The 141386-nt window shown below is 45.6% G+C and overlaps 5 protein-coding genes and 1 long non-coding RNA gene across 7 annotated transcripts in view; 5 read left to right on the top strand and 1 right to left on the bottom strand.

Moving 5' to 3' along the window:
- The window catches only part of LOC146027002 (uncharacterized), a 3692-nt gene extending 3241 nt beyond the window's left edge, over window positions 1–451 (top strand). Inside the window, exon 3 of the long non-coding RNA XR_014454621.1 lies at window positions 269–451. This is a non-coding gene — a long non-coding RNA (uncharacterized LOC146027002). The remainder of the gene's footprint in view (window positions 1–268) is intronic.
- Window positions 452–7311: 6860 nt separating this feature from the next.
- On the top strand, window positions 7312–14830 carry RPP14 (ribonuclease P/MRP subunit p14). The gene is made up of 5 exons (XM_083156271.1): window positions 7312–7425; window positions 7501–7585; window positions 10664–10740; window positions 12770–12848; window positions 14694–14830. The coding sequence occupies exons 1-5, from the start codon at window positions 7334–7336 to the stop codon at window positions 14748–14750; spliced, it is 390 nt and encodes a 129-aa protein (XP_083012397.1). The 5' UTR covers window positions 7312–7333; the 3' UTR covers window positions 14751–14830.
- On the top strand, window positions 14763–15992 carry HTD2 (hydroxyacyl-thioester dehydratase type 2). The gene has a single exon (XM_083156270.1). The coding sequence runs from the start codon at window positions 14763–14765 to the stop codon at window positions 15249–15251; it is 489 nt and encodes a 162-aa protein (XP_083012396.1). The 3' UTR covers window positions 15252–15992.
- A 39538-nt stretch (window positions 15993–55530) lies between these two features.
- On the top strand, window positions 55531–93821 carry ACOX2 (acyl-CoA oxidase 2). The gene is made up of 14 exons (XM_083156265.1): window positions 55531–55761; window positions 56527–56689; window positions 64524–64675; window positions 68891–68998; window positions 74229–74348; window positions 77760–77875; window positions 78485–78657; window positions 79560–79722; window positions 80685–80875; window positions 80973–81134; window positions 81738–81843; window positions 90012–90229; window positions 90376–90508; window positions 93405–93821. The coding sequence occupies exons 1-14, from the start codon at window positions 55617–55619 to the stop codon at window positions 93465–93467; spliced, it is 2013 nt and encodes a 670-aa protein (XP_083012391.1). The 5' UTR covers window positions 55531–55616; the 3' UTR covers window positions 93468–93821.
- Window positions 93822–94431: 610 nt separating this feature from the next.
- KCTD6 (potassium channel tetramerization domain containing 6) lies at window positions 94432–127134 on the bottom strand. Of its 2 annotated transcripts, none has more exons than XM_083156269.1 (5): window positions 126929–127134; window positions 121728–121828; window positions 111951–112102; window positions 100236–100354; window positions 94432–98991 (listed from the first exon to the last, which is right to left on the bottom strand). In XM_083156269.1, the coding sequence occupies exons 4-5, from the start codon at window positions 100329–100331 to the stop codon at window positions 98305–98307; spliced, it is 783 nt and encodes a 260-aa protein (XP_083012395.1). In that variant the 5' UTR covers window positions 100332–100354; window positions 111951–112102; window positions 121728–121828; window positions 126929–127134; the 3' UTR covers window positions 94432–98304. The 2 variants fall into 2 exon arrangements, with proteins under 2 accessions (XP_083012395.1, XP_083012394.1); XM_083156268.1 differs by having other exon boundaries at window positions 111951–112055.
- Window positions 127135–127200: 66 nt separating this feature from the next.
- Window positions 127201–136412, top strand: PDHB (pyruvate dehydrogenase E1 subunit beta). Its single transcript, XM_083156266.1, has 10 exons — window positions 127201–127349; window positions 127425–127484; window positions 129376–129483; window positions 130264–130326; window positions 131016–131051; window positions 131137–131422; window positions 131523–131633; window positions 133183–133274; window positions 133737–133878; window positions 135745–136412. Exons 1-10 carry the CDS (start codon window positions 127314–127316, stop codon window positions 135891–135893), a joined length of 1083 nt encoding a protein of 360 aa, XP_083012392.1. The 5' UTR covers window positions 127201–127313; the 3' UTR covers window positions 135894–136412.
- The last annotated feature ends 4974 nt before the right edge of the window (window positions 136413–141386 follow it).

The raw sequence follows: 141386 nt of genomic DNA, 5'->3' as shown, positions 1-141386 counted from the left end.
CACCCTATAAAATCGCATGCGATCGCATGCGATTTTGCGGCAGGTGCGATGCGATACCTTGGGGGCACACAGAGCAGTGAATAAATTACATTAAAAATTGCATCGCATCGCACATCGCATGGCACTATAATGGCCCATGCGATGCGATGCAATTTCCCTACGCAGAATAGCCCACTAAGCAAATAGCTTAGTGGGCGCCGTTCTAGGAAACAAGTACCAATTTTTTATACAAGTGAGTTTACACATTTCCTGTGTTTGTTTTTTACAGGATATTGTACTGCCTCCTACTCCCTCTGAAGGAATAACAAAATGATGTAGAAGCTGTTGTTGCTGGCAGCCATTTTGTTGTCTTCCACGTCCCATCACTTACCCACATGGATCTGCTGATGTCATATTTGTGCTTCTTGCTCATTTATTATGTGTCCACGTGATGTCAAATAAAGAAAGCATAACACCCTTTTGTATTGCAAATGTATTTTTTTTTTTTTACTAAAACACATAGAAAAAACCCACAGGAACAGGAAACAAAATCAAGTGCTGGTAATTGCCCCAGTATCACTGGGTGGGGTTCAGTTCAGTGCAATGGCTACAAAGTATCTCTGAAGATCTTTCACAGGCAGCCAGTTACTGTACATGTGTAAGGGGGTCATTCAGACCTGACTGATTCTCTGCTAATTTGCAGAGACCTGTGTTCGGGAATACTCTGCCCGCCAGAGTGAAATCCCGCCCAGTGCAAGGATGCAATAAGGCTGCGGAAATTTTTCAGCCATGCGATTACCATTGAATAATTGTGTCGTCTGTTCGTAGCCCAGGACCTACTCAGCGGCTACGACATAAGCAGGCTGATCGGGGCCAGAGCTGACGTCATACACCTTTCCTATACACACTGGGCAGCTTTGAGCTGAAACCCGCTCAAACTGGGTGTTTTGAGCGACTTTCAGCTCAAAGTCACCCAGTGTGTATGGGCCTTTACATTGGCAGAAATATGCATAATTTGTTGCAAAATAGTAGCCTGTTTCCTTGATAAACGGGGTAATTGCACACGACTTGGTTATTGCAAATGTATACAGTCTCCAATCACATTTTACATGAATAATCTGCAAATCTACAGAAACAATATAACTTTTATCTAATGGGATCCTAAATATTCCAAATTGTGATCAGCAGGTAACACAGTTAAGGAACTAAGTGAAAACTGGAACCGAACCATACCCGGAACACCGGACCGGACTATCAAACTCTGTATTCCAGAGCTTGTAATGTCCAGTCCGGGGGTGTCCAGTCCAGGGGGATGCCTGTGAAAGCTTTCACCGGGAACATGGGGAAGGGTCAGATTACAGCCTCCTCGTTCCGGTTTTTTTACACCCCGGACCATGCAGGAAGGCTTTATTCTCCCCCTTCTCCTCTCCCTGGTGATAGGTGTCACAGCAGCCCCACCGGACCGGACACTACAAGCTCCAGAATGAAAGATATTACTGAATGTAGCCTGTCCGGTCCGGTGTTCCGTGATGCTGTCCGGTTCTGGTTTTTATCCATACCCCTCAGTTGAGCATGTACAGTAGAATACAATATAGTAGCCTATAGTGCTGTTTAACCCAAATATCAATGCATTTTACTTCATAAACAGATTTAGTACACAGGCTTGGTCCTTGCAAATGTAATATACTATTAAGCCCAAAGCAAAAGCTTTGAAAGCTAGTCTTCTACCTTGTGTTTTGCATGTGTGAGAGAGAAAGAGATGACGTAGGTGCGGAATGACGTCATCGTGCCACGCTGCACGCACCTGCCTTTATGACCTATAGCCATCAAAGTGACACAGAGGGGCGGAGCAGCGGGGCGTACGAGCAGCAGCAATCATCTGTGAGTGACACACTGCTTTGCACTCACACTGATAGCAGCATGATGCAGCGGGGGCGGCACTGGGACTGGGCGTGTGCATCTCTGGCAGCTTGGTGGTACCAACTGCAATGCTGCCACCCGGGTCCCATTTCTATCTGAGCTGGGGACATAAGTACCCTTAGACCCCCCCTAATGGTTGCCCTGCCAGGCGGTCTGATAACAAGCGAGTGGGCACTGATTCCTTCAGTCGTGAGAATGGCAACAAATAAGATAAAATACTGTGTTACCTTTCGGTGACTATGGGGAAAGGTTCTGGGTAGTATGTACCAGTGCAGGACGTGACCCAGGCAGGGCAGGGATGAGAGTACCCTGACGGGTGAGTTATAGACAATAAAGGAGCATCCCAGAGCTGCCTTTTGATATGCTGCTTTTTCGTGACCATAGCATTGCTGGAAAAAGAGCGATATCCGTGCAGGGGGGTTGATCTGATTATAGAGAAAGATGGCCTAAGAGGGATAATTGTTGTGGAGGAATTGCTGTTCCCAGGGTTGTAGGCTAGCCCAGAATGGGAAATAAGTGGAGTGTAATGTGCCTTTTGTCAAAAATAAGTGGGGAAAGCAGTGCTAATGCAGAGCCGAGCATGGATAGGAGGGGAAGGGACAGCGGTACATGGGAGCAAGGAGATCTGTGTGGTATACAAGGTGCCCAGACGTGTCTATGCTTTGCCGTGGTTTGCTGCTGCATGGTCTGCTGTGAGCAGCAGTTGCTTCAAACGGCCATTTCGCCGGAGGTTCGAAAGTTTCAGTTTTCCAGGTGTATTAATTATTCAGACAAAGTTTTGAAGAACAAAACTTGGAGCTAATTATTTCACTTGTGATTCTGTGTGGGAACCTAGAAAACATGCACTGTTGGAGGTACTTGAGGACCAGGGTTGGGAACCACTGGCCTAGTGTATGGCCAGCATGTAAGTCACTCACTAGCAGCAGCACACTATGTATGAGGGCACACCAGCAAGATAAGAAGACACTACAGTATGTCCTATTTGATATAAAGTACAGAACATTGAGTTTCATTATATAGTGTAAAGTAAAGGCCCCCATACATTAGTCTGACTTGTCCTAAGGACAATTCGGACCTGATTGTCCCGGCAGCTCCCGGGGAGGGGGACACACCATTAGACACCTCATGTGCCAAGTTTTGCATGTGATAAATCACATGCGTTTTATCACATGCAACTCCCGGGGAGCTGCAGGTGGAGGGAGCAGGGGGGCGGCGTACGCCGGTGAGGGGACCAGAGAGCAGGGGACGGTAGCGGGCGGGGGAGGCCATCGTCCAGAGAGTCAGGCGGAGGGAGAGGGGGGGGGGGGGGGGCTAGGAGGGAACCAGGCAGCGCCAGCCGGTGCACTTAAAAAAAAAACAACACATACAAATGACAGAGGTCTTAGCCAATTACATACCCTCCAACGGAACCGATTTACTCGGTACAGTACCGTTTTCTAATGGTCTGTACCGGCTAAATTCCCCTGTACCGATTGTACTGTTTTTTTTAGCCTTTTAGCTGCAGCGCTTGACAGGCACCACCTTCCTTCACCTATCTGTCAGCTGAGGAGGCCGCGGGGACTATTGGGGTGTATTTTCCGACACCACGGGCTATTCCCAAGGGAGCTTGAGGGGGAGCTGCCAAACAAGACTACAACTCCTGAGGTGCACCAAGGGGGGACACGGCGGGCCCGCCTCCTCCTGCTCAGGGAGGAAGTAGACTGGTGAAGAATGTCATGCTGGAGTGTGCACTATGCAGGGCAGCAGGGACAATGAAGCACAGCACAGCAGGAGAGGACCAGCGCTGGGCGGGGGACATAGGGCAGGGCAGGTAAAGTGATTATATTCCACTCACAGACAGAGGTATTGAAAGTATAGGAAAGCATACCTCCCAACAGTTCCGTTTTTGGTGGGACCGTCCTGGTTTTTTTGGGGACAGTCCCGCCCCCCGCCCGGGGCCAGCTGCCCATTCATTTGTATGGGCTTGTTTAACATGTAAATGCGCCCACTGGCGCTGCCCGGCAGCGGCTTCCCCTGCCCTGCTACAAAAACCTAGTGAGGGGGAAACGGAGTGTGCAGGGGGTCAGTTCAATACTGACCCTGCAAGCTGTGACAACGAGCAGTCAGCACTGCTCGCTGTCACAGCTCTCAAAAATCATTGAATACACCCCATTGAGTCCATAATTATGATAATAATGTCCAGGGACAAAAACTATACATCAATCTATAGATGCTGGCACTTATAGCTGCATTGTAGAGCAAGCATGTTCATGTTCTAAAAGCAGTGGTCAGGGAACTCGGTCCTCATTACCCCACACAGTGCATGTTTTGCTGGTAACCCAGCAGGTGCACAGGTGTACTAATTACTCACAGACACATTTTATAAGGTCCGCTGGTGGAGTTAATTATTTCACTTGTGATTCTGTGAGGAGACCTGCAAAACATACACTGCGTGGGGTAATGAGGACCGAGTTCCCTGACCACTGTTCTAAAGCCTCTTACACAAAGCACTGTTTTGCTCTAACTACAAATAGGGTACACGTTTATTTATTCCAATAATACGTAATATACTTCCATAACAGAGCCTGATAATGTGTAGCACAGGATCTACTGTCCACAACAAAGCCTGATTGTGTAGCACAGAATCTACTGTCCACAACAAAGCGTGCTAGTGTGTAGCAATGCATCTACATACTGTAAGTTATGTTTCGGAACTGAAAAAAACAAGCCTATGTTTCCGAGAGCAGAATATAAAGCAGCACCATCAAAACTGAAACTGTAGAGGAGAAAGCATTTTTTACGAAGTTGTCTCCACTGCAACGTCCATTGTAGTCAGGACTATTGCCTTTACTGTTATGTGAACTTTGGTCTTCTTAAATATGGCTGCCAGCTACAGAAGGACATACTGAGCTTCAGGCAGTTTTTAAAGGAAATGTTAGGTCTTTTTATTTTGTAGCAGAATGCATGCAGCGATGAACAAAATTATACATTATACAGACACAGGGGTGATGATGGTGAGTGCTGCACATGTATGAGAATAATGAATATACTAACACCTGATTGTTGTAGTAACTTCACCAACTGTTCTGTAACTGTTCTGTATGCTAGTGCCCCCTCCAAAAAAAGCACCAAACCCTTGTGTATAGTACGTGTGCTTGCCTTGAACTTTGCATGAAGACAGAGGAGTGTAAAGTTTTGTAATACCAGAGATAGTTGGGAGATTCTTATATATAATTGGGTATGAAATGTAGGGACATGATTATGTTTGGGTACTAGCAATTTTCGAAGAGAGACAACCCAACAGTTAATGGGTCAGCAGCACAAGATAGTTAACAGGGTCCACAGGTCGACGTGCACTTACAGGGTAAAACAGTTAAATATACTACTGCATTAAATATCTTTTTAGTTTTGCAATATATGAAAACCTTTCCATATACACTATGAAAGCTGTGTGTCAGCTATAGTTTGCTGTCTAGTGCTTGTGGCTGTAACATTGTTTACATTAGTTTTAACCCTTCGAGTGTCAAGTGACTTTGTCAAAATAGGTGTAAAATATTGCCAAGCAAATATTTGTATTCATCATAATGACCTGTAATGTTTACCTTATATAGCAGGGCTTGACACATTTCTTTAAAATCTAGGAGCCAGGATGAAAGTGTAGGAGCCAGACAAACTAAAAATAGGGACGGTGCATGCCAAAGCCAAGCTAAAAATGTACATCGTAATACCTATTACATGTCACACACCCATTACATATTATACGACATGCCATAATGCCCATTACACGTTATGCCACACACTGTAATGCCTGTTACATATTATACCATACGCCATAATGCCCATTACACATTATGCCACACGCTGTGATGCCTATTACATATAATACCATACACTGTAATGCCTATTACATATTATGTCAGGTATGTTATGCTTACCTACATACTCGTTGCTATGGTTTCATGCTCTTTGCCATGGGGTTAACATGCTGTGCCAGGGGTAAAGGTTCATTGCCATGGGATTAACATGCTGTGCCAGGAGTAAATGCTCATTGCCATGGGGTGACATGCTGTGCCAGGGTTAAATGTTCATTGCCAGGGGTTAACATGCTCTGCCAGGGATTAACATGCTGTGCCATGGGGAGACATGCTGTGCCAGGGGTAAATGCTCGTTGCCATGGGGGATTATCATTCCTCCTCCCGGTACTTATGTAATATCTGGGCGCCCGATTTTTTGATTGTATGCCTTAATTTAAGGCATACAATCAGATGCGATGGACCCGATTTTTTCAGAAAAATCGGGTTGATCGCATCGCATGCAACCAAATCGCATGCGATGCGATCGACCCGATTTTTACATTGGATCCAATGTTAAATGGTCCCTGAGTCCCGATTTTACATTGGGTCCAATGTTAAATGCCGCCCAGACCCCATTTTTTATTGTATACTCACCCTGTTCATACCCCCACTATCCAAGTGGGCATGGAGTTGATTTTATATAGTGTGGCGAGCCCGAAGCGTGGCGAGCGGACGCGGATTACTTAACATGTATTCGCGGGGCTCGCTGCGCTCGCCACGCTTTGGGCTCGGTGGCTCGCTACACTATATAAAATCAACTCCATGCCCACTTGGATAGTGGGGGCATGAACAGGGTGGGTATACAATAAAAAATGGGGTCTGGGGGGCATTTAACATTGGACACAATGTAAAATCGGGTCTCAGGGACCATTTAACATTGGATCCAATGTAAAAATCGGGTCGATTGCATCGCATGCGATCGACCTGATTTTTCCGACCCGATAAAAAATTTGGGCGCCCAGATAATACATAAGTACCCTCCTCCCTGCTGTTTACCCTCCGTGGTAAAAGCCGGGCAGGGAGATCATCAATCCACCTGGCTTAGAGCAGGTACGCTGAGGCTGTTTGAAAACTCGCTTCAGATCGCGAGACACTTGGAGCTCACGGTCTGACAATCAGGATCTAGCACTGCGGCTCCTGGTTGGCTGCCTAACCGCAAACTGCAATTGGATCTGAAGGCCGGCTCGAGTATTGAAATAGCCGCGGCAGACCTGCAGACTCATACAGCTGGGTGGATTGACGACCTCCCTGTCCGGTTGTTACCGCAAACGCACCCGACAACCACCAGATTATGCTCCCCCCCAAAAACAATCTGGTTGCCAGGATGCAGAATCTGGTCACCGTGGCGACTTGGTGCCCGGGATTTGTCAAGCCCTGTTATATAGGAACTAGAATCTTTTATTACACAACATTTTTTATTTGAATTTATATATCAAATGTGAGGGACGCTGGCATTTTTAGCAGATATTTTAAACATGTCTCTCAGAGATGTTGGCACTCAAAGGGTTAACATCCACCTGACTCCTCTCCACAGTTTAGAAACTTCTTTTGTTCATGACGCATTGTCTGTCTGTTCCCAGCAGTGAGATTATCGTGTGAACATGAAAGAGCCATCCAAGGTACCAGAACCCAGCTCCTATGAGAGGATTGTACTGAAGAACACCTCTGAGTATCATTACCTGAAGGTTCAGCTGTAAGTTGCAGAGCTTAGTTACAGTGATTATAATAGTGCTGAATAGTTGCTGATGTAATTGTGTTTGGTCTGCAGAGTATTTCAGGAGCAGGGCGTCAAGTTGTCTGTGGCTCAGTTCAAGTCATTGGTCATTTCAGCTTTAAAGGAATTGCATGGAGAGGTAATTTGCAGATATATATATATATAACGTCAGGTTATTATTTTCAGTTTATTCAACTTGCCACATTCCTCCTGTCACAACTGGGTGGGTGTACTTACATGCGCCTGCGCAGTTGAGCTGTCAGTCACCGCCATACCTGCAAACATGACCCATGTCAGGAGGGACACAAGGCTCTGCTCCTGGACTTTCCTCTTAAGGCCCCCATACACTATGCGATTTTGGGACGGTTTCATCCGATTTTGCCGATAACCGGGTAAAATTGGCCCAAAATCGCAGGTGTGTGACATCTGATCCGATCCGATGCGCGGTCCCATGCGCATCGGATCGGTTCAGGGAGGTCGGACGGTCAGCACATAAGATCACATCCGACCTCCCTGTATGCATATGCCTGCCCGTCTGATAGGCATATGCTTTCAGACTGACCGGGGGAGCAGTGGGATCAGCAGCGCTCATCAGGGGGACGCCGGAGTGGGCAGCGGGTCCTGGCGCTTTAAATAGCTGGCGGCGCCGGCGAGTGCTGACCTGGCCGGGCGGTGTGATCAGCAGCTGACGGGCAGTGCAGTGGCGGCCTAGCGGGTATTAGATTTTTAAAATACCTGTCAAATGACTGGCCGTTCTCTGATAGGCTGAGAGCTCTCAGCCAATCAGAGAACGGCGAGTCATTTGACAGGTATTTTAAAAATCTAAAACCCGCACTGCACTGCCCGTCACCGCTGCTGATATCTGTGATCACACAGCCCGGCCAGGTCAGAACTCGCCGGCGCCACCAGCTAGTTAAAGCGTCAGGACCCGCTCTGGCGTCCCCCTGATGAGTATCACCGCCCGCCCCTTGCTCCTCACCGCCCGCTGAGCCGTTACATGTGTCAACTCGCAAGCGATTTATCACATGTGAATTGGCTCATCAAGTGCCAAATTGTATGTGAGCCTCCCGGGCGGCTCACAGGAGAATTGGGTCCGACTTGTCCTAAGGACAAGTCGGCCTAATGTATGGGGGCCTTTACTGTATGATTGCCATCACCAGTTTTTGAGAAATAATAAGAAAGGTGTTTCACCACAGGTGATGACAATCATAAATTAAGAGTATTGTGTCCCTCATGGAGCGGGTCATGTTGGGAGGTCTGGTCACCTCCATCTACTGTAGGGGTGTACAGTCGTCGGATCACCTGTACACACAGCACGATGTTGCACAGCCGGCGCAATAGTCTGTGAACTACACCATTCACAGACTTATCTGTACACACTGGCCAATGTTCCATCTCTATATAGTCCACTCGATACGCACCGTAAGCCTTGAAGAGTAATATAGTACCGTCCAATAGCTACTAACTGCCACATCGCCAGAGGCATTCAAAATTTACAAGAGGGTATTGGTTGGTAGTTTATATCTCACCACTTCATCACTCATCACAACATCGTACACATACAGTATGCCCTACCTATATACGCACAAAGTCAGTTACCTGTATGTTTTGATTAACTGTAATACAAAACCCATATAAACTCAGAGAGAACATACAAACTCCTATAAATCTTCCTATAGTGTTACAGAATGTAAGATATTTTACATTTTATGGAACATTTCTCTGCAGTCCAATGAACCATTGTATGAATAAGGGTTCTAAAGAGACTAAGTGGGAGGGCAAACAAGAAGCGTACATAGGAAAAAACACGACATCCCAATTGCAACTTTTAGAGAAAAAAAAAATATTTTTTTTCCATCACAAAAATAACCCACAGAAAGGTCAATTAGGTCAACAGGGTCGGAAGGCTGACACAAGCATTAGGTCGACAGTCAGAAGGTTGGCATGTTTTTTTTCCCTGTTTTTTTTTTTTATGTCTCCGTAAGTCGACACGGACACTGTATCCGTGTACCGCGTCCTCTCGCATGGCTGCTTGCCATGCTTCAACCACGATTCCTCCCTCCATGCCCTAGTGGATGGTAGGGTATGAAACCGCCTGTTTTTGAAAAAAATGTGAAAAACTCATATCGACCTTTCTACTGTCGACCTTCCTACTGTCGAGCCAATGCTTATGTCAACAATCTGACCCTGTCGACCTATTTCACCTGCATTTAAGGCAAGTCTTGGTAAAAAATGTTCCCCTCCCTTTTACTCGCCAGCAGTTGATTATTCTTGAGAGCCCAAAGTTAAGCGCCACATTTTCCCCTTGATATTAGTAACCCTTTGAGTGCCAACTCTGCTGTGAGATCCTCAAAATATCCGCTAATAAAGCCAGCGCTGCCCACAGCGACTGTTCTTTTTTTGGATGCAATATTTAACTAGAACTCAATTCATTGATTCAGTTATATTTGTATTTATTTATATTAAAAGACCAGTTGCTGTGAGCGGCACTGGCATTTTTTGAGGATCTCTCACAGCAACATTGGATATTTTGAGGATCTCTCACAGCAACATTGGCATTCAATGGGTTAAATTTCCTTATCTGCCATTATACTATTTGTGCTAGTACCGGCCTGGGTGCACCCACCTAGAAATAGATGAAGGGTGGTACAGAAAGTGGGCTGGCACCATTTAAATGACCACTAAACTGTAATTAGCATTTTCGGAATGGCAACTTTGTGCTATTCAAAAGTGTGTATGTGTAACGGTACTGTGTGTGCTGCATGTTGTAAGGGTATAAATAGCAGCGAGTCCAGGCACAAACAGAACTAATTATATTCAGACTCTGATTGGGTGTAGTTAGATTGGCAACAAAATATCGTCCAATTAGAAGTAGCCTTGCGTTAGAAGTAACCCTTTGAACTGAGAAGAATTGTTTGGAACACAGTGGTCAAGAAGAATGTCTATCTATGTGACTCTGAGGCGGAGATGCATGTAGGAATGTGTCAGTGGTGTAGTTGCTCATGGCAACCGATCAGCTTTGCAGTCACCTTTATCAGGCGCATTCTATAACATTATAGGTGGCAGCTGTAGAGAGTGACACCTCTTTATAACCAGTACACTGTCCCCTGTGCGGCTTTCACCCTTTGGACATAAAGGACATTTTTGGATAGAAAGTTGTGAATGTTGATCCCATAGATCATTGTATGAAACTGACTTTCTCCATATGAATATAAAGGTGGGCGCGTCTTTCCCATTGGACCTGCTGAAATTTGATGAGAAGACCTTGTGTGCCATAGTGAGAATCTGTAGCAGGTACGCAGCTATGTTTCAGTACAAAAGGAACATACAGGGCAGCCGAGAGGGGGGAGCAGGTGCTAATTACCCGGGCTTGCTGGACGGGCCCGGAAGGGGCTCTGGTCCAACCCCTTCCCTCCCGGCATCAGCTGCAGCACACATACAGTATGTCTCACTGACAGCATGAGAACTCATTCTGAACTTGCTGTCAGCACAGCACATGTTGTAGGTGTGTGCTGCTGCTGCTGCTGAGTTTAGAGTTTTCTTTCACCCCCTTTAAACATTTGGGGGGCGTGGCCTAAGCACAGGAGGTGGCCACACCTCCCACACTTAGATCACGCCCCCAAAATTTTACCGGGGCCCACCATTCCTCTCGGCTGCCTTGGGAACATCGTAGATAAAGTCTCCAACAACTACATTCTTACTGACCATAGCCATCACTGTTTTGATTGGTGTTAGGTGGCAAAATAATTAAATCACACAAAACGCCATCATTAATGAGTTCTATTAATCAAAATGTATCATTGTTCTAGATCAGAGATGCGGAACCTTCGGCCCTCCAGATGTTGTTGAACTATGTATCCCAGCATGCCCTGCAACAGTTTTAGTATGGCCAAATAGCAAAACTGTAGCAAGGCATGCTGGGATTTGTAGTTCAACAACAGCTGGAGGGCCGAAGGTTCCCCATCCCTGTTCTAGATTCTAGATGAAATAATATTTCAGTTTTGGTTTTCCGGTGATAAATAGCAGAGTTGAAATCGTTAACCCCATATGCAAACTAATGTTGTTGTGCAGATTGGAAACTGCAGCCATCTATAACATTAGTATTTTTATGTATTCGGAGGAGAGGTTCTCGGTTCCCATCTACAGTACTGGTAGTTTTATATACCATAAGAAGGTTTCCAGCTATGTTCCCTTACAGAGCAGGAGGGCTGTGAGTTGCCTCATCAGAGACTCTGCTGTTCATTTACTACTTCTATTAAAGATGGGATGCTGCTATCGGCAACCAATCAATTTCTATCTATTATCTTCTAGAAGGTGCTAAATAAATAAGAAATAGATTCTGATTGGTTTCCCATAGCAACATCCTATCTTCAATAGAACTCCCATCTTATACCACTTTCACACAGAAAACCCCCCAAAACTTGGGTATTACCCCGGATACAAAAACCCGGGTAAGACTCAGCTAAAAGCTCTGACCCCCTTCCACACAGCACCAAAAACCCGGGTATTTCCCGTGTTGACCCCTTTTACACAGAAGAGATTCTTAACTAGCTTCGTCCAGCCTCCTGTTCACTGGCGCCAGGCTACTTTTCTGCCCTGCATCCGTGCTGTCCATCTCCAGCTGCTGCCACTCCCCATCACCTGCCCGGCCGCTACTGCCGCTCCCACCATCACCTGCCCGGCCGCTGCTTCCGCTACCCTCTTCACCTGCCCGGCCACTGCTGCCGCTCCCCCCATTACCTGCCTGGCCACTGCTGCCGCTCCCCCCATCACCTGCCCGGCCACTGCTGCCGCTCCCCAGTCACCTGCCCGGCCGCTTCTGCCGCTCCCACCATCACCTGCCCGGCCGCTGCTTCCGCTACCCTCTTCACCTGCTCGGCCACTGCTGCCGCTCCCCCCATCACCTGCCTGGCCGCTGCGGCCGCTCCCCCCCATCACCTGCCCGGCCACTGCTGCCGCTCCCCAGTCACCTGCCCAGCCACTGCTGCCACTGCCCCCGTCACCTGCCTGGCCGCTGCTGCAGCTCCCCCATCACCTGCTCATGGCCGCCGCTCAGCGTCTCCTGCTCTCGGCTGCATCTACACAGTCCTTACTGTGTATTAATCCCCAAAACCCGGGTCGCACCCTTTCAGACTGTCGGCGACCCGGATTTTTGGAATTTAGATCCGGGAAAAACCCTGAGCAGGGCAGGAAGTAACTACTGAAATGGAATCATTGGGGATGCTGGTATTGTTTAGTGAGGATTAGTACTGTGCTGTATTAGTTACTGGTCAGTACCTGGGAACTATGTAATTCCACTGAAGCTCTAAATCTCCCCCTGCAGTGGTCTTGTGAAATTGTGGACCTCTCTGACCCTGCTGGGACACTACCAGAACCACGAGTGCAGTATTCGTGTGATACAGGTAAGTCACAGAATGGACCACCATGCTGGCTTTACCCTATCAGAGATTCTGGGCCAGATGCACTAAGCTTGGAAAGTGATGAAATGGAGAGTGATAAACCACCAGCCAATCAGCTGCTGCCTGTCATGTTACAGGCTGTGTTTGAAAAATTGCAGGTAGGAGCTGATTGGTTGGTGGTTTATCACTCTCCATTTTATCACTTTTCAAGTTTAGTACATCTGGCCCTTTCTCTCATCCTTAGTAATGGACACAACCAGGAAAAGCTGAAAACAGGACAGATGTGATTTCTCCCTTGCTTAACCCTTTGAGTGCCAAGTGAATTTGTCAAAATCGATATGCAAATTGGCAAGCAAACATTTTATTCATCACAATGACCTGTAATGTTTACCTTATATAGGAAATTTAATCTTTTTAACGCATCCTTTTTTATTTGAATGAGATGTTGGCACGCAAAGGGTTAAAAGGAAGTATTTCTAGGTTTCTTTAGCTGAATTACACCCCTCCTCCCCTCCCCCTTCACTGAACTATGAATACCTGAGATCCCTGAACTTCGGCCAGTAGTGTTGAAAGAATATGTTCCCTCACTCTCATAAGCTGCCATTGTCATTGGGAAAGTGATACAAAGGGAAGGGTGCTGATATCCTGCCTGCTGCTACTCCGATGGTCAGAATGTCATTGAATTCTAGTAAGTATTTAACCCTTATCCTAACTGTAACCCACAACCTCCCACAGCTTATGGGGCCTACACACGGGGTGTTTTCAGTGCATTTTCTAAGCGAACTCGCGTGGTCCTGCACGTAGCTATCGCCCGGCGATCAATATCCAGCATCGCTGTGTGTTGCGCGTAATCCTAACTATTCTGTCCTGGAGCCTACCCCCCCCAGACACCTTACCCTCCTCCTAGTGCCTAACTGTAACTCCCATACTTACAGAAAAAGGAAATACAAATTTATAGTTACTGGTTATCTTGAAAACTTCACACATGTCTTAGGGGGAGTCTTGTAGATCATTAGTTAGTAAAATACAAGCAGTAAGTTGCACACACACACACAGCTGTTGTACACTGCCCATTGCCATACTTCACATACTGTCACAACGGCTAGTGTTTGCAGTTCACTGTCTGCTTTGGGCAGGGGTGGGCAATTATTTTGGCCGGGGGTCCACTTAACAATTCCCGTAAATATTCGCGGGCCGCACACAAAATTCATATTACGCCACACGGTATGAGCTCAATTTCTATATATAGAAAAACAGGCTGTATTGACTTGTTTTGTAGGGAGCAGCCAGCCCATAGCACAGAGACAATAGGAGAGCAGAGACTCTCTCTGTCTCTTCTCCAAGCAGCCTCCATTCACAATGCACACGCTGCCCGGGATCCCGCCTTCTGCAGCCCTGCACAGCCTGTGGCTCAGCCATTCACTGAGCCCTCGGTATCTACCTAGCACACTACAGGACACCTGAGCCATTGCTCGGCTGCCCTGCACGGCTCAGCTGTCACTCAATTGAGTCAGGGCAGAGGGGAGCTGGGTTATGCAGCGCCTCTGAGGAAATCCCGGCTGGCTGCCCCCGTGTGGAGTGCAAAACATGTCCTCAGCGGCACCGCGGGCCTGTCAAGATCAGGTCGCGGGCCACATCCGCGGGTCGTAGTTTGCCCACCCCTGGCTTTGGGGAATAGAAAATGATATATTCTTTTCACACTGCATCAGCCCGTATAACATGTACTTCTATGTGTTTAAATAGAGGTATGCACAACTTCCTTACTGTGTATCCTTACACCCCGGACTGTTAGGGAAACCCTGTTCTACACAGTAGACTAACATATTGTTTTGTTTTCCCATTATTAAGGCATCCCCTTTCTTGCTGGCGCTAGCTGGTAACAGCAGAGAACTGGTATTGGACTAGCGATTTGTAAGGATGTTCCGGCAGTTGGTCACCCGCAGGACAGCTCTTGGTACTAATCTTTCCTTGTCTAGTTGGTTCAGTAAACTAACATTGTGCCGGCTGGTACACCTACAGGCTGGAGATAGTGCCGAGATCACCAAGACCTTCACTCAGAATGACGTCAAACTGTTCTCTGAACTGACCGGTGATACAAATCCTCTCCATCTGGATGAGACCTTTGCCAAGAACACAAGATTTGGGAAGACCGTTGTCCATGGCATACTCCTTAATGGCTTGGTATCCGCCGTCCTAGGCACTAAACTTCCGGGGGAGGGCTGTGTGCTCATTTCCCAGGAGATTAGCTTCACCGCACCTCTCCATGCTGGGCAGGAGGTGGTCGCAAGGGCCGAAGTGAAGACATTAAAGAGATCTGTGGCATTTATTCATGTGTCATGTACTGCAACGGAAAGTGGCCGGACTCTTATGGAAGGGACAGTGAAAGTGTTAATTCCTGAGAAGTAATTGTGTCGCTGTAAAACACTGACATGCGTTCCGAGTCCAACCAAGGGGGTCGATCCTATTTTTTTGCCAAGGGTGCGAGGTGCCGTTCTAGTTACATTCCAACAGCACCCGATTTAACCTGACCTCACACCCCTCACAGGCCCGAATGTGCTAAAAATTGCTGGCAACCCTATGGAGCAGTGAACGATTTTGGCGAATTTCGTCCGCCGTAAAGTGCATCCGGTGCCGTGATGATTCACACTCGCGAAAAATCAGTGGCTAATAGGATCGACCCCTAAGTATACCAATTCTTTTCATTATGATTTCAGGAGGGTATCTCATACATATACTTATTGGCCCTTATTCTGGTTCACTCGCAAAGGCAAATTCCTTCTCAAATGGACAAAACCATGTGCACTGCAGGTGGGGCAGATGTAACTTGTGCAGAGAGAATTAGAGTTATTTTGTTTCTGTGCAGGGAAAATACTGACTGCTTTATTCTTACATTGCAATATAGATCTCACTTTGAAGTAAAACCCCACCCAAATCTAATTCTCGCTGCACATGTTACATCTGCCCCACCTGCAGTGCACATAGTTTTGTCCATTTGAGAAGGAATTTGCCTTTGCAAGTGAACCAGAATAAGGGCCATAGGGGATTGCAATCTGTGGTAAAACTATTGCCATTTTTCTTGATATCAATACCTTGTTCTTTTCCAATAATAATAATAATAATAAATAAATGATATGCGTGCAACAGAAAGTATTTCTTGTCAGTTTCTTTTGTCACAGAATTTCACACAACTTAGCTGTCACCAGCAAGAAAACCTGGGCGAGCGAGGGTGTAAATCAGGCATGCCCAAAGTCAGGCCCGGGGGCCAATTGCGGCCCGTCCTGTCATTTCAATCGGCCCACAGCCTCCAGCTGGAAGCAGGCAGAGCATCAGATGTGGGAAGCACAGCACAGGACACTAAAGGTGGGGCCCCGGCTAGCGTGTCTTTACCTTGCTGTCTGCTGCAGTGAGGAGGTGCCAGTTGCCACAGTCAGATGCATTTGGGGTCCTACCCCTGCTGCTGCAATCGTATATCACCCTACTCCACAATCACAGTGACAGCAGTGTTTGGGGAGGGGGGCAGCAAGGGGAAAGCTTGCTCCTGTAACATGCAGAGCGGAGGAGGGCAGCAGGGGGAGCCCAAGCATCTCCTGTCCTTGCAGTGCCTGCTTTGCCTTTTCTTCCTCTGGCTCACACAAGGGGCTGGGAAACATACAGAGAAGGGATTGGGCAGAGTGGGGGACATACAGTGAAGGAGGGTCAGGCTGGGGGGACATACAGTGAATGGAGGCAGTGATGGCCATTCAGAGAAGGGGGAGAAGGGGCAGACTGGGGGACATACAGTGAATGGGGGCAGAGTGGGGTACATAGTGAATGGGGGTCATACAGTGAAGAAGGATCAGGCTTAGAGACATACAATGAATGGAGGCACTGATGGACAATAAGAGAAGGGGGCAGGCTGGGGGACAGAGTGAATGGGTGCAGAGTGGGGAACATACAGTGAATGGGGGACATACAGTGAATGGGGCACGCTGGGGGACATAGAGTGAATGGGGGGCAGAGTGGGGGACCATTCTGATGTGATTAATGATTCAAAGAATGTCAGGCTGAATGGTCGGCTCCCACACATTTACACTTCAGCAAATCTGGCCCTCGTCGCAAAAAGTTTGGACACCCCTGGTGTAAATAAATGAATCTGCCACAAAATCACCTCATCTTTCTAAAAATGTATAGAATCCCCTCATACACTAAGCTGATATAACAGGAACATCCTTTATGTGTGCAATGGCGGAAACAAAAACATCCCAAAGCTGGTTTTGAGCAAAATTTACTAACGTAAAATCGTATAAAAAATTCATATTTTCATAGTAAAATACGAATTCTTTAGGCCTATTCGGATTTTTGTCATTTACTATGCCAAAAATACGCGTATTCGTATTCTTAGTAAATTTCCCCCATATATTCAAGTATCCAACAGCAGTCGGCACTGGCATCAAATGTAGCATCTGCTCCAGGTGCTAAACCGGTATAATGCAGATATCTGAAAGGAAAAGGATGCCGGAGAATTCGTAATGTTCAAAAAAAGAGCAGCAGTATTGACTAAAGCAGTCGTTTTCGGGGACACAGCCCCTTCATCAAGACCAACAGACAAAGGGCCTTATTTTAGTTCACTCTTCGAGGCAAATTCCTTCTCAGATGGACAAAACCATGTGCACTGCAGGGGGGCAGATGTAACAGGTGCAGATAGAATTAGATTTGGGCGAGTTATTTTGTTTCTGTGCAAGGAAAATACTGGCTGCTTTATTTTTGCACTGCAATATAGATCTCAATTTGAAGTAAAACCCCACCCAAATCTAACTCTCTCTGCACAAGTAACATCTACCCCACCTGCAGTGCACATGGTTTTGTCCATTTGAGAAGGAATTTGCCTCTAAGAGTGAACTAGAATAAGGCCCAAAGTCCAACTCTGTTATGCCAGAATAAACTACTGCTGGCTCCAAGGGAAGATGAAGGCTGGATTCAGGGTGACTGCTAAATAATATGTTAAGACTTTGGGTCAGAGATCCAGAGGCTATTGCTGTCATGAAAAGCATCGGCTTTGGCTTTATTGATGTAGTCATCTTCATCTTCCTCATTGCGTGTGTGAGGTGGTGCAACTGCAACCTCATCTGTGGGCCATTATTACTGCAGAATATAGAAAAAGTGAGGCTACAGATTAAGGATAAGTGGTGTGATGACACGTTTAAAGAAAATGTTGGATTATTCCTTTCCTTCCACATCACTGCCGGGTCCCAGCTACCAGTGGCGTAACTATGGAGGGTGCAGGGGATGCAACTGCTATGGGGCCCGGACCTTTGGGGGGCCCGAGGGCTCAGCAGGCATCCCCTGCACCCTTAAGAATGTTTTATTTAGTGCCTAGCCTGGCAGTGCAGCCGTCCCGTGCCTCATCCCTTTCCTGCTCCAAGTCCCGTACCTCCTCTGCCCGGCCCGCCCGCGGCGCTATGTTGTGGTCTATGAAGGGGGAGGAGCCAGTCTGGCTAATCCAGCCTCTGCTCTCCCCTCTCTCTTTGACACTGCCGGGGCTCAACGTCACTAACTGGTGACCAGCCCCGGCGTGGAAATGGTGTGCTGCCACTGGTTCTGTGTGTGGGGACCCAGGCCTGGCAGTGCTGATTACCCAGAGGAGCTGATGTGGATGTCGGTGCCCACACTGAATAGAGATCGGCACTGCTGAGGAGACCCAGCAATGGCGCCAGAGAGGGGACCCGCGCAGCTGAGGAGTCCCGAAGATGATGTAAGGAGCAGGCGCCGCAGAGGGGACCCACTATGATGCGGAGATCTGGTGCCGTTCCACTGCTGCTAGCCTGGAGGTACCAAGCAGTATATACTGAAGGAGGGGGGAGGTGCAATCTGTAATGGGGGGTTGAACTCCTGCTCTCCCTTTCCCTCCATTTTTGTTCTCTGTCTGTCTCACATTCCAACAGCCCCCCCTCTTTTTTTTTTTTTTATATATTTTATTAATTTTCTTTAGTATGAAATATAAAAACATGCATACATATATGTAACAATACATAACAAAAATACAGATATATAGCAATACATGTCGGTAATACCTGTCAATCCTTTAACAGCAGTACCTAGTGCTTTACCTACTGTATGCTATCAGCGTCTTTTGCTGTGGCATTCTCGTATATTCTATATCTTTTCCGCCTTTTGTCCCCATATTTACTCCATAGACCTATTTACTTGTTTATTTCTCTCTACTTAAGTCTTATCTTTGTTTGTTTATTTAAAATGGATGTCTTCCCAGGCGTACTGTTTCTTCATTATACCAAGAAGTTAATTTTATTGCCTGTCTTAACGATTCTTTTGTTGTTGGAGAAATGTTTTTAATATACGGTGCCCAAATAGAAAAAAATCTTTCCGCCTTCTTTTCTTTATTTAAAGACATTTCAAGCCAGTCCATATGGAACAGATGCGAGACCCGAGGTTCTAGCAAAGTTAGAGTTAAGGTGTTATTTGACACCCACTGCGATAAGATTGTCTTCCGTGCTGCGGCGAATATTTTTGCCAGGAATATTTTTCCTTCTTGGGTTATATTTCTTTCCCTTACTTGGGTATGTATATCCCACAGGGCCCATTCTGGAGTGAGCACTACCCTGATCTCATATCTGTTCCATATGTACTCACCTATCGTCTGCCAAAACTTATTTACCTCTGGGCAGTGCCACATGCAATGCATTATGTCTGCATCAGCTGCCTTACATTTAAAGCATGCTGAGTCTGGTGTTAAACCCATTTGCCACCTTCTTTTCGGCGTATAATATGCCATATGCAGCAGCTTATATTGCATTTCTGCATATGTGGCAGTGATTAGCGTTTTATTTAATCGTACAAAAGCTTTTAAGATTGCTTGTGTTGTTATACCTGGTAAGTCTTCTGACCACCTCGTGAACCCCATATTCTCTCCCTCAACTAATATCTGTTTTTTAATATGTTGATATATCAATGATGTTGTAATCATTTTGTTTTTATTCCCCATGCTCTTTATCATTTTATTTAGATTTTTCTCGGTTTCCATAACTAGTATTTTTCTTGTGATACTCTGGACATAACTTCTCAATTGGAAGTATGCAAATCTGGGTATTAATACCTCAACGTATTTTTCGCATAACTTCTGATAAGACAAAACCGCTGTGCAATTTTCGTTCATAATGTTGTGCAGAGTTCTCATTCCTGCCCGGTCATAGCTCTTGACAAGTCTGCTATCTTGTAAGGTTGGCATACCTGTTTCAGTATTGTACAGTAATGATTGAAACAATGTATTATGCAATGTCATTCCCTGCCCAGCGTGAGCAAGCCTCCACGCTGCACAGGTTGCCATCAGCATCGGGTTGTTTACTACCTTTACTGGATATTTTGACGGCCTCATATGCAGCAAACTTATCAGTGGTATTTCCGGGCAGGAGGCTTGTTCTATTGCCAAATTTACATAATGTTCTTTTGCGTGTATCCAATCTACCGCGTATCTAAAGTTTGCTGCCACTGTATAACTCTTTATACATGGCAGGTTTATACCTCCCAATGAAGTTTGTTGGGTTAGTTTGTACATTGAGATTCGGGGCTTCTTTCCTTCCCATACAAATCTACTAATCTCTCTATTTAGTAATTGTATGTCAGGGTCTTTAATCAACAGGGGTAGGGTTTGTATAACATATAGCAATCTAGGGAATGATATCATCTTAACCAGCTGGCATCTCCCTATATACGATAGCGGTAAGGACCTCCATGCTCGAAAGTCTGTTCCAATTTTTTTAATTACCGGTATATAATTTGCCTGGTACAGTTCTGCTGGGTTTGCCGTTATGACTAGCCCTAGGTATGTAATGTGATGGACTGCCCATAAAAATGGGAAGTCCTGTGTCCATCCCATCTTTGCCTCTCTATGCAATGCCAATGCCTTGGTTTTTGCTTTATTGACCATAAATCCTGATATATCCTCAAACTCCTTCAACGTCCTTAGAAGGCTAGGAAAGGCCTTCTGTGGATTTGTAAAATATAGCAGGAGGTCATCCGCGTATGCTGATACCTTTAATTCTACTGCTCCAAATTGTATCCCCTTCCATTCCGTTTGGGAGTGGAAGATTCTAATAAGTGGGTCTATGGCGATGTTAAATAGTAGAGGGGATAATGGGCACCCCTGTCGGGTCCCCCGGGCCAGTTCAAATCTAGACGTATTCAGGCCGTTTATTGTCAAATGCGCTTTCGTGAGGAATACAAGTTCCTAAACAAAGTGATAAATCCCACTCCCAGCCTTTGCGTATGAAATACCCTTAACAAATGTGCCCAGGATACTCGATCGAATGCCTTGTCAGCATCACAACTCACCAGCAGGGAATTTCCCTTAGCTAGTGAGTGTGATTGTACCAATGCCGCTATCACTTGCCTGATGTTATGTATTGAGGATCTGCCCCTTAAAAATCCCGTCTGTGATGAGTGAATCAATTTCTGCAAAACCAGCTGTAATCTATTAGCAATAATGGTTGTTAGGATTTTGAGGTCCTGATTTAATAATGAAATCGGTCTATATGATGTCACCAGATTTGGATCTTTTCCCATTTTTTTTATCACAATTATTCTTGCCTCGTTGAACCCCATCGGGGGTGAACCGCCCTTAATGATGTGGTTAAAGAAGGCAAGCATGTGTGGCATCAGTTCTGGTAGCGTCAATTTATAGTATTCCGCACTTAGGCCATCAGGCCCTGGTGATTTGCCTTTTGATAGTTTATTTATGACTTGTTTGAGTTCTAATTCTGTTATTGAGTCTATTAGTGCATCACTTTCTAATTTTGTTAGTGTGGGGAGTTTGGCTCTTCTCAGGAAGTCCATCCCTAGCTTTGGTTGGTCTTGGGGTGGTGCGTACAAGTCCCTATAATAATTTAAAAAAGCGTCCGCTATTTCTTCCGTCCTTTTATTCTGTATCCCTCCCTCTGAGGTTATGCTTATGATACAGGTTGCTGGTCGGTGTCCTCTGGCCACCGATGCTAGCAATTTTCCAGCCTTATTACCCCATCTCAAATACCTATGTTTTTGAAGGTCCAGATAGTATTGAGCTTTTTCCGTACATACGGTATCGTATAGTGCTTTTGTTTCCAAAAATACCTGGCGGGTCTCCCGAGTATTGTCGCTCAGCATCGCTGCATATGCTATTGATACCGCCGTACTCAGTTCTGCATATCGTTTCTGTACTGTTTTTCGTTTTACTGCTACATAAGCCATAATACAGCCCCGCATAACGGGCTTAGATGCCGCCCAAAATAAATTGATGTCGTCTAAGTGCTGTATATTATCTTCCACATAATTTTGGAGGTGCTGCTTCAATGCTGCCCCAAATTCGGGGGATTCCGCCAGGTATGTAGGAAATCTCCAATTACGGGACTGGGCGATTGGAGCCTGCAGTGATAACTTGAACCAAGTTGGTGCATGGTCTGAAATTAGTATTGGTTCTATTTTAGACTGAATTACCCTTGTTAATAATGTATTTTGTATTAACCAAAAATCTATTCGTGTTGATGTATGATGTGGGTGGGAGTAGAAAGTATATTCCCTGTCTGCTGGGTGCTGATGTCTCCATGGGTCTGCCACATCCAGGGAGCTCATCAGCAACCGCAGACCTGGTGGGGAGGTGTTCCTACTGTTATCCTTGGATTTATCCAGTAATTGCTGTTGTGTGGTATTAAAATCTCCCCCTATTATTATCTGTCCCTCCGCCCAGTCCTGCAACTGCACATATAAGTTTGTAAAGAATTCCGTATTAGGGCCTGTAGGGGCATATATTGTGGCGATCGTAAACAATTCTCCCTCTATTTTTATTTTAACAAACAAAAATCTACCTTCTGGGTCCTGCAATTTTCCCATTATTTCATAGCCCAATGCTTTATTTATAATGAGCATAACTCCTCTTTTTTTTGTGGGAAAACAGGTGGTAAGGTATTCTGAAAACCAACTATCTCTGAAAGTATTAGGGTCTCCCTCCTTCCAATGAATTTCCTGCAAAACCGCTATGTCTGGTTTAGGGCGTTTTAGGTGCTGTGCTATTTTTTTTCTTTTCAATGGGGAATTCAATCCCTCCACATTCCAAGATACAAATTTTATACATGTACGATTGGTCCTTAAATCATTCGGGGAACTACTCATGTCAATTTATCTTTGTGTACTCTACTATTTGATTTACCTCTATAATAGTGATATAACCTATATTTGTGAATATTTTTACTTATTTTAAAGCCTTCAAGTGTTTGTGTGAACATACCTTCTGGGTATTGTATACCCTTTAGTCCTAGCCGTGATATTATTAGTTTTACTAATTTCCCCCTGGACCCCTTGAAAACTCCCAGTCGGCCCAAATAAATTTCCTCATGTGTTTGTGAGGTATCCTTCTGTGAACTTGTGGTTCTATGACAAAAACAGAGAACAAAAAGAGAAAAGAAAAACCAGCCCAAACCAGAAACCACTGTTCCTTTTTTTTTTTAACCACGCTACACCTCTGTTTCAATCCTAACAGTGACCTTGTTAACTTTACTAATGTCTCTTTGAGCCCTCTGAGATCACTCAGTCGGCTCAAGAGCATTCCTTCATATATTTGAAAAATACCTCTCTGTAAATTTGTGCTTCTATAACATACCCTAAGAGAAAGCAAAAATAGCAAAAAATTAGCGTTCTTCTCAGGCCTAAGATGAATATTGTCTCTTTCCACAGTGTTATGCCAAAATTTTAGACTGAAAGGTGACCTTGTTAGTTTTACTAGTTCCCCCCTGGGTCCCCTGAGACCTCTCAGTTGGTCCAAGGACAGTTCTTCATAAAAAGTACCTCTCTGTGCATTTGTGATTCTGTAACATAAACAATCAAGTAATAACGGTAACATTAGAACCATCTCAATCCAGGGATACATAAAAATGAAAAATAACCTTCCATACCATAAATAGCCAGAAAATAGCAAGAGGATAAGACCCACCCCTGTCACAATACATTTCCTCATGTGTTTGTGAGGTACCTTTCTGTGAACTTGTGATTCTGTGACAAAAACAGAGAAGAAAAAACAGAAAAGGAGAGAAAAACCAGCCCAAGCAAAAAAAAATATTGTCTCTTTCCACAGTGTTATGCCTACATTTTAAACTGCAAGGTGACCTTGTTAGTTTTACTAGTTCCCCCCTGGATCCCCTGAGACCACTCAGTTGGTCCAAGGACAATTCTTCTTAAAAAGTACCTCTCTGTGAATTTATGATTCTGTGACATAAACAATCAAATAGTAACAGTAAAGAAAAAATCATCTCAATCGGGAGATGTATGTTATCTCTTTCCACAGCATTATACCTACATTCTAAAAAAAATAAAAAAAAAAAAAATATGAAAAATAACCTTCCCTAACATAAATAACCAGAGAATAGCAGGAGAATAAGGCCTATCCTAATCGAGAGACAGGTGTTTTCTATGACCTAAGGCTAAGCAGTCCAGAAATATTAAGAACATCAATATGCATAAAGACTCCGACCCAAGAAAAAAGCAACCATTACATCTTTCAATGGCATTACTACACCCCAATTCCCCCTTCCCTTTCTTTAACTGTGTAGTTACTCTATCAGTTATGTGCTTTATGTTGATTATGAAAATTAGCATCCTATATAAATAGGCCCTTAAGTTTAAGCCCTTGTAAATCATACCCTCTACTCTGAGTTCTATCATTGGCCTTAGCCCAAGGATAATATATTTGCAAAGTTTGTTTCATCTCAGTCTTTGTCCTTTGGTATGTTCCCCGTACTTCCAAGGACCGAGTCCATGAAAATCTGGGCTGATGAGACTGTTTCAAACATGTATGATTTTTCATTGTGGGTTATCCGTAATTTTGCTGGGTAGATGAGTGCGAACCTAATACCTTTTTCATACAAGGATTTACAGATTGGGGAGAATTCTTTCCTTTTTGTCGCGACCTGTGATGAGAAGTCCTGAAATAAAAGCAATTTTTCCCCTTGATACTTCAGGTCTCTCTTTTTTCTGTACATGTCCAAAACATGGACTTTATCCTGATAATTCAGAAATTTAAAGATTACTGGTCGAGGTCTGCGGCGTTCGGATTGGCTTTCTGGGCCGATGCGGTGCACCCTCTCAATCAGCATATTTCCGGTTTCTGTCGAACATTGTAGTTCACGGGGTAGCCATTTTGAGGCCATGTCCATCAGATCTTTTTGCTTTACCGATTCCGGCAATCCGATCATCCGCAAATTATTTCTTCGGCTCCGGTTTTCGGCTTCTTCTAATTTCTCCTGAATGCTTGTTATTGTCGCTTCATGGGAAATTATAGTGGCCTTAGCCAAATTCAGTTCATCCTCAATATTAGATATCCTTTGCTCTGCCTCAATCAGCCGAGCCCTGTGTTCTCTGAGCTGTGTTACTACCGTCTCAATTGCTTCCTTGATGCCGGCCAATTTCTCATCGAGCAGCGGTGCTAGTATCGCAGTGATTTCTTTGGCTGTGATAGTCGCTGCTGTTTTTTGGGTTGGAGAATCCATATTTTTAGGTGTTGTATAATTATCTGGGGAGGCTGGTGGGCTAGTTATATAAGAGGACTGATGCTTTATATCTTTGCTTTTTGCTGCTGTACCTCCTTTGCCGCTTCTAGCTGTTTTCCCTACAAATTTCTCCATAGCCTCTGCTCCCAAGCTGTCGACTCTTTGGCTGTGCGGCCCTTCCTTCTCCTGTCACCAGTATACGTTAGTGGGGAGGAACCAGCTGGGATCTAGAGTAAGCAGATCTCATAGACAATATTCAGCCGACCCTTAAGTTTGCTTTTTTTAAGATTTGTATATGGGAGTAGTCCTTTAAGACCTGTGTGGCCTGGAGTTTTATGCTGCAGGAGACCAGAAATGGAATATAGGGTATCAGCGTTTCTATTGCTCCCTGAGCAAGTCCCTTCTCTCCACACTAAAGGCAGTATAAAGTTCACCCCAAAACAGCAGCGGACAATTAACTTTCTAAAAATATCATACAGTGCACCGGCCGGTGTTTTTACCTTGACCTGCGCTTGGATATGCAGAGGCAGCGGTGTGCAAGTTCTGGATACCCACTCCTTCAATGGACCGCTCAAGGTGGTGGCTGGCCGCTTAGTGACTGGGTGTGCTGACGTCCTTGCCCAGCCTCCCGTCAGGCAGGGTCTATCGGCTTCTCACCCCTCAGCTTCGTGTGTCGCAGGACGCTACAATTTCCGTCTCCTGGCGAGGGAACAACTGCCCGCTCCTTCCGTGGGCAGCTCAGGAAAGTGGCTAGCTGCTTAACGGCTGGGTGTGCTGGCGTCTTTCGTCCGGCGGCTCTCTCCGGCTTCTCCCCACACAGCGCGGCGTGTAACAGAGCAGAGCGCTGCGCTGCGGTCTCCGTCTCCTGACGTCTACAGCGTGCGACGTCCACCCGGGCGCCTTACTGTCGTACCCGCTGGGTCTGTATGGCGCATCTGTTGGTCTCTGCGCCTGATTCCGGTTGTTATGGCACTTTGGTGGGAGAGCTGGATCCTTTCTTCTTCCCACGTTTATCTCTCAGATCCCCGTCTCTCACTCAGGTCTGTATCTCCAAAACTCCGGCCGCTTTAGCTGGTAGCAGCCCTTGGAGCAGAGAGCTCACTTCAACACGGCCTTTCCCTAGGTCCGCCCACCGGAAGTCTCCCCTGTTTCAGCCCCCCCTCTTATCTCCAACAAAAAAGAGTTTCGACAGGTAAATGATTGCGCCCGGGACTGCTGCTATGTGTAGATTCTGTGGGTCACTACTCTCCCACCAACAAGATACAATACAGAAACAATTGAATATACACTTTAGCGCTGTCCCCTGAACATCAAGCAAATATCTACTTGCTAATGAAACAATTGAGGTTGATTGTTGTCCTCTTTTATCTTTAAGGCAAAATGGGGTCTCCTACTGACCTCCGTGGGGGTCCCTATATGCACATAAAGGTATCTTTATGCGAGTTCAGAGATAGTCTCCCTTCCACTTCTTCTGCAACTTCCTGCCTGTTCCACGCTCAGCATAAATTGTACTGACCTGATGAAAAGGCCCTATTTGCACATAAAGGTATCTTTGAGGTAGAATCCTATTCTTCCAAAATATCACTCAGCACTTTGTATCCAATCACCAAACCACCACATCAAACGCCTGATGAACAGACACTCACCTCAATATGAGGCCCTATGTGCACATAGCGATTTCTTTGTTTTTCCTCCAGGTAAGTATAGTCTCCACAAACAGCATACTCCGTACAAAAATATTTATTCCACAGGTGTATACATAAAACCAAACGATAAAAAATTGTGTTAAAAGACAATGTCACACTCTAAATGTGTGAGACCAAAACTCTCCTTTCCTGCATCCGGAACAGGTTAAGATGAATTCTGCCAGATGAAAAATAGCAATAGGTCTCACCATTAAGTGTGCCTCCTTCCTCTCACCAACGTGTTTCGGGCTATGGCTTCAGCCCTTTTTCAAGGTGTGAGGTGTACATGATCTGGGGTGGTTTTTATACCTGTCCCACAGTTCACCTTAAAACATAATTCATAAAACCTGGGCCGGAGCGGAAAATAGCCATCTCCCTTAAACCCACCTAAATACCTAACTAATACAGTATCTCTACCTGGCTACACTGCTAATATAAAAATACACATATACATGTAGAAATAATAACAGCAACCATGGATGTGGTATAGATCGTTTACACTCCTTTTCCGGAGTTATGTCCATATTTTTGTTTCCTCCGTCACACACCTGTAGCGGTTATCCACATAGCGCAACGTCACTTCTGGCGCATCGGACGCGGTGTCCTGTCTCTAGAACGGAGCACAAAACGTCCTGTGATGTGGTTCCCGTCTGTGTAGCTGATGTCCGCTTCCTACTTCCTTTGCTGCGGACCTTCAACTTCCTCTATGTGAGACGCATATACTTGCTGTTCATTCTATGGGGAAACGCGATCGCCATCTTGGGTGATATATTCTTATAGGGATAGATGTTATTGCAGTGTGTCCATCATTTATGCCTCCATATTGTGGCCATACACGTAAACGGCTCCATTGATGTTATATCAGGGACAAACACACATAGAAGAAAATATATTAGTATGGTTTACATCACAAAAAGCATTTCACTTCAAATGCTACATTAAGTCCATTTGGCTCTATTGTTTTATGTGAATAAATTTTCTTCATTTCAGTACATGCAAGACGTTTTTCCCTGTCATTGATCCTCCAGTTTTCCTTAATAACAGTTATTCCACAAAATGACAATAGATGCTTGGTGTCACTATTGTGTGTATTCTTAAAGTGCATAGAAACATTATGAGTCTCCGTGCCTTTTTTTATATTTCTCACATGCTCAGCCATGCGAGTTTTAAGCATTCTTATGGTTTTCCCAATATACTGCTTATGGCACGAGCACTCTATAATGTATACACAAAATTTAGTGCTGCAAGTGATAAAATCTTCGATGGTGTGCCACTCATTAGTTTGTACCGACTTATATTGATTTATCACCCTGCTATCACTTTTGCATGTTCTACACATTGAACAAGTGCCACACCGGTAAAACCCTTTTGATTTTATTGGGTTAGGGGGAGATGGTGTATTGATGGCACTAGTGACTATGAGGTTCTTTAAATTATTTGCTCTCCTATAGATGAACTGGGGATTCTCATCGATAAATGGTTCCAAAATGGGATCACTCTTTAAGAGGCCCCAGTGCTTTCTGATGATTTTTTCAATCTGTTTTGATTGACTAGTGAACTGGGTGATGAAGTTGACACCCCTCTTATTGTTCTTTTCCTTAAATGGGGGGGCATCCGATGTCAAACCAACCACACTTTGCACTGATTTACGGCCTCTTTCCCTTGCCCTTGTGATATCTCTTTCATGGTACCCTTTATTGATAAATTGCTTCTCCATTTTATCTGCATGAACTTCATATATTGCTAGTTCTGTGCAGTTCCTACCTATTCTTTGGAACTGACCATTAGGTATACTGCGCAACCAATTAACGTGATGGTTGCTGCTGTAATTAATAAAGGAGTTGCAATCAGTACTTTTCTCATAATTTCGGGTCTTCACAATGCCTCCCTCCACATAAATGTAGAGGTCCAAGAAGTTGACATTGGTTTTACTTTTATCAAAGGTCAATTTTATGTTGATATCATTACCATTGAGGCCATCACAAAAATTGTCTAAAGAAACATCATCCCCATTCCAAATAAACAAAATATCATCAATGTACCGCTTCCAGGACACTAGGCTGGCGCCAAGCTGCAAGTTGTTATAAATGCACTCTTCCTCCCACTTTGCCATAAATAAATTGGCATAGCTTGGCGCCAGCCTAGTGCCCATCGCGGTACCTGTAAGCTGCAAATAAAAATCCCCGTTGAACCAAAAATAGTTGTTATTCAAAATCAAGGAGATCCCCTCCAATATAAAGTTCTTTTCCTCTACTGGGGTACCATCCTTGTCCAAAAAGTGCTCGACAGCTCTTAGGCCCACCGTATGGTCGATTATAGTGTACAGTGAGTGTGAGGGTACGAGTTCCTCAATCACTCAGACACCGAGCAGATGAAACCAGAAGAATGGTTTATTTTCCACAGCACGCACAAATAGACAATAAACAGTGGCAAAGGTAAATTGCAGAGTAGAAAGATATTCAGGTAGCAGGCCCAAACAGACAGTCCTTGTATAGTCACAGTCCCAGATCAGTTCCACAGGGCAAACTATCACTTGTCCACACAGCTGTGATAGCAGAAAACTGTATAAGTCCACAAAACACTGGCAACTCCACAGAAGCGAGGATGAGGCGTTCCACAAGACACAGGTAGAGCATACCTCTGAACCTTAAGACTGCGACTAACCTCCTTCCTCCTCTCTTCTCCTTCAGCTCTCATTCACATCTCTCCCCTCTCTTCCTGCAAACACCAACTTACATCCCAAAGGCACCCCTCTCCCCCTCCCTCAGGAATTCTTAACCCTTCCTATGCTGGGTGCAGTTGTATGAATATAACAGGGTCTCCTATTACCTGTCCAGGGGCTGATTAACTCACTCCCTTCATCTGGCTTTGAAGCTTGTGTATGTGAGGGATTTCACACCTTCATGTAAACAGATCTCTTCTCTGGAGACTGACCCTGGTGTTATCCATCCTTAGCCTCTTGTTATTTGGGGGGGAAGTGTATGTCTCTGCCACTATCTGTCTCTGTTACTAAACAGCCTATAAAGAGGTCCTTTGATCCCTGAACCAAAAACTATACACAAACTGAACAGATTCTAATCTAAGCATTTGGTCGCTTCTAGCCGGACCATTTGTCTCCACATACACAGTTACAATATTTAAGTAATACGCAATTGGGGCTTACATGAATAAAGTCCTGGGAAATACAGACATACATAGGGAACAATAGGGCTAAAATGTACATTAATTACTGTGGAGTAGAGGTTGTCACAATTCACTTATCGCCAATGCAATTCCTTCACATTTCCTCCCCCACATTTTAGTCCATGTTCCTGGTGTCCTGGGTAATGGCAAGGGCTGGTCTCCTGGTGTTAGGTGGCACTGGGTCTGGTTCCTGCTGACGGGATAGGCCATCCGCGTTTCCATGATCTTTACCCTTTTTGTGAGAAATAGAGAAGTTGTACAGTTGTAGGGCTAAGCTCCACCTCAGTAACCGTCCATTGTCTCCAGCTGTACGTTGTAGAAAACTAAGGGGGTTATGATCTGTTACCACTGAAAACTCACGCCCATACACATAGGGCTGCAACTTCTTTAGTGCCCAGACGATGGCTAGGCACTCCTTTTCAATGGTGGCGTAGGCTATCTCGCGGGCAACTAGTTTTCGGGAAATAAAGGCAACTGGGTGCTCACACCCATCCTCCCCTATTTGACTTAGCACAGCTCCTATTCCACAAGCTGAAGCATCTGTTTGCACAATGAACCGCCGGCGGAAGTCAGGGGCGGCTAACACTGGGGACCGGGACAAGATGTCCTTAAGCTGGGAGAAAGCCTGCTCGCAGTCAGGGGTCCAGTCAATGTTTCGGGTGTACTTTTTGGTCGTTAGGTCAGTCAGTGGTTTGGCAATGGTGCTGTACTGAGGAACAAATTTACGATAGTACCCCGCTGTGCCCAGGAAGGCACGTACCTGTTTTTGGTTAGTGGGGTGAGGCCACTTCAGAATGGCCTCAATTTTTGCTGGTTCTGGACGAATACGGCCTCCCCCAACCCTGTGGCCAAGGTACAGCACCTCTGCCATCCCCATCTGACACTTATCCGGTCTGATTGTCAACCCTGCCTGGCTAATCTCTGCTAAAACCTGGGCTACATGCTGCAGATGATCCTCCCAGGTCTCACTAAAAATTGCTATATCATCCAGGTAGGCCTGGGCAAACTCCTGACACCCTGTCAGTATGCGATCTACTGTACGCTGGAAGGTGGCAGGGGCATTCTTCATCCCGAAGGGCATGTCAGTAAATTCAAAAAGCCCAAATGGGGTATTGAACGCTGACCTCTCCTGTGCCTCTCTGGTAAGGGGTATCTGCCAGTACCCCTTGCTAAGGTCCAGGGTGGACACATAGCGAGCCATCCCCAACCTGTCTAACAGCTCATCTACCCGGGGCATGGGGTATGCGTCTGTCACTGTCACCTCATTCAGCTTCCTATAGTCCACGCAGAAGCGTGTACTCCCATCCTTCTTGGGCACTAAGACCACGCTGGAGGCCCAGGGACTATTTGATGGCACAATGACCCCAAGCGCCAGCATTTCGTCTACCTCTTTTTTCATCATATTGAGCACCTCGGGATTCAGCCGATATGCTGGTTGCCTAATGGGCCGAGTTGCTCCGGTGTCGACATGATGGGCTGCTACATGAGTGCGTCCTGGCCTGCTAGTGAACTGAGGCCCCACTAGCTCCAAAACCTCCCTCATTTGTCGGGTCTGGGTTTCAGTTAACTGTGTGCCTATGGGCACGGCCTCCACCCCCACATCCTTCTTGGTTGCTGCCAGAATGTCAGGGATGGGGTCAGTCTCTGGGTCATCCATTGGTGGGCAGCAGATTGCCACAGCCCCTATTTCCCTGGTGACATATTTTTTTAATCTATTTATGTGGTAGGTGCCCACCCGCTTCCCGGTTTGATCTAGGGCAATGATATAATCTACCTGCCCCTGTCGGTCCACTACAGTATATGGCCCTGCCCAGGTCGCCTGTAACTTGTGCTTTCGTACAGGTACCAGTACCATCACTTTCTGACCCACTTCCAACTCCCGTTCACGTGCATGCTGGTTGTAATACTTGCACTGCCTTCCCTGTGCCTCCAGCATATGGTCATGCGCAAGCTGCATTAGCCTTTGCAGTCTCTCCCTCATTTGGGCCACATATTCTAAGACCGGAACCTCCGGTTCCTGGAATGATCCTTCCCAGCTTTCCCTGACTAAGTCGAGAGGACCCCGGACCCTTCTGGCATATAGTAACTCAAAAGGGGAGAACCCGGTAGAATCTTGCCTTACTTCGCGGTATGCGAATAGAAGCTGTTGCAAGGATTTCTCCCAGTCTCCCCCCTCTGATTCAGCATATGCCCGTAGCAACTGCTTAAGGGTCGCATTAAATCGCTCACACAATCCGTTTGTTTGGGGGTGATAGGCAGTAGTGCGAAAGGGATGGACCCCAAATTTGGCCCATATGGTCTGCAGTAAGTCCCCTTGAAATTGCGCACCTTGGTCGGTGACCACTTCTTCGGGAAATCCCACACGACTAAAGATATCCATGAGAGCCTGGGCAATATGCTCAGCATCTATGGATGCCAGCGCCACCGCCTCTGGGTACCTAGTCGCATAGTCAACCACAGTCAGTATGTATTTCTTTCCTGTTCTGCTCGGTTTCTTAAAAGGCCCAACAATGTCCATGGCCACTCTCTTGAATGGCTCACTGATCACAGGCATGGGTTGTAGGGGGACACGACGTGGGGGTCCCCCGAGGCGTTGACAAACCCCACATGACTCTCTATACTGTCTTACCTCCTGGTTTATTCCTGGCCAGAAGAAGTGCCGCAGCAGTCGGGCCCGGGTTTTACGAATCCCTAAATGGCCTGCTGAGGGGATGTCATGGGCAAGTGCTAGCAATCGCGCACGGTACTGCTGGGGAACAATTAACTGTTTCCTAGGGACTTCGGGCTCTAATGGGTCTGCTTTTGCTGGCACCCTGTACAGTCTCCCCTCCTCCCACTGAATGCGATCCTCCTGAGTTCCCCAATCACTCCGTCCTGCTGCCCTGCGGAGGCTAGCTAGGGACGGATCTGTTTGTTGGGCTTCCCTAAATTCCACTCTATCTACCTCCCCCAGATTCACGTCACAGTCAAGCAAGTCTGGTACCATGTTACTCACCGGCGGTGGCTCAGGGGCTGTAGCAGTAATTCCTGGTGCTGGCGGGAGAGGGCCCTCAGGTGCTATCTCTCCAGCCTGTGACTGGCTCCGGGTGATAGCTCCCACGAAACAACTGGCCAATCCACCACCCAAATCATTTCCTAGAATAACATGGGTGGGGAGCCCTTCCAGAAGTCCCACGTTCACTTCCCCAGAGTCCTGACCCCAATCCAAGTGTACCCGGGCCATGGGGATGACAGTGATCTGCCCCCCTGCCATGGAGATCTTAATTTTCCGTTGCTTCAGTAGTTGGCAGGGGGGGATTAATTCTGGGCGGATAAGGGTGATGGAGGCACCCGAATCTCTTAACCCCTGCAGTTCCTTCCCATTAACTTTTACAGGCTGTAGATGTGGCTTCATGTTATCCGGGGTGGCTTTTCCAATAGCTGCTACCACCTCCACCTGGTATACTACTTCCTCCGCCTCTGGCGCATCAGGACAGTACTCCCCTCCCCCTCCCCCAAATGATGGTTCCTGGCACACAGCTACTCGAGGCAAGGCATGTCGGGCACCTGGAAATGGTCCTCTTCCCCGGGGGCAATCTCGGCGGACATGACCCACCTTGTCACAGTTGTAGCAGCGACGGGCTCCTGGTAGCTCGGGTCCCCAAGGCCGGGGGTTGGGGGGCTGTGGAGCTGGGCGTTGGGGGGCCGCCGGTAGATCCCGATCTGGCTGGGCCCGTCGGAGATTAGTCTTTTCCTCGATGTTGGCCCCTCTCCACCGAGGCCTGTTAGCTGTGAACTCGTCCGCTAGTTGTGCCGCTTTCTCGGGGGTGGTAGGGGTCCGATCTGCTACCCATTCTCTGATCTCAAGAGGCATCTTGTTCAGCAGCTGCTCCAAGATAAAAGCATTTTTAATATCTTTTACAGTAAGGGCCTGCTTCACGGACAGCCACTTATCACAGTTCCTCCGCAACAGGGTATTAAACTCTGTAAATGAAGAATCGCCTTTTCGGGTTATGGTGCGAAACTTCACACGGTATGATTCAGCAGTCACCGCATATCTAGCAAGCAGGACACTTCGTACCTCCTCATATACCAGCACCTGCTCTGGGCTCAGGGCATGGAATGCTTCCAGAGCCCTTCCTCTCAGACTGGGGAACAGAAATCGAGGCCACTCTGCTGCCTCAATTCCATGCAAAGTCATAACAGATTCAAACATCTGCAAATGGGTATCAATATCCGAACCGGCATCATCAAAAGGTGGGATGTCATTATATCTCAGCCTGGCCACCTGGCTTACTGATGCTGCCGTAGTGGGTATAGAGGACTGCAACCCCAATGCAGCTCCCAAAACTGAGGCTCCTTGTCCCAGAGCTGCCAGCAAGTCCTGCAACTGATCTGCATTTCCAACAGGCAGCGCAGCCCCTGAAGCATTTGTCCTGTTGGCCCCCTGCACCTCGTTCCGCTCTAGGACGGGGTCCTCATCGTCCTCCTGTCCAGGGTGTTCTTGGTCCCATTGTGCCAGCTTTGCCATTAATGCTGCTCTGGTGTCCAATGCCTCAAACTCAATCTGCCTCGTACGGCACAGATCCTGCAGTTGATCCTTTTTGCTGTATCGGTAGCATAGTGGTGCTGGATCCATTCCCTGAGGTGTTTATGACTCGTTGCTCGAAGGTTGGTGTCTGAGTGGTCCCGCTGCTGCCGCCAAATGTGAGGGTACGAGTTCCTCAATCACTCAGACACCGAGCAGATGAAACCAGAAGAATGGTTTATTTTCCACAGCACGCACAAATAGACAATAAACAGTGGCAAAGGTAAATTGCAGAGTAGAAAGATATTCAGGTAGCAGGCCCAAACAGACAGTCCTTGTATAGTCACAGTCCCAGATCAGTTCCACAGGGCAAACTATCACTTGTCCACACAGCTGTGATAGCAGAAAACTGTATAAGTCCACAAAACACTGGCAACTCCACAGAAGCGAGGATGAGGCGTTCCACAAGACACAGGTAGAGCATACCTCTGAACCTTAAGACTGCGACTAACCTCCTTCCTCCTCTCTTCTCCTTCAGCTCTCATTCACATCTCTCCCCTCTCTTCCTGCAAACACCAACTTACATCCCAAAGGCACCCCTCTCCCCCTCCCTCAGGAATTCTTAACCCTTCCTATGCTGGGTGCAGTTGTATGAATATAACAGGGTCTCCTATTACCTGTCCAGGGGCTGATTAACTCACTCCCTTCATCTGGCTTTGAAGCTTGTGTATGTGAGGGATTTCACACCTTCATGTAAACAGATCTCTTCTCTGGAGACTGACCCTGGTGTTATCCATCCTTAGCCTCTTGTTATTTGGGGGGGAAGTGTATGTCTCTGCCACTATCTGTCTCTGTTACTAAACAGCCTATAAAGAGGTCCTTTGATCCCTGAACCAAAAACTATACACAAACTGAACAGATTCTAATCTAAGCATTTGGTCGCTTCTAGCCGGACCATTTGTCTCCACATACACAGTTACAATATTTAAGTAATACGCAATTGGGGCTTACATGAATAAAGTCCTGGGAAATACAGACATACATAGGGAACAATAGGGCTAAAATGTACATTAATTACTGTGGAGTAGAGGTTGTCACAATTCACTTATCGCCAATGCAATTCCTTCACAGTGAGGTCACATCCGACGTCACCAAAGTGTATCCTGTTTCCCACCGTACACTACTTAACACATCCAAGGTGGCCGGGGTGTCTTTCAAATAGGAGGCATTTTTCTGGACCAAGGGTTGCAATAGTGTGTCTAGATAATGAGACAAATTTGAAAGCACTGAATTCGTTCCGGCTACAATAGGTCGTCCGGGGGGATCCACCATACTCTTATGTATCTTAGGCAGAATATACACCACAGGAATAGATGGTGTCTCAATAATAATGTACTCTTTAGTTTTTTCTTCGAGTACTCCTTTTAGTGTATATAGATTTAAAAAGACCTCCAGTTTTTTAGTAATTGTCCCTGTTGGATTGCCCCTTAGCTTTTTATAAGTCTTATTGTCCAACAGCTGCCTATATACTTCTTTATTATAATCTTCTGTATTTAAAATAACAATACTGCCCCCTTTGTCAGCCGGCTTAACTATTATGCTGTCATTATCTTTGAGGGTTTTAATCGCGCTCCTTTCTCCTTTTGTTAGGTTTAAATTTTTTGGAGGTTTTATCTGCATCCTGTCAAGGTCGTTTCTAACTAATTTTTCAAAAGTTTCCACAAGACACCCCTTCTTGTGGGCCGGGTAAAAAGTGGACTTTTTCTTAAAGATGTAAACAGTTTCAGTGGGAATTTCCTCACTGATGTTTGCAGTCTCACCTCCTAATTTCTTTTCATCAAAAAAACGTTTGAGCGATAATTTCCTCACGAATTTTTGGAGGTCAACGTATACCTCAAATTTGTCAATCTTATTAGATGGGACGAACTTTAAGCCTTTTTCAAGCAGAGAGCTCTCATCTTTTGTAAGTTGATAGCTACTTAAATTTACAATTTTAGTTTTGTGGTCCTCAGTAAGAATAGGGTCAATTTCTCTATTGTCACCTGTCTCCTCTATATTGGCTACAGTGGGACTTTTCTTTTTACGTTTTATCCTATTAGACCCCTTACCTCTTTTTCCCCTCTTTCGCTTTAATTTAGGACCATCTATCTGTACCTGGGAGTCGTGGGTCTCTGATCTAAAAAATGGTGGTCATTGGTTCTATTTTCATCAGAATGATTGGAGGATTCCCAAGATGGTTTATTTTCCCTCCAATTATGATTTTGGCTATAATTTCTTTTCCTCCATCTTTTTTCTTTGGGTCTTTCCCACCTTTTTTCTTCCCATCTATTTTCCTCCCAGCTCTCTTGGTTTCCCTCCTCCCTATTTTTAGGGGGCAAATTCCAATTTCGGTTAGGTCGTGGGGTATTATCATATTCATTTAGAGGTTTTCTTCTTAATCTATATTTGTATGTATTATTTGGGATTTTTCTTTGGGGTGATTTATTCTCCTCCACATGCTTTGTTATGTCCGCTTTAGAAAAACGTTTTTCTTTATTAGTAATACAATGCTGATTACCCTTTTTATAGTCGTCTTTATCTCTCCAGAACTTTTTCTTTTTCTTAGCCATTAGATCCCTTTCATTCCTTTCTATTTTTGTAGTCACACTTTCTTCTAAATCTTTATATTCTTTAGACTTGGAATAGGGTTCTATTAGTGATTTATATATAGCTATCTCTCCCTCTAATTTCTTTAATTCCTCCTTTTTTTGATCAATGATGAGCTGCATTAATTTTATTGAGCAATCATCCAGAATTTTAAATCAGGAATCCATAAATTCCTTGGACTCATTTCCGAATGAAGGAATTTTCTCAAGCCTCAACCCTCGTGGGACAATTTTTTCAGCACAGTAGGTTTCCAATGTGGTTAATTCCCACCATACCTTCCCTTCCCGTATTAGTGCTTTCTCTAGTTTGAGCATAGCCGTTTCTAAATCCTCATCTGTGGTACATACGATGTCATCATTATTCTCTCTCTGGAAGGTCTCTTTCGCATGTATATTGCGACGACCTCTATGGGCAAACATTTTATTTATATTTTTATTTTTAGTTTCGGTCGCAAATCGTTCCCCTGTCTGTTAGTGATAGAGAATCCGCAACAAAAAAGAGTTTCGACAGGTAAATGATTGCGCCCGGGACTGCTGCTATGTGTAGATTCTGTGGGTCACTACTCTCCCACCAACAAGATACAATACAGAAACAATTGAATATACACTTTAGCGCTGTCCCCTGAACATCAAGCAAATATCTACTTGCTAATGAAACAATTGAGGTTGATTGTTGTCCTCTTTTATCTTTAAGGCAAAATGGGGTCTCCTACTGACCTCCGTGGGGGTCCCTATATGCACATAAAGGTATCTTTATGCGAGTTCAGAGATAGTCTCCCTTCCACTTCTTCTGCAACTTCCTGCCTGTTCCACGCTCAGCATAAATTGTACTGACCTGATGAAAAGGCCCTATTTGCACATAAAGGTATCTTTGAGGTAGAATCCTATTCTTCCAAAATATCACTCGGTACTTTGTATCCAATCACCAAACCACCACATCAAACGCCTGATGAACAGACACTCACCTCAATATGAGGCCCTATGTGCACATAGCGATTTCTTTGTTTTTCCTCCAGGTAAGTATAGTCTCCACAAACAGCATACTCCGTACAAAAATATTTATTCCACAGGTGTATACATAAAACCAAACGATAAAAAATTGTGTTAAAAGACAATGTCACACTCTAAATGTGTGAGACCAAAACTCTCCTTTCCTGCATCCGGAACAGGTTAAGATGAATTCTGCCAGATGAAAAATAGCAATAGGTCTCACCATTAAGTGTGCCTCCGTCCTCTCACCAACGCGTTTCGGGCTATGGCTTCAGCCCTTTTTCAAGGTGTGAGGTGTACATGATCTGGGGTGGTTTTTATACCTGTCCCACAGTTCACCTTAAAACATAATTCATAAAACCTGGGCCGGAGCGGAAAATAGCCATCTCCCTTAAACCCACCTAAATACCTAACTAATACAGTATCTCTACCTGGCTACACTGCTAATATAAAAATACACATATACATGTAGAAATAATAACAGCAACCATGGATGTGGTATAGATCATTTACACTCCTTTTCCGGAGTTATGTCCATATTTTTGTTTCCTCCGTCACACACCTGTAGCGGTTATCCACATAGCGCAACGTCACTTCCGGCGCATCGGACGCGGTGTCCGGTCTCTAGAACGGAGCACAAAACGTCCTGTGATGTGGTTCCCGTCTGTGTAGCTGATGTCCGCTTCCTACTTCCTTTGCTGCGGACCTTCAACTTCCTCTATGTGAGACGCATATACTTGCTGTTCATTCTATGGGGAAACGCGATCGCCATCTTGGGTGATATATTCTTATAGGGATAGATGTTATTGCAGTGTGTCCATCATTTATGCCTCCATATTGTGGCCATACACGTAAATGGCTCCATTGATGTTATATCAGGGACAAACACACATAGAAGAAAATATATTAGTATGGTTTACATCACAAAAAGCATTTCACTTCAAATGCTACATTAAGTCCATTTGGCTCTATTGTTTTATGTGAATACATTTTCTTCATTTCAGTACATGCAAGACGTTTTTCCCTGTCATTGATCCTCCAGTTTTCCTTAATAACAGTTATTCCACAAAATGACAATAGATGCTTGGTGTCACTATTGTGTGTATTCTTAAAGTGCATAGAAACATTATGAGTCTCCGTGCCTTTTTTTTATATTTCTCACATGCTCAGCCATGCGAGTTTTAAGCATTCTTATGGTTTTCCCAATATACTGCTTATGGCACGAGCACTCTATAATGTATACACAAAATTTAGTGCTGCAAGTGATAAAATCTTCGATGGTGTGCCACTCATTAGTTTGTACCGACTTATATTGATTTATCACCCTGCTATCACTTTTGCATGTTCTACACATTGAACAAGTGCCACACCGGTAAAACCCTTTTGATTTTATTGGGTTAGGGGGAGATGGTGTATTGATGGCACTAGTGACTATGAGGTTCTTTAAATTATTTGCTCTCCTATAGATGAACTGGGGATTCTCATCGATAAATGGTTCCAAAATGGGATCACTCTTTAAGAGGCCCCAGTGCTTTCTGATGATTTTTTCAATCTGTTTTGATTGACTAGTGAACTGGGTGATGAAGTTGACACCCCTCTTATTGTTCTTTTCCTTAAATGGGGGGGCATCCGATGTCAAACCAACCACACTTTGCACTGATTTACGGCCTCTTTCCCTTGCCCTTGTGATATCTCTTTCATGGTACCCTTTATTGATAAATTGCTTCTCCATTTTATCTGCATGAACTTCATATATTGCTAGTTCTGTGCAGTTCCTACCTATTCTTTGGAACTGACCATTAGGTATACTGCGCAACCAATTAACGTGGTGGTTGCTGCTGTAATTAATAAAGGAGTTGCAATCCGTACTTTTCTCATAATTTCGGGTCTTCACAATGCCTCCCTCCACATAAATGTAGAGGTCCAAGAAGTTGACATTGGTTTTACTTTTATCAAAGGTCAATTTTATGTTGATATCATTACCATTGAGGCCATCACAAAAATTGTCTAAAGAAACATCATCCCCATTCCAAATAAACAAAATATCATCAATGTACCGCTTCCAGGACACTAGGCTGGCGCCAAGCTGCAAGTTGTTATAAATGCACTCTTCCTCCCACTTTGCCTCCCACTTTGCCATAAATAAATTATCTCACCTGCCCTCTATTCCTCCTCCCCCTCACCTCCCTGACATTCTCTCTGACTCCTGCTCTTAACCTTCCTTTCACTCTTGCTCCTCTCCCTCTCTATCTGACACCCTCTCTCTTTTTTTCACATTCCCTCTCTTTCCCTGACTACCTGACTCTTCGTCTCTCATTCCCCTTATTCTGCCCCCTAAGGGGCATTGTAGCGACAGCGGTACAAGGGGGGGCCCTTTGAAAATGTTGCTATGGTGTTATGACCATAGACCGGGAACGAGGAATCAGGCGTGAGCCCACAGCCGTGACCGCCGGTTAGGACGGCCAGAGCGAAACCCTACGCTCACTCTGTTGAGTACCTCTGGCAGATGTCAAGCCCCTGCAAATGCTAGTGTTCACCTGGGGCCGCCGCGTCCGAAGGAGCGAGTTAGGCCCGCTCCGACCCCGATGCAGCCAGGTCTTATGTGGGGACAAAGGGCTAGTGATCGTCAGAGGTATGCTCAAGAGGTAATCTGACTACTGGGCCTAACTGGAGATGACACCCTGTCTACCGGCACCAGGCCAAGGATGGGAATGCGACCCAGTCACAAACACAGGGGGAGAGATGAGGGGAATCACCAAAATGCAGATCAAAACACAAACATAACAATCCCCAAAACGGCTGAAGCAAAGAATGGAGATAACCCTGCCTGACTGGGCTCTAACAGTGGGAGAGACCACGCAGCGGCAGTCTTGAATCAGCCCCACGGCTGGCGGAGGCCAGCAGGCTGATAGGGACTACAGGGACAAACCCTAAACAAGGAATGGCTGGACAGCCCAGAATAAAATAACAAAATGATCGGCGTCTTGCCAAATGAAGAAACAAAAAGATAGAACCAAGCTCCAGAGGAGCACTCACGTGACCCCAGAAGAGGGAGCTGGTTGGGCAGGATCAGGGAAGCAGGGAAGCAGACCAGGAACACTGAGGAACAGGATCAGGGAGCTGAGGAAAGACCAGGATAGCAAGTGTGATCGCTATAACCGGCGCCATCTTGCTTGCAGCTATCCCTTAAAAGGGATGGTGCAGCAAATCACCCAGCGCCGTTCCGGACCAGCCCCCCTGGCTCTAATCCATATCAGGTGGCCGAGCGTGCGTACCTCGGCGTCCCCTGTTGCCTGGCAACCGTTGAGCGGCTGCCCGGGGACGCCGAGAAGTTCCCTCAGCGTCTGTCTGATGGACAGACGCTGCGTCACCGCGCTGGGCGGAAGTGCCGGTCGGTTGCTTGGAGACGCCGGGCGGAAGTGCTGTGAGCAGCCTTCCAGCCCCAGCCTCCCTGCGCCGGGCGGAAGTGACGCGCGGTCGCTTGGAGACGCCGGGCGGAAGCGATGTGTGCAGCCTTCCAGCACCAGCCCCCCGGCGCCGAGCGGCTGCGCGGCTAACAGTACCCCCCCCTTGAGGAGAGGTCCACCGACCCCTACCACCGGGTTTATATGGAAATTCCTGAAAAAATGCCCTCTTCAGGCTGGGAGCATGTACATCTTTCTCAGGCACCCAAGATCTCTCCTCGGGACCAAATCCACTCCAATGGATCAAAAACTGCAGAGAGCCTCTGACGAACCTTGAATCCAAAATCTTCTCCACACGGAATTCTTGCTGTCCCCGGACTACCACCGGAGATGATCCAGTGTTAATTCTCCGTGGAAATTTCCGTGAGAGGAATACCGGCTTGAGCAGGGAAGAGTGAAAGGTATTGTTGATCCTCAAGGATCGAGGCAGAGAGAGGCGAAAAGCCACTGGGTTGACTTTTTTGATGATTTGAAAGGGACCTATATATCTGGGCCCTAACCTTGCCGAAAGTTGATGAAGCTTTATGTTCCGGGTGGATAGCCACACCCAGTCACCAACCTTGAATCGACAAGGACGTCTGGACCTGTCTGCGAACCTTTTTTCCCTAAATGCTGCCTCCTTCAGTGCTTCATGGACTCTCTTCCAAATGAGTCTCAGATGGGAGACAGAAGAAGAGGCAGACCTGGGGGCTTCAGGTCCGAAGGCACTGGTCCGTGGATGGAATCCATATACAGAAAAGAAGGGTGAAGTCTTTGAGGCCGAATGATGTGCATTATTATATGCAAATTCAGCCAACGGTAGGAAGCTTACCCAATCGTTTTGCAATTTGGACACAAAACACCGTAGGTACTGTTTGAGTGACTGATTCAGTCGCTCGGTCTGCCCGTTGGACTGCGGGTGGAAGGCAGAAGTTAAACTAACTTTAACTTTAAGGGAAGAACAAAACAATCTCCAAAACTGTGCAACGAACTGTGGGCCCCGATCAGACACTATATCGGTGGGTAATCCGTGGAGTCTAAAGATGTGCTGCAGAAACAAACCCACCAACTCTTTCGCTGACGGCAACTGTCTCAGGGCCACGAAGTGTGCCATCTTAGAAAACCTGTCCACGACAACCCATATGACTTGACACTGGGCAGAAACAGGTAAACTGACTATGAAGTCCATGGCCAAGTGAGACCAAGGCCTAGCAGGTATGGACAGGGGCATGAGCACCCCAAGAGGCCGTGATCGAGGAACTTTATACTGCGCACAAACTGGACATGATAATACAAATTCCCTGGTGTCCCGTGACATCCCTGGCCACCAGACCACCCGAGAAAGGAGATCTATCGTCTTAACAATTCCTGGATGACCCGCAATCCTGGAATCGTGTAACTCAGACAATACCCTGGGCCGCAGAGACTCAGGAACAAAGAGTCGATCTGCTGGGGTTTGAGCAGGAGCCTGACTCTGGGCCTGACGAATCAATCCCTCCAGGGTCTGGTTGATTCCTGCATGGATACATGATGCTGGCAAAATAGGAATCTTGCTCGCTCTATTCTCCTGTTGGGGAAGGAAACAACGAGAAAGAGCATCAGCTCTAATGTTCCTTGAACCAGGTCTATAAGAAATCAGGAAGTTAAACCGCATGAAGAACAGAGCCCAGCGAGCTTGTCGCGCATTGAGCCTTTTAGCAGTTTCAATGTACTGTAGGTTCTTGTGGTCAGTAAGAACCAGAATTTGATGAGCCGCTCCTTCTAACCAGTGACGCCACTCATCAAAGGCCCACTTGACAGCGAGTAACTCCCTGTTCCCAACGTCATAGTTAGCCTCGGCCGAAGAAAACTTCCTCGACATGTATGCACAGGGGTGCAATTTCAAAGACTCAGGGTCTCTTTGCGACAACACCGCTCCGGCCCCCACCTCGGAGGCATCCACCTCCACTATGAAGGGAAGGTTAGGATTGGGATGTTTCAAAACTGGAGCCGAAATGAAGGCTCGTTTTAAGGTTTCAAAGGCTTGATCCGCCTGCGGTGACCATTTAGATGGGTCAGCTCCTTTCTTGGTCAATGCAACCAGGGGCGCTACGATAGAAGAGAATGAATGAATAAAACGCCTATAATAATTAGCGAACCCAAGAAACCGTTGGACCGCCTTCAAGTTGGTAGGTCGCGACCAATCAACAATAGCCTGAAGCTTCTTGGGGTCCATCTGGAATCCCTCAGAAGAGATAATGTACCCCAGAAATGACACCAGAGACACCTCAAATTCGCATTTCTCGAGTTTTGCAAATAACTGGTTCTCTCTCAATTTTTGCAAAACCTGTCTGACTTGGCTCCTATGCACGTTCAGGTCTTGGGAAAAAATCAAAATGTCGTCTAAATAGACAACCACAAATTTGCCCAAAAAAATCTCGGAGGACATCATTAATCAGATCTTGGAACACGGCCGGAGCGTTGGAAAGGCCAAACGGCATCACTAAGTACTCGTAGTGACCCGTCTGAGTACTAAAAGCCGTCTTCCATTCATCCCCCTCCTTGATGCGGATGAGATTGTAAGCTCCTCTGAGATCAATCTTGGTAAAAACGGTGGCATCTCGCAACTGGTCAAAAAGTACCGAGATCAAGGGAAGGGGATAAGTATTTTTGATCGTGATTTTGTTAAGGGCACGGAAGTCGATACAAGGCCTGAGGGACCCATCCTTTTTTGCCACAAAAAAGAAACCGGCACTAAGGGGGGACTTAGATGGTCGAATGAATCCCTTTTCTAGACTTTCTTGGACGTATTCATTCATCGCCTTAGTCTCAGGAATTGATAAGGCATACAATCTCCCTTTGGGCAAAGGAGCATGGGGCACTAACTTAATGGCGCAATCGTAAGGACGATGTGGGGGAAGAGTGTCCGCTTTCCCCTTAGAGAATACATCTGCAAACTCGATATAAGGAGCGGGAATCTCAGAGAGGGACAAAGAAGCTACAAACACCGGGAGGTGAACACACTGTTCCGAACAGTAAGGGCTCCAATGAGCGATCTCCCCCGTGCTCCAGTCAATACTGGGATTGTGTTTCACTAACCAGGGGTAGCCTAAAACAATGGGAACGTCAGGACAAGAAGTTAAGAGAAAAGTCATCTCTTCTGAATAAAACAACCCAATGGTAAGGCGTACCAGAGGGGTTTGAAACGAAACAGCCCCATTAGATAAGACATTCCCGTCTAAACCCCGAAGGGTGATGTATCCGTTTAGTTTGAGAGAGGGAATGCCTAATCTCTGGGCTAAAGAGATATCTAAAAAATTTCCAGCTGCACCACTATCCACAAAAGCGGTGCCGGAAAAATGATTTTCCTGAAAGAAAATACTACAGGGAGCTAGTAATGCATTATGAGAGGAAAACAGAAGATGGCCTAAGTGAACCCTCTCCTCGTTCACTTGGCCTGAGCTTTTACTGGCCTCACCGGACAGTTACGGAGGAGATGTCCTTTCCCTCCACAATATAAGCAGAGTCCAGCACTAAACCGGCGGGCTCTTTCTTCTGAGGAGATGCGAGTTGCCCCTATTTGCATCGGTTCCTCGCTGTCCTCAGGGATCGAAGAAACATATGGAATAGGGCGTACCGGAATCCCCCGCTCCGACTTTCGCTCGCGGAGACGGCGGTCGATTCGGATAGCCAATTCCATGAGTTTATCCAGGGAGTTGGGCACTGGGTATTGGATTAAGCTATCTTTGATGGCGTCTGAGAGTCCACAACGGAATTGGCTCCTCAGTGCCGGATCATTCCAACCGCAATCATTAGACCAACGGCGGAATTCCGTACAATAAGCCTCTGCTGGGTCCTTCCCCTGTTTAAGGGCCCGAAGGTGAATCTCAGCAGAAGCTTCTCTGTCGGGATCATCATAGAGAAGGCCCAAGGAAGTAAAGAAGTTATCCACGGAGGTTAATACTGGGCTATCAGCTGGGAGGCCGAACGCCCAGGTTTGAGGATCTCCTTGTAGAAGGGACATCACCAGCCCTACTCGCTGAGACTCAGAACCAGACGACCGGGGCCTAAGCCGAAAATATAACTTGCAACTCTCACGAAAATTAAAGAAAGCCCTCCGATCTCCTGAAAAACGATCAGGCAAATTCACTTTTGGTTCTGACACCCCCGGATCCGGGGACCGAGTTCTCTGTTCTTGAGTGGCTACTTTCAAAGATAAATCTCGCACCATCTGAGTCAACCCCTGAACCTGGTCCGAGAATGTCTGAGAAGTGGGATTCATTTTCAACAACACTAAGGTAGTTATTATATAAATACTTCTTTATATAATCTGTATGGCCGGTTATAATGTTATGACCATAGACCGGGAACGAGGAATCAGGCGTGAGCCCACAGCCGTGACCGCCGGTTAGGACGGCCAGAGCGAAACCCTACGCTCACTCTGTTGAGTACCTCTGGCAGATGTCAAGCCCCTGCAAATACTAGTGTTCACCTGGGGCCGCCGCGTCCGAAGGAGCGAGTTAGGCCCGCTCCGACCCCGATGCAGCCAGGTCTTATGTGGGGACAAAGGGCTAGTGATCGTCAGAGGTATGCTCAAGAGGTAATCTGACTACTGGGCCTAACTGGAGATGACACCCTGTCTACCGGCACCAGGCCAAGGACGGGAATGCGACCCAGTCACAAACACAGGGGGAGAGATGAGGGGAATCACCAAAATGCAGATCAAAACACAAACATAACAATCCCCAAAACGGCTGAAGCAAAGAATGGAGATAACCCTGCCTGACTGGGCTCTAACAGTGGGAGAGACCACGCAGCGGCAGTCTTGAATCAGCCCCACGGCTGGCGGAGGCCAGCAGGCTGATAGGGACTACAGGGACAAACCCTAAACAAGGAATGGCTGGACAGCCCAGAATAAAATAACAAAATGATCGGCGTCTTGCCAAATGAAGAAACAAAAAGATAGAACCAAGCTCCAGAGGAGCACTCACGTGACCCCAGAAGAGGGAGCTGGTTGGGCAGGATCAGGGAAGCAGGGAAGCAGACCAGGAACACTGAGGAACAGGATCAGGGAGCTGAGGAAAGACCAGGATAGCAAGTGTGATCGCTATAACCGGCGCCATCTTGCTTGCAGCTATCCCTTAAAAGGGATGGTGCAGCAAATCACCCAGCGCCGTTCCGGACCAGCCCCCCTGGCTCTAATCCATATCAGGTGGCCGAGCGTGCGTACCTCGGCGTCCCCTGTTGCCTGGCAACCGTTGAGCGGCTGCCCGGGGACGCCGAGAAGTTCCCTCAGCGTCTGTCTGATGGACAGACGCTGCGTCACCGCGCTGGGCGGAAGTGCCGGTCGGTTGCTTGGAGACGCCGGGCGGAAGTGCTGTGAGCAGCCTTCCAGCCCCAGCCTCCCTGCGCCGGGCGGAAGTGACGCGCGGTCGCTTGGAGACGCCGGGCGGAAGCGATGTGTGCAGCCTTCCAGCACCAGCCCCCCGGCGCCGAGCGGCTGCGCGGCTAACAGTACCCCCCCCTTGAGGAGAGGTCCACCGACCCCTACCACCGGGTTTATATGGAAATTCCTGAAAAAATGCCCTCTTCAGGCTGGGAGCATGTACATCTTTCTCAGGCACCCAAGATCTCTCCTCGGGACCAAATCCACTCCAATGGATCAAAAACTGCAGAGAGCCTCTGACGAACCTTGAATCCAAAATCTTCTCCACACGGAATTCTTGCTGTCCCCGGACTACCACCGGAGATGATCCAGTGTTAATTCTCCGTGGAAATTTCCGTGAGAGGAATACCGGCTTGAGCAGGGAAGAGTGAAAGGTATTGTTGATCCTCAAGGATCGAGGCAGAGAGAGGCGAAAAGCCACTGGGTTGACTTTTTTGATGATTTGAAAGGGACCTATATATCTGGGCCCTAACCTTGCCGAAAGTTGATGAAGCTTTATGTTCCGGGTGGATAGCCACACCCAGTCACCAACCTTGAATCGACAAGGACGTCTGGACCTGTCTGCGAACCTTTTTTCCCTAAATGCTGCCTCCTTCAGTGCTTCATGGACTCTCTTCCAAATGAGTCTCAGATGGGAGACAGAAGAAGAGGCAGACCTGGGGGCTTCAGGTCCGAAGGCACTGGTCCGTGGATGGAATCCATATACAGAAAAGAAGGGTGAAGTCTTTGAGGCCGAATGATGTGCATTATTATATGCAAATTCAGCCAACGGTAGGAAGCTTACCCAATCGTTTTGCAATTTGGACACAAAACACCGTAGGTACTGTTTGAGTGACTGATTCAGTCGCTCGGTCTGCCCGTTGGACTGCGGGTGGAAGGCAGAAGTTAAACTAACTTTAACTTTAAGGGAAGAACAAAACAATCTCCAAAACTGTGCAACGAACTGTGGGCCCCGATCAGACACTATATCGGTGGGTAATCCGTGGAGTCTAAAGATGTGCTGCAGAAACAAACCCACCAACTCTTTCGCTGACGGCAACTGTCTCAGGGCCACGAAGTGTGCCATCTTAGAAAACCTGTCCACGACAACCCATATGACTTGACACTGGGCAGAAACAGGTAAACTGACTATGAAGTCCATGGCCAAGTGAGACCAAGGCCTAGCAGGTATGGACAGGGGCATGAGCACCCCAAGAGGCCGTGATCGAGGAACTTTATACTGCGCACAAACTGGACATGATAATACAAATTCCCTGGTGTCCCGTGACATCCCTGGCCACCAGACCACCCGAGAAAGGAGATCTATCGTCTTAACAATTCCTGGATGACCCGCAATCCTGGAATCGTGTAACTCAGACAATACCCTGGGCCGCAGAGACTCAGGAACAAAGAGTCGATCTGCTGGGGTTTGAGCAGGAGCCTGACTCTGGGCCTGACGAATCAATCCCTCCAGGGTCTGGTTGATTCCTGCATGGATACATGATGCTGGCAAAATAGGAATCTTGCTCGCTCTATTCTCCTGTTGGGGAAGGAAACAACGAGAAAGAGCATCAGCTCTAATGTTCCTTGAACCAGGTCTATAAGAAATCAGGAAGTTAAACCGCATGAAGAACAGAGCCCAGCGAGCTTGTCGCGCATTGAGCCTTTTAGCAGTTTCAATGTACTGTAGGTTCTTGTGGTCAGTAAGAACCAGAATTTGATGAGCCGCTCCTTCTAACCAGTGACGCCACTCATCAAAGGCCCACTTGACAGCGAGTAACTCCCTGTTCCCAACGTCATAGTTAGCCTCGGCCGAAGAAAACTTCCTCGACATGTATGCACAGGGGTGCAATTTCAAAGACTCAGGGTCTCTTTGCGACAACACCGCTCCGGCCCCCACCTCGGAGGCATCCACCTCCACTATGAAGGGAAGGTTAGGATTGGGATGTTTCAAAACTGGAGCCGAAATGAAGGCTCGTTTTAAGGTTTCAAAGGCTTGATCCGCCTGCGGTGACCATTTAGATGGGTCAGCTCCTTTCTTGGTCAATGCAACCAGGGGCGCTACGATAGAAGAGAATGAATGAATAAAACGCCTATAATAATTAGCGAACCCAAGAAACCGTTGGACCGCCTTCAAGTTGGTAGGTCGCGACCAATCAACAATAGCCTGAAGCTTCTTGGGGTCCATCTGGAATCCCTCAGAAGAGATAATGTACCCCAGAAATGACACCAGAGACACCTCAAATTCGCATTTCTCGAGTTTTGCAAATAACTGGTTCTCTCTCAATTTTTGCAAAACCTGTCTGACTTGGCTCCTATGCACGTTCAGGTCTTGGGAAAAAATCAAAATGTCGTCTAAATAGACAACCACAAATTTGCCCAAAAAAATCTCGGAGGACATCATTAATCAGATCTTGGAACACGGCCGGAGCGTTGGAAAGGCCAAACGGCATCACTAAGTACTCGTAGTGACCCGTCTGAGTACTAAAAGCCGTCTTCCATTCATCCCCCTCCTTGATGCGGATGAGATTGTAAGCTCCTCTGAGATCAATCTTGGTAAAAACGGTGGCATCTCGCAACTGGTCAAAAAGTACCGAGATCAAGGGAAGGGGATAAGTATTTTTGATCGTGATTTTGTTAAGGGCACGGAAGTCGATACAAGGCCTGAGGGACCCATCCTTTTTTGCCACAAAAAAGAAACCGGCACTAAGGGGGGACTTAGATGGTCGAATGAATCCCTTTTCTAGACTTTCTTGGACGTATTCATTCATCGCCTTAGTCTCAGGAATTGATAAGGCATACAATCTCCCTTTGGGCAAAGGAGCATGGGGCACTAACTTAATGGCGCAATCGTAAGGACGATGTGGGGGAAGAGTGTCCGCTTTCCCCTTAGAGAATACATCTGCAAACTCGATATAAGGAGCGGGAATCTCAGAGAGGGACAAAGAAGCTACAAACACCGGGAGGTGAACACACTGTTCCGAACAGTAAGGGCTCCAATGAGCGATCTCCCCCGTGCTCCAGTCAATACTGGGATTGTGTTTCACTAACCAGGGGTAGCCTAAAACAATGGGAACGTCAGGACAAGAAGTTAAGAGAAAAGTCATCTCTTCTGAATAAAACAACCCAATGGTAAGGCGTACCAGAGGGGTTTGAAACGAAACAGCCCCATTAGATAAGACATTCCCGTCTAAACCCCGAAGGGTGATGTATCCGTTTAGTTTGAGAGAGGGAATGCCTAATCTCTGGGCTAAAGAGATATCTAAAAAATTTCCAGCTGCACCACTATCCACAAAAGCGGTGCCGGAAAAATGATTTTCCTGAAAGAAAATACTACAGGGAGCTAGTAATGCATTATGAGAGGAAAACAGAAGATGGCCTAAGTGAACCCTCTCCTCGTTCACTTGGCCTGAGCTTTTACTGGCCTCACCGGACAGTTACGGAGGAGATGTCCTTTCCCTCCACAATATAAGCAGAGTCCAGCACTAAACCGGCGGGCTCTTTCTTCTGAGGAGATGCGAGTTGCCCCTATTTGCATCGGTTCCTCGCTGTCCTCAGGGATCGAAGAAACATATGGAATAGGGCGTACCGGAATCCCCCGCTCCGACTTTCGCTCGCGGAGACGGCGGTCGATTCGGATAGCCAATTCCATGAGTTTATCCAGGGAGTTGGGCACTGGGTATTGGATTAAGCTATCTTTGATGGCGTCTGAGAGTCCACAACGGAATTGGCTCCTCAGTGCCGGATCATTCCAACCGCAATCATTAGACCAACGGCGGAATTCCGTACAATAAGCCTCTGCTGGGTCCTTCCCCTGTTTAAGGGCCCGAAGGTGAATCTCAGCAGAAGCTTCTCTGTCGGGATCATCATAGAGAAGGCCCAAGGAAGTAAAGAAGTTATCCACGGAGGTTAATACTGGGCTATCAGCTGGGAGGCCGAACGCCCAGGTTTGAGGATCTCCTTGTAGAAGGGACATCACCAGCCCTACTCGCTGAGACTCAGAACCAGACGACCGGGGCCTAAGCCGAAAATATAACTTGCAACTCTCACGAAAATTAAAGAAAGCCCTCCGATCTCCTGAAAAACGATCAGGCAAATTCACTTTTGGTTCTGACACCCCCGGATCCGGGGACCGAGTTCTCTGTTCTTGAGTGGCTACTTTCAAAGATAAATCTCGCACCATCTGAGTCAACCCCTGAACCTGGTCCGAGAATGTCTGAGAAGTGGGATTCATTTTCAACAACACTAAGGTAGTTATTATATAAATACTTCTTTATATAATCTGTATGGCCGGTTATAATGTTATGACCATAGACCGGGAACGAGGAATCAGGCGTGAGCCCACAGCCGTGACCGCCGGTTAGGACGGCCAGAGCGAAACCCTACGCTCACTCTGTTGAGTACCTCTGGCAGATGTCAAGCCCCTGCAAATACTAGTGTTCACCTGGGGCCGCCGCGTCCGAAGGAGCGAGTTAGGCCCGCTCCGACCCCGATGCAGCCAGGTCTTATGTGGGGACAAAGGGCTAGTGATCGTCAGAGGTATGCTCAAGAGGTAATCTGACTACTGGGCCTAACTGGAGATGACACCCTGTCTACCGGCACCAGGCCAAGGACGGGAATGCGACCCAGTCACAAACACAGGGGGAGAGATGAGGGGAATCACCAAAATGCAGATCAAAACACAAACATAACAATCCCCAAAACGGCTGAAGCAAAGAATGGAGATAACCCTGCCTGACTGGGCTCTAACAGTGGGAGAGACCACGCAGCGGCAGTCTTGAATCAGCCCCACGGCTGGCGGAGGCCAGCAGGCTGATAGGGACTACAGGGACAAACCCTAAACAAGGAATGGCTGGACAGCCCAGAATAAAATAACAAAATGATCGGCGTCTTGCCAAATGAAGAAACAAAAAGATAGAACCAAGCTCCAGAGGAGCACTCACGTGACCCCAGAAGAGGGAGCTGGTTGGGCAGGATCAGGGAAGCAGGGAAGCAGACCAGGAACACTGAGGAACAGGATCAGGGAGCTGAGGAAAGACCAGGATAGCAAGTGTGATCGCTATAACCGGCGCCATCTTGCTTGCAGCTATCCCTTAAAAGGGATGGTGCAGCAAATCACCCAGCGCCGTTCCGGACCAGCCCCCCTGGCTCTAATCCATATCAGGTGGCCGAGCGTGCGTACCTCGGCGTCCCCTGTTGCCTGGCAACCGTTGAGCGGCTGCCCGGGGACGCCGAGAAGTTCCCTCAGCGTCTGTCTGATGGACAGACGCTGCGTCACCGCGCTGGGCGGAAGTGCCGGTCGGTTGCTTGGAGACGCCGGGCGGAAGTGCTGTGAGCAGCCTTCCAGCCCCAGCCTCCCTGCGCCGGGCGGAAGTGACGCGCGGTCGCTCGGAGACGCCGGGCGGAAGCGCTGTGTGCAGCCTTCCAGCACCAGCCCCCCGGCGCCGAGCGGCTGCGCGGCTAACATATGGGGCCCCAAAAGTTCTAGTTACGCCTCTGCCAGCTACCATTCACTTCAACGGCATAAGCGGAGTGTACAATTACAGGCGCATCACAAAGAGGATGTTAGAGAACATACACACGGGTGACTTTATCCCCGTACCAAACGGTGTAGGTTAGCACAGATCGATCAGCACTCATCGCTGACACACATGCCATGCACCAGCGATGTGTGCTGTGCGATCTGTGCGGACCAGTGTTCTCTGCGATCTAACAAGAATTATACTGTATGCAGTCTGGCGATAGGTACGTGCGGGACCGCGCATTGCCGATTATCGGGGGAATACACACTGAGCAATCTGTGCTTGATTTCTAAGCCATCTAGTCAGATCGCTTACAAGTAGCCCTGGAATCGTGTGTTTTCCCCATTACATTCACAATCTCCCTGAAATGCTATCTTAAAGGTAGGCACGTATGGCACGAACTGCGTGTATAGAGCACTCAGCGTTTGCCCTAATTTTATACTTCAAATGTTAAAGTTGGTTAGTTTGTAACCTTATTATACCGGCAATCATATACACATACCTCTCATCTGTCCCGATTACAGCGCGACAGTCCTGCTAATTGGAGACTTTCCCGCTGTCCCACCCACCGCAGCAGTATCTCGTGGACAGGGAGGGAGAGTTGGGGGGAGCCGGTTATCACCGCTGCCCTGCACTGAATAGAAGCCATGTGCACTGATCTATTCAGTGCGGCTAGGGAGCTGGGGCACTGGGCATCCCCTCAAATACCCTTTCACACCAAAATCCCAGCTCCAACCTGGTATTTGTAACGCGGTTCCAATCGAGACCCGCAGTGTAAATGGGAGCGGGGGGGGGGCTCTTGGAGATTACATCATCTCCAAGGTAAACTGCTAGGCTGCCCTAGTTAGCGATGGCCATTGACCATCGATAATTCGAAATCATCGATGGTTTGTGGCCAATGTCGAATACTTTTGCCATCGATGGGGGAAAACCAGATGGTTTCCCTCCATCAATGGAACAGCAAAACTATGTTTTTGTTTTTTCAAAGTGCCAGGACGCGAAGCATAGCTCCACCCCTGACACCTGCGAAGCCTCGCCCTCTGTGTTTTGATTGGCCCACAGGCCAATCAATCAAACATAATGGATGCCCATCGATATGTAAAAATATCGATGATCATCCATTGCATAGTTTAGCACTATCGATGGCCAGTTGCAGAATTGCCATCGATGGCAATGGCAACGATGGCCATCCCTAGCCCTAGACTCCTTGCACTGCTGCCCCCCCCCCCATCCGTGAGGCAAATGGATGCCGCATACAGGCATCCTTTCATCTCCCCCTGCTTGGCTGTTGTCGGCACAGTACAGCAGACAGCAGCGGAGGCTGTGTGCACTCCCCGCCCAAACCTCCATACTGACAGCAGGACGCTGCGGTCCGGATGTTGGGCTCCCCTATTGCTGTAAACAGGAGCCAGATCTGATGACCAGATCAGGTCACGAGCAGGGTAGGATTCGTGGGGAAATGGACCCATGTTTATTTTCCAGCCACCCCTTTTACACCAATGCTGACCCGGGTCCACAAGGCAAAAATCTGGGTACCCCTTTTAGACCAAAACGCCGGGTCGCACCCGGCTTTTTGGACCCTGGTTGAAGCGTTTAGGGGCATTTACACCGGACGGGCTTAAACGACCGCACCCCCCTCCCGCCCCTTCCCAGCGCTTGAAGATGACAGCACAATGTCATCTTCAAGCGCCAATCGACGCCGCCGTACCCGGAACGCTGCTGGGGGCAGCCCAGCACTAAGGTAAGCTGCTAGGCTGCCCCCAGTCCCCGCGCGCACCCCCCGCCATTGGACAGGAGGTGAATGGATGCCGCACACAGGCATCCGTTCACCTCCCTCCCCCGCCGCTGCTGCTGTCTGCAGAGTATAGCAGACAGCAGCGCCGGCTGTCAGTGTCAGACTGACAATCCGCCCAACCTGCGGACGCTGCGGTCCGCAGAGTGGACGTTCCCCATTCATGTAAATGGGAGCCGGGTCATCCGACCCGGCGTTCCCATTTACACCGCCCTCTACCCAGGTCCTAGCCGTGTTCTACCCAGGTCAGGACCTGGGTTGAAGTCCCGTGTAAAGGGACACGGCGTTAGGGATTTACACCGCCGAAGATCCGGGTCTGACCCGCCGCTGACCCAGATTTTTCGGCGGTGTAAAAGGGGTATATAAGGGGTCAAAATGACGGAGAAGGTGGTTGTAGCGCTAGGCCACGCCTCCTCCGCAGGATACCACACATAGGGGCAGATGTATTAAGCTTTAACAAGAGATAAATGCAAAGGTGATAAGGAGAGATAAACGTCCAGCCAATCACCTGATAACTGTCATGTTACAGCCTGTGTTTGAAAAAAAGTCAGTAAAGAGCTGATTGGCTGGACATTTATCTCTCCTTATCACCCTTGCATTTATCTCTTGTTAAGGCTTAATACATCTGCCCCACTCATCGCTCCCTTGGCTTTTCCCTCTATTCGGACAGTTGAATAAAGAAGAAAGTTGGGAGGTATACATACATATTGCAGCATTATCATACTGCACAATTAAATATATTGTGACCTTTTTTAAATGTATTACATATGCAGAGTTTCTGCGGCAGGGAGCTTCCCACCTGTCACAGCTGCTGTCACTACATAGGAACACAACCTGGCATGGCAGGAGTTAATAGGGGAGGACACTGTAGCTGTAAGCCATCCTTCTAGCTGCTGGGACACAGGCAGAGAGTACAAAGAGGGAGGGGTCACAGAGCTGAGTGATAGGTTTTGCATCCAATCCCTGTGTCCTTCCTAGCTACACGTATCAGCCCCCTGGTGTGGCCTGCAGCAGCTGTGTGTGTGTGTGTATGTGATATACAGTAGTCACAGACTTTGATCACACAACACACTGAGTTTAAAGTCTGATATCTGACAATGGCCTGGTGGAGGGTCAGCTCTGCAGGACACGATGTTAACCCTGACCTAGCCAGTGAGAGAGCCTCCCCCTCCTTCCATGTGGAAACCCTCACCAACATTTTGGATGGAGGAGTGGAAGAAACTCGCCTTAGAAGATCAGTGGGTAAGTTCTTGTGGCACATACAGTACAATGTCAGGATGAGACACATGCATTATATATGCTGTCATATATGATCCTACCCTCCATGCTTGTGTGTTGTTATTCTTAGAGTACATATCTGTCGCTGGGTATACACTGGAGTGACGGGGATTCGTTGTGAGATTGGATCGAATCCCCGTCAGACCAGATTGTGCTTCATACTGGAGCAATGTTAATCAAGGACAGAACAATCACTGTTCCGCCATTTATTACCATTCTTGGTGTCGCTAGTGATATCATCAGCTTTGAAATGTGCAGCAAATCAAACCTGGCGTTGTCATAGGCAACCGCAGGAGCGCGCATATCACAGCGATATAAGCGATAACATGGCACTCCGATACGCCCGGGGTGAAGGGCATCTGCAGAGTATATGTCCCCAAAATCCACCTGATTACAATGTAATCATAATTATTAACCCCATCACAAAAATAAACCTTCCTCCAAACCAGTGGTTCCCAAACTAGTACCCCAACAGTGCATGTTTTCCAGCTCTCCTCACAGATACACAAGTGAAATAATTAACTTCATCTGTGGATATTTTAAAATGTGCCAATGAGTAATGAACACACCTGCTCCCCTGCCGTGTCACATGGGAAATGTGAACTGTTGGGGGAACTGAGTTTGGGAATAACGGCTGTAAACATCCTCTTTATTTACTAAAAAATATATCAACCATATATACGTATTTGTAAAACTGGATACATTATTCTATGGTATCTCCCCCCCCAGTGAGTGTCGTCAACAAGGACCCCGTCTTCAGCCGGGAATACTTATACTTCAAGTCCCGATCAGAGCGATATGAAGGCGCAGTCCGGAACACGTTCCATTTGAAGAACAAAATCAAGTCACTTGGATGGGATGAAGATGGACCAGAGCTGGAATATGTTTACAGGTTATCTTGTCAGCTTATAAAGGGTGATAGGGTAATGATTGTACATGTTGTGCAGCGGCAGGCTTCCGCGTTATATACAGGTCTTTGCAGGTCATGTTCATGTTGTGTGAATGCAGTTTTATAATCCTCGTCCTTACTCCCGGTTTTCTGTCTGTAGATGGCTCTAATTCATTGGTTTCTATATAATATAGAAAACTTTTATTGCGGAATAAGTTAAAATTTCTCATGTATTCTATTATTTAGCATTTGATTTATATCCGCGGGGAGATTTCTGTAAATGTTTGTTGTCCGCGCATATAACAAAGCTGTATGTGGAGATCACAGCAGGATTAAGTATTCCGCAGGGCATTTCCAATAATATTTGCATCCGATTGCACAAATCTGTCCCACCAATGTTAAGCTGCGCACACACTATTCAATTCTTCTTACCAATATTATATATATACGATAACAATATCGTTAAATGATATTATCATAAATATCGTCTAGTGTGTACCCAGTGTATCGGCAATGACTGCATGTCCGGGTGATGATGTCACTGTACAATATCGTTAACAATATCGTTCAGTGTTTTAGCGCTAGATTGTTTGTCCCACGGCACCGCCGATCTCGTTAACCATAACATAGCATATTGTATAGTGTGTACCCAGCTTCAGTAATGAATGGTTCCTTCCATCCAGTGCTATTTTTCAGCGGGAACTGAGGGTGAGATTTATTAGGAAGAGAGATTCAGAAAGTGAGAGATTTGGGAAGAAATCTCCTGGTTTTTTTCAAGCGGCAATCATTTACACTTCAAAATCAAACTGGTTTTGCAGTGTAAATGATTGCCGCTTTAAAAAAACTGGAGATTTCTTCCCAAATCTCTCACTTTCTGAATCTCTCATCCTATTAAATCTCACCCTGAGTTCCTGAACCTCTAATTAAATATGACATCATCAGGAACTGGGTTCCCGAACCTGTTCTGGGCCAAAATGTACTTTCCATAAGACAACTAGACGAATTGTCTCTAATTTAAGTTTGGTCTCATTCTGAAGTAGGTAGCTTATTTTCTGCTAACCCTGTACATATATTACATGACACCTTATATTTCATTCCCTTATTCACAATGGGGTCTATTCTTGAAGTAGTGAAAAGAGCGGAGAAGTGAGCCAGTGTTTTACCCTAGGCCACCAGGTCAAGTTAAATTGAGTGGGCTTGCCAAAAATGTTGTGCGCAAGCCCCCCTCCTCCGCCCAGGTACGGATGGCCGCACGGCAGCATATGTAGTGCAGGGAAATGACAATGTAAAGCGGCGCTCCTTTCTTGGCTCTGCTACACTACTGCCACCTGTGCGGCCCCTGTCACATAGGCAGCCGTACCGTGAGCGCTAAGCACACTTCAAAGCTGTTACCTCAGCAGTGTCCCATGTCAGACCGGCAGTCCCTGGGAGGACCCGCGATGGGGAAAGTAATGTAGTCCGGTGGTAAGGCAGCGGTACAGCATAGATCAGACCTGACTCTTCACTGCCTGGGGTAAGTGCATCCTAGACCACCAGGTCAAGTTAAATTGAGGGGGCCGGCCAAAAATGTTGTGCCTGACCCCTAAATCCGGCCCTGCTGTGAGGGTCTGTGTGGTGCTAGTGAAATCACTGTGTATTAGGACACATCTGTATGTCACCTGTACCATTACCAGCAAATGAATATAGAATAAACAGGCTTTCTTATATATTAATATCAAAAAGTTGTATAAGTTGCGGTTTAAATATAAGAAGACCTTAAGGGCATTAATTACCGCATTAATATATAACAATTATATTTAATTTAATAAAATGGTGATCAGATTTATTTTCCTCACAATTATTATAAGGTGTGTTTATCCATTTTTAATGAGAATTTGCCAATGATCGGATTAGTGAGGAATGGCCATTGTTCATCATTTTATTTCAAGTTATTTAATAACTTCTGACAATGTCATCACCTGTTTAATTATAGTTGATAAATGTACTCTTAAGTACAGGTCCATTACTTGCTTTCTCTTCCCCATAATCCCTTTATCTCATACATACATACATACATACATACATACATACATACATACATAGCTTAACTGTCACTCTAAAACCTGTGGTAATGAAGCTAGTGCATGTACAGAGGTGACACACTGCTAAAAAAGTTTGTGTGAAGCCTGGACTGATAAGTGTGCATAAAATGGTCTAGAACAATAATTCTCCTGTGTTGGACACAATTAAGAATAGATTCTACTTTAAGTGTCCCTTTAAAGGAGAAAGTAGCCAGAGAGTTGGGATTTGGACATTAATCGTATCACACCCTAACAAGTAAAAGACCATTCCAGTGGCAGAACTTGGGAGCATTGGGCTCAGTTGCAAAAAGAAGAATATTTGGGCTCCCCTCCTCCATAAGTTAATAATATTCCATACGGCAATGGGTGACAGGAGAAGGCAGAGAGTGACGGGGAAAGGCAGAGGATGGTGAGGAGAGGTAGAGGTTGACGGGCAGAGGCTGTGGGTGATGGGAAAAACTATGGGTAATGGGTAGATGCTGTGGGTGACTGGGAGAGGCATAAGGTTACAGGGAGTGGGTGATAAATATACGGGGGTGGTTCAAAAAGTAATGTAAAAACATCTTTCACATACTGTATGTTGTGTTCTCTATTTAATTCTAAATTCCCACCAGGCCAGAGCAGGTAGATGACTGTTTCTCCTCACAGCCATTAGACTGTACCTCATATCTGTCCTAATGCCCCAGCACCTGTTTTATGATGACATAGTTAAACATTGAGCAGCGTAGTGCTATCAGATCTCTGCTTCTAAAGGGCATATCATCCCCACATTATCGGGGTGTACAGTGATAACTTCATGTCACAGATGCAGGTTTGGGTTTGGGGCACTGTCTGTGGTGGATGTGCTTGGCCAGGTCAGATCACTGCTTATCTTGAACACCTGTTGTGCCGTTGTCAAAGGCAGCACACCAAACTTGTTTCCATGTCATGATGTTTTCACCGACAAGGTGCCTCAATGTATGACCATGTACCCACCAGCCCCACCATTATACAGCTGTTGTCACTAGTAATGGTACTTACAACTACCAGTGCCGGAACAGCTCCGTGTGCTGTCTCTGTTTCCTTTGTGCATTACATTGCAACTAGGGGATAATGCCCCCAGCACCGAAATTCTGCTGTTTTAAAGACTCTCTGAGGAGCTGTACAATGGCTGCAGAATGCTTAAGAGCACCTGGGAGTGTTGTGTTTGACCTTAATTCCAATGTCCTTGTACTGTAACTAACAGTATGGCTTCCCTGCTGGACCGATTAGCTGCTTCCAAAACCCAGTGTCAGCGGGGTGTACCCAGCCACCTCACCCCGGGGTCTGAAATGACATGCTTCTCATCCCTTATAGAAGCTGATGTAGATATATATTGGGTCTGAGCACTTTAAAATATGTGATATATAATAATTATTATTATTATTTTTGTAAATATATTTATTGGATTTTTTGCAAAAATAGAATATGTTACACATATGTATGCTGCTCAAAACATAACAGCAGTAGTGCTGATCAACAGCTAACAATTCCAAGATCCAAACCAGCCAAAGGTGGCGGTCTGGCGGATATATACTATATCAGTAAAGCAAGGAGAAAAACACGTGTCCATGATTTAACAAGTATCAAGTGTCCTTTAAAGAGATAGGTGCCAAAGTCCAGAAGTCTTTATAATCTGTGACCTAGACATAATATCACATAATTGCTAAAGCTATCAAAACAGAGATAAAACAAGATAGACAATATACATATACTGCTTTCACAGCGCAAAATGCAGGTTCGCACCGGGACAACGGTTCAGTCCCGGCACAAACCTGCATTTTCGGATGTTCACATCCCCACAGCGAACCGGCATTATTGCTAGTTCGCTGACATCATCCAGGGTAGTCATTGGGGGCAGTGGCGTAACTATAAATTTTGCTCCCCCCAGCCAAAAAAGTTTGTGGCGCCCCCCCCCCATGCCCCTTAAACATTACGTCACACATCATAATGCCCCATATGCCACATGCCGTCATTAAACTTATACTCCACAAATCTAATCTAAATGCACCTTACACTACGGAATTTCATGCCGCCCGAGTTCAGTGCAGTGTGAGATGTCCGCTGAATTCTGATGTTTTTTAAAGGGGAATTAACTTACTAGGCATGGTTTGGCATGGTTTTGCCTTGTAAGTTAATTCCCCTTTAAAAAAACGTCAGAATTCAGCGGACATCTCGCACTACACTGAACTCGGGCGAGATGTCCGCGGTCGAAGAAGTCGCACTGCCGCCAGAAAAAGGGTGTGACCTCACTGAGAGGGGGAAAGGCTTATTGGGAATAATGCTCCCACAAGCCATGCCTCCCGTTTTCATCACTATGGAGGCATGCTAAGCGCTCTGTGAGCTTCTGGCATGCCCCCAGCCCCTCAGACAGATGCTAACGCATGGACACGCAGACGGCGACAAACAGACAGATACTGACAAATGGACAGATCCTAAAACACGGGCGCTGACAAGTTGATACATGGACGCCGACACAGACACATATGTTGACACATGGACACTGAAAGACGCCTACACACAGGGATACGCTGACACACGGACTGCACATAGAGACACTAATGCTGACAGATGCTGACATCTAGAGACATAACACAGACACCCAGACACTGACACAAATATGCTGACATGTGATGACACAGACACTGACTGTTTTGCATCCCACTGTAGAAAACCAGGGTTTGAAAGGGTTAACCTTATTGTTGTGTTCAGCTACTGTGCTGAAGCCTGTAGAAGGGGAGGGCTCTGTAACCGGAGTGCAGAGTGCAGGGGAAGAGAAGGCAGCCGCTGGAGCAGGACAGTCAAGAACAGAAAGCAGGGAGAGGGACGATTCCTTAGCTGCCCAGCCTGCGCGGACGGAGGTTGTGTGTACTGTGTACACAGACGAACTTCCTGCCTGTAATGCTGCTGCTGCTGGGAGGAAGGGGGGGAGAGAGACAGAGTGAGACAGGACGGACCTCACCTCAGCTCTGCAGGTTAGAGTGAGAGGCTTCCGGCGCCCACGCAGCCCCTGCTCCTCCAAGCAGTGGCGGGGGCTGCCTTACACAAGCTACGCCACTGATTGGGGGTCATCAGAGTCGGCGTGTCATTGGGGGTGGGGGAGGAGGCAGCGCTTAGAGCTGGCGCTGCCTCCTCCATAGTATGAACGGGAAACAGGTCGTTCACCCCGCCAAGCGACACGGCAACGAGCCGGGAAGAACCTTTTTACCTGTTCGCATTGCCATGTTGCTAACCGTTTACGGGACATGGTAACCCCTTTCACATTGCACTAATTACCAGGCCAAACCGGCTTGTACCCGGTAATTAGTTGAGATGTTAAAGGGGTAGACCTGAACTTATAAACACAGACATAAATGGGTAAAATAAGGGGGTATTTAAGTAGGGGATGGAATATTGTGGGGATTATAAAAATAGTAACACATCATCTGCGGATAAAGGCCCTTATTCAGATCTTATCGCAGTACAAATCTGTTCTCAAAATGGGCAAAACCATGTGCACTGCAGGTGGGGCAGATGTAACATGTATAGAGAGAGTTAGATTTGTGAGAGTTATTTTGTTTCTGTGCAGGGAAAATACTGGCTGCATTATTTTTACACTGCAATTTAGATTTCAGTTTCAACACACCCCACCCAAATGTAACTCTCTGCACATGTTACATCTGCCCCACCTGCAGTGCACATGGTTTTGCATATTTTGCAAACAAATTTGTACTGCGATAAGATCTGAATAAGGACCAAAGACAGCCAGAGATCAATGTAAATCTAAAGTGCCTTGATATAAAGGTAATTCATGCAACGTTACTTAGAAAGGCTCAAGGCCCAGCAGAGAGTGGATGGTTAAATTAAAAAGTGTGTGAAATAGTTACAAAATTGGGTACTTGTGTATTATAGCGGCGCCCATCGCATCGTATACCATAAGGCATACGATGGTATGCGATGCGATATCGCGCAATAACATACAATTTTTAAATTGTATGACATTGTATATGGCATACAATGCGATGGGATGCGATTATAAATTGTATAAGCACCCTAATGGGTGCTTACAATGTTGAATGCACCCTAATGGGTGCTTACAATGTTAAATGCACCCCCATGCCACCCCCACTATAAATGTGAACCATAAGCGTGGCGAGCGCAGCGAGCCCGCGGGGGGGGGGGGGGGGGGGCGCCGGTACGCGTCCTACGACCTTTTCATACCCCCACTATCCACATCGGCATGGAGTTGATTTTATAAAGTGTGGTGAGCGCAGCGAGCCACCGAGTCTGAAGCGTGGCGAGTGCACGCGCATAACTTCACAGGTATACGCGTCCGCTCGCCACACTATATAAAATCAACTCCACGCGGACATGGATAGTGGGGGTATGAAAAGGTCGTAGGACGCGTACCGTCGCCGCTCGCCATGCTTCGGGTTCACGTTTATAGTGGGGGGTGGCGTGGGGGTGCATTTTACATTGTAAGCACCCATGCTTAAAATCACCCATTAGGGTGCTTGTACAATTTTTAATCGAATACTGGTGTAAAATCGCGTTGCATCGCATGCCATCGGTTGTATGGCATGCGATGCGATGTGATAAAAACATTGTACGACCAACATCGGGGGGCGCCGCTATAATACACAAGTACCCAAAATTGAACTAAGAAACAGAATATAATATTGTGTCATGCATTGGCAGCCACAGCACCACGTCAAAGGCCTTTTCAGCATTCATTGATAATAGGACTCTATCTTAATTCTTTGAGTGCCAATGTTGTGATCCTCAAAATATCAGTGCACAGTGTGTTCCGTTACGTGAACATTGGCCCTTGTGTACAAACATGAATTAGGGGCCTGATTCTGGTTCACTCGCAAAAGCAAACTCATTCTTTAATGGACAAAACCATATGCACTGCAGGTGGGTCTGGTGTATCGTGTGCAGAGAGAGATAAGGTGCGTACACACGGGTGCAATTTCAGCACATATCGCTGGGAATTTGGTCGCTGAGCGACCATATTGCCAGTGATTTGTGTGCTGTCGGCGATGAATCGCCGGGTGCGCGCTCCCGTGTGCAGCCCCTGATGGTCGCTGGTCGCAGGAGCTTGCTCCTGCGATCAGCTATTTCCCTGCCTCTTCCCCCGGCAGAGTCTCCTGATTAATCAGGGACCATCTCTGGTCGCTGATGAACAGGAGAGACACTCAGCAATATATTGCTCAGCAATATATTGCTAGCAATATATTGCTGAGCAATATATCTCCCCCGTGTGTACGGGGCATTAGAGTTGAGTGAGTTATTTTGTTTCTGTGCAGGGTAAGTACTGGATGCCTTATTTTTACACTGCAACATAGATATCAGTTTGAAGTACAAATCCCACCCAAATGTAACTCTCTCTGCACATGTTACATCTGTCCTACAGTAGGTCCTTTGTCACCTAAGATAGGACATAACTGCAGCTTGCCTTTGTCATATATGTAACTGTGGATTTGCTCTAGTGTTACTGTCTATCATATTTTTTGCTCTAAATTGGGTCTTTTCTAATGGGAAACAAATGTGTCAGTGTTTATTGTGGGGTTTTATGTCTAACACAGGGATGGGGAACCTCCAGCTGTTGGTGAACTACACATCCCAGTATGCCCTGCAACAGTTTAAGCATGGCCAAATAGCAAAAATGTAGCAGGGCATGCTGGGATGTGTAGTTCAACAACGGCTGGAAGGTTCCCCATCCCTAGTCCCAATTATCCTGCTGCCTATTTAATTAAATTGGGATGTTGTCATTTCAGGGCGCTAGGAGGAGAGGTTGGCCTTAACATCCACAGAGTCTTCATGAAAACCATCAGCACCCTGGGGACAGATGACCAAATTGCCAAGTGGCTCCCCCTCGCCAATAATTATAAGATTATAGGAACCTACGCTCAAACCGAACTTGGACATGGTACGTTCCCGCAGGGCTTGTGGTGTTTTTCTTTTCTTCTTCTTTTATTGTTTTTGAAACAATTGTTTTTGTGGCTAACTTTTGTCACAGTACATAACAAATATATTACTAGTATGACTAAGCCTCATCAAATATTGGTGTATTCATAGTCTTTATTAATATTTATATAGCTCCAGCATATTCTGTTCTGCTTTACTATTGGTAAATAAAAAAAAAAGACTGCGTTTGAACAGACAGACGTGGAGGTAAGAGGGCCCTGCTCTCAAGATTCATTCTGTGTGCCTAATTCATGTTTTTGGGCAACTGAAATGCCCGCTTTCTTACCAACTGTCCATTATCACCTACAAACGGTCACCTCCTGTCAATCTTTCCCAGGCACTCCTTATTGTGACCGGGATTGCAGCGGCAGTGTGCTATGACAGCACATATGTAACTCTGGCGATAATCACTCACTTGTGTGAACATCGGCCATAGCGTATAAACATGAATTAGGCCCTAGCGGGGTAATTTAAATGTGGTTGGAGTTGTTTGACATGCAGGAAAGTACTGATTATCGGTACTTTGTCCACGTGCACGACTTGTTCTGCACATGGGCAAACTGCTCCTGGGACAGCCGATGCTGATCAGCAGCAGCCTGTCAATGATTGACATCCTGATGCCATTTGGGGGCGGTAACGATGATGGCCTCCAGATGAAGGCGTGTCACCATCTTTGTGGTGGAAAGAAGAGGCCAGGATCTCTGTCAGAAGACGAAGTCTTCCTGTCCTCTGTATAGGATTTACGGCAGTTGGCTTGTGCAACCTCATTGGTCACATGGCCAGCTGATGGTGTCGGGTTGCAGTAGGAGGCGTGTTGCTGCTGCTCCTATCTAAGCAGGGATAGGGACAGTTTTACTCTGTCGGTAGGAAATGTTTATGTATGTAAGCATTAGTTCTTTCTTATATGATTTATGGTACAAAAAAAAATAACCCTAAAAAATATTCATTTTCCTGGTAAATAGCTGTGGAATACAGTATGTGTGCATTATATAGTCCTTCCCATTAGTCCCTACCATATGCACACATACACATTTATGTGGGGTACAAATGTGATACCTTGAAATGTATAGCATGACCTTCTTGAATCGGAGTTGTATATATTGCTGTATATTGATTGCATTGTTATGAAAATATCAGATATCTGTATATAAAGTTATGGTGAATTTGTTTACAGTGGTGAATAATTCCCAGCAGCCTCGGCAGCTGCATAGAAAGTCTGTAGCATGTCACATGACCTGGGTCAGAAGGAGGGTGAGCAGTTGGACAGGGCAGTTGGTGTGGAGGGATGCAGTTAAAATCCCGGCGGTCGAGATCCCGGCGTTCAGAATCCCGACGCCGGAATCCCGACCACCGAAATCCCGACACTTTCTCCCTCCGTGGGTGTCCACGACACCCCTAGAGGGAGAATAAATTAGCGTGCCGAGCGTAGCGAGGCACCGGGCCCGCTGCGTGGCGAGCGCAGCGAGCCCGCAAGGGGGGGCGATCCACGTCCCCTCCTTGTCGGGATTTCTGCGGTCGGGATTCCGGCGTCGGGATTTTGAACGCCGGGATCCCGACCGCCGGGATTTCATACTGAATCCGGCGTGGAGAGGTCCAGGCAGAAAGAGTGTGGCAGACAGAGGGAGCATGGAGGATGCTTATACTTATTGGGGATATGCGGAGATGGCTCATCAGTTGCAGGGATTCCCTCTCAAGTTATTGCTGTCACCTGTTGGACTGTAAATGATAAAGGAGTGGTGTGGTGAGTCCAGCCCCAAAATACATACTTACCTGTACCAGCCCAGGAAAGAGGTGTTCTTATAATTACCTACACAGCTGTATACATATTAAAGACATTTTTTAAGGACATTTTACCTCATAGTACTAAAGTCAGCTATATTTATGCACAGCCACAGACAGAAAATAGACATTTACCTCAGAAAGGCTGCAGTAAGCTATGGTTATATACAGCTACAGACAGAAAAAATACATTTTACTTTAGAAAGGCTGTAATACGCTCTTCTCTCACCCAAATGTATAAATAGAAAGATGTACTATCCCAGGAAGGTTAAAAGACGCTAACAATCTAATGTAGGGTTTAAGGTGCATGCGATGCGATGCTATGCTAGAAAAAGCTAGTACAAAAAGTATGTGCAGCACATACTTTTTGTACTGTGCGATGAGGTGCCGCGGGAGCGCGCACCCCATCGCATAGCATCGCACCGCCGGCATCGGTGCGTTTGTGGGCTCCATAAGATAGAGACTGCGTTTACCTCAGATGATAACTGTACAACAGGCAGACATTTATGTGCTTCCTCATCAGAAAGAGAGAAGTCATTTTCCCTGACTAATATTATTTCATGGAGAAATAGTGACTGTAATAAGCAATATGGTGTAAAGACTTTATACAGCTGGCTTCATGTTACAGTGACTTACACGCTTAGGCATATGAAGAAAAGTGGAGAGAGGACATATACAGTGTTGTTACAGTGTTGTTACATTGTGAGACAGCCAGCAATTATTACCTGATTCACTCTCACTTGTGGATTACAAATACAGTAAGCCCATTACCAGGATACTCAGTGCGGGACTCCAATCTACAAAACAAAAATAGACGCTTTGGTTATAGGGACTACCTAATACATAGAGAGACTAAGTAATAGTTTACAGCTGCAGCAGGTATATTATTGCACAATAATAAAGTAGTATTTTAGCATAGAATAGTGATAATATTGTCCTTTTGATGTCATGTAAAAATGGTAACAGTATATCTATGTTGAATATCTATCTATAAATTGTCTTATAGTTCTCTGTTTTGTGTCTGTCATAATTGTAACTATCTTTGTTACTTTATTAATGTAATGTTTATTGCATATACCTGTTAATGTTTTAACTTGTAAAATAAAATAACTGATATATAAAAGAAAGAAACATTGCCATGGACATTCTTACAGTTAATACACTTACCTGCTAAAAGAAAGGAAAAGGGAATTCATTAATATACTTTTCGGTGCAACATAAAAAGAGTAATGACAGACCCATTGTCTAATAATTTGGTAAGGGTTAGGCATGCACACTTACCCCAATTGACTTGCAGGGTTGTGAATTCGCGCCCGAGCGAGTCAACCAGAATAAGGGCCAATATGTCTGGCCAGAAGAACCAGAAGGTGAATAATATTTATTGACCATCTGCTTTGGTCCCCCGTAATCAGTAACCAGCCCCGGACCTCTCAGCCAGGACTGGTCTGGGAAAATAAGGGGAAAAAGGCACAAGGTAACCATTATTTTCTTAAAAACAGCAATGGGCTGAACTAGTCTGGGTGGATGTTTCTATAGCAGGTGGACACACAGCGTGTGGTCCTCCTGCATATTGGGACTGATTCAGACCCGTTTGGTTCAAAACCATGCTGCACTGCAGGTGGGGCAGATGTAACAATGGGCCAGATGTACTAACCTTCAAAAGTGATAAAATGAAAAGTGATAACCAACCAACCAACCAATCAGCTCCTGCCTGACATTTTTCAAACCCCGTCTGTGACAGGGCAGGTAGAAGCTGATTGGCTGGCTGTTTATAACGCTCCATTTTATCACTTTTCAAGCTTAGTACATCTGGCCCAATGAGCGTTAGATTTGAGTGAAGATTGCAGTGTACGAATAAAGAAGCCGGTATTTACCCTGCACAGAAACAAAATAAAGCTGTGTACACACGGGCTATAATTGCTGGCAATATGGTCGCTGAGCGACCATATTGCCTGCGATTGGTGTGTGCACCAGCGATAAATCGTCGGGTGCGCGTTTCCGTTTTTAGCCCCCTCATGCTCCTGCGACCAGCTTATTCCCTCTGCGGCTCCCACCTTTCATCAGCGACCATCTCTGGTCACTGATGAAAACGGAACACTGAGCGTTTATATTGCTCATCAATATATCGCCGAGCGATATATCACCCTGTGTGTACGCACCTTAACTCCCCCAAATCTAACTCTCTCTGTACATGTTCCATCTGCCCCATCTGCAGGGCAGCATGGTTTTGCCCATCTGCAAAAATTGCAGCCTTGCTAACTGGTGTGAATCAGCCCGATATGTGGTTTGTTGGGTGTACGAATTATTACAGTATTAAAACATTCTCAGGCTCCTGAAACGTTAGGATTTTCACAACACAAAAGTGTATTATATACTGTAGTACATTGTCTCTTTGCAGGAACATATCTCCGTGGTTTGGAAACTACTGCAACCTTTGACCCTGCCAGCCAGGAGTTTATAATAGACACCCCGCAGATAACCGCAACAAAATGGTGGCCAGGAGACTGTAAGTTCACCCTTTACACACTTCCTTCATACATGGATCTAATTCTACATCACTGGGGACATATGTAACCCTTACTCTCAACCTAATTCTCATTTGCTATAGAAATTAGGTTGAAAATTGGAACATGTATGATTTTTTTTTAGTGTTTAGCGTGTACAGCATGACAGAGTGCACAGTTTCCTATTCTGAGGCACGTGTTATATTTTATACAGTATCTTAGGTACTTGTTTCCTAGAACGGCCACACCGATTTTGATCGGGTCCAAAAAATCGCTTCCATCGCATGTAACCAAATCGCATCGATGCGACCGACGCGATAGACCCGATTTTTACATTGATTCAAATGTGAATAGGGTCCCTGGGACCCTATTTTACATTTGATTCAATGTAAAACCCCACTGATGGCTCAAATGCCCCCATTGTGAACGGCACCCCACGATTGACGCCACCCCTAAGCGTGGCGAGCGTAGCGGTACGCGTCCTCCGACCTTTTCATACCCCTACTATCCACGTCGGCGTGGAGTTGAGAATATAAAGTGTCGCGAGCGCAGCGAGCCACCGAGCCCGAAGCGTGGCGAGCGCAGCGAGCCCCGAGAGGGTACGCGCATAACTTCACAGGTATACGCGTCCCCTCGCGGGGCTCGCTGTTCTCACCACCCTTCGGGCTCGCTGCGCTCGCCACACTTTATATTCTCAACTCCACGCCGACGTGGATAGTAGGGGTATGAAAAGGTCGGAGGACGCGTACCGCCGCCCCTCGCGGGCTCACTACGCTCGCCACGCTTCGGGTTGCCGTTAATCGTGGGGTGCCGTTCACAATGGGGGGGCATTAATTAATAGCCATGACGGGGGCATATACAATGAGAAATGGCCCATATTGGCCCATTTCCCATTGTTTGCTATGTAAAATGTTCTTCATCGCGTCCATCGCATCTTGTGCCATTATAATGGCACAAGACCGACGCGATGAACGCGATTGCAGTGTTAAAAATATTTTAACATTGAACACTATGGCAAAATCGCGTTCATCGCGTCGGTCGCGTCGCGTGCCATGTTAGTGCACGCGACCGACGCGACCGACGCGATGAACGCGATTTTGGCGTTGCCGGCAAAATGGACCTGATTTCAAAGGAAATCGGGTCCATCGTGTTAGTCGTGTACCTTAACTTAAGGTACACAATTACTAGCGATTGTGGCCGTGGTAGGAAACAAGTACCGTATCTTATGTTAGTTCTTGTGTTTGATCTAAATGTTACCTATTTTAAGTGAGAAAACACTCCAAAAGAATAATGTTGTTTAAGGTTCAGCTAAATGAACAACTTGCTCATATATCCATGAGACAGTACGGGCAGTGTAATGGTTAGCATTACTCCCTCACAGCATGGAGGTCATGGTTTCGATCCCCACCATGGCCCTAACTGTGCGGAGTTTGTATATTCTCCCCGTAATTGTGTGGGTTTCCTCCGGGTACTCCGGTTTCCTCCCAAAATCCAAAAATATACTGGTAGGTTATTTGGCTCCTAACAAAAAATGAACCCTAGAATGTCTGTGTGTGTGTGTGTGTGTGTGTCTACATGTGGTGGGGAATATAGATTGTAAGCTCCACTGGGGCAGGGACTAATGTGAATGTTCAAATATTCTCTATACAGCGCTGCGGAATATGTGTGCGCTATATAAATAACTGGTAAAATAAAAATAATTGTCTGTTATCTATACCATGACCATCCCAGCCACCCTGCAGGTCCTTTGCAGCTTTGTCACAACCCATTACAGACAGAAACCTAGAGAGAGTGCAGTGGCGAGTCTGGGAATGACCAGATAACTACCTGCCTTATATATCAGCGTATGATCAGACAGCCCAAAATAGATATAATGATTTTATTTTAATTAATAAAAATGTATATTTTTGACTCTGTGCTGCCCCCTACAGTAGGCCACCAGTGACAATCACTACATGGCAGGCATTCCATGTGACTGTTTGCAAGGGCACATTGTATGGCAACATTCGGAGATCCATTGAGAGAGACATTGCTCTCACTATAAGTGATTGTGAAACTTCCTGATCTTTCCACTAACCGTAAAACATGTACTTATGACATTTATAGGTTATTTCCTAGTAAATGTTCTGTAATCCAGATGCTTACTAGTGTAGATCGTTACTAAACTTGTTGTGGTCCCTTTGGAAATCCCAACAAATCACCTAATCTACTTCCAGTTCAATTCGGCCAAATTGGTCTGTAGCAACCAAATTAGCCATTGATATTTTCAAGGCTTTGACTGCCACTCATCAATTTCTTTACTAGGTCTATCTTGGTGGCTTGCACAAACAAAATAGCGTTTGCCCCCAAGAAAAATACATGTGTTCAGCACCTTATACAAAGTCTATACCCGTAGTTCCGAAACTGTGCGCCGCAGCGCCCTGAGTGGGGAGTTCCAGGACCAATTTAAAATTATTTATGGTCAAAGTAACAGGCAAAATTAGTGCTTTTGGATTCCAATCATGAAATATGTGGATAAACAAGCGAATCCTGTCCCTCATCACATAAACCCAAAGATGAGCTACAGATGTGTCCGCGTACATCTTGCCTCCTGTCCCGTTAAACCGCCCTTCTAGTTGCACCATGCCGTGGTGTGTCTCTAGCATTGGGTGTCTTTTTTTTTGTGACTTCTCCATAAAAATACGAAAACACTGCTCCGTTACTTTTCGCAGATAGCTCAGCAGTCACACACTGAATATAGGCATGCCGCATATTATTTCACTCAGCAGAGGCTGCTTATGTGGTCCATTTGCAAATAACACAAATTTTAGTGGTAAAAGTCGCACAAAAGATGCCCGGTGCTATAGAGACACAGGAAGCTCACACGTTATGTATAATGCCGCTTGTATCGCATGGAGGATAGATGTATGTGAACACATCTGTACGAAGACAATTTACTTAAATTCATATATTTTTCTGAATTTCTCAATAAGTGGTAGAAGTATGAAGCAGTGATAAGGGTGGAGAAGTGATAAAGTGCCTGGTCCTTTATCACCGGCCAAATAGCTTCTAACTGTCCCTTTTTTAACCCAGTCTGTAACTTAACAGTCAGGAGCTGATTGGCTGGTGATAAAGTACCAGGCACTTTATCACTTCTCCTCCCTTATCAGTGCTTCATACATCTACTCCTAAGAAACTTTTGGCCTACGGGAGACACAATTTCTGTTACACTAAGGTGCAGTGGGGCAGATGTATTAAGCCTTAACAAGAGATAAATGCACGGGTCATAAGGAGAGATAAACGTCCAGCCAATCAGCTCCTTACTGACTTTTTTCAAACACAGCCTGTAACATGGCAGTTAGCAGGTGATTGGCTGGACATTTATCTCTCCTTGTCTCCCTTGCATTTATCTCTTGTTAAAGCTTAATACATCTGCCCCAAAGTTTCAAAAAAGGTTGAGAACCACTGTGCTAATCTATTACTATAGATATTAGTACAGAAGACTTAGGGGCCTAGTCACCATCACTAACATTCATCATTAAATGATTGTTCTGTAACAATGGCTGGTAGTCCATTCTTCCCCAAGGACCCAGCTGCCTCTTGCGTATCGGTTCTGCCATATGCTCTAGATTTTGCTGTTGTTTTGGAGAGTTGTACTATCATTGGTTGCGTTCTTTCACCATAGAAACCACCCCTCCTCATTTATCCGGGCTTGGGACCGGCTATGTGAGTCACATAGGCTGGGTTAGTGGCCTCCAGAGAGGTGTTATGGCCTCTGGAGGTTTTGTTGTAATAGATGTTAGTTGGGTGTGACAGCAGCGGCCTTTGGTGATGCCTTGTGGCTGGGCAGTGTGGCAGCAGTCTCTGCAGTTATAATGGCCCACATCGGAAGTAGTAGCCACAACACATGACACAGGCAATGAGCAGGATTAACATTCCTATACAGAGCAAGAGGATTGAGATGGTCATCGTAGTAGCGTCAGCCTCTGGATCACCGAACCGAGTTACTAAGCCACTGTCTAGCACAGTCAGCCTGAATCCAGCCTTCATCTTCTGTTGGAGCCAGCAGTAGTACATTCCTGTGTCACTGAGTTCTAGGGAACGGATGTTCAGATGCTCTCCGTAGTCTGTTGTTACTCTGCCATTGTCAGAAGGCCCAAGTAGGTACTGTGATCGATATAGTCTATGGGTGTCTTTTTCCTCCTCTTTATCCCAAGCTACAATTTGCCCTGGTTTGGCTCCTGGGCACTGAAGGGTGAGGGGTTCGCCTGCTGGAATTTGCACCATTTCAGTTGGCGCCTTCCATGATCTGATTTTCTTTAATTTATTCCAAATTTTCTTTATAAGTTTCCCTGCACGACTATTCATCCATTTGGAGATCTTATCTAGGAATTTGGATGGTGTTTTCCTGCAGGGTGATGTGCAGCGCCTGATCTGGATCTCTGGCTTGTGACTGGCCAGGGACTGATGAGAATGTTGAAATATTCTCTGTACAGCGCTGCGGAATATGTGTGCGCTACATAATTAACTGGTAATAAAATAAAATACTGAAAATGAGAAAGTGATTGTTCCTGATACAGAGCCAATGTTTGACATCCAGTATTATCCAATGATGTTGGATTATTACTGTCCACGTTGTGACTTATGTGATTTGTTTCTAAATGTTTACGGTCGTTAGGTCGACATGCATTGGGTTGACCATTGAAGGTGGACATAAGCCAAGGTCGACACCTCTGAAGGTCAACATGGGCTTAGGTTGACAGGTTCATTCAGTCGACAAAAGCATTAGGTCAACATGGGCAAGGTCGACTGTCAAAATGTTGACATGGGGTTTTTCACTTTTTGTTGAGCTGACATGTGCCGACTGGCGGTATTTCATGCACTACCATCCACTAGGGCGTGGAGGGAGAATAAAATAGTGTGCGGAGCGCAGCAGCGAGCCATGCAAGGGGATGCGGTGCACCGTTAAGGTGTCTGTGTTGACATTTGCTGTTCAAATATAAGTGAAAAACCACAAGTCGACCTTTTGACTGTTGACCTTGCCCATTTCAACCTAATGCATGTGTCGATCTAATTACCCTGTCAACTTAAGCCCATGTTGACCTTCTGAGGTGTTGACCTTGGTCCATATCGCCCTTCTGAGGTGTCAACCTTGGCCCACGTCGACCTTCAGTGGTCGACTCAATGCATGTCAACCTTACTAATGTTGACCCTTTGATCCATACCTGTTTCTATGTCCTTTGACATGTACAGTGGGGAAGACTTGCACCCATGCTGTGGTCCTGGCCCAACTATACAGCAAAGGAAAGGCATATGGGATGCATCCATTCATAGTCCAGGTCCGAAGTCTGGAGGACCACTCACCTCTCCCAGGTAACCTCAGAACATCAGCTCCTCCGTGTATGCTTAAAAACATTTAGCAGTATATATATATATACATACACATACATATACACATACATATACACATACATACATACATACATACGTGCATGAGAGGGAGGGGTTAATACTGAGTAAGTAAAAAATACATTGGGTGAAATGTAATAGGATGAGAGATTCAGAAAAAGAGATATTTGGAAATCTCCAGGGTTTTTAAAGCGGCAATTATTTACACAACAAACCCAGCTTGATTTTGACGTGTAAATAATTGCCGCTTTAAAAAAAACTAGATATTTCTTACCAAACCTCTCACTTTCTGATTCTCTCATCCTATTACATTTCACCCATTGTTTCTCCCAGCGCACTGAATGGTATTAGTAACCAGTCTTGAACACTATATAATAGAAGGGTGTGGTATGCCGTTCCGACACTCGGGATCCCGACAGTCATTAGCCCGACTGGCCGGACTCAGACAGCATGGCCAGGGCAATAAAGCCCCTTGCGGGCTCACTGCGCTCGAAACACTGCGGTCACGGTGGCTAGCTACGCTCACCACCTATTCTATTCTCCCTCTATGGGGGTCGTGGACACCCACGAGGGAGAATAGCCGACGGCCGTCGGGAACCCGGCAGTCGGTGTTTTAACAGTCGGGATCCCAACGTCGGGTTACTGACTGTCGGGATCCCATCCGGCACCCTAATAGAATTAAGAGATATTAGCTACATATATTTGCGCACATGTATGATAAGTCCCCAAGCCGTCATCAAGACTTCTCTGTGTATAGGGGGTCCCTAGCGCTATAGGTGCATCGTGCGGCACCCCCCCCTCCCCCCCCCAAAAAATAAAAAAAAAACAGAATAAGCCAGAAAGCCCAGAGCAGCACACCACTGAAGAAACTATAGTGTTAATAGATATTAGTGATATATATTTATATATAAAGAGTGAACGAGTTACTTATCAGGATGTTATTTTCCCACAATGATGCAACATATTGGGTGACCTTTTATTTTTTTTTTGCCAAAAACGGCCGAAATCGCACCTTATCCCAAATTTGCATATTTAATGAGATGCGAAAAACAGCAAAAAATTCAGATTTTGCAGTGAAATCGCACATGGTGCGATTTTTATTCGCGCCGGAACTCGCATCCAGATGTTTTCCCAAAGTATACAAACCGCATATTTAATGAGATGCGAAAACAGGAAAATGTTACTAAAATTCGCTACATATGCAGACCAGGTTCTGACAGGCGATTTTGCAAAAATTGTTTTTGTTTTTTTTAAATGGCGTGAGAAAAAAAAATGTCATGAGGTCCCCCTTCCTGAACAGAACCAGCCCCGGACTCATTGAGCCGGACTTGGTTTCAAAATATGGGGGACCCCCAGATTTTTCGTTCCCCGTATTTTTGGAACCAGGTCCGGCTGAATAAGCCCGGGGCTGGTTCTGCTCAGGAGGGGGACCTCACGCCATTTAAAAAAAAAAAATGAAGCACAAATTCGCACATTTTAATGACTAAAAAATCGCACATTATCGCATTTTTTCCACTGGATTACGCACCTCATTAAATATGCGAATTTGCGGCAAAAAATGCGGTTTTAAAAAGTGCGATAATGGGCGAATTTAAAAATGACTTAAAATAGCATCCTATCAAATGTCACCCATTATCTGTGCAGTTAGATCAGTTTGGCAGTCTCCATTTATGTTATTGTAAACAACAAATGGAATGAGTATATTTTTAGAGAATGACCTATGCGGACAGGTACAGAGCATTTTCTCCCTGAAGGAAAGGGTCAGGTAGGTAACCCTGGTGACTAATGCCCCTGACTGGCTGCCCTGACCAGGTACACCCCACCAGGTTATTATAATACAGGTTATAGTTACTGATTTATATATCCTGTATGCACACTGCCATTTTCTTTATGCTCATTTTCTGGCTTGCACCCATCAAACAGCAGCTTGGGTGACACTAGAGCAAGAGTTGCCATCTCCAGTCCTCAAAAGTTACCAACAGTTCATGTTTCTGGACCACCTAACTGGTGCACAGGTGCATTCATTACACACTGGTACATTTTAATAGATCCTCAGGTGGAGCTAATTACTTCACTTGTGATTCTGTGAGGGGACCTGGAAAACGTCAGCCCATATAGCTGTGTATAGGCGATATTACTTGGGGCGCGCTCCCACAACCAGCTCTGTACTGGTCGCAGAAGCATACTGCGATTCTAACTTTTTCGGAGTGAGTGTCTCCGTTTTCCCCAGCGACGGTCACTGGTTGCTGATGAAAACGGGACACTCAGCGATTTATCTTTATATTTATATACCCCTGCGTTTACTTATATGGGGGATGAAAACCTTGGGCTGCACACCCTGATTCTAAATATAATGAGAGTTGCTACCATGCTGAGACTTGCAGTTCAAAAATCAACAATAACACTAAGTAAAATTGGGGTTCTTAGCATAATTTTGACCAAAAGTATGAGCTTACAAACTGCTACCAGTTTACCTCATCTGATGGGTCCCTAAAGCCCTGTACACATAGGGCCAGCCGCCATGTGCTGAGCGACATGCTGCAGTACGATCCCTCAGCACACATCACGGTGCGCCCGCTCAGCAGACCGCAATGCAGTCGTTTTGTGCGACTTTTGCTTTAACACGAATCCTAAAACGTTGTCGACCTAATGCTTGTGTCAACCTTATGACCCTGTTGTCCTAAATCCATGTCTACCTTTTGAAAGTGTCAACCTTTCCTATGTCGACCTAGTGACCGTATAACGTTTAACACTGTTTGGCACATATCATTTTATTCAGCAGAGTCTGCTTGTGCATCTTATTAACATGGGACCTGTCAGCTCACTCATGTCAGGCATCTCCCACCTTGTGGTATATTGAGGCACTATGGGGGGTATTCAATGCATGGTCACGACTGTCGAGCTGGCCCGACAGCCGTGACCCTGTCCCGTTCTCGGACGGCTCGCCACTGATTTGACAGGCGTGATTCAATGTCCCGCCTGCTGAGCTTCAAGAAGGGGGCGTGGCCGCGAGCTCTGGCCGCAAATCGTCGAGCTGCGTCCCGGGAGCTGGACAATTCCTGGACGTTCTCGGCAGAACGTGTCTGACTGCTTGTAAAGTCGGGCGCATTCTGCCAAGATTCCTGTTCAGTGTGGAAGACAGCACTGAATAGGGCCCTATGGGTAATGGTTTTCTTGCACAAGTGCTCTGCCTCTTGCCTTAGTCACACAAATTCAGACACCACAGCTTACAACCAGTGCAAACAACACAAAATAATTGCAGATGTAATGTCACGAAAACTTTAATGTTTTTTAGACATCTTATAATGTGAAATAAATCTGTGCATTAAAAGATATGAAATACAGAAACACTGAGGTCGTTCCATCTCTTGTCAGGAATAACTGTCGGGGACATTGGACCCAAGATGTCTTTTGAGCACATTGACAATGGATACCTCATGATGAGAAGTGTTCGTATCCCTAAGGAAAACATGCTAAGCAGATACTGCGAGGTACTCCTACATGCTTACCTGTTATATGTACTGTGAGTTCACATATGGTATACATAATCGGCTATCTATTTATTTACAGGTACTTATATAGCGCAGCATATTCCGTTGTGCTTTACAATTGGAAACAACAGTGATAAACAAACTGGGTAGTATTAGACCGACATAGAAGTAGGAGGGCCCTGCTCGCAAGCTTACAATCTCATACAGATTGCAGCACCCCTCAAGCTCCATAACGTGTCATGCTTTTATTTAACTTGCAATTGATGAGTGCACCATTGTATGACTGTATACACCGATAAAAAAAATTGGAAGAGTTCCTTTCTCTCGAAGCAGACCCTGCTACCTGCTGCCCACAGGGAATTTTTGGTTCGTATTTGCTGCATTAGGGTGATGGGAGAGGAACATACAGATGGTTATACAAAATAAATCTCTTTTAAATTATAATAATTCATATAATTATTCATTTTATTATCATTCTGTGATATGTGATATGAAGTATGGTACACTCCCCTGTACAACTGGACAGTGACCCGAGGACACTCTCAACAACAATCACTTTGTCCTGGTGTTGGATTTGAGATATAAATGTTTTTCATTTCCCCATGACAGGTTCTGCCTGATGGCTCCTACATTAAGCGTGGATCCGATAAGATAAACTATTTCACCATGATACATGTGCGGGTCTCCCTGCTCCGCGCAGAGGTGTTGGAACCCCTGATGAAGGCGTGCACCATCTCTATCCGATACGCTACGGTGAGACGCCAGTCAGAGCTAAGACCAGGGTACGTTCTTACCAATGATACACATAGCTTTTCTACTTAACATTACATAGCAAAGGTACGTGGGCATCCAAACATCACACCCACATGTGTTTCTTATACCAAAATCTTGGCCATTATTGTAGGGTTGGATCCCCCTTGCTGCTATACGAGACTCTACTCTTCCTAGAAGGATTTCCACTAGATTTTAGAGCATGTCTGTGGGCATTTGCTTTCATATAGACACAGGAACATTAGTTAAATCAGACCCTGATATTGGGCAAAAAGCATGGTTCTGGGTTGGTGTTCCAATTCATACCAATGGTGTTTAATGAGCGATCTTTGCAGCTAACTGGCCAAAAAACTTTTTGATAGATTTGGTTTACCATACTGGTTTACCATACGGAAGCAGGAAAAGGGCCTTCCCCCTAAACAGTTTATACATCAAAGTTCTTCCTCTTCACAGAGAAGATGTTTCACCTGCTGTAATGTCCAAAGGGTGTATTGATGTGACCCTGAGGAGTTGCATTTTTATTCCTCATAATGACCTGTAATGTTTACCTTATATAGGAAATATAATCTTTTTTTACACAACATTTTTTGTTTTAATTTAAATCAAATTTATAACAAATGTGAGCGACGCTGGCATTTTTAGCCAATAATTTGCACATCCCTCACAGAGATGTTGGCACTCAAAGGGTAGTATTCTATGCGGTCGGCGAGGGGGTTAAAGAGCGAGGATTGCATTAAGTCAACATAAATTATTGATTTTTTGGGGTGGCGAATGTTTTTTTTATAAATGTACTATTTATAGGTTTACTTGTGGTGTTTTGTAGTATGCATTTGTGTGTTTGGAGAAGGATAAAAAAAATTTGTTTATAAATGTTGAAATAAATTAATTTTATACTTTTCAAATTGTATTTTAGGGACAGAGAACCAAAAATTCTTGATTATCAAACACAGCAGCAAAAGTTGTTTCCCCTCCTGGCTACTTCTTATGCCATTGTTTTTGCATCTAAATACGTGGCTAATGTGTACAACGATGTCTACAATGACATTAGAATGGAAAATTTTAATTCTCTTCCTGAGGTAACATGATATTTCAAATGTAAAGCTCTATTAAAGCTATTAACCCTTAATCAGTATAATTTGTACACTGTACCTTGATTGTAAATCGAATTTGATATTGATTACAAAAGTGCAGATCGAACGTGAAATCGAATGTAAAAGCAAAGGCCAAATCGAAAGGGGGTTGAATAGGGTAAATCAAAAGCGAATCGAAAGTAAATCGATACGTATGTACACTCCTTTATATACGTACTGTAATTTGATCATTTAAAAACAAAAATCTTCCTGAAGCCACGAATGGGCAATCCTTTTAGGATCACTTTCCTACTGTAGCCAAATCAGTTGTTATGACTGACAGACCTCAAGAATGAAGAAAAATATATTTGTTTATACGGCCCAAATCATAAATGTACACTCCTCTGACAACTGAGAGATACACTCGCAACTGAAAACGGTCACAATACACCCATATTTTTGTGGAACTGACACATTCGCAGACTAGGGGGGTACTCAATCTTAGGCCACGGCTGTCGAGCTGGCCCGACAGCCGTGACCCTGTCTTGTTCTCGGTCTGCTCGACCGAGAAAAAGCAAGCAGGATTCAGTGTCCCGCCTGCAGCGGGATGAGAAGGGGGCGTGCTCGCGAGCTGCGGCCTGGAATCGGCGAGCTGCGGCCGGGATCTCGTCAATTCCCGGCTGTTCTCGGCAGAACGAGCTTGGCTGCTTGTGAAGTCGGGCTCGTTTTGTGAGATCCCTTGTTTAATGCTGTCAAGGAGGACAGCATTGAATAGGGCCCCGCAGCCATCTCCCCCGTCGGGAGATGGCTGCAGGAGATTGAATACCCCCTTACACTTAATTGCGAAAGCATCGACATAGCGTAAAACTGTGAATCAGGCCCATCACTAGAGAAAGGGAACAAACTGTAGGCCTTCATATTGCATTCTGTATTGTATTTACTGTATTGTGTGTGTGTGTTTCTTCCAGCTTCACGCTCTTACTGCTGGGATGAAAGCTTTTACCACAGAGGTCTGCTCAGGTGGTGTGGAGGTGTGCCGCAGGGCCTGTGGGGGCCACGGTTACTCGCTCTACAGTGGCTTACCGACGCTGTACACTAAGGTTATAGCTTCATGTACTTATGAAGGGGAGAACACTGTCCTATATCTGCAAGTTGCAAGGTACCACTGTCTTTTATAATATTGTAGACTAGAGAAGGAGCTTTACATGGTACACTTATCTCATTTTATCATTATTGTTCATTTTATTTTTTTATAGGTTTTTGGTTAAATGTTTTGCTGGGGCTCAGTCAGGGAAATCAATACCACCTACCGTGTCCTATCTGTCTTCGCCACTCTCCAGTGGTTGCCAAGCAACAACACACTTAGATTTCCTGAACCCAGAGGTGTATTTAAAAGCCTATGAGCACAGGGTGTACAGGTCAGTGATGTGGATGAGTGAACGTACATTATATCATCTGAACTCCATGACTAGTTTCTGATATTTATTTTATATTGTCTTGATTTACCACTGGCGGTAATAATCATGCTGTTTTTCCTTCTTTAAAAAGTAGTTCTTTAATGGAACTTTACCAAGCAATTGAATGGTAAAGTTTACAAGTTTTAGCTGCTTCTGTATTTGACAATAATAAAATAGTTTTACATAGATTTTAATAGAATAATAAATGATAAATAAATAATAGATTTTCTGTCAAGAGGCCACTGCAGGGAGTTCAAAAAGTCCCTGTGCAGTGATTGTGTGCTAAGCAAGTCTTCCCACAGAACGTGTACTAAATAATAACTTAATTGCTTTTAAAGAGTTTATATTCATGAAATACAAGAGCTCTGCTTGTTCTGATGGGTTTCTGGCCTAGCCACCTACCTTGTCCCTCCCCCGTCTCTGATGCCTGTAAAGGAGAATTACAGCCAGAGGCATCGCTCACTGAGGGGGGACTTTTTGAACTTCCTGTACTTCTGATTGGTGCAGTTTGAGGGAAAAAAGCTATGTAATATTCTAATCGAATTCTATAATATTTTTTTCAAGGCTTGTTGAATCTGCAGCAAAAAAAATTGAGAGCCTGGTACTGTCAGGAACGGAACTGTACATGGCATGGAACAACAACTCTGTGGCGCTTGTAAAGGCCTCCATGGTCAGTGAGAACGCTAATCTGCTACCTTGTTATTGCCTCTGTGTTTGTGCATGTGTGAGAGAGAAAGATGTAGTTTCACTTACTTCCAACAGATGGCAGTGTTTCGGAGACACGCAAACGAAAACTAGACATACATATAGATGATAATAGTTGTCATTCGATAAAATCCCTTTATGTCAAGTTCTATAAAAATGACTTCTTGTTGTTGAAGTTAAATGGTCGTACATTTATCTATTTATTAACAGTTTCTTAGCACAGGAAATTCCATTGGAAACAATATTGATAAAACAAACTCAGTAATAACAGTCAAAGAGGTAGGAGGGCCCTGCTGGAAAGCTTACAAACTATAGGGAAATAGGCATTGCTACACAAGATAATAGGTGTATCTATTGCATTGGTTGACCAATTACAAAGGTTCATGGTGGGATGTTTTTTTTTTTTTTTATGGTTACACAGCACTGTTGGCCTAGGGTCAGTGAATCGGGAAGTGAAGAAAGAGGAAATATGTGAGGGTATGTGTGAACTGTACAGCGGGGATGTAATTGAGCGGGAAAGTTTATGAATGTGGCAGGTTCCGGAATTTGATAAGCTTGCCTGACAAGGTGAGTTTTCAGGGAATGATTACATGGTTGGAGAGTAGAGGAGAGTCTTATTGTGCATAGGAGGGCATTCCAGAGTTGGTGCAGCCCAAAGAAAGTTCTGCAATCGTGAATAATGGGCCTTATTCTGGTTGACTCACTTGGATGAAAATTCGCATCCTTGCAAGTCACCCTAACCCCGCCTTGCGAATGGTTAGCCGGTGCCACATATGCGCAAGCGGGATTCGTTCGCAAAGCTTGCAAATGGATGCTTTATATGGCAGACATTTTGTGAGATACGGTTTTTCATAAGGAGCCAGGAGGAGTGGGATGCAGACGAGCAGATCTGCGGGTCCCGGCCAAAGATGCGGAGGGGGGTAAGGCACGGTGAGGGGGGGTAAGGCAGGGCGGAGGGAGAGGGTCTTAACTTTACTGGATGGGGGGCAAAATTTTCCGGCAGAGGGGGGGGGCAAAATTTGTTGTTACACCACTGTTGAAATCCAAAAGAGCTGTTTAGTTTGCCAAGAGATATAGTATAGATTGAGAAAAGCAGAGTACCTAAGACTGAGCCCTGAGCTACTTCAACAGGTAGAGGTAATGAAGTAGAGGTAGATTCAGAAGGGGATACTGTATAGGAAATGAAAAATGAAATGATACGGTGCTTGTTTCCGAGCACGGCGCCCGTCGTGGTACATCGCATGCCTTAAGTTAAGGTAGTTAAGGCATGCGATGGACGCGATGGACCCGATTTTATGTCTTTAACTGGCTCAATTGCCGGTAAAAGTGAAAATCGCGTTGATCGCGTCCATCGCGGCCCCTAATAAGGGGCCGCGATGCTACTGACGCGATCAATGCGATTTTCCCATAGGGAACAATGTTAAAAAGGGATTTTTGTAAGAACTTACCGTTCGAATCCCTTTCTCTGATATGGTCCTGGTGACACAGCTCAACACTGGGATGTAGGAGGGTCCGAAGGAGCCAGGCACCTATCCTAAAGTTTTAGAGGGTAGGCTCCTCCCCTACTGCATCCCTGGACTCTTCAGTTCATCTTTCAAAGCCACTGGAATACATTAACTCAGTACAAACGCCTGCACATATTATATGCACATTTTATAACAGAAAACTGTTAACTTTTAACCATTTTAACATGAACATCATGAAACTTCTGGCATACTTACTGAGCGTAAGGGAGGGATCGCTGTGTCACCAGGACCATATCAGAGAAAGGGATTCGAACGGTAAGTTCTTACAAAAATCCCTTTTTCTCTTTCAATGGTCCTGGTGACACAGCTCAACACTGGGACGTTCCAGAGCCGGTCCTTTGGGAGGGTACGCTCAGGTCTGCAGCTCTCAGCACTGCTCGCCCGAATGATGCGTCCTCCGACGCGAACTCATGGAATCTATAGAATTTGGCAAATGTGTGAACAGATGACCAAGTGGCAGCTCTGCAAACCTGCTCAGCTGTGGCCCCATGTCGAACCGCCCAAGAGGTGGCAACTGACCTGGTGGTATGCGCATTTATTTTGGCCGGTACTGGTCTACCCACTTTGGTGTATGCAAAGGCTATCACAGACCGCAACCACCTAGCAATAGTCTGCTTAGATGCAGGCCAACCAATCTTGTGTACGTCATACAATACCAACAATGTGTCAGTCTTCCTGACACTCTTCACTCTGTCCACATATATGCGTAAGGCACGCACAACATCCAAAGTTCTCAACTTGTCCCTTTTCTCAGAACCCTCTGGGGGTTGAAACACAGGTAGAACTATCTCCTGATTTAAATGGAAGGTAGATACCACCTTCGGTAAAAACTGAGGCACTGTTCTTAAAACAGCCCTGTCATCATGAAAAATTAAGAAAGGAGATTTACATGACAAAGCTCCCAATTCTGAAACTCTTTTAGCAGATGCTACTGCTAACAAAAACACTAGCTTCCACGTAAGAAACTTAAAGTCAGCCGACCTTAAAGGTTCAAAAGGTGCCTTTTGAAGGCATTCCAAAACCAGTGATAGATCCCAAGGTGCTACTGGTTGCTTGTATGGAGGTTTCAACCTGGATACTCCTTGTAAAAAGGTTTGAATTTCCGGCAAAATGGCTATCTTTTTCTGGAAATAGATGGACAAGGCCGAAATCTGCACCTTCAGTGACTGAAGGCTTAGGCCCGATGAAAAACCATCTTGTAAGAATTCCATCATTCTTGATAGCTTAAAATGAGATGTATGAGCCTTTCTTCTCTCACACCATCGAATGTAAGTCTTCCAGACTCTATAATAATTTGCCGAAGATACAGCTTTTCTGGCTTTTATCATAGTCTGTACTACTGCCTCAGAAAACCCTTTTCTTTTCAAAATGGTGGTTTCAATAGCCAGGCCGTCAAAATCAATCGATCTGAATCCAGGTGATTGAAAGGGCCTTGTCTTAGAAGGTCTGGTCTCAGAGGTAGACGCCATGAGTCCACAGACAACCTCTGAAGCCTCGAGTACCAGGATCTCCTTGGCCAATCTGGGGCCACTAAGATCACTGGAACCTTCTGCCCCTGTATTTTCTTCAGAAGTCTCGGTAACATTGGTACTGGTGGGAATGCATAAAGGAGATCTCCCTGCCAGTGAATAGTCATGGCATCCACTGCCTCCGCTAGTGGATCCCTTGTTCTGGCATAGAACCTGGGCACTTGACGGTTGATCCTGGATGCCATCAGGTCCACATCCGGAGTTCCCCACATCGAAGTGATTTGGTGAAACACCTGAGGGTGTAAGCTCCATTCCCCTTCCTTGAGCTCCTCCCTGCTCAGGAAGTCGGCTTCTATATTCTCTATTCCTGGGATGAATATAGCCGATACAGCTGGAACATTCTGTTCCGCCCATAGGAAGATTCTGGATACCTCCCACATGGCCAATCTGCTGCGTGTACCTCCCTGGTGATTCAGATACGCCACAGCTGTGGCATTGTCGGTCTGAATCCTCAAAGGGAGGTTCTGTAACCTGTCTCCCGCCAAGGAAATGACTTTCCAGACAGCTCTCAGCTCCAAGATGTTGATTGGTAACGCTGATTCCTCTGCCGTCCACAGGCCCTGAAGCCTGAGATCCAGGACTATTGCCCCCCAGCCCCTGAGACTGGCGTCGGTAGTTACTATCAACCAGTCCCAGGTCTGTAATGACCGACCCCACTGAAGGGAATCTACTTCTGTCCACCATTTCAAAGATTCTCGGGTGTCCGAAGACAGCACTATCATCTCGGATTTCATGGTCAAAGTGTTTCCTGACCAAGCTGACAAAATGTTCCATTGGAACCTCCGAGAGTGGAACCTGGCAAATTGAAGCGTCTCGAATGACGCCACCATCTTCCCCAGGAGCTTGAGGCACCTCCATACTGAAATGCTCTGAGCCCTGAGAATCTCCTGGACTAGGGTGACCAGATCCCTGGCCTTTACCTCCGGGAGGAATACCCGATGAAGATGGGTGTCCAGTATGACTCCCAAGAATTGGAGCCTTTGTGACGGTACCAACTGAGATTTTTGCAAATTTAAAATCCAGCCGTGAGCCTGCAAAAAACTGATGGCCTCTGCCAAGTGACTCTGCAGCATGGCTGCTGACTCTGCTTTGAACAGGAGATCGTCCAAATAGGGTATTACTGTGATTCCCCTGAGCCTCAGCACCGCCGCCATTACTGACATTATCTTTGTGAATACCCTTGGCGCGGTTGCTAGCCCAAAGGGTAACGCCCGGAATTGTAAATGCAGGTCTCCTATGGCAAACCTCAACAAGGTCTGATGTTCCGGGTGTATAGGAACGTGCAAATATGCGTCCTGGACATCCATGGACGCCAAAAATTCTCCCTGGTCCAGACTCAGGAGTACTGACCGTAGAGACTCCATTTTGAAATGGTCTACCCATAAATGAACATTTAGAGACTTCAAATTTAGTATTGGTCTGAAAGACCCGTCTGGTTTGGGCACCAGGAACAGCGTGGAGTAAAAGCCTTTCTTCCACTCTGTCTTGGGGACTAGTGTCACCACCCCTTTTTCCAAAAGGGAGTGCGCTGCTCTCACAAGAGCTGTACGCAGCCGTGCCTCCTTTGGTAAGGATGTGGGAATGAACCTCTTCGGAGGTGGCCCTCTGAAAGGGATTTTGTAACCCTGTGTTATGATGTCTAGCACCCAGGCATCCTGGTCTAGAGAAGCCCAAGCGTCCCTGAAGAGCGTGAGACGCCCGCCCACTTTTGTCACTGTCGGGCAAAGCCCCTGACAGTCATGCAGAGGGTTTATCCTCTCCTTTATTGGCAGGCTTCTTGTGAAAAGAGCCAAATTTTGACTTTTGTGTCTTGCCTCTAGAGGGCTGAAACCTTCCCCTGAAAGACTGTCCTCGAAAGGACGCACCACCTCTAGGGGAGGGCCGAAAGGACGGCTTAAAAGCAGAAAATCTGGACGTCTGCTTTGCTGAGGAGGCCGGCAGGAATGTACTTTTGCCGCCTGTGGCCTGTTTTATAATCTCCTCTAATTCGGTACCAAAGAGTACCTTTCCTTTGAAGGCTAATGTTTCCAGAGCCTTCTTGGACTCATTGTCTGCTTCCCAGGCTTTTAGCCAAAGCACTCTCCTGGCATTAATGGAGACTGTGGACACTCTGGTTGCCATTTTAATAGCTTCCTCCTCTGCTTCAACTGCATATTCTGCTGCTGCCTTAATCTTTTCTGCCAGCAGTAATGCACCCGGGTCAGCCTGCAGCATGGTGCATAATTCACCAGCCCACTCTATCATGGCCTTAGAAACCCAGGCTGAAGCAATAAGGGGTCGTAAGGTAAACCCCACCCCTTCAAAGATAGCCTTGAGGTTTCCCTCCAGCTTTTTATCCACAGAATCTTTAAAAGCTGCACCGCCCTGTACTGGTAATACAGTAGCCTTGGACAAACGTGCCACTGAAGCGTCCACAACTGGGACCTTTTCCCAGAGCTCCGCATGAGACTCTGGCATGGGGTACAGACTAAGGAATCGCTTAGGCATCTGAAGCCTCTTATCAGGAGTTTTCCAAGCCCCTTCTAACAATTCCTGTAACCCCTCATCTGAAGGAAAAGTAACAGCCTCCTTCCGCTGTCGCTTAAAAACACCTTTAACAGGAGTCTTATCCTCCACAGTCAGCTTTAAAGCCTGCTTCACAGCTATAATGAGATCCTCTATACCAGCAGCAGAGTTCTCTTCCAAATCATCACCCTGATCCCAGGGGATGTCAGTATACTCTCCTTCCTCTTCATCTACCACAGTAGTTAAGGCATAAGACCTTCTAGGGGTCCCTGCCACATCATCCATTTTGTCCAGCATTTCACTGAACCTGTTAATCCCTTTTGCAGTATCCTGCATCACCTGGATAAGTGCAGGATCTGCCTGGGTAAGAGGCAAGGAGCCAGACGACTGCTGAGATGATGGCATAGGTCTCTGTGATTCTACCAGCCCATCACTCTGCCTGTCCAAAAGCTGCACCAAAGCGTTTACTGACCTGCCTAGGGCCCTGGCCCACGCAGGTTCCATATGCTCTGCCCTATGGGGATCACTGCCCATGGGTCTCACATCAGCGCAAGTAATACATAAGCCCCCCTTGGCCATCTGCTCAGGGACAAATTTTTGTGTGCAAACATTGCACGCGCTCAGTGCATTAAGGGCTCCCTCCCCCAAAACCACAGCCTGATGCTCAGACATGACGCAAGTGATAAATGTATATCTATCAGTATACACAGTGCAAACAATGTACAAGCGTTTATACAGAGGCAATGCACCCAATCACTTATCTGTCTGTTGGTTTCAACTGCAGGGAAGCGATGCCCAGGAAATCCAAGTCACTCTGCCAGGATCAGTAAGCCAGCTCAGCTCCGCTGCAAGCGTTCTGAAAGGCGCCAAAGTCAGAGTGAAGGAAGAGACCACAGGTCCCTGCTGCTGCGGGGTCCGTGACCTTTTGGCGCCAACCACCCCCAGCAAGCCGCTCCTTAGGTAGGATTTCCTAGTTCCAGTGTCTCCCCCTCAAATGGGGATCACTTGGAACATGCCTGTCACAACGCTGCTGTCCTCTCATCTAGGAGCTCAGCGTGTAAGCTCCGCATAAAATGGCCGCCGCCATCACGGAGCGCCTGTCCCCCATGATCCCCACCTAAGCGTGGAGCCGGTTTCAGGGTACTCCGGAGCCCAGGCAGCCTTTTAGAAAAGGCTATAAGCGCTGCACAGGTGGACCAGACAGTGTCTCCCCTGTGCACAGTGAGCTGACAGGACGCGCTTCTGTCAGCTCCTGCTGCGCAAGCAGTGTGAGGATTCACTATGAGAATCCTCACACTGTGCCTACCTAGCTAGGGTAAAAGTTAATAAAATAATAAAAATCCCCTAACTACTCTAATTCTTCGGCTGCTCCTGCAGCCCTTTAGAATAGCACCCACTCCAGTGGGCACCTAACACGAACTGAAGAGTCCAGGGATGCAGTAGGGGAGGAGCCTACCCTCTAAAACTTTAGGATAGGTGCCTGGCTCCTTCGGACCCTCCTACATCCCAGTGTTGAGCTGTGTCACCAGGACCATTGAAAGAGAAATTAATTTTAAAATGAAAATCTGGTTGATCGCGGGCCATTAAAATGGCCCGCGATGCGATCAACCCGATTTTACATAGGTGACAATGTGAAATGGGCCAATATGGCCCATTTCACATTGAATATGTCTAAAAAGCATGGTTAATGCCTCTCCCCCCATTTTAACGCCACCCTGGTATTGACGGCAACCCAAAGCATGGCGAGAGCAGCGAGCCCGCGAGGGGCGGAGGTACGCATCCTCCGACCTTTTCATACCCCTACTATCCACGTTGGCTTGGAGTTGAGAATAGAAAGTGTGGCAAACGCAGCGAGCCACCGAGCCCGAAGTGTGGCGAGCCCCGCGAGGGGACGCGGATACCTGTGAAGCCCGCGAGGGGACGCGGATACCTGTGAAGCCCGCGAGGGGACGCGGATACCTGTGAAGGTATCCGCGTCCTCTCGCGAGGCTCGCCACGCTTCGGGCTCGGTGGCTCGCTGCGCTCGCCACACGTGGATAGTAGGGGTATGAAACGGTCGGAGGACGCGTACCGCCGCCCCTCGCGGGCTCGCTGCGCTCGCCACACTTTTTATTCTCAACTCCACACCGACGTGGATAGTAGGGGTATGAAAAGGTCGGAGGGCGCGTACCGCCGCCCCTCGGGGGCTCGCTGCGCTCGCCACGCTTCGGGTTGGCATCAATACCGGGGTGGCGTTAACAATGGGGGGCATTTGAAACATCAGGAGGGTTTTCTATTAAAATGGGGTGTTTTGGGGCATTTGACATTAAAATCAATGCAAAATCTGGTCTCAGGGACCATTATACATTGATTCCAATGTAAAAGTCGGGTCGATTGCATCGATCGCATCGCATGCGATTTGGTTGGCATGCGATGCGATCGGCGCGATTTTTCCGACTCGATGCTTACAATCAAAATCGGTGGCACCGTGCTAGGAAACAAGTACCAATGATACAAATACATTTTTGAAAGGCATAAAATGAAACATAAACATTTGACAACCATCAGCTCTGATCTGTGTTATTCCTGCCTAGGCTCACATACACTACTTGACGGTGAAGGTTTTCATCTCTACACTCAATTCACTTTCAAACCAGCCTGAAATTAAGACAGTTCTGAAGCGGCTGTGTGACCTGTACGCATTGCATGGGATAGTTACAAGTGCCGGTGATTTCCTGCAGCATGGTCACTTGTCAGGGAAACAGCTAGACATGGTCAATACGGCCTACTTGGGCCTCTTAGCCGAGATCCGGTGAGTAACCGCCCTGCTTGTAGGTTTCTGCTGATTGTCACATAAAGCAGAAGAAGGAGAATCATTAGCTTCATTATATTAGGATGAGGAATCGGAGTGATTCGGGTTGTGCTCCGGACCAACACTAACCTTTTACTCCTCTGCAGGAAAGATGCGGTGCTGCTAGTGGATGCCTTTGATTACACAGATGAGGAGTTATTGTCGGCACTTGGGAGCTACGACGGGAATGTGTATCATAATCTGCTTGAGTGGGCTCAGAAGAATCCAGAGAACAAGAAGGTGAGGCTCAGGTGTGCTACTAACATGGCAGTGATCGAGGCCATGGGGTGTTGCATTAAGGGCCTGATTCAGTCCTGCATGTTAGGCAGCATGTATTCCCTGCCTAGCGAACAGGTAAATTCTCATTAAGCTAGGCTACCTAGATATGGAAGGAGCGAGGATCAGGAATGGGGTGTCACCTGTAACCTCTCTAAATCTATTGCCTATGTGTCTGAGCGGTTGTGATGTGACATGTCGACATTCAGGATTTTAGGATGTTGACACCATAAATACATTTCGACATGTTTAGTACAGTATGTCAGCATAATAAATGTCTCCAGCCATAATGACAAATATATATATATATATATATATATCCATTACCCTGACCCCATTTTCTGTATTTTCATCCTTTCGAAAATGTTGACATTCTGACAACATCCCGTGTGAGCGTAGAATTACAAATGTACATGGAAATTCAAGTTACACCCCCCCACCCCCACACACACACACCCACCTACCTACCTGCCTGTGCTGCACAGCTGGGGATAAGCACTTATACAGTGTACAGTAGAGAGCAGCCTGTGACAGATGTTACCCCGACCGAGCCAAGTTGTCGGAGGTATTAGATTAAATACAGGCGGGATGGCTAGCGAGGACTCAGCTGTGACATATCAGCGATATAACCTGTGGACACAATCTCATGTGTCTGTAATCTGTGCCATTATCACAAGTAATGAATAGATGATAAACTAAATTGACAGAAATACAAAATGATATTTGGGTTCGTATGAACACTGGTATAAAATCATTGATTATGGAGACAATCAGACCAGTGTCATTGAAATATCAGTGTTGAAAGTCGAAAGTCCAAGGAACTCCACAAACGGTTACTAATACCCCTTTCAGACATACGCAAAAATCCCGGGTTTTTTCACATGAACGCGCCCAAACCCGGGACTAGTGTATGTCTGAAAGGGTATACCCGGGATTTCACTCCCGGATACTGAGCACCTGCAATTGACCAGGGTTTTTACCGGGGGTTTTTACCGGTATTTAACTCCCGGGTATAATACCCGGCTTATGTCTGAATGGGTTTACCCGGGTTTTTCAGTTTTAAACATGTGATGTTGCTTTTTTTTGCTGCCGGGGCGTGTCCCATTTTAATGATGAAACGCTGAAATGCTTGAAAAGCCTGGCTTATGTGTGAAAGGGGTATACCCGGGTATTTCCCGGATTTGAGGTGTAGTGTGAAAGGGGGTCTGTTACTAAAATCCTGGGAGTGACCTGGGTTGAAAATTCCGGGTAAACCTGGCCAAAATCCCGGGTAGTATGTCTAAAAGGGGTATAATTAGTAGGTTCTATATGGGTAATGTCTGGCAGTAATTAAGTAGAATGTCTTATTATTGTGACAATTCAATTTTCATCAAGTTTGTGAAATCTCTTATCGGGGTATTGAAACTATTGTATGAGAACAGTGCAGTGGGCGATCCCACACTTCCTCTCTCATGGCGTACACTAATCCCTGGGTTATGGCTAAACCAAAGTGCTCTTGCCATAATTGTACTTAGTCTGGCTCTGGGAGATCAAGCAGCAGATCCAATGTGAAGACCAAAGGCAAGCTTGCCTCGGCATGGGGATGAAAAGTTGCGTTGTCCTCGCTGTCTCTAGATCCGTGATGGCTAACCTGTGACACGCCAAGGCACTTTGAGTGACACGTGTCTGACCAACCGGTGTGCAGAGAGGAAAACCCGGAAGTGCGCAAGTGAAGCGGCTAAGCCAGCATGCATGATGTGTCACAAACTGAAAAGGGACAGAGGGGGGGCGTTGCCTGTCCTCTGGAGGGAGCAGAGTTAGCTCCCGCTCTCTATAGTCCACCCCCGCTGCTGTAGTCAGGGACTACAGACCCGCCTCCTGCCGCTGAGTCCTGGCACCTGATCGACAGAGGAGCTTTGGGAGAGGACTGGGCTCCGGCGTCCATTTTGAAAGGTGAGACCCCTTTCCCACACATGGGCTCTGTTGAAAACTCTGCAGGTTCCAAACACCACACCAGTGCTTCTATTGGCAGACACTGTATTAGTGCAGACTTCTTAAATTATATCTTGCTCTTTCACATTGACTTTCAGATTTATAATGGGCATCACGGTGTGTGGCATATGTATAATGGGCATCACGGTGTGTGACATATGTATAGTGGCTGCAAATATCATCAAATTATTGATATTTCTTGAAGTGACATGCGACTCGAGGAAGGCTACACTTTTTTTACGATTTTCGACACACCAAGCTGAAAAGGTTAGCTATCACTGGTCTAGGTCCTAGCATTGATGCACTTATCACCTCATAGGATCTTCTGATAGGGACACATACAGATGACTTAATGAAGGAGAGAATCCTGACAGGGGTCAGGTAAGTATACTTACCCTCCTCCTGCCCCCCCAACCCTAAAACTGCTCTCCTCTTGTAAGTGCCTACCCCTAACCCCCCACCTCCACATCCTAACCCTAAGCCCCCCCACTAGTGCCTAAACCTAACCCCACCTTCCCCAGCCAGACACTAGTTAGCCCAGGTTTCTTACAGATTGGGATGCGGCTGTTGGTATTCCGGCGTCAGCATCCTGATCTTTCCAAAGATCCAGAGCCAGTGTTTAGATGGCAGTCAGGATGCCAATATCGGTATAGTGAACAACTGCATCCCCTCTGATAGTCCTCTAGGTCCAAGGTCCCAGAAATCACCACATGTGTGATGTCATGGTAAGACTTTATTAGGAAAAAGGTAATTCCTCGGTGATGACCCTTTTTTCTGTAAGTTCAGCCCATACAATTGCTTCTTATGCTTTCTTGGTCCATTTTAAATTTGTTGCCTCATTAAACCATAAAAATGACTGTATGAGATACTTACTTTATTTGTCTCCTAGGTGAGCCCTGTGTTTGAGCTGTACCTGAAGCCATATTTGCAAAGCAACCAATCAAAATTATAAAGAAAGATCACATGGAAGAACCGGATATCTGAAGCTAATGCAGTCCCCTATTCTGGAGTCAAAACTCTGAAATCTAACTCAGGTCTTTGTATACTATATAATCCTCATGTAATAACAGTTCTCTCAGGATTGTAGAAATAAAGAGATATCCTACATATCTATATTTTTTAATCTAACATATAGTGCCACCAGTAGTAAGTAAATATTTGCTCAATGACCATGACACTTTGTCCAAGAGAAAATGGAGACTGTCCTATGAGAATTGGGACACTAAGAGGTTGTGCATCTAATGACCAATTTTGATTAAGCTACAAAGCTAAATATTTAAAACAATAAAGTTTAATGCACTGTTTATTCTGCAATTTGTTATTGTGTCTTTTATAATGAATTCTGAAAACAAAACGACACTAGGAGGAGAATAAGGGGGGTTATTCAATCATGGCCACGGCTGTCAAGCTGGCCCGACAGCCGTGACACTGTCCCGTTCTCGGTCTGCTCGACCGAGAACAAGCAGACGGGATTCAATGTCTCGCCTGCAGGGGGAACAGAAGGGGGCGTGGTCGAGCTGCAGCCGCAAGCTCGTCACTTCCCGGCCGTTCTCGGCAGAAAGAGCCCGACTGCTTGTGATGTCGGGCTCGTTCTGTCGAGAACTCCTGTTCACTGCTGTCGGGGAAGACCGCATTTAATAGGGCCCCGCAGCTGGGAGATGGTTGTGGGTGATTGAATACCCCCTAAGAGTTATGGATAGGGCTATTGCAGCTATTGCAGCATCGGAGGTCTGACCCAGCAGGGACAGTCACATGACCACCAGAGTCACCGGAAGCAGCTCCTCAGATAGTACATAACTAGAGACAGTCACACTTACAAGCGATTAGTGATCCCAGGTAAATGAATGTCAGCCTATAGTCTTCAAAATCAGCATTACTGATTACTGAAAAAGCCTCTAATAAACAGATGGCAAAACTTCCAACCTAAATAGTCATGTCCAGTTTATTAGAATATTTTAAGCAGGCAGTACATTATTAATAATTAAAATCGGACTCTACAAATAATATATCCAGTATTTTTATATTTAAATTTTAGTTATACAAAAAACAAAACAAAGTATGGCGTGGTCACAATGTGTATGCATAGATACAGTAATCGAACATGTACATAGCTCAATAGAAGCTTTTCCCCCCTCCAGTATACAGTGGTTAGTTCCTACCAAGGAAGCACAACCGGTTAACCAGTGACATGGTCATGGGCACATAGGAACGATAGTTAACCTTTCTGGTCCTATCCAACAAAGAGCAAAAAAGTAAATGATGGCTATGGAAAGGGGTCTGAACATACACAGTAGATTGCAACTCGCTGTGTATGTGCCCGTGTAATCGCAGACCGGTCAGAGTGACCATACTGACCCCTGTCCACTACTGAAAGCTCCTACGATGGGTGGTTTGGTCTAAAGAATCAGGCCTTCCTTTACATAATGTGGATGGGCAGGTGTGTGTACATAGTTTACCATGGGGAGGGATAACACCAAGATATACAATGGCAGTGGTTCCCAACCCTGGTCCTCAAGTACCCCCAGCAGTGCACGTTTTCCAGGTCTCTACACAGAATCACAAGTGAAATAATTAGCTCCACCTGTGGATCTTTTAAAATGTGCCTGAATAATCTGTGCACCTGCTGGGTGATCTGGAAAACGTGTACTGTTGGGGGTACTTGAGGATCAGGGTTGGGAACCACTGTACTATGGGAAGAAGTCAAGCTGGTGAACGCAGTGAGATGCTCTGATGGGAAACTGTGGATTCTGACATTCATGTAGATGTCACTTTGACGTGTACCACCAAACAAAAAATATTGGTGACAAATGCACCAGTATTCCCTAATGGCAGTGGCCTCCTTCAGCATTTTAATGTACTCCACTACAAAAATTGTTCAGGGATGGTTTGAGGAACATCACAAAGAGTTTAATGTGTTGACTTGGCCTCCAAATTCCCTAGATCTTAATCAATCCAAGTCCGAGCCATGGAGGTCTTACCTTCCAACTTACCGGACTTAAGGTGGCCATACACTAGTACAATTTGGCCCTGTTCTACACAATTTCGATGCTTTGGGCTGATAATTTGTGTGAAGTGTGTCAAATTGTATGTTATTTACGTACAATTCCCATGCACGGTCCTGTGCGCATTGGATCGGATCTGCAGATTGTCACTACAAAAATGACCGCATACAATGTATTGCATGTATACCCCAGCGCCAGTTGCTGAGTTATCCCATGCGAGGCTGCATGAGATATCTCTGCTTAATGTATGGGGGCACTTTAGAAGGATTTACTGCTCACACCTTGGTTCCAGAAACCGCAGGCCACCTTCTGGAGGTCTTGTGGGATCCATGCCTTGATGTGTCAGAGCTGAGTTGGGCCACGCGAGGGAGACTTACATTGTGCAGGAGGTTTTAATGTTATTGCTTATTGGGATGGACAGACAATTATATATATATACAGTAGATACGTTTTTTGTGTGAATGACTGTGTGCACCTCCAGTATTTATATGTGAAGCCCTGAGAACGATCCCATTGATGTCCTTTACATTTGTTTGTGGCATCTTCAAAGTTTTGGGGACAATCTGAAATAGTGTTCATTGTAGCACCCTGTAAAAGCCTTGAAGCTCCACCGTTAGTCCTGCCTGGGGTGTCATTCTCTGCTGGGGTGTTCCTACCACAATCTGATCTGTATCTCCGCACTGACTTTGCTATAAGTACGACAGCAGTGCGCGACACCCCAGACAGGAAGGACAAACTACAAGGATTATACAAGGGGCTAGAATGAACACTATAAATTATCTCTGTTGACCTCATCATGTCCATGCATCATTAGGTATTTACAGCAAAGGCAGCACACAGACTAAGGGGGCATTTAGTTACAAGTATTTTGGTTATAAGATGCTAGAACTAGGGCAACCAATCCCAGGATCGTGGACATTTTTGAGTCCCTAAAATGCCCAGCATTATTATCACTTACTTTGGACAATTTACAGTATTGAAAACAGACTGTGGATTGGGGCAGAGTAGTGGTATAATACCGGTCACATTATCTGTCTTCTCAGGCAGACCCAGCCACCCATATGACAGGTGGAGTTACATGATGCAGTTACTCTCTGTCATCGATAGGCTGGTAGCGGTGACATCATCAATGTGCAGCATACTCACCGCCAATCAGTGACTAAGAGCAGTTACATCACTCTACTCCAGCTCTTCTGAAGAACACTCCAGCTTGATCCCGGAAACCTGAGATTTTTTTTTAAATAGCTATTACCCATAGCAACAGATATATGGTTGCCATAAGCTAAAGCACATCTTTTGCACAAATTTTTATAAACGTGCTTCAAAATGTCTGAATCTATTTTTTATTAAAAAGGACAATGGAGCATTTACTGGCCATATAAAATGTCACTTTAAATACCATAGCAAAAGTAAACATGTTTGTAAAAATGAGGTCTGGTTCTACTGTACTCCTAAAATGTGGACATTCCTAGTGAAGCTGATATACTGTAAAGAGGGTGTAAACAAAATGGGCATTAGAACATAAGCTATTGCAAGCAAAGGGAAATGATAGGAATAGTAGGATGACTGCAGGAAACGGTACTTAAATCTTCAAAACATTAGCAAGAAAAGCTGACTTTTATTATACAAATGTCTGTTTAACAGTTTTTAGAACCTCTGAATACGCTTGTAATATTGTGATGAGATTATTTACGAAACATGCAACCAATCGGAAGGTGTGTACACACGCATTCATTTACTTTCGATTTCCCCAATTCCACCCACTTTTGATTTGGCCTTTGCTTTCCATTCGAGCTGCACTTTTGCAATCAATATCGATTTTAATGTGCATTGAAGGCACAGTGTACACATTCGATCTACTGGATCAAATTTGATACATTCTTGCCTGCACAGTCTATTTCGATATAGAGAAAACTATCTAGAAGCGAAATCTAAATCGGAAACCTGTCAAAATCGAAGCGCGTGTACACACCTTGACAGTCACTTTCAGCTGCCAGACTTGTCCTACACTGTCCAAACAACAGGATCAGTTACCAGCTCATGGTTGTCTGAAGCGGACAGATCGTTCCGCTGTGTGGTGCAGACAGGCATTTAGAGGTCTTCAGCCGTCCTGATGTATAATTTCCCCACCATTATCTGATTCGCTGCAATCTATTTTCTGACATGTCAATAAGTTTGGTCATATATCCCTTGACATTACTTGATGTGGGGACAGCATATACATAAGTAGCCATAGACAATTTACTGCCATTTGTTATACATAGAATAGGTAACACGCATTTGTACTCAGCACCCAGCCTAACATATATCATAATAAACAAAGATCTAGGCTCTTTGCCAGGCTGCCCTAAGCCAAGGTTTGATCGCTACTTTTGTATAGTTAAAACTACATTACAAGTTACCATGGTCGGTAGCGGATAACCAGTATCATTGATCGGTACTCAGAACTGAAGCTCATCTTCTGTTCATTGGTGATGTCCTAGTAATAATGTTTGCCTGCATTACACATAAACCTCATATACGTGACTGCCTACATTCCAATACTGAGGACAGTGATGTGTGCCTTAAGGGTTTGGAAGCTCACAATAAAGCATGGGAAATGTCACCGGACACCATACGTTCATGTGAGGGTTCATGCATGCTGGATAGCAGAACAACGTAACAGTCATAGTAGCAGGACTATCCAGTCTTTGTGGCTGTTAATAAATAAGGATGTGCAGCAGTATGTCATATCATTAGAAAGATTTTGATTGGCTCTTGTACCAGAGGCAGTTGGGACACCCTTGGTCAGTCATCAGTCTTTCTTGCCAATCGGCAAAAAGTCCAGTTATGTTCCACCGTGTTCTCATTGGCTCTCTCGCTCATGTGGTGGACTCGAGTATTCCGGATTGTGAAGCCTTGCTTTGTGATGTATTCCATGAGGTGGACTCTCAGAGAGATTTCCTGGTGGTAATCACAGGGTCCAAAAGTGAAGGAAACTTGGCAATCTCTGGTGTCCATCATGTGCTTATTCCACTTGGTGAAATGGTTGGCGATTCCTTCTAATAATGCATGCACCTTGGTTGTGATGGTGAGCTGGGTTATAATTACAGCAACTGGGTTGGAATATTTGGATAATTTCCTTGTACTAGATAGTTCCACGACTTCTTCGAAGGTGTCTGTAGGATACAAGGGTTTGGGGTCATTCAGACATTGTATTAAAGGTTCAATCTGATAGAAATCGGCCTCTTTCCTAAGCAGTTCAAACTCCTTGAAATCTACAGGCACCGTTAGTTCTGATGTTCGTAGAAAGTTTAAGATGTACCGGAATAGGGAACCATCTCGGTCAATGAAGTAATTGCCCTGGGAGTCTCTGGCGGTGGGGAAATCACCCCTAAACATGGCACCCAACATGGAGTCTGGATAACGAGTCAATGTGGAGAGCGAAGTTGTGTAAACATGACCCCCAACATTTAGTGTGACCGGATCAGACGTCTATAAAAGGGCAAGAAAGTTTCATTAGAGAAGATTTGAAAATATTTCAACATTAATGTACGTAAAAACACCAGGGGTTTATTTACTAAGCATCAGGTTCTAAAACCAGGTGTTTCTTATCCTATTTATACCCCAAAATTGAATTTTGAGCATAAACACGATCGATAGGTTTTAGATCCAATACTTAGTAAATAAATACCTAGGAATTTTGAAAGCAGTTTAAGAAAAAGTTAAGAAATGGCAATAAAATAAAACAACAGGTCACACTTTTTAATGAAAATCTGTATGATAAGATAACAGGATTTTTTTAATATTACGGTCAAATCTGTCTCTCAGTCCATCCGGGGGACATCGGCAACAATGGTGTCAGGTAAAACGCAGGATCTCTGGAGGGAGCTTTCCGAGTGTTTGATTTTAGAGCGATTGTCATCAGTCCGTGAGTGATGCATGGGGAACAGGGTATTTTCTCTATACATCTGATTCCTCCCCATAGTGCACATGGTTTTATCCATTAGAGAGAATTTGCTTTCGCAAGTGAACCAGAATGAGGCCCTAGGTGTGCAGAGGGTACTGCAAAAAGATGGCACATCAAACTAAACCTGTCTTTAGCGAGAGTCCCCCTTACATCCAATCAGCCGCCTGTGGGACATATCAGGATTAGTTTAAATGTAACAAAACTCAAAGGAGAGCATAACACAACTCAAACCAGAAGCAGCTCAAACTTCAGCATGTCGTTTGGCAGGTGGCTCCACCATTATCCTGCTGACTGCCAGGGACCTGCCCACCACCATTAACCCTCCAACTGTGGCATAATGTGTAATGGGCATTATGGTGTGTGGTATAATATGTAATGGGCATTACGGTGTGTGACAATGTGTAATGGGCATAATCCTTGCACACTTGCTGAAGCAAGTGGATGGAAAATGGCAGAGCAAGCTTTTGGTATATCCATATTGTGCTGTGCACTTTATTATCATGTTATGATACCAGTCTTAACTAATACCGCTCATTGTGGTACGTGGATTTTTAAGCCCATGCCTTTTTTAAGTGTCTGAATAAAATCTTTTTTAAACTGATTTATGCACTATAGAGAGTGCTCCTTTTCGATTTTCGAAATAATATACAAGTATATTCTCCAATCAGATGTATCTGTATACAATGTATATTTAAATTGGCTCATCAGTTAGGAAATTAGCATTTTCTTTAAGTTTTAAAATCTGAAAAGAATGAAATACTCCACATACCATGTATCCCCAGTCTCCATTATCCATTTGATCAAATGGCTGATGCTTGGGCTGATGCTTGGAGTGAACCCGACGTTTGTACACGGAGGAATGCATACACTGACCACTTACTCCAGCTTCTGTAAGAGAACATTACAAAGCATGGTCAGTGGGTTCCCACAACACAACACAAGAATAGCTTCTGCAGTATGACAGTCCTTGTAACAGACAGAACTGAGAACTTATATATCATTTCTTAACTTACTATATTCTGCTCTTTGTACAACCCCGCGCCAAAGCACTTCACCTTACACATACAGGTAGTGGACTAGGAGATGGAAAAACTCTGCAAATGAGGGACCCCTAGGATATTTACAGCAATAACCTCCACACAGGTGTGGTCCATAAGTAACTGAAATAACAGTATGATCACAATTGTCTATGGCTGTAAGATGGCATCTCAGCAACTTAAAGGGGTGAGAGAGCAGAGTGCCTTAAAAAAAAAAAAAAAAAAGACGGACACCATTCAATAATGTCTAATAAGCAATGGAGTCAATGCTGGGATCTTAGAGGGAATAGTCAATCACCAGCAACATCAACAAGGAATAACAGAGGCAAAAGCCCGTACTCCGGGATCATAAAATCCATACATTATTATGAAGTATGAGACGAGGAGGAAATGCAGGTGGACGGAGTGTAAATGTCAACCTATCTTGTGCACGGACAATTTAATCAAAACCAATCAGAGATGGCAGAGCAGGGTGCCGTGGAAACACACCTGCTATAATGCACATTTGTGACTCATGTAGTGAAAGGGAGATGCTCTCAGAGGGCATAGGGTGCCCATCTAAAGCTTTAGGAGTTTGTTTCCCAGAGTGAAGCATTGTTCTGGTTCCGCATGGTGGTCTGACTCCCTACTGAGTAACTTGTGGCCTTCTACTTTTCTTGCCGACAACCTTTGTTTACTTTTATTAAAAGTTTAAACGAAGAACATCGACAGGAAAAAATAGGTTAACAATAAAATAAATATTTTATTTGTGCACTTTTTGAAGTAAACAGATAATATATTCGATAGTACACGGGTATTGTGTCAGTAGGTAGGTCCGGAATGGCCCAGTATGATAGCTAACTGTGGAGACACCCAATGTATGGATACACAGTCAGTTGTGACTGTAATATCTCAAAGTATGAAGTTAGTACATAAATGACTGTTTTTCCCCAAATATGCAGCTACACTATTGTAGCATTACCCAAGTAACATGGGCACATGTGACAAAACAATCACCTGATGTATGATGCTTGGATACTGCAGACTGTGGCAAGAAGATTAGTTGCAAAATTCAATAAGCAGTGATTTGTTACATTCCTTTTATCACATGATAACCATACCTCCCAAAATTTGTAGACAGTGGGTAGGGACAAGGTGTGCGGCGAAGGCGTGTGCCAAATTTTTTGGGGCGTGGCCTAATGAAAAGGGGGCATGGTCTATACTCACGGCGCTGCCCGAGGCCACGCTAGCCCCTCTGCCTGCAAGAATAGACACTGTGCGCATGCGCACGTCTATTCAGTGTATTCACGGACGACGACGACGACAGGGGGGTGGGGGGTTGGGGGATTCTCAACTGCCCCCCACCGTGGGACGCGGGAATGTCCCAAAATATCGGGACATTCCCGCGATAAGCGGGACAGTTGGGAGGTATGTGATAACTAATAAGTGCACTCATAGTATATAATGTTGCAGTAAACATAGAATGGGTTGGATACAAAACGCCGGCAGTCGGAATCCCAACGGATCCCATTGAGTATTCTTACCCTAACCCAGGCCTTTGGCAGCCTTACCCTAGCTGTATCCTCCTGCAGCCTAATTCTAACCTCCCTCTAGTTCATAACCCTAACAGTAACCCTCACCCTCACCATCTGGATCTGTCGGCATTGTGACTGTCTGGATTCCTGCTGTCGGGATTCTATCTTCCAGGATCATGACTATAGGAGTCAGAATCCATGAGTAAATGAGACCATTGACAAAACAGCAGAACAAATCTCATAGGGTGACTCCTTGAATCCCGATCTCTCCTCCACCTAGTCTAGACCAGTGGTTCTCAACCTGGGGTACTCTATAGACTGTTTGAGGATACTTGAAAATAATGGTGAAGGAGAAGTCTCCCATTGCCGTAAAGATGAACCACATTGTGTCACTTCAGTTTAAGGGGGGTATTCAATCGTCGGGGAGATGCCCGCCGGGCCCTATTCAATGCTGTCTTCCCCGACAGCATTGAGGGTATCTCGGTAGAATGAGCCCGACGTCACAAGCTGTCGGGCTCGTTCTGCCGAGAACAGCCGGGAAGTGACGAGCTGCCGGCTGCAGCTCAACTCTTCCCGGCCACGCCCCCTTCTCGCTCACAGGCAGGCGGGACATTGAATCCCTCCTGCATGTTCTCGGTCGAGCTAACGGAGAACGGGACTGCGTCACGGCGGTCGAGGAATCTCGACTGCCATGACCCGCACATTGAATACCCCCCTAAGTCTGCAGTGTCATCAGCGTCTCCTCGTGCTTTTGCCCGACCAGCAATCCACTGGGAGCTACCCATGCTGCTCTCAGACATCAGCGTTCATATGCCTGTCCTGACAGGAGTGGAGGAAGCAGCGGCATTAATCACTTAATTGTGTTAACAGGAACCCCAGAGGCAGTACACAGCCAGCGGACAAACACAGGGGGACCCGATTCCTGACCGCACACTACTCCTCCGCTACTCCTTAATATAAGGACACGCACACCACTCACTTACACTCCAGTCGTAAGTACTGTGGATATTTAAAAAATGAGAGGAGGGGTACTGATAAATAAAAAAAACCTAATCAAAGGTTACAGGAGAGAAAAAAGGTTGGGAGCTGCTGGTCTAGATGGAAGGATCTTGCTGAAAGATTAGCTACTTTTGTGTTACAGCTGTTTTCTGCTAATAAAGCTACATGATGGCTGAACTGAATGACCTGGGCAAGAAGCGAGTCAAAAGGAGTCAATTAAGGGCAAGAGTCAGATGTTCCTCAATCTTATCTCGTAAAATATGATCATGTTCACTACTTAGGACCTCGGGCTCTGGAGCATTACGCACCAAAACAGTACCTAGAATTGTACTTTTGGTTATTTGAGTGATTAAAGATTGAACATTATACTGAAGATATACAGATTTAAGGTGTGGGGAAGAAGGAGAGGATTTATATGCCGGATATGCACCTGTGAGCCTCTTGATGTGGCTATACAATGCTGAGAGACCTTTGTTAATAGGTAACTTTCCTTGGCCTAATAGTCTGGATTCTGACACCAGCATCCTCAATAATGTTGGAGTCACATCAATTATTACAAAACACTCCAATGGTTCAGTCACTTTAGAGTGGACAGAATAGTGCAACGATTTATGCAAAATTAGATCTGCACTTCCAGCCTTTAAATTGTAGCTAGCATAAGAGAGGACATAAAATTAGACCACATAATTCATATGCAAAAAAAATAAAAGAGAAAAAAAACAACAACAACACATTTTAACATTTGTTTTAGAGAGATATAAAACAAAACAAGAGAAAAAGAAAAACAATCCTCCAATTGCAAAAAAGAACACACTGACAATAGACTTCCAGAATAACATATCACAAATTCCCAAAGAAAGACCCAAATTCAGGGACATGGGTTCAATTAAACAAAATTGTAATGTTGTAAAAAACTGCAACACTCATTGAACAAATCTACAAAACACACTTCTATAACCTGGTCGCAAATAAATGAAATTTAGTAAAAAAAAAAAAGGAACAGAAGAAAACAATAATGCAGTTAAAGTAGTATCAGTTCTCCAGAAACTAGAATCCTCATAACTAATCTAAGCTCTGATGCAGTTATTTCAAAATTTGAAGAGGGAGGATAGATGGAAAAAGAGGCCAGCCAAACCTCCAATAGCGAAGCAGAAGCTATTTTAAAGAGTTTAACAAGACTAACCTTTTGCAGATCATTAACCATTTAAGTGCCAAGGGACTTTATCAAAATAGGTGTGAAAATTGCAAAGCAAACCTTTTTATTAAGTAATTATTTAACTTCCTCAAGGTGAGCACCTAGGAGCCAGTGGGGTCAATGGAACATATATTAACACATTACAGATAGCAAAGATGTCTCTAAACAAGACAACCAAGTAAGTTTCAGAATCTCAATAATGTAGGTACATCTGGCCCTCAATTTGTTATCTTCAAGATACAGTACTTCAAGTATTAATCTAATCAGAACTCTGATAAAGTTCTAAGGTAATTGAAGCTTATGTAGAAAATATACTTCCTGTCATCGCTGGGGGGGAAAGCCACTCAGTGCATACACACTGAGCCGCTTTCCCCCTGCCTGGCGCTGTTGGAGTGGGGTGGGCGGCTTTGCATAGCGCAGCGCTATACAAAGCCATCTACAAAGCCGCTCATCTGATGGTACACATTGGGCGGCTTTCTTTTTTTAAATGCAATATTTTTTATTGATTTTGCAAGAAAAGCAAAAAATAAAACAAGAAAACAAAACAATATCACAGACAGTGGCATCTTGGTACAGCAGTATTTGTATAGTGGAGATACATAATCTCTAGTGTGTTACATAAGTACCTTAACATGTGTCACGTGTACTCACAAATAATAGTATCAGGATGTATATACCCATCACCGTTCCAAGATATCAACATATAAATAGTTCTACACAAACCCGGAGGCGCCATCCGGGCTGTCGGGAGCAGCTGAGTATGGAGAGGCACAATCGCAGAGACATATTGTATATGGTGTATAATACACTACCAGCTTGTAGGATAGAATGACTGAATAGGAAAAACCACTGTCTAAAAGAAAATAAATATAAACCCGAAACAACCCATATTAATGCTAACAAAGAAAAATCCCAAAAGGACCCAAATCAACCCCCCAAATAACCCCCCACCCTGTATGTCCCTCCCCCAACCTGGGAATACCTGGAGCCCTGAATCTAACATCCCCCCCCCCACTACCTAAAACCCACTAACCTATCGTAACAATCCCCCCACCCCCCTTCCCAGCATATACAATATTCAAGAAGGATATTCAAAACAGGATGTGCTGGGGGCTATTAGTATAGGACCTTAAAGAATGTAGAGACGTACCATATCTTTCCTCTAAATACTGTATAACACTGCAGCACACACAAACCAGTAATCAGGATATTACAAATAGAACAATAAAGGACGACCCTTATATATAGGTAAAATATACAACATAGCCAATTATAGGAAAATCATGTCAGGAGATCTTAAATCAGGCCATTTCTCGGTTCCTTGGAGAAGTGTAGCGAATATATTAAAGTCAGGGGAATGACCAGAGTGTAAGAACGTGACAATGCAAATAGGAATATGTAGCAACCAGAATCTTAGCATGTCTGGCAGCCACAATACTGGTAAGCAATGAAAACCAATGCTGCTAAAAGTAGATGTAGAGATGGCATGATAGGTGACCGCCGTTGAACACAGGGTCTCGGGGGTAAACATGCTCACACTTAAGTCCGGAGTATATTCGGAGAGGGCCAGCAAGGGGCCTGACGTAGGAGAGTCATCAAGAACCATTGTACTATTATGCTCAGGAGTAATCAAAGAAGTTGGGGTACCTCCCAGCACCCCATCCAACAGGGACAAGAGTCTGGCAGAGGAGTCAGATATTGCGTCCAATATATGCTGGAAAGGAGATTCCATGGTGACGTATGTAGTATGCACTGAGTTATATGTAGCAGCACTGAACATAATAAAATTGGTGGAGGCTAGCACTCCGCCAGGATTGGGATAATTTCTAGAAAGTTCAGTCTCACCAAAGAGCTCACCACAGTTGGAGTGGATCAATGGAAGCCCAGATGAGATGATAACCAAGGGTAAAACAGCCAGAGCAAATATGTCGGGTCCTTGCAACCTGTTGTTTCGTCAGAGGTACTAACCGGCAATGTGAGGGCGCTGTCCAATATTAATTCCCACCGTAGGTAAGTTGTATCCCAAAATTAGAGGATTTGTTGGAGGTCCGAGGCGTCAGGTCTAGGAGGATGTGTGCAGGTGGCCACAGTCCAGGGAGCAAGCGGGCAGGACGGCACAGACACACCCTGCGCGGACCGCGGCAGCGCGCCCTTAACGGGAACACTTCCCGCTCTCACCGCTCACTGTAACAGGGAGCAGCCAGCGCCCGTAACCAGCCCGCTGCAGCACCCAGAAATAACGCGGAGATTAAGCAGAGAGAAACACAGGACGCCAAATAGCAAATCCAAGATGGCGCCTAGCCTCGTCCGCAGCAGGGATAGCAGGCCAGGGGTCTCTGCTCGTCCAAGTTATGGCGGTCAGGTGGGCATTCAGCGGTCCATCGGGATCGGGAGGTCTCCAGAGATCGAGGCAAGCAGGGCAGGGAAGCCAGAAACTCCTCAGGCAGGATAGAAGTACAGGATTTGTACGGAGCTCAGCTTCCCCGCGTGCACCCGCTAGCTCAGTCAGGCCACGCCCCTCACATTGGGCGGCTTTCAGCTCAAAATCACCCAGTGTGTATGAGCCTTTATGGGAAAATCACTACTTATGGGCCTGGTAGGTGAATTATTTCGGATAATATATTTCAATATCCATATAAGCTCATCAGAAACCTCTAATAAAGCTGGCAAAGTATCAGTCAAATATGTATATAGCAACACGCCCTGAAACCTATACAGTGAGGGAGAGCCACTATCCGTAAATTGCGGGTAACCTGGTTCTGTGTTTGAATCATGGAGGCAGACTGTTGCTTCGCTATATGTAAAGTTGGTAACGCATTGGAGCGATGTGGGCATAATATGCTGTTTCGTAACATCAAACTGCCTTCATAGTTCAGTGTGTACAAGTGTTGCATGTTCCTGTGGTCAGTGGAAACAGATGCTAATTTTGATGTGCTAGAGACATGATCTTTCCCTCCTTTATTAACATCATGCCAGTATATACAGTGTTACAGGCAATCCCTGCTGATAGACATTCGTAGCAAGTCAGAACGAATGCCCACTGAGGAAGTGTGTACCCAGCTTAAATCATGAAAGCACTCACCCAGTTGAGCATCAGTCGTATCCATCCTGGTAGAGAGCTGTGTAATCGGTGATTTAAATTCTGGCATAGCCTCTGTAAGTATTTTTTTTTTTGCTCCAGAAAGAAGGGACGCATTGTGTCTTGAATTGCCTTCACTAGATCTCCATAAGTGAGGGGAGTTGAGGGCAATTCCTGCGAAGATCGTTCAGCACTATCTGACTGCACAGGAGAGGTAGATGCAGCTCTAACCCCTGGAGAATCCACCACAGCAGCCATAATAGCTACGGCCTTCTCCCCCTTGTCTGCTCTTTTCCTGGTTCTACCCGGCATGGCGGGAGTAAGGAATTTCTCCATTCATGGTGCAGAAACTTGAAAAATAAATAAAAATGGGTAACATTTTCCTCTCTCATCTCCTTCCTTCTTTTCCTCTTCCTTCTCTCCTCCTTTTATTTCCATCTCCCCCCTTCCCCTACTCTTTTCAAATAAAGCTCTGAGACTGTGAAGCTGTTGTAAATATCATAACAGCTGTAACTGAATAAAGTTGTAGCTTCAGCTTAAATCTGTTGTTGTGCTGGGGCTTTGGCTAGAGTTGTAGTTATGCTGAGCACTGAATGCTGTGCTGCTTGGGGTGCTGAAAATGGCTTGCTGCTAGCTATGGGCTCCAAGACACTGTATGCTGCACGTTCCGATTGCCCACAGCATACCAGCTACACCACTGCTGCCCAAATCCATCAGCAGGGATCCGGGAGCCCAAAGTTCAAGGCAGCACTTACAGAACAAAAACCAAGGAGCAAAGAAGTCAGGAGGTACGGCTGAAGCAAAGGTAAGTAGGACTTGTGGAAATAAGAGGACAGGTGCTGGCACTTGAAAAGATGGTTGGGTACTTGTTTCTTAGCACGGCCACAATCGCGGGCATTGTGTGCCTTAACTTTAAGGCACACGATGCCCGCGATGTCCCCATAGGCTTCAATGTTAAAATATTTTAACATTGAAGCCTATGCGATGGACCCGATTTGTCCATAGGCTTCAATGTTAAAATATTTTAACATTGAAAATGAGTGCATTTAACATAGGTAAAAATGGGAAATGGCCCAATATGGGCCATTTCTCATTGGGTATGGCCCCGTCATATGTGTGTAAAAAATAATAGCCCCCCATTGTGACCGCCACCCCCACGATTGACGCGAACCCGAAGCGTGGCGAGCCCGCGAGGGGCGGCGGTGCGCGTCCTCCGACCTTTTCATTCCCCTACTATCCACGTTGGCGTGGAGTTGAGAATATATAGTGTGGCGAGCGTAGCGAGCCACCGAGCCGGAAGCGTGGCGAGCGCAGCGAGCCCCGCGAGGGGACGCGGATACCTGTCAAGCCCACGAGGGGCGTCCATCGCGGGCTTCTCAGGTATCCGCGGGGCTCGCTGCGCTCGCCTCGCTACGCTCGCCACACTATATATTCTCAACTCCACGCCGACGTGGATAGTAGGGGAATGAAAAGGTCGGAGGACGCGCACCGCCGCCCCTCGCGGGCTTGCTACGCTTCGGGTTCGCGTCAATCGTGGGGGTGGCGGCCACAATGGGGGGCCATTATTTTTTACACACATGCCGGGGCCATAGCCAATGAGAAATGGCCCATATTGGGCCATTTACCTTTTTTTTCTATGTTAAATGTACTCAGTTTCAATGTTAAAATAATTTAACATTGAAGCCTATGGAGACGCGATGGACCCGATTTCTTCATAGGCTTCAATGTTAAATTATTTTAACATTGAAGCCTATGGAGAAATCGGGTACATCGCGTCGTGTGCATTTTGGTATGCACCCGACGCGACCGACGCGATTTTTTCCGACACGACCACCACGATAGAAATCGTGGTGGCCATGCTAGGAAACAAGTACCGATGGTTGAAAGGGCTTCAGCGATGGGAGGTGTGGAAGGCTGGAATGTCAGCACCATTTGCCTGCAGTTGCTGCTGGGAGCCTTGTATTGGGCCCTGGGCAGTCAGGCTTTGTCAGGAGATGCCAGGGGCTGCAGTGGTGCTAGGATGATGCGGTGACACATGTTGCCGGAACCAGAAGTTGACAGAGGATTTTTTTGCAAAGTAAGTGACGAGTGGTCAGTGTTTTGGGGAGGTAATGGAGGGTGGCTAGAAAAATAGACAAATGGAAATGTCCTAGTCATATGCTGCAAACAACCGGTGTCTTAGGAGAGCCACTCAGTCTAATTCTGCGGACAGTAGGCATCTCTGTGCACAGGATGGCCGCTGAGCCATTTGCATACTGGAAGTGAAATCACAGCTACACATGCACCTCTGAGTCATGCTCAATGACTCATATATATGTAGTGAGATCATTACAGATAACAATGTTTTGTGTGTTTGTACCTTTTTTCATTCTCTTTTTTTCTATATTGCCTCAATGCATGAATTATCGTTTATTTTATAATGTGTTAGCAAATATATCCGCTGAGACTTGCTATTGTGACCATTGCTAAAGTACACCACGTCATAAACGTGAATTTCACTTGAACCCACATATTGTGACATTAATTTCTTTCCGCACCATTATATATTTTTCCTTCTTCAACTGACTGTTCCCATATTGCACACTTTGAGTGCAGGCTTTCGTACCCCCCCTTTTCCATATATGTATATATATGTGTAGGGGGGGGGATTGTGAACTGATGAAAATGTCTCTTATGGAATCTAAATAAAGACGTAAATGAAAATATTCTGCGTTGGAATGTGCCTTTACCCATTCTAATTCCATCCTGAATTGTACAATGTCATCAGTACAGTAGAAATGTAAACGTTTCTTGATCCTACATGCATTCACTGTAGGAAGGGGTCGGAGTACATTATCCTCCCAGGTCCCTCCACTCTATGCTGACAGAACACAGAGTTGATTCTGGCATTGCCCACGTTATGTAGGTCTCCAGGAAAATGACGAGTCAGCCATTTTCCTAGTGATTTTTATACTGTACATATCGCATGGAAAAAAAAAAATTGACGCCACACCAAGGCGGAGAGGTAAGTATTAAAGGAAACAAGGTGTGTGGTGTAGGCACTACACAGGGAAACAAAGAACTAGAATAAGTGTGTCCGGAATACATTACTATTTAGATGAATTACACAATCAGGAATGGTTCAAGAGGAACAGCAGAAATATGGGACTGTAACTACCAGGCTCTGTACTGCTCTTGGTCAGTCTATTCCAACTTCTTTTGTTCAGCCAATCAGTGAGGAAGGTTGTGCCTGATTGGCTGAACAAAACTTGTTGGAAGAGACTGCCCACCCACCACATGTGCAGCACTAGACCAGGAAGCTACAGTCTCCCCCGACAGAAGCTCAGCTGGTGAGACCCTAAAGCCCAGGACTGAACCAGAATATCAGCAGGAGGCTACTGACAGCTACATTTCACAATACAATCCCCATCTGGGCTTAGGACATCCAGGCTACAACTCTGGATAGGAGCCCTGCCTTCCTAGCATGACTACATCTCCAGAGCCAGGCAGTGCATGCACTGGCCACAACTCCTGTTTGCCACAAAACTAAGACTTTCGCCATCCAGAAGAGGACTATAGGTATGGACACAGGTATGGGTCATTGGGTCGACGGTCACTAGGTTGACACATGAAATAGGTTGACACAAGCATAAGGTGGACATAGACAGCATAAATTTGAAAAACATGCAGACTTATTCCATGTCGACCATATAAGTGTACCGCTTCGCTCACAATGCCTCGGGCACTATTATATTCTCACTATATGCCCACTTGGATAGTAAAGTATGAATAACCATGAAAAACGCAAGTCGACCTTATTCATGTTTACCTTTTCAATGTCGGCCTAATGACCGTGTCAACCTATTACGTGTCGTCCTATATTGGTCAACCTAATGCTTGTAGAAATGACCGAATCCACTATAGTACTGGGTTAAAATCCCTACTCCGGTGCTTTTCTGGCAGCATAGGGACATTTTTTATGTGGATAATATACAAATAATGTGCTATTTATACATTAACATGGATACAAACTACTTAACAGTTGTTTTTTTCACCACCGTATTAATCGGATAGTTTTTATCATGATTTTTGTATTTTTACAACGTGTCCCCTCGCGTGCTCACTGCTTGCCACACTTCGTGCAAGGTTCCTGTCCCACCCGTAGCCCACTGGGATAGTAAATGATAACTTTTTGAAGCGGTTGACCTTTTCATCCTGTTGACCATTTGCATAGACCAGTGGTTCTCAAACTGTGGGTCCTGACCCCAAAGTGGGTCCCGAACTTCTCAGCATGGGGTCACGACTCCATGTTGCTGACCATCAGGCTGATGACTTTTCTAATCTCAGACAGTGATTCAAGGAGTCTGGAAACTCTGTTGTATTGTCTGTTATGTCAGACTCCTCCCATCATTCTGTGCCTCCGCAATGCTGCCGTGTATGTGTTGTCTGCGGACTACACATGTGATGCGATGACCTCCTGCAGTAACTTTCTGGGGTCCCGTAATTATTTTTAATGTCTGATGGGGTCCCAGAGCAAAATAGTTTGAGGACCCCTGGCATAGACCAATTGGAGTTAACATACTGACGGCCTATCAACTGGATACCCAGCCCCAGGTTGAAGTCTCCACTGATAGTAATGGTGTCCTTCTTATGGCCATGAAGTGTGAATTATGGAACAAACCTGGAAGCAGCTGATATCTTCCCCACAGGATCCTTAGCTCGCGGTGCACAGTGAAAGCGTGATTTCTAAAGATGACTGGTCTTCTGTCACAAAGGCACACCAGACCTGGGAAAGGAGTAAGTATGAGCAGGGGTCAGCTAGAATGTATCCTCCTAGAATGTGAAGGCACAGACTATGTTGTCAAGACAAAAAGAATGTCAGCACTTGCTAGAGAGATAAAGTCCTAAGACATTATGTTGAATTATTTTAAGACACCAAAAATTTCCCATATACAGTACGACAGTAGGCTAAAAGTCGGGACGGGTTTACCTCACTACAGATGGTAAAACTGCAGCAGAAAGACTAATACTCCTGGGTAGTTAATGTGGTGAGAATTATACTCCTTTCACACCGCACCTTTTACCCGTTATTTTGCCGTCTTTTTTTTACCGTTTTAAAACGGTAATTTGTGCAGTCTGAAAGGTGCAGAGTGAATTTACCGGTTCTATTGAACTGGTATTTCTAAATGGTAATAAAGCAGGGTCCTACCCATTTTAGACACGTTTTTTTCATCCACTGTTTTCTATGAGTTAAAACAACCCGTTTTAACCCATAGAAAACAGTGTATGAAAAAAAAAACAGTGTTGTGAAGGAACAAAAATTGCATTGAAATACCGTTTTAAAGACATGCGGTGTGAAAGGGGTGTTAGCTGGCAGACATGTTTTTTGAAACGTTTTAAAATACCTGGTCAAAGTTTTGCGACTGACAGTGTCATAAGTGAACTAAGAAATAATGAGAACACCACTGCCACCTACTGGTTAGGGCAGAAGATGCCTTTGCTATATATATATATATATATATATATATATATATATATATATATATATATATATATATATATATATATATATATATATATCCCCCAAACAACCGGCACTCCCCGCTATGCAACAACTGTCCTGGTGCCTTTCCAAAATAAGTAATATACGTCCAATAAGAGGATGGCACTCAGTATAATAAACCAACAGGAGTCATGGATCTTGTCCCTTTTATCAAGACATGATAAAAGGGACAAGATCCCTGAAACGTTGACTATCATCTGACTCCTGTTGGTTTATTATTCTGAGTGCCATCCTCTTATTGGACATATATATAAGGAAGGCCGATAAAGGAGGGGCTGTGGTCCTTCAGGATTTGGCCAACTATGATCGAGAAATCAGGAGGCAGTTAAGTGACAGTGTCACGTATGAAAGGCTGTCCTACAACCCAATGATGAGAGTAAAAAAAGAGGTTGACAGTTTGATTGCTATGGCCTTGGGCAGTGGATGGATAGATTAAGTGCTGGCAGGTTTTTTATCTGTAGAGCACCCAGTCTGTCCAATTCTATATACACTGCCCAAGGTCCATAAATCTTGTATTGAACCACCGGGCAGGCCGATAATTTCGGCACGTGACTCGGTGTTACAACCGTTGGCACAGCTTGTGGATTTTTATCTGCAAGAATGTGTCAGCAGGATCGACAGCTACATACGTGACACAAGTCACTTTCTGGAGGGTTTGAAGGCCCTGGGTGAGATACCAGATGGTTGTTTCCTAGCGACCATGGATGTTAGCTCCCTCTACACCGTCATCCCACATGGTGACGGTGTGGAGGCGGTTAGAAAATGTCTCTGTAAAGGTCCATATTCAGGACCACCGATTGAATTTGTCCTGTCATTATTGAAGGTTGTACTGGAGAGAAATCATTTTATGTATAACAAAGAATTTTTCTTTCAGCGGTCTGGGACTGCTATGGGCTCGAACCTGGCTCCTGGGTACGCTAATATTTACATGGATGAATATGAGCGGAACCATATTATGCCAGTGTTCGGGTCCCATATACGTTATTATCGAAGATTTATCGATGATATTTTTATTATTTGGCAAAGCAGTGAGCAATCCTTTTTGGCAATGATAGAGAGCTTAAATTCTCTCAGTACTCCGGTGAAATTTACGGCTGAGATTAATCGTGAAAAGATGAGTTTTCTGGATGTGCTTATATTCAGAAAAGATGGAAGACTCGCCCATACCCTGTTCCGAAAATTGACTGACAGGAACACTCTGCTGTCAGCAACTAGTCACCACCCTGAGGCCCTCAAGAACAGCTTGCCAGTATCGCAATTTATGCGAGTTCTACGCAACAACTCGGAAGAAGAACTGGCAGCTGCTCAAATAGAGGAAACCAAACAGAGGTTTCATGAACGAGGCTATAAGATGACATCTGTTGAGAACTGCCTCACCAGGGCACAGTCTTTATTCCACAAGGACACTCTGAGAGAGAAGCGGCAGGATGCCGATAGGTTGCTCTTCAGTGTCAAATGTGATACTAAACTGCGTGCGGTACAGCGCTCCATTAAGAAAAAATGGGAGATAGTAAAAACTGACCCAGATCTCAGTAAGGCTAGAAATGGGCCGCCTTTGCTAGGCATAAGGAGAGGGTCAAATCTCAAAGATTTACTATACCGTACCAATGCCAATTCAGATGATGTCAAAAAAGATGACGGTAAGACCTGGCTGACACGGAAGAATGGATGCTATCGGTGCCTAGGTTGCACGACGTGTCGGTCCCTGATGGTCGGTAGCTCTTTCCCACATCCACAAACGGGAAGAAGGATTCATTTGCGACATAAAATGCATTGCCAGCTTGACTTTGTAGTTTATATCCTTCAGTGCCCCTGCAGCTTAATATATGTCGGCAAAACGAGGAGAACATTCCGAGAAAGAATGACACAGCATCGTTCCGACATACGCTTGGCCCTTGAAAGGGGCAATACGGATAAGCCAGTAGCTGCACATTTTGCCTTGAAAGGACATCAAATATCGATGTTGAAATGTATGATCATCGATTGGGTGCCTCCGCTACGTCGGGGTGGTGACAGGGACCTATTGTTATTGAAAAGAGAGTGCCGCTGGATACATGATCTGGACACTATTGCCCCAAAAGGGCTGAATGAATATAACCATTTAGGAATTTTTCTTCAGTAACTAATACTATGGATTTTCCTTATGATTTCTTTGTGGCTTCCTGTTTCGGAGTTTTTTCTGAGAATTTTTTTGAAAAATTTTTCTCTAAAAAAAAGTTTTTTCTGAATTTTTCTTGAATTATTTTTTCATACAGGGAGGGGTAATTGAGACTGGAGGCCCATTGTGTTAATGTAATTGTTTTACAATACTGAATAATGGTGTTGTCTCATGTGATGATTGTTATATGTGTGTTTGTGATAAGTTAGTGTTACATTTTCATGTTTTTTAATGATATGGTATGCGCCGGTATTAGAGAGTTCAAATTGCCCTAATGATGTGGTTAACATATGGACGTGGTAGTGTTGACCATCTCCGCTTCAGTTGTTTTACTCTGACAGAAGGCGCTGTAGGTTTAATAAACACAATGAGGATAGTAATGGCCGTGCGTTCCACCAGTGAGAGTGAGTGGAACGCACAGCGGCTGTTGTACAGAAACGGAAGATCCGGCTGCCTGCTGGACCGCAGGACAGGTGACTTCCGCCGCAGTGGAACGCACGCCAGGATGGCGATGCTGTATCCGCGAATGGAGCAATGGATGTTGTTTGCTCTTCAACTAAATGTAATGTATTTAATATTGTGCCAGTCGGCGATCTTTTGTTATGGGTGAGCAATGGAGCGGAGGTGGTGTTTAAGGGTGACTTTTGCGGATAGGTTGTTCCCTGGTGGGAGGGATTACTGGGCTCATAAATGCCGGCACATGCCATCAGGGATTTGTCTGTGTGTCTTGTAAGAGGAGGTCATGATTAAGGCCACGCTCCGTGGCCGAAACGTCGACCTGACTGTCTACATGTGATTCCTTTTTGTGATATGGAATAAAACTCCTGCTGAAAGTTTATAACTCAAGCCCTGGTGAGTGCCATTATTCTTTGGATTGGACTGTATTTGTGGCCTGCATAAGGACCCACTGATGTGCGACCCCAGGCGGATGCTGGATTGTGAAAGTGAGTGCCGACCTAAACCAGGATTTGTATAAAGAGCAAGTTGGACTTTCTCTTTTGGCTGTGCACCCTGCTAACCCTGGACTGCTTATTTCGTTTGAAGAGGCGTGTCTATGGAAGTAAAGATATGTATACAAGCATTTTTTTCTAAAGATTGCATTTTTCACTGCTTTGTTATTTTTTCCTCAAAGACCAATGATATATCCCGAAGAATTTTTGGGTTGCTATTAGAGCGGTTTTAGACTGAGTTTGTTTATTGGGCCTCCAGTGCTATAATACGTAGTACCTTGTATGTTTTGTGGTGTTTGTTATGTTTTGTGATTTTTAGGGCTCCACCAAGCTCTTTGTAAATTTTTTCAGTGGCTAAATTATGTCAACTAGTCAAGGTTTCCTCAGTGATACGTTGTTAAGCGATGCCGAAAATGTACAGCTATCACTGAGGCATGATGAAGCTGATAAGATATTATTTGATCAGTTGGAATTCAACTTGTTGCCCCAACTAACCCCAAGTGAAGTCTATAACAAATTGAATAGATTAAAAAGGAAAGAGGTTGAATTAATGCTCCATGGGCAATTTTTGTCTGAGTATTTTAGGTCAAAGCGTATCCCTAGAGGGTTTAGAATTTCTAATATTCCCACCATTGGCCGCAGAAACCCCAGTTTTTGCAGTAGGTGGTGTAGTATTTTGAATAAATGTTCCTTAGACCTACTACTCCTCGTGGTTGAGGAAGTAGGAGTTGAGCTTGTTAAGGTCAGGGAAGAGATTTCCAAGTTCGATGCAGAACACACACCTACGTTAGTCTCTGATAAAACTGAACCCTGGCTGATAAAACTGGGCGCACAGATTGAGAAATATCAATCAGAACTGGTCCTCTTTAAGAGGAAGAAACTCGACATAGTCGAACAAGATTATAAAAATCATACAGTTTATAAATGGTTATCCGGTGACGGTGACCAAAGGAGGGGCCCAGTTAGATTTCGCCAGAGGAGACCCCAGAGGGAGTACAATTTTGACACAACCACCTCTAATTCAGCATCTGATTCAGAAGCAGCCGGATCTAGACCGCCGACAGGTGCTTTTTTAGGGGTGGAGACCAGAGCTCAGAAATTAGACCCAGAAAAAGCAGACCGCATCCGCGGAGGGGCCGCAAAAAAAGCTGCCCAAAAGGGGCGGAGAAGGGGCAACAGGAATTGATATTTAACTTGTCAAAACATCACTTGACCAGTGCAGAAACATCATTGCTCTCAAAGGGCCTCAGCTTCGTACCCACGTGTAAATTTGACAGCTTTAATTGGTCTGTAGACCATTACAAAATGGGTAGGAAGCTGAGACTCAATGAGTTTTTTACAAAGGATAAAGACAGGGACAAAGGCAATAGAGTACCAACTGAGGTTGAGAATGTGAGATTTAAATCCCCAAGTACCTTTGACCCTATGTCGAATAATCCTAATATTAAGACCTTTCTTAGATTGGTTAACGAAGATGTGACATTAGGATGTGTTGACAAAGTGCCATTTGATAATTTGACGGGAGCTGAGAGGGAGGCCTTGAAGACTTTGAGATCGGACTTCAATATAGTCATAAGGAAGGCCGATAAAGGAGGGGCTGTGGTCCTTCAGGATTTGGCCAACTATGATCGAGAAATCAGGAGGCAGTTAAGTGACAGTGTCACGTATGAAAGGCTGTCCTACAACCCAATGATGAGAGTAAAAAAAGAGGTTGACAGTTTGATTGCTATGGCCTTGGGCAGTGGATGGATAGATGAAGTGCTGGCAGGTTTTTTATCTGTAGAGCACCCAGTCTGTCCAATTCTATATACACTGCCCAAGGTCCATAAATCTTGTATTGAACCACCGGGCAGGCCGATAATTTCGGCACGTGACTCGGTGTTACAACCGTTGGCACAGCTTGTGGATTTTTATCTGCAAGAATGTGTCAGCAGGATCGACAGCTACATACGTGACACAAGTCACTTTCTGGAGGGTTTGAAGGCCCTGGGTGAGATACCAGATGGTTGTTTCCTAGCGACCATGGATGTTAGCTCCCTCTACACCGTCATCCCACATGGTGACGGTGTGGAGGCGGTTAGAAAATGTCTCTGTAAAGGTCCATATTCAGGACCACCGATTGAATTTGTCCTGTCATTATTGAAGGTTGTACTGGAGAGAAATCATTTTATGTATAACAAAGAATTTTTCTTTCAGCGGTCTGGGACTGCTATGGGCTCGAACCTGGCTCCTGGGTACGCTAATATTTACATGGATGAATATGAGCGGAACCATATTATGCCAGTGTTCGGGTCCCATATACGTTATTATCGAAGATTTATCGTTGATATTTTTATTATTTGGCAAAGCAGTGAGCAATCCTTTTTGGCAATGATAGAGAGCTTAAATTCTCTCAGTACTCCGGTGAAATTTACGGCTGAGATTAATCGTGAAAAGATGAGTTTTCTGGATGTGCTTATATTCAGAAAAGATGGAAGACTCGCCCATACCCTGTTCCGAAAATTGACTGACAGGAACACTCTGCTGTCAGCAACTAGTCACCACCCTGAGGCCCTCAAGAACAGCTTGCCAGTATCGCAATTTATGCGAGTTCTACGCAACAACTCGGAAGAAGAACTGGCAGCTGCTCAAATAGAGGAAACCAAACAGAGGTTTCATGAACGAGGCTATAAGATGACATCTGTTGAGAACTGCCTCACCAGGGCACAGTCTTTATTCCACAAGGACACTCTGAGAGAGAAGCGGCAGGATGCCGATAGGTTGCTCTTCAGTGTCAAATGTGATACTAAACTGCGTGCGGTACAGCGCTCCATTAAGAAAAAATGGGAGATAGTAAAAACTGACCCAGATCTCAGTAAGGCTAGAAATGGGCCGCCTTTGCTAGGCATAAGGAGAGGGTCAAATCTCAAAGATTTACTATACCGTACCAATGCCAATTCAGATGATGTCAAAAAAGATGACGGTAAGACCTGGCTGACACGGAAAAATGGATGCTATCGGTGCCTAGGTTGCACGACGTGTCGGTCCCTGATGGTCGGTAGCTCTTTCCCACATCCACAAACGGGAAGAAGGATTCATTTGCGACATAAAATGCATTGCCAGCTTGACTTTGTAGTTTATATCCTTCAGTGCCCCTGCAGCTTAATATATGTCGGCAAAACGAGGAGAACATTCCGAGAAAGAATGACACAGCATCGTTCCGACATACGCTTGGCCCTTGAAAGGGGCAATACGGATAAGCCAGTAGCTGCACATTTTGCCTTGAAAGGACATCAAATATCGATGTTGAAATGTATGATCATCGATTGGGTGCCTCCGCTACGTCGGGGTGGTGACAGGGACCTATTGTTATTGAAAAGAGAGTGCCGCTGGATACATGATCTGGACACTATTGCCCCAAAAGGGCTGAATGAATATAACCATTTAGGAATTTTTCTTCAGTAACTAATACTATGGATTTTCCTTATGATTTCTTTGTGGCTTCCTGTTTCGGAGTTTTTTCTGAGAATTTTTTTGAAAAATTTTTCTCTAAAAAAAATTTTTTTCTGAATTTTTCTTGAATTATTTTTTCATACAGGGAGGGGTAATTGAGACTGGAGGCCCATTGTGTTAATGTAATTGTTTTACAATACTGAATAATGGTGTTGTCTCATGTGATGATTGTTATATGTGTGTTTGTGATAAGTTAGTGTTACATTTTCATGTTTTTTAATGATATGGTATGCGCCGGTATTAGAGAGTTCAAATTGCCCTAATGATGTGGTTAACATATGGACGTGGTAGTGTTGACCATCTCCGCTTCAGTTGTTTTACTCTGACAGAAGGCGCTGTAGGTTTAATAAACACAATGAGGATAGTAATGGCCGTGCGTTCCACCAGTGAGAGTGAGTGGAACGCACAGCGGCTGTTGTACAGAAACGGAAGATCCGGCTGCCTGCTGGACCGCAGGACAGGTGACTTCCGCCGCAGTGGAACGCACGCCAGGATGGCGATGCTGTATCCGCGAATGGAGCAATGGATGTTGTTTGCTCTTCAACTAAATGTAATGTATTTAATATTGTGCCAGTCGGCGATCTTTTGTTATGGGTGAGCAATGGAGCGGAGGTGGTGTTTAAGGGTGACTTTTGCGGATAGGTTGTTCCCTGGTGGGAGGGATTACTGGGCTCATAAATGCCGGCACATGCCATCAGGGATTTGTCTGTGTGTCTTGTAAGAGGAGGTCATGATTAAGGCCACGCTCCGTGGCCGAAACGTCGACCTGACTGTCTACATGTGATTCCTTTTTGTGATATGGAATAAAACTCCTGCTGAAAGTTTATAACTCAAGCCCTGGTGAGTGCCATTATTCTTTGGATTGGACTATATATATATATATATATACACATACATATACACACACACACACATACATACGTGTGGTGTCAGCGGCACTCAGGGTAAATGAAGAGACAGAAGACCTGATATCTTCCTACGTTTCGAGACCTTACGGTGGCGGCACTCAGGGTAAATGAAGAGACAGGAGACCTGATATCTTCCTACGTTTCGAGACCTTACGGTCCCTTTAAAGGGACCGTAAGGTCTCGAAACATAGGAAGATATCAGGTCTCCTGTCTCTTCATTTACCCTGAGTGCCGCCGACACCACACGGATATACAGCCGGTCTCCCACGGGCTATTCTCCGGCGCGCACCAGCTTATTACCCCCTACTTGGGACACAACTAGGAGTGCCGCTCTGCCAAACACATTGTATATATATTTTTTTTTGCAATAACATATTGGCCCAAACATGCGACTTTTCCAAAATGCAGAGGCCACATACCCTATTAGAGTGTGACATGGGTTCCAGGTGCCATGGTGTGGCTCCTAGCACATTGACATTACTGCAGAGCAGAACACAACAGTGCAGACATTCCACAGTTCAGGTTTAGGTATTTACATGCTTGGCCACAGGTGACTTAGTCATCTTGATTTAACGATCTGTTCTAAGCATGGATGAGGGCCCTTATTCTGGTTCACTCGCAAAGGCAAATTCCTTCTCAAATGGACAAAACCATGTGCACTGCAGGTGGGGCAGATGTAACAAGTGCAGAGAGAATTAGATTTGGGTGGGGTTTTACTTCAAAGTGAGATCTATATTGCAGTGTAAGAATAAAGCAGTCTGTATTTTCCATGCACAGACGTCAACATAGACACCCTAAAATCATTTAAAACTCATGTCGACCCTGTCGCCCTTGTGACTGTCTACCATTAGTGGTCGACCATATGACTGTCTATGATGAGACCCCATCACTTTTTCTCCTGGAATTTGGGAAACAGGGACCGGCTCAATGATCTCGGGGCTGGTTAGGCTCGGGAGGGGAGAGGGGGGGGGGGGGGGGGGGGGGCACGCCCATTTTTATTTTTACATAAAAATGGTCTATTTTTTATATGCACCGCTGCAATTGGGCATCTAACTAGAAGCAAAATCATCAGCGGCATTAGCTTAAAGGTGCAGAAGCAGCTGTGGTAAAAGATCACCAAATCAATATAGAAATACAGAATCATAGAATTTGACGGCAGATAAGAAACAGTTGGCCCATCTAGTCCGCCCTAAACACACATACATGCGCACTTACACTATAGGGTTAATCTTTGTCAGAAGTCAATTAGCCTAGCAGTATATTTTTGGATTGTAGGAGAAAACTGGAGTACCTGGGTGAAACCTATGCAAGTACAGGGATAATATACAAACTCCACACAGTTAGAGATGTGGTGGGAGCCATATAACAAAGGAACGGTTATCATTACCTTTGGAAAGCTACAGTGACTGAGGCATTGTTAATTCTATACCGGTAGATTGTTTGCTGAATCTGTCTCTTGCTTCTCATTTGGTGTTAGGGAGCAGCTTCCTGCAAAACAAAAGAAGGCATCAGATAAATGGCGAATGTCTGAAAGAGTTAGTACTGCTAACATAATACACCAAAAATAGGGCAGGACAGAGCAGTACGACTGCCAGATGATACAGTATACGCTTATCACATTTCATCGGATGTCACAAGACTGTGCTTACATAACCAAAGCTTCTTTACAAACTTGGGAGAGTTCACAATATTGGCTTCCAGTCACACAGATGCAGGTGAGCACAGTGGCCAAGTACTATTTCACATTAGATTAACTGGAAAACACAAAAGTACAGCAAGATTGATAGAGGGGGGCTATTCAAATCAGCTTGCTGTTATGCCGGTACTCGCAGGTGTTATCAACTTAACCACCCCGCGGCAATGCGGTTTGCGCCGCACTAGGGCACAAAACAGCATCACTGAAATAGTTTTTTCTTACTATTTCTCGCACCCCAGGAGGGGCACAAGCAGGGATCTCCTTTTTGGCCGTAGCAGCTCACTCATTAAAATATCTAATGACGATTGCTTTTGGTACTAGAGGAAGAAGAGGAGAAGCACATTGACAGCAGGTAGGGTGTAACCTGGATGTTACTCTGGGGAAGATGTATGAAGCAGTGATAAGGGAGGAGAAGTGATAAAGTGCCTGGTACTTTATCACAAGCCAATCAACTCCCGACTGTTAAGTTACAGGCTGGGTTTAAAAAAGGGACAGTTATCCTATCGTTCCTGCATCTCCACGATCAGGAGGTCCCTACACACGTAAAAGAAAATCCATTATTATGGAACACTAAGAAAACGTGGCATTGGGTGAGACACCAAAAGGGCCTCAACTCACATAAGTCATTGCACCTTCCACTCTTGAATAATCCAGACTTTCAAGATGGCAAGGCTGCATATCCCTTCAATATCTGGAGGGCGGGTGGGATGCCCACACTTAATGCCTTGGTAGATAGACCAACGCATAAAATATTGACATACACGGAGGCGGTGGAAAAATATCCCTGTCTGGTGGGATATCCCTTGGCCTTCCTACAGGTTAAACACTACCTTAGCTCGGTTGTCCGTCAGTTCTCCAATGGAGATTGGAGTAATCCAATAGATACTATGTTGCTCCAAGAACCTTTGGAAAAAAAGGCCATAACTTGTTATTACCAGCACTTCAGGACTATATACGATTACTCCAAGTCAGGGACGGGAATGATGCAGTGGACCTCGAAATTTCCAGAGTATGAAGCAGAGGATCTTGTTAAGGCGTTAATCAAATTCTGTACAACAATATCCTCAACTATGTATGTTGAAATGTTTCTCAATATCTACCACAGGGCGTATATATCTCCCCATAGAAGCTATTTTATGGGTAACAAGGAAACCAGTGAAAGTTACATCAACACACTTTCTATAGATATCAGAAAGCAGATTCAGGAAAGCATGAAACATACATCCTGGTTTCTACTGCGGTCCTTGGCAGATGATCCGCCAATAGATCTTGGGCAATAGTGCCGACCTAGCTGCGGGGATGTGGGAGTGGTGGGGGAGAGAGAGCATTATTGTTTTGTCATTATTCGTTATGTTTTATTTGTTTGGATGTTTGCAAGATATACATGTACAATTGAATATTTGATATGTCATATGTACGAGATATACAAAAAACAGACATAAGACGATTTGCATCAAGAAGTTAAAAAATAAGAAATTTCTATTTTTGTAAATCCAAAAATGCTACTGATGTATCACAAACTGTATGGAAATCCTGTATTCTCTAATGTACAGATTACATGTATGTTCAAATTTGTATTATATATTGACTGTGCTGAATAAAAAGTAAAAAAAAAAAAAAAAAAGGGACAGTTAGTAGCTGATTGGCCGGTGATAAAGTACCAGGTAATTAATCACTTCTACAACTCATCACTGCTTCATACATCTACCCCTCTATGGAGGGTTCTGTGCCCAGGGGGTCTATAATAAGAAGATAATTTAGAGATGGAACTGATGGCAACATGAAGGCTGGATTTCAGCCCTCATACACCACATTTCTGTCCTCACTGAAAATGGCTGAGAATTATACAGCCAGATCTCAACAGAGGAACAAGTCAAATGCAAAGCTCATTGCTGTACCCTATCTGCTACTGTATCCGTTCGACAGAACTACGATGTCTAGATGTTGTGGTCAACCATGCTGAGGTCGAACCCATCTAGTTATACACCTAAAGATAAGCCCCGTACACACGTCAGAGGACAGTGAGGATTCCCCCAAACGGCATGGTCGCAGCTAATACAGGGAGCCCGCTGCATTTAGCCGTGAGCCCCACTGTTTTAGCGGCTGCACACGACATTTCCACGCCACTGTAAAAACCCAGCGACGTGGGAACAGCGTGTGCAGGGGGTGAGTTAAATACTGTCTGTGCGAGCTGTGACGCCCGGAAAAAAAAAAAGTATATCTCTATCTGTTCCTACCTCCAATCTCCTCCACTGCTCCCTCTCTCGCCATATGCAGCAAGTTTGAAACAGATTATGTTGTTTTCACTTTCTGTTAAGGAGTAATTTTGTGCATCAAGTGGTCACTAGCGGTACTTCACATCAAAATGGTGATAAGATTTAGTATATATATATATATATATATATATATATATATATATATATATATACATACATACGTGAACTAAAAAGTGACAAGTATCAAAATATTCCAACAGCAATGTATTTATTACTTAAGGTGTAGTTTCACGGCGCCTTGCTACTTCCGGGTTCTACGCTCGGCACAAACTATCTAAAATAAAGTAACTTTACTCCATGCCAACATGGATAGTTCATACCCCCACTATCCATGTAGGCATGGAGATGATTTTAGATAGCTTGGCGAGCGTAGCGAGCCCGCAGCGTGGGCGATCGAAGCGAGCCCCGCAAGGGGAATCAGACGCACGGCGCCATGCTGGCACCGTGGAACTACACAAGTACCTTACTTAATACTAACGGGCATATTTACCAATGTTATTTTTACTGAAATAATGTGAAAATGGAAGTACATTATTTTAGGATCACATAAATGCATGAAGGGGCAATTGGTGAATCCACAAAAGGCAATTTATTGTAATCAGATCGTCAGGCTGGCGAAAAAAAAAGGGGGGGGGGGTCAAAGGGGACACCCACATTTAGCCCTGACCTTGTAAGGGGCCAAAAAGTTTCTGAGGTGCTTTGGCTTATAAAGGCCACCCACCCACCTGCCTACATTCCTGGAAGGGAACTTACTAGGATTTACCCTCCATTAACGCCACTTGGCCTGGTCATCAGGCTACCCCTCCCATCTGTCCTTTTTTGTCCTGTCCCTGCAATGGTGACGGTCTATCCATCTAGGTAGAGCAGGCCTGCAGGAGCCTGTATTGCGGTGCCGACAGTACCACGGAGGTGTGTTTCTAAAAGTGACAGCGTGGAAATGCTGTCACCCACTTGGTCTCATTTATGAACAGGCAGTTATTATTTATTAACACCCCCTCAATTAAATATTCACAATGAAATGTAGATTTAATGTAAAAGCGCAGGTGTTATTATGGCCCACATTGCAGCAGAGATTTATTACATTGCATAGTGAACATCAATAATCAGTTTTTTTTTTGTAATAATAAAACACATCCGCTGCTCAAGTGGTGGTGGGGATGGAGGGCCCCAGAGATATACTGGGCCCGAAGATTTCTGCTGCCATCCCTGCAGACCGCATTTTCTATACTTGTAATGGGAAATCTTATCGAATTTACAGTAATATATCTTGCTCTGCTCTGACAGGCAGAGTACAGCTCAGAGCCTGCTCCTGTGATCAGTCTTTTGTGTCTAAATAAGCCACAGGCTGATAACTGAGGAAAATAAGTAGCTGCAATGAAATAAAACTTACATGCATGTTTCAGTACCTAGGGATCAGTGCCCATCAGGCTCCTTCTCTCCGATCTCCCGGTCAGGTGATCTATGACCGTGAACCGAGATGCTGTGAAACTTCTGGCAAGCAACATTAGCTTACAGCGCCAGCTAACCGGAGCCACAGAGCAGGAGCACAGCATATAGCTTAACGGACCACGCGGAGCTCAGCGGGACACTTGGGATAGGTGTTAGCATTGTCAGGGTTAAGGGGAGGTGCAGAAAATGGATTAACTCCAGACACTCATTCCCATTCATCTTAATTGAATTTTCCCCAGTGAGTCATCATTTAATTCTTCAATAAGAAAAACTTGGAATTATAGTGATTTAAAGTCAGTGCTAGGGTCATATTATTACAGAACTCTGTGGAGACTCAGCCTTATAATTTACAGTAAAGAGTATATTATACCCTGTACTAGTGCCCTGTCACGGCTGTGCCACAGGACACTTGCAGGGGTTCCAAAGTTGGTGGTCCAGTTTCACATCAAATTATACAGTATATGGTGCTAGTGACTGCCAATCTGGACAGGTAGAAATAGTTTGGGAACAAGTGCCATATACTTAAGATGACATAAATCAAAATATTATAAAAAAAAGTGTCACAATGAAAATAATGCATTAGAATAAATTCATTCTGGTCAAAAATAAAAGTGAAAAACATAGTCCAGGTAAATCTTATCAAGTTCCATTCACAATATTCCTGTATAACACTGTATAATAATGAACATTTACAAAAAGTGATAAACAAATAACTTTAGTACATTGTGTTAACAATACAGAATGTGACCAAATAATAATAAATAAAACACAAATTACATGGATAATGATTATAATAATTCATAGATTAACTTGTAAGTATAATATAAAGGTGGGATCAATATGTGCGGTAAAATATATGTGATAGATATTAAATTGATCGTTGTTAGATACTGTAGATATATATTAGATATAAATGTTACATAGGAGATATAGATATGAGAATTATTAGATACTGTACATAGATGATAGATAGATTTATGATAAAGAGAGAATGATAGTTATTAGATACTGTACATAGATGATAGATAAATATATGATATAGATAGATAGATAGATAGATAGATAGATAGATAGATAGATAGAATTAGTGGTGGGGTCCGGGACAATTAGAAGCTGCCTGTCTGACGCCCCCATGTGATAGAAAGGTATGTGCAAGCCCGCCCTTACCCGTATTATGCCCAGTCTGGCTGTGAGGGATGCAGGGGGGCGAGGCACGGCCAGCAATCACCCCAGTGTGCAAAAAAGAACTACGGCCTTCTCCTGACTCCTCCCACAAACCCGCGGACTGAATACAACTGGTCCTCTTTGCTTTCCGTATACGTGCCCAGCCCACGCCCGCACGCTGATTGGTGGTTGCGTAGTAACACTCTCCGCTCCCCTCTGGCCGCTTGCTCCTGAGACGGTGAGGGGCGTGGCCGATGTGTTCGACACACCTCAACTGTGATTGATCTAAACCAGTCAGCTGACGATCGCAGTCTGGTCCGGCGTGTCTGCGCTCTGATTGGTGGAAATCCTTGCGAAGGGCGACGTCTTGTCAGAGGACAGAGGCAAGATGGCAGCGCTTAGGAGATTTCTCTGCGGGGGCAAGGTAACGAGAGTAGCAAGGTACAGTGGGATTGAGTATAACAGGAGAGCGGTGCTAAGTGTGTCCTTGTCTCCACAGAGCGGAGTGTCGGTGCTCCTGCAGAGGGAGTTCCACAGGACCTCGCCAGCCGCCCTGCAGGTACAGTGTACCCTTGGTGTGTGTGTGTGTGTGTATATATATATATATATATATAATATTAGTGTGTGTGTGCTGGTGGATATTATTTCTTCCCCATTCCATGTCTGTGACCTGTATAACCGCAGCTCCTGTAAAAGCCTTGTCCTTCAGTGTGACTTCTATATGGTGCATGTCAGCTTCATATCCTAATTCTGTCCCCTCTTAGTACTTGCAGCACTGTGCTGCTCACGTAAGACAGGAGGTGGCGGCTGCCAGTGGTATGTGGTTATGAAGCCAGTGTGGGCTTTGGGGGCACGTGGGAGGTCAAAGTGTTATGTGGAAGAAAGAAGTGGGGGCTGCAGAGGCTATGTTGATGAGCGGCGGGGTTGCCCATTGCTGCTTTGTCATACAAATAACAGAAATATTTCCCTTCTGTCATTCCAAGTGCAAAACACAGAATGTAGCACTATATGCAATGTTAAGACTTTGTATTGGAATGCTGGTTTTAATGAACTCAAAGAATAAACTTTGATAATTTTTGTAATTTTTTTTTTTTATCATTTAAAATCTAAAATACTAGTTGGCCCAATACCCAAATGCAGCTGTGAAAGCCTACAGGTATGGCAGTACATGCTGTGACAGTTTGAGATGTTGAGAAATGTATGTACTGTCTGTCAAATATTAGGGTTTCCCATAGTGAGCCAATTCTAACAGACCTTTTCAGTACCCTTTATAAAGCTAGAACATGTGTTATTGTTTTGGCCCACTACACCAGTTTTTATAAACCGTCCCATCTTATCCATTCCTTTGTCAATTGCTTTTTTACCATGCTTTATTTTCCAGGGATGTGTGACATTTAACCCTTTCAGGTCTGATGTCTAGTCAGGTTCAACATCCCTAGTGCTAGTAGCAGATCCAATGGAGAGCCACTTTAACCCCTTACCGACGCAGCATGTTTTTGCCTTCCTGACAGAGGCCTTTTTTTCAAATCTGACAGGTATCACTTAAGTGGGGATAACTTTTTTTTGCTTTTACTTATCCCAGTGATTTTGAGATTGTTTTCCCGTGACACATTGTACTTTAAGTTAGTGATAAATTTTGGTCGATACAGTTTTTTTTTTTTTTTGTGAAAAATACCAAAATGTCGTAAAAAAAATGAACATTTAGCAATTTGCAAAATGTTACATTTTCTGCTTGTGAGACAAATAATCATACCACTCAAAATAGTTAATAACTAACAAAGACCATATCTAAACTTTATTATTACATCATTATTTCAACTTTCTTTTATTTTTTTTGGACGCTAGGGGGCAGCAGAGTCTAAATTTTACACATAACACAGTAAACGCTGCTTTTGGCTGTTCACGTTTGAACAGCCAATCGCAGCGATCGCCCATGGCGGGGGGCATCGCTGCCCCCCCTGGGCAATGAGGGAAGATGTCTGCTGTCAGGGACAGCAGACATCGTCCCTCTGTCACCGCGTCTCTAGACGCGGTGACAGTTACAAGTCATGACGTACATTTATGCCATGTGTCGGGAAGTACATCCCGACCATGACGTAAATGTACGTCAAATGTCGGGAAGGGGTTAAAATAAGAACATTAACATCATTCAACATTCAATGTAGACCATTTTTAAATAATAATAATAATAATAATAATAATAATAATAATAATAATAATAATAATAATAATAATAATAAAAAAATACTTTAAACCAGACTGTTTTAATTGCAAAAATACATTTGGACTGCAAAGGGTTAATATGCAAAACAAGGTAGATATTGTTGAATATGTGTTTTTTATTGAGGATATTTATATTTTCATACACTTAAATGTGTCTTTTAAATGACTTGAGGCAGGAAGTTGGTATGTGACGTTCCCTGTATAAAACACACAATAATTATTGTTAGGTGACCGTTCGGGATGCTTTGAACCAGGCCTTGGATGAAGAATTGGAACGAGATGAAAAGGTGTTTATCTTGGGGGAGGAAGTCGCTCAATATGACGGCGCATATAAGGTAAAGTATATCTTTAGTCTTCTCACTTTCATGGGATAAAACTTGAATGAGGTGATACTAGAACTTTCTGTTAATGGAACTGACATTTAGGAAAATCCACAGTGAAGTACTCATGGTATTTATAACCAAATCCCCAGTGTGATCTGTTGCCTACAAATGTAAGGTGGTTTCCACCTAATAATCTATAGCCATGTAGACCTACTGCACAGAAGAACTGTAATATAGTATAGTCACTCTTAGGTCATACCATTCTACATGCAAATGAATGGCTCAACACAAAAATGAAACCACATAGACGGCTGCAGAGCAGCAGTGTCAGTGTGAGCATACAGGTGTAAATCTGTAGTAAGGAAGAGGATCCTTACAATAAAATGCACACCAGTGGACTATGGCAGTAGGTCATTAGATATGAGGTGGTCTAAGGATACTGCCATGCTATAGAGAGGCAAGTTACTGCTATATTTGACAACTGCTTGGAGGGCTGGTAGAGACCCAGCTAAGTCACCGTGACCACAAGAGGAATGTAAGTAGTTGGCAAACTAGAGCTTATTCTGACCACAGGTACAGTGGGCTCACCAGGTAAGAGGGCATGATCGGGAGACCTTATAAAGTGTGCAAAATCCAACTGTAACCACTGAATGAGGGCAAATGGCGGAGGAGTGCAGCCAATATCAAGGCCCAGGTGACGAGAAACTGCAGCTTGTATAAGTGACCTAGCAGTATTATAAAATAAAAAAAGCTATAGTTATGTCTCCTAAAATGTATTGTCTTGTATTTCAGATAAGTAGAGGTCTTTGGAAAAAGTATGGCGATAAAAGGGTTATGGATACTCCGATTTCTGAGGTATGTGACATACTGTATCATAAGTAGAAGATAACTCTCTGTGACAGGAGCCTGGAAGATCTCTTATTTAGCCAGAGAAGATCAGCACTGGTGCATATGGACCAGCTTGTTATAAGTTTCTAGAATATGCCATTAATGCAGAGGTTCCAAAATGCAGTCCTCAAGGCACCACAACAGTCCATGTATCCACGTGTAGTCCACCTGTGGCCAAGCATGGGTGTACCTAAAACTTGGACTATTGGTGACTGTTGAGTTGATTTTGAATTGGTGATGCTGAACTTGGAATTTGCCTTTGCGAGTAAACCAGAATAAGGGCCAATCTTACTTCTCAAATGGACAAAACCATGTGCACTGCAGGTGGGGCAGATGTAACATGTGCAGAGAGAGTTAGATTTGGGTGGGGTTTTACTTCAAAGTGATATTTATATCGCAGTGTAAAAATAAAGCAGTCAGTATTTACCCTATAGAAACAAAATAACTCTCCCAAATCTAAATCTCTCCACACTTGTTACATCTGCGCCCCCCCGCAGTGCACATGGTTTTGTCCATTTGTAAAGGAATATGCCTTTGCGAGTGAACCAGAATAAGGTGTATTGTGTCTACATTTAGGAAGGATTCATGGTGAAGTCTGTGCTTTCATTAGTGCAAGTCTTAATATATATATATCCCCCCCCCCCCTTCTTTTTCAGATGGGCTTTGCAGGCATTGCTGTCGGTGCTGCCATGGTAAGTGGGCATTTTCGCTTTGCCGGATTGTTCTGTATGGAAGCTGAAGTATCAGTGTATTCATTCAGTTTCATTTGTATCACAGGCTGGACTGAGGCCGATCTGTGAGTTCATGACCTTCAACTTCTCCATGCAAGCCATAGATCAAGTCATTAACTCTGCTGCTAAAACCTATTACATGTCAGCAGGCCTCGTGCCTGTCCCTATTGTATTCCGGGGGCCAAATGGGGCCTCGGCTGGTGTGGCTGCCCAGCACTCCCAGTGCTTTGCTGCCTGGTACGGGCACTGCCCTGGATTAAAGGTGGTGAGCCCCTGGAATGCAGAAGATGCTAGAGGACTACTGAAAGCCGCAATCCGGGATAATAACCCAGGTAAATGGATTGGCCATTGCTCCCACAGACCCCCCTTAACTATATTCTCTCTCCAGTGATCCAATGGAGCCTCTCTGACATGTACCTGTTTCCATTACAGTGGTAATGCTAGAAAATGAGTTAATGTATGGTGTTCCATTCGAAATGTCTGATGAAGCTCAATCAAAAGACTTTGTTGTTCCCATTGGTAAAGCGAAGATAGAACGGCAAGGTATGATTGGGTCTTTATCATTTAGGATTTGAAAGTATAGCGTTAATATGCTGTGTGTCTTCTATGGGGGGACTTTTAGGTTGTGATGTAGACTTCCTATCTGTCACTTTGACATCTTTGAAGGGTCATACACTTCGTAGTATTGTATAACTGTGTACAGCAGTGGTGTCAACTCATGGCCCTCCAGCTATTGTGGAACTACATGTCCCAGCATGCCCTGTCATAGATTTTATATAATGGATAACTAAAACTGTGGCAGGGCATGCTGGGACGTGTAGTTCCACAACAGCTGGAGGGCCATTTGTTTGACGCCACTGGTGTACAGGCTGCTTAGTAACAGGGGTACATACAACATAAAAACCTTGTGTTAGGGGAGATTTTCTTATTTATTTGCTGATGAAACAATCTCTGTATAAGAGATTTGGGCTACATGCTTCTTGGTAAATGATACAGCTAAAGATTTAATTTGTATACTTGCCATTTAACAGGCTGCTAAATCTAAAATACAAAAGAGGGAGATTCCATTGTTTTGCACACCCAATCTCCCGTCTAAAATCGATGTATGTTTCACGCTAATAGCATCCAGAACGACCAGGTTTAGCCAAGTAACACCGCTAAATCTGACTGGGCGCAACGCGAAAATTCTTTCCCAAAATGTTTTATAGGAAAATGCTATGGATGACCTTTTATTGAAAACCAGTTAAAGTATTTACATTTACTAAAGGCCCATACACACTGGGTGACTTTGAGGTGAAAGTCGCTCAAAACAGCAGGCTTGAGTGGCTTTCAGCTCAAAGCCACCAGTGTGTAGGGCCCGGCAATGAGCGCTGCTGCGCGCTCCCACATCATCGCCAGGAAAGTTGTTAATCTGCTGGTTACACCAGCAGATGTGCAGCTTTCAGGAAGGCTTTGCATAGCGCTCCCCTATACAATGCTGTCCTCCCCTTCCTCCATCGGCGCTGGGCAGGGGGAAAGCCGCTCAGTGTGTATGCACTAGGCGGCTTTCCCTGCAACGATGATTGTCATCATCGCTGTCCATACACGCTGGGCATAGTCGCCCAGTGTGTCGCTGGATTATGACTGCCATACTATAAAAAATCTGCTCCGTTGGCTTCTTGGGAGAAGTATGTTCTGGTCTTACATGCTGTTGTACCTATTTCAGGAGGGACAATAACCAAGGTTAATATGTTATTATAGCCTGCGAGGTTCTGGCTGTTTGACTTTGAGGCTTTGAGTGTTTTTTTTTTTTTTTTTACGCACCAATCAATTGCAACACAAAATAGACCTGGTTTTGCCTTGTAAATGATGGCTTTAATGCGAAAGTGGGAACACTCACAGAAATTCCCGGACAGCCTGCACCTCGCAGACTATAACCTATTACCAAAAACCTGCATTGTTCAAAGAAAAGGGCAACATGTGTTGTAATCTAGAACTGCTTTAGTAGTTGGTTGAATTATCTTCTATTTAAAGTTGAATGGCTTCTTTACAGTTATTTGAGGTAGGCATGTAAGTATGTAGTGTGTAACCTACACCTGTCCTTGACCCACAGGAACTCAGATCTCTCTGGTCTCTCATTCGCGTTCTGTCGGTCATTGTTTAGAGGCTGCCAATGTGCTGGCTAAAGAAGGAATTGATTGCGAGGTAAGAATTAAATCTAGCCATGGAAAACTAAAGCCGGACCCCATTGACCAGTGATGGCTAATCTTCACACTCCAACTTTATCATGACCAAATAGCAATACTAGCAGAGCATGCTGGGATGTGTAGTTGAACAACAGCTGGAGCGTCCAGGTTAGCCATCACTGCCATAGACCAATGCCACATCAAGTCTCTTTTTTTAAGAATGCGCTGGTAGAGTTAATGTGCAGAGACACACCAATGGGTATGGACTCGTGAGGACAACCCATTGCTTTCCAGATGTTGTGAACATATAAATTCCAGGATACCCAGACAGATAATGTAACTTTTATTCTATTAATTTTTGGATGGTATCCAGAATTGAATCCTATGTTGGTGAATCGCAGCCTATTGAAATACATATGATTTATAATAGTTTTACCATTTTAAATTACATGAAGACTTAGCCTATATGTCTCTTTTAAAGGTCATCAACTTGCGGACTATTCGGCCAATGGACACTGAAGCAATTGAAGCTAGCGTGGTAAAGACCAACCATCTGGTGACCGTAGAAGGCGGGTGGCCGCAGTTTGGGGTAGGAGCTGAAATCTGCGCCAAGATAATGGAAGGTAATGTTCTAATAAGCATGTACAGATCTATACATTTTTATCCCCGGATGATTAAGTTAAATTGGATTTAATTTGATTGTTTTTAATAGTTGTTCCCTTATTTATCAGTTTACCTACTAATTGCTTTTACCTCATATCTAAGCTGTTCATTTTAAGTTAGATATCTGGATATTACTGGCCAAATATGCCTCAGTAGTACAGTATGGCCCGACATTGACCCCGGTGCCAAGAAATGGTTCTTTTAAAAACTGACAAGTACTAGTATCAGTCATGTTCATATATGTAGTGAGAATAACAGGAGAGAAGTGGGTTGAGTCTACCAGTTTAAATCCAAAAATGAAACTGAACCTTTGATAGACTGGTGTTTACAAAATAGAACCATCAATAACTGGACCACAATTTAAAAATAAATCAATAAATCTGTCTGCTTTTAATCGGTGGCCACATATTTACATAATCGTAAGAGATAAGTGACCTAAAGTCAGAGCACAACTTCTATCAATAGCATAAATGCATGGGGCTGGGGACAAGGGCAGAGCTACTATAGGTGTACAGTTGAAGCCCCTGTCAACTTTGTTCCTTAGGTCGTGGCTCAGCCATGGCTATCCTATTGTTCTCAGCAGCAATACAATACATAGAACAATACAGTAGGGGATTAGCATAGTAATCCTATTACTCACTTAATCCAATTAACAGGCTAAATGAGGAGGGCTCCATCTGTAAGTAGTACAGCTGATTTGGGGCCCAGAGCTGAGTAGGCCCACATTCTCTATCAGTTACATGTGTGATTTTATACTTTTTTTTTTTTTTTTTTTTTCCTCATTTAGTTGGTACATAACGGCCTATTTATATTTAGTTTCACAGATGGGGGTTACACAGATTTAGTTTCACCTCTGGATATCCTCCTTGTAATGTGATATAAAATTAACTGGAGGGTAATTTTCATAATATGAACTGTGGCTGTGTAATGTGTCATAATATGAACTGGGGACACTGTCCTAATGTCAATTGGGGGTACTGTGTTGCATAGTGTGCTTTTAGCTGCCCTGCAATTAGGGATGCAACTACCGGGGCGTTTTTTTTTTTTTTTTTTTCAATCCCGGAATTCAGGATTGGATTCCCTAATAAAAAAAAATACCAACCCGCATATTTTACTTACGGTGCGGCTAGGAGCTATGTGGGGAGGCCAGGGGATGGAGCTGGATGGGTGATGCGGGCGAATCAGCCAGGGTGGGTTCCCTTATGGAGTTGGGAGGGCAGCACAACCAGGACGAGGTGGGTTGTGCGGCTTGTGCAGCCTGACCAGGACGAGGTGGGTTGTGCGGCTTGTGCAGCCTGACCAGGACGAGGTGGGTTGTGCGGCTTGCGCAGCCTGACCACCAACGTCTTCATGCTCCCGGGGACGGTAGAAGCCGGGCAGCGCCTGAGAACCTGCTCAGATGCTGCCCAGCAATAGACTGTGCATGCACAGTTTAATCCTGGGATTGAATTCTTGGCTTTTAAGGAACAAATCCTGGGATTGGCCACCCTACCTGCAGTGTGACTACTGCAGTGTGATAAAGGGCACCCAAACAACAGATTAATTGAAGTGGTCTACTTCAGGGCAAACAGGTTAAACATAACTGAGCAGTGTGTCTAAGCCTTAACGCTATTACTCGTTGTAAATGCTCCATATGTTTTGAAGTTGAGTTTCTTCATAGTTATAGCCCTTTCATAACCTGTCACAGAACACAACGGTAGAATTTTAACAGTGGTTGAAGCGTAAACATTCCTAAGAATAAAACTAATTTGCAGCTTCTGTCCTCTGATGGCTCAAGCAAATGGCAGCTTACAGTATTTTCATGTAACAATGTTCTTCTTTGGCAGGACCTGCATTCAATTACCTGGATGCACCTGTGTTCCGTGTGACTGGCGCTGACGTGCCCATGCCTTATGCCAAGATATTAGAAGACAACTGCATACCACAAGTAAAGGATATCATATTTGCAGTTAAAAAGACACTAAATGTTGTCTAGGTGTTTATAATCTATAAATGGTACCATACATGTCTTTAACATCCGTATCCCACCTATATTTTTTTCTCTGGATTACCGTTCTATAAAGACCAACCATTTCATTTATTGCTGGGAAACTGACTTGTTTACGCAGATCAGGTAACTTACAGGGGGTCTCTGATACAGGGGACTGCAATCAATTGGAAACACTCCAACCAGTGTCTCTGTCTCATTGGAGAAATGTGTTACAAGTAGAGATGAGCGGGTTTGGATTTATTTGGATCTCAAAGAAGGATCTGATTGGCAATCCAAAACACTTGACAGCTAATAACCAATAGAAAACTCCGAAATTGCAATCATTTGGCTATAAAAACAGAGTAAAACCAAACCCGCTTATCTCTAGTTACAAGGTGGACAATATTTATTGGGAATAACTAATTCCGTACTTCTGTATAAATGCTTCGGTCCGGTTCCTGTAATGAAGATAAAATATATAATGTTGCTTTGTACGGCAATAAAAACCTGTATTTGTTTTGGGAATCTTCTCATTTCTTATGCTTTTGTGTAATAATGTTGCATCTAAAATCTTAGGTGGCAATTCAAATGATTCCCAATCTGCACAACACTCGCTGCACTATACAGTGTGAGGTTCTTGCTGAAGTGTTCGATAACCCCATAGAGTAACTCTGCATAGTGCATAATGAAACCAGTATAAAAATGCTGAATACCTGCAGCATGAACCATGGCATAACATGACCAGTAAATGCCGTAACCATTCCTGTACATGCAATCATGACACTCAGACAGTGGTGGCTGTATCCAAAGGTTTGGGAACCATTGGTGAGGAAGTGATGGTAAGAGCGGGAGGGAAGAGGGTCCTGCTTGTGAGACCTTACAGAGCTAAAGGGGATTTAATGACTGAGAGGAGATGGTATAGCATGGGTCTTCAAACTGTGGCCTTCCAGATGTTGTGAAACTACAAGTTCCAACATGCATTGCCACATTTTTTTCCTATAAGAGCATGCCAAAACTGTCAGGGCATGCTGGGACATGTAGTTCCACAACATCTGGAGGGCCATAGTTTGAAGACCCATGGTATAGAGCGTTGGGTTAGGAGGAGAGATGGTTGGCTTTAATTGGGTATTGAGAACTTGTGTAATATCTGGGCGCCCGATTATGTGATTGTATGCCTTAACTTAAGGCATACAATCACATGCGATGCGATTTTCGACCAAATCGCATGCGATTTTCCATAGGATTCAATGTTAAAAGGGTTCATTTCCCCACTATCCAAGTGGGCATAGAGTTGATTTTATATAGCGTGGCGAGCGCAGCGAGGGGACGCGGATTATTTAAAATGTATTCCGCGTCCCCTCTCGGGGCTCGCCACGCTATATAAAATCAACTCTATGCCCACTTGGATAGTGGGGAAATGAACAGGACCCTTTTAACATTGAATCATATGGAAAATCGCGTCTATCGTATGCGATTTGGTCGTGATGCGATTTTCCGACCCGATCTTAAAATCGGGCGCCCAGTTATTACACAAGTACCAGAACTTAGATAAAGCTCTTTATGGACAGTCTGATGGGAAGGATGAGAGAGTGCCAGAGGTATATTGTGTGGTACTGATGGAACTCTGGTAAATGTGTTCTGAATAACATAAAACACTGCCCTGCTGCAGCTGATGGAAATGGACTAAAGTCACAGACAAACAAAAATGTCTCTACATATTAACTTAAGATCTATCCTGAAATAGCCAATGAAATCTGGTTACTGGCATCTGAAGGGAAGATGTAAGAAGTGGTGGTCAGTGCCAAATGTCCTATAGTCAGTGTAACTTATCACTTAGATCTAATGTATTCAAAGTATCGCTATATATACCTCTCCCTCCATCACCCCCTCACATAACCCACTGTCCCCTCTCCCTCCATCACCCCCTCACATAACCCACTGTCCCCTCTCCCTCCATCACCCCCTCACATAACCCACTGTCCCCTCTCCCTCCATCACCCCCTCACATAACCCACTGTCCCCTCTCCCTCCATCACCCCCTCACATAACCCACTGTCCCCTCCCCTCCATCACCCCCTCACATAACCCACTGTCCCCTCTCCCTCCATCACCCCCTCACATAACCCACTGTCCCCTCTCCCTCCATCACCCCCTCACATAACCCACTGTCCCCTCTCCCTCCATCACCCCCTCACATAACCCACTGTCCCCTCTCCCTCCATCACCCCCTCACATAACCCACTGTCCCCTCTCCCTCCATCACCCCCTCACATAACCCACTGTCCCCTCTCCCTCCATCACCCCCTCACATAACCCACTGTCCCCTCTCCCTCCATCACCCCCTCACATAACCCACTGTCCCCTCTCCCTCCATCACCCCCTCACATAACCCACTGTCCCCTCTCCCTCCATCACCCCCTCACATAACCCACTGTCCCCTCTCCCTCCATCACCCCCTCACATAACCCACTGTCCCCTCTCCCTCACATAACCCACTGTCCCCTCTCCCTCCATCACCCCCTCACATAACCCACTGTCCCCTCTCCCTCCATCACCCCCTCACATAACCCACTGTCCCCTCTCCCTCCATCACCCCCTCACATAACCCACTGTCCCCTCTCCCTCCATCACCCCCTCACATAACCCACTGTCCCCTCTCCCTCCATCACCCCCTCACATAACCCACTGTCCCCTCTCCCTCCATCACCCCCTCACATAACCCACTGTCCCCTCTCCCTCCATCACCCCCTCACATAACCCACTGTCCCCTCTCCCTCCATCACCCCCTCACATAACCCACTGTCCCCTCTCCCTCCATCACCCCCTCACATAACCCACTGTCCCCTCTCCCTCCATCACCCCCTCACATAACCCACTGTCCCCTCTCCCTCCATCACCCCCTCACATAACCCACTGTCCCCTCTCCCTCCATCACCCCCTCACATAACCCACTGTCCCCTCTCCCTCCATCACCCCCTCACATAACCCACTGTCCCCTCTCCCTCCATCACCCCCTCACATAACCCACTGTCCCCTCTCCCTCCATCACCCCCTCACATAACCCACTGTCCCCTCTCCCTCCATCACCCCCTCACATAACCCACTGTCCCCTCTCCCTCCATCACCCCCTCACATAACCCACTGTCCCCTCTCCCTCCATCACCCCCTCACATAACCCACTGTCCCCTCTCCCTCCATCACCCCCTCACATAACCCACTGTCCCCTCTCCCTCCATCACCCCCTCACATAACCCACTGTCCCCTCTCCCTCCATCACCCCCTCACATAACCCACTGTCCCCTCTCCCTCCATCACCCCCTCACATAACCCACTGTCCCCTCTCCCTCCATCACCCCCTCACATAACCCACTGTCCCCTCTCCCTCCATCACCCCCTCACATAACCCACTGTCCCCTCTCCCTCCATCACCCCCTCACATAACCCACTGTCCCCTCTCCCTCCATCACCCCCTCACATAACCCACTGTCCCCTCTCCCTCCATCACCCCCTCACATAACCCACTGTCCCCTCTCCCTCCATCACCCCCTCACATAACCCACTGTCCCCTCTCCCTCCATCACCCCCTCACATAACCCACTGTCCCCTCTCCCTCCATCACCCCCTCACATAACCCACTGTCCCCTCTCCCTCCATCACCCCCTCACATAACCCACTGTCCCCTCTCCCTCCATCACCCCCTCACATAACCCACTGTCCCCTCTCCCTCCATCACCCCCTCACATAACCCACTGTCCCCTCTCCCTCCATCACCGCCTCACATAACCCACTGTCCCCTCTCCCTCCATCACCCCCTCACATAACCCACTGTCCCCTCTCCCTCCATCACCCCCTCACATAACCCACTGTCCCCTCTCCCTCCATCACCCCCTCACATAACCCACTGTCCCCTCTCCCTCCATCACCCCCTCACATAACCCACTGTCCCCTCTCCCTCCATCACCCCCTCACATAACCCACTGTCCCCTCTCCCTCCATCACCCCCTCACATAACCCACTGTCCCCTCTCCCTCCATCACCCCCTCACATAACCCACTGTCCCCTCTCCCTCACATAACCCACTGTCCCCTCTCCCTCCATCACCCCCTCACATAACCCACTGTCCCCTCTCCCTCCATCACCCCCTCACATAACCCACTGTCCCCTCTCCCTCCATCACCCCCTCACATAACCCACTGTCCCCTCTCCCTCCATCACCCCCTCACATAACCCACTGTCCCCTCTCCCTCCATCACCCCCTCACATAACCCACTGTCCCCTCTCCCTCCATCACCCCCTCACATAACCCACTGTCCCCTCTCCCTCCATCACCCCCTCACATAACCCACTGTCCCCTCTCCCTCCATCACCCCCTCACATAACCCACTGTCCCCTCTCCCTCCATCACCCCCTCACATAACCCACTGTCCCCTCTCCCTCCATCACCCCCTCACATAACCCACTGTCCCCTCTCCCTCCATCACCCCCTCACATAACCCACTGTCCCCTCTCCCTCCATCACCCCCTCACATAACCCACTGTCCCCTCTCCCTCCATCACCCCCTCACATAACCCACTGTCCCTCCCCCACTGTCCCCTCTCCCTCCATCACCCCCTCACATAACCCACTGTCCCCTCTCCCTCCATCACCGCCTCACATAACCCACTGTCCCCTCTCCCTCCATCACCCCCTCACATAACCCACTGTCCCCTCTCCCTCCATCACCCCCTCACATAACCCACTGTCCCCTCTCCCTCCATCACCCCCTCACATAACCCACTGTCCCCTCTCCCTCCATCACCCCCTCACATAACCCACTGTCCCCTCTCCCTCACATAACCCACTGTCCCCTCTCCCTCCATCACCCCCTCACATAACCCACTGTCCCCTCTCCCTCCATCACCCCCTCACATAACCCACTGTCCCCTCTCCCTCCATCACCCCCTCACATAACCCACTGTCCCCTCTCCCTCCATCACCCCCTCACATAACCCACTGTCCCCTCTCCCTCCATCACCCCCTCACATAACCCACTGTCCCCTCTCCCTCCATCACCCCCTCACATAACCCACTGTCCCCTCTCCCTCCATCACCCCCTCACATAACCCACTGTCCCCTCTCCCTCCATCACCCCCTCACATAACCCACTGTCCCCTCTCCCTCCATCACCCCCTCACATAACCCACTGTCCCCTCTCCCTCCATCACCCCCTCACATAACCCACTGTCCCCTCTCCCTCCATCACCCCCTCACATAACCCACTGTCCCCTCTCCCTCACATAACCCACTGTCCCCTCTCCCTCCATCACCCCCTCACATAACCCACTGTCCCCTCTCCCTCCATCACCCCCTCACATAACCCACTGTCCCCTCTCCCTCCATCACCCCCTCACATAACCCACTGTCCCCTCTCCCTCCATCACCCCCTCACATAACCCACTGTCCCCTCTCCCTCCATCACCCCCTCACATAACCCACTGTCCCCTCTCCCTCCATCACCC

Source organism: Crinia signifera, chromosome 8 (genome assembly GCF_055691185.1).
Source record: "Crinia signifera chromosome 8, ASM5569118v1, whole genome shotgun sequence".
Lineage (NCBI taxonomy): Eukaryota > Metazoa > Chordata > Amphibia > Anura > Myobatrachidae > Crinia > Crinia signifera.
Note: the sequence above shows the minus strand (reverse complement) of the source record. Positions and strands in the feature narration are given on the sequence as shown.

Bases quoted from the DNA above. Each gene is read 5' to 3' on its own strand.
- RPP14 (XM_083156271.1), top strand. From the start codon at position 7,334: ATGAAAGAGCCATCCAAGGTACCAGAACCCAGCTCCTATGAGAGGATT. The intron at 10,741-12,769 runs GTACGCAGCTAT...CTCCCCCTGCAG, and splicing joins ATAGTGAGAATCTGTAGCAG to TGGTCTTGTGAAATTGTGGA. The intron at 12,849-14,693 runs GTAAGTCACAGA...CCCATTATTAAG, and splicing joins GCAGTATTCGTGTGATACAG to GCATCCCCTTTCTTGCTGGC.
- KCTD6 (XM_083156269.1), bottom strand. From the start codon at position 100,331: ATGCATTCCTCCGTGTACAAACGTCGGGTTCACTCCAAGCATCAGCCC. The intron at 98,992-100,235 runs GTATGTGGAGTA...GCCCTTTTATAG, and splicing joins ATGGAGACTGGGGATACATG to ACGTCTGATCCGGTCACACT.
- HTD2 (XM_083156270.1), top strand. From the start codon at position 14,763: ATGTTCCGGCAGTTGGTCACCCGCAGGACAGCTCTTGGTACTAATCTT.
- PDHB (XM_083156266.1), top strand. From the start codon at position 127,314: ATGGCAGCGCTTAGGAGATTTCTCTGCGGGGGCAAG. The intron at 127,485-129,375 runs GTACAGTGTACC...AATTATTGTTAG, and splicing joins CCTCGCCAGCCGCCCTGCAG to GTGACCGTTCGGGATGCTTT. The intron at 133,879-135,744 runs GTAATGTTCTAA...CTTCTTTGGCAG, and splicing joins CTGCGCCAAGATAATGGAAG to GACCTGCATTCAATTACCTG.
- ACOX2 (XM_083156265.1), top strand. From the start codon at position 55,617: ATGGCCTGGTGGAGGGTCAGCTCTGCAGGACACGATGTTAACCCTGAC. The intron at 74,349-77,759 runs GTAACCTCAGAA...ATCTCTTGTCAG, and splicing joins GGACCACTCACCTCTCCCAG to GAATAACTGTCGGGGACATT. The intron at 81,844-90,011 runs GTCAGTGAGAAC...ATTCCTGCCTAG, and splicing joins CGCTTGTAAAGGCCTCCATG to GCTCACATACACTACTTGAC.